The 134,435-nt window shown below is 38.5% G+C and overlaps 1 pseudogene; it reads right to left on the bottom strand.

The window, feature by feature from the left end:
* Window positions 1-17,218: 17,218 nt before the first annotated feature.
* LOC127645596 (myosin-13-like) lies at window positions 17,219-125,714 on the bottom strand (annotated as a pseudogene).
* Between the last annotated feature and the right edge of the window lie 8,721 nt (window positions 125,715-134,435).

Genomic DNA, 134,435 nt, shown 5'->3' with positions numbered 1-134,435 from the left:
GGGTTTCTATATTAATATTGACAGACTACTCATACAATTGTAACAGCCTTGTCTAGGCTCAGATTTAGAATAATGAACAACAATATGATAAACATTTGGGTTCACTTTGATCTCCAAACTGAGGCTGGGGCCTAAAGGCCTCAATTTACTTCCATAGAAGTTCTTATCCTCTCTTTGTTCAGGGGTAAAAAGAAATTCAAACAGCCGAGTAACAGCATACTGTTTCCGAACATTCACACCGATGTGGGAGGCCTTTAGAAGTACATTTAAATATGAGGACACTATAATGAGGTCATTAAAATAATCTGTTTTAATGATTATTTAAAGTAATATACAATGCAGTAGATAATGTTTTATTTGTCTTGTTTACATTTTGAATTATTGACACTAATGCACTAACATGTGTGCCATAATATGTGTTTATTACACTCTGTTATTGTTATTTATTAGGACACTGATACCATTGCAAAGATGGTTAATGCAAGCGTTAATGTGCAGAACAAAGATAAAACGATGATTGAGGCATATTTTACTTCAGACAGATGTGTGAATGGCTTTTGCTGCAGATGTGCACGAGTGAATGGGCACTTTTGACTATTTGAGAAGATTTGATTCCTTTTATAGACTAAAAGAAATCACATGGTCTTGGAAAATGTCTCTAAGCGAGCGATCATACAGATGTAAGTACATCTGCACCGGCTAGCCAATAATTTTGCACACTGATGTGTTCATGTTGACTCGTTTTGACACTTGAACAATGTAAACAAAATTAGCCAACGGCCTCAAGGTGGAATAAAACGAGTATAAATTAATCGTGACCAGTATTGCGTGTAATTTGAGTACAAAATAATCTACTTTTCGGCTTAAAAGTAGTAGTGTAATACATTACATTTTTAATTATTGTAATCAGATTACAGTAACTGATTCAATTAAGTTAATTTTAAAGGAATATTCAGTATTCAACACAAGTTAAGCTCAATCGACAGCATTTTAAACAAATTAATTTAATGCAAAAAGAAGCAAAAATCTCAGTTCAGACTTGTGAGGCAATTACAATGAAAGTGAATGGAGCCGATCTGTAAACGCTAAAACGTTTCAAATGTAAAGCCACAAGATGTTAATATGATTTTAGTGTGAAGTTTCAAGTAACTCATTTTACTACTTTGTTGCCATGACACTGTAACCCTGTAAACACCACACAACCCCAAAATTACGGTAAAAAACTGTAACGCACCGTAACACACAAGTTGTAACTGAAGGGTTAAAGTGAGTGCTTTTATAAAATTATAAGCTTCACGTTTCTAACTTTAAAACCACCAAAAATTGGCCCCATTCGCTTCCATTGTAAGTGACTCGCTGTAACCTCAAATATATTTTCTCAAGGATGGACGAGTCTAAATTTGTTTTTGTGGAAATCAACATAATGCCATAAATGCTGTCGATCGAGCTTAACTTGTATTGAACACGGAGTGTTCCTTTACATACATTACTTGGGTTACACGTACCCACATGTAACACATGCGTTATGTTTATATAATCATTTATTTGCATTTCTGGCAGCTGAAGGGCCTCATTACAAGTCACTGTAAGGGAGAAACAAGTGTTAGTGAGTATATGACTTGAACAAAGAGGAAATATGTACCGGTACATATTTGAATTTTAAAGTTAATTAAAAGTAAAATAATTAGCAGTGTGATTACTTTCCCCATGTAGTCGTCAGTAAACTGATTACAATTTTAGAGATGCAGTTAGTAATTTGTAGTGGATTACTTTTTATGAGTAAACACTGATCATGTGTCAATGATCCAACAAGTTTAGCTAAGTTGTCCAACTCTGTGTTTACTCAGTCCTTACTCTGGTTGAAAACAAACCTGGAGGATTTTGGTCTGAGCTGAATCTGCCGTCTGATGAATAAAGTTCTGGAGGGAGGAGTTTTTACAAATTCAAGATGTCATCTTTGAATGGAGCCAACATTCATTTTAGATGCCATGCATTCATTTCACAATAGTTTTTGTTTCTTTGATTCCATCTCTTGCTGAATTTTGGAAACAACACCTGAAAGATAAATTCTGTATCACTTTTAGTACTGATCAAGAGTATGAGCTCGCTCGCTCACACACACACACACACACACACACACACACACACACACACACACACACACACACACACACACACACACACACACACACACACACACACACACTTGAATTATTCACTAGAGCCAGAGGACATTTAATCAGATTTCCATCAGGCAGAGAGGTGAGCTAATACTCTCTGATTACAATTATGATAGACGACACTGCGTGACAAAATGTCTTTTTCTTTTTGCTTCTAGCCGAGTATTTGTTTTCATTTTGAAAGGCACTACTGTGAACATGAGGCTATGAAGAAGCCATAAAATAGCCATACGTTTTTTTTTTATATATACAATTAAAATAACAGTGATAATGAAGCCTATACTGTTTTTGAAAGTTTTATTGATATCTAAAATAAAAAAGTTCTGTCATGATTTACAAATCTTCATTTTGTTCCAATCCTGTATCACTTCTGTTGAACACAAAATATTAGGCAGAATGTAAACCTCAGTCACCATTCACATCCTTTGCATAATTTCCCCACAAAATGTCTAAAATTTCCCTTTATGAATTTATTTCCCCGAGTCATCTGTGTTTTGAACAACACAAGAGTGAGTAAATGATGACAATGTTTTAATTTTTGGATGAACTGTCCCTTTAATTCTAGATCCATTCTCTGAAAACAAAATTAAGCAATTTTGCTTCACAATGTAAAATTGACCTTGTTTGAAGGATCTTTAGATAAAAAATACTGAATACTGATGATTTCTTCAGTGTGAACTCTTCCCTCTCATAATGGTCTTCGGCAGAAGCCCCCTCACCCACTTTAATGAGGCGAATCTCTGATATTGCCTGACATTTTCAAATCCTCTTCCTGAATGACAGTGCCAGCAGTCATCTTTACAAGAGATTTCTGCTGAAGGTCTTTATGATTATGAAGGGAATTATAATGGCCTTGGCGTCACTGTGAATGGGAGCCACTGGCTTAAGTGTAAAACCTCACCTCACAGATTGGCTCTGGGACCCCGAGATGCTTTGAATCTTAAGGCCTGTTCATTTTACAGTGGGACTTAGAACAGATGCCCTCAGCTCCTCTCCGAGATTTAGGGTGACTATAGAGGGAGGGATCATGTCATGTATTTGTCAGTGCCAACAAAGAGAAAAGCAATAAAGAGAGATTCTCCATCTCACTCCAACTTTCAATAGAAGCTGAGGTGTCATTACCAAAAAAAAACAAACACAGTCTCTAATTCACATTAAAGTGTGATTTTAACAGTCAAGTGATGCACAAGACTGTTTGGTGTCAAGTTTAATAATACTAAGTTTGTTGCTTGCTTTAGTGTTTGAAATAAAAATGACTCTAGGACCAATAATACCAAAAGGATGTAACTGGTCAGCCATGCCCGAAAATGAACAGGTCTGTTCCGATATGGTAAGCTGTCATTACAGCAGGGAAAAACAATGGTAACTGCAAACAATGAAATGCAATGGTAACACTTTAAAATAAGTTTTTATTTGTGAGCATTAGTAAATGCATTAATTATATTTTAATGTAAAAAAATATATAAAAAAATCCAAGATATTATATTTAAGGTAAAAAGGCTTGTTTTCAGAAAATATATCTTGAATAACTTGAATTAAGCTTATTTTTCTGATCCTATTTATTAATAGTTTTATTAGTTGGTTTTTAGCATAATTTAATGAGGTTTATATTTAAAACAAGAAAAACGATTGCCAATGGAGTAAACAAATAAAATAAAAAAAATTTAAAAAAATAACTACAGGATCGTTCACCTCTTTAAACAATGCTAACGGCAACACTTTACAATAAGGATCAATTTGTTAATTTGTCTAATTGGTTGAGTAAATGCTTTAGGTATCATGAACTAACAATGGACAACCATTGTTCATTACATAAAGCTAATGCGCACTTTTACATTTTTGTCTTTTAATGTTAACATTTCTAAGTACATTTGTAAATTAACATTAACCAAGAAAAAAGGTGCACTCAGTAAGTTTTGTCTTTGTGTCATCTTTGACTTTCAGTGACACCTAGTGGTGTGGATGCAGCATTACGCAGTTTTCAGTTTCAGATGTCGCTGTAGAAATGTAGTAGTCACATTCAGCCATGATTACTTTAATAACGAGACAGTTACTGAGATTAAACAAGTAGTAATCAGCTGGTCATGTGATTCTAACATGGCAGCCTCCATGTGCGGACCCTCTAAAACAGCTTTTATAAGGTTACTGATATGACTGGAGTCTTCATTTAAATGTGAGTGGTCATGATTACCTACATATATTGCAAAACTACAATTCATGTCTTTAGGAGGTAAACGTTTTTGAAAGAAGAAAAAATTCTGAGTGCACCTTTAATAAATACTGTAAAAGTTAATTGTTCACATTAACTATTGCTTTAACGGATGTTAACAAGCACAACATTACAATAAAGTGTTACTAGTGCAACTACCGGTAACCATATAACCGTGAACAGTTAGGGGGCATTAAGGACCAACATGTTCTTGCATTAAAAAGCTAGAATGGACTAGAATGGTACATTTAATTAAAAGATGTCCATCTAACACATGATTATATAGACAAAAGAAAATGCAGATGTATTTCTTTGGTGTGAACGGCCCCTTAAGATAGCAATCTAAATAGGCTAATCAACTTAAAGAATAGAAAAAAGTGCTCCCTGTATATTTTGTTGATACAAAACTGGGTAGGTGCCAACATGGACAGGTTGCCCTCATTATCAAAAAATATGAACAAGGACATGATTTGTTTACTTATACACGATGAACAATTTTTGTACTGTGTTGGGACGCCATTTGATGTCCAATGTAAAATCAAATCTTATTTTTTCATGCATGTATTAAAATCCACGAAGTGACACCAAACATCGGTTCTCACGTAAATGAACGTGATGCTACAAGTTTGAATATGCAAAAGTGTTAATGAGATTTGACTCTTGCAAATGGACTCTATTTATGAAGCCTAGATTTATCTCAACAAACTTAAACAATAACTGATGCAATGCATCATTGGATTGCCTTTTTTGGAACCCAACCCAACCATAGATGAGCATTAAAATGAGACGTGTAAAGACCAACAGTGCAACACAAATGCATATGCCCCAAGTATTGCTTACGTTATTGTGTGTTGCCATTCACAACCCTTCCTCATTATTTACTGCATAGTCACACGCTTGTTTTGCATGTGATTACAGTTAAATGTAGCTTCAGGACACAACCAATGCTTGTGGTAGTCTGTTACAATAGAATTGGCCTTAAACATAGAGCTCAGGGAAATTCAGGGTATTAATAACAATTATTGACCTTTTTTAGTTTCTACAGACACCTTAAGTGTTGCCTATTGACTGTTGCACTAGACAGAATGTTGCCTATTGATTTTGGTGGAACAGAAAGAGGTGGCCTGCTCATCCCGTATGGGGAGAATTAAGCCCTGCTTGTCACTTAAGACACTTTGGATTCAACTCCTATTGACACGGAACACTTCAAACAAGCCCTCTTACTTGATGACAAACACTCTTAGCATACTGAATACTCTGAATATGTGAGGGCAACAAGCATTAACACAACACAAGGAGGAGGATGCGCAATATTATATGAATACTTAAAGGCATCACAACAGAGTAGAAAATTAAAGCACAAGATTTTTGACATTTTTACTGCTCATGTAATATTGCAAGCCCTTGACATTTAATCATGTGCAGGATATAAATTATAGATATCAACAGTTGAATTATAATTAGTTAAAATTAAAATTTTTGAGACCAGCGATGGACTTACTACTAGTGAAAATGTTAATTCTTGATCTCAGTAATTACGTTTGCACTAGTAAAACCAGGGATGTTTCTAGCAATAAGCCACCAGGGGGCCAAACAAAGGTTTTAAAAATGTTATCATTTTTAAATATACCAAAATCTGCCAGTAAGCCTCAGGCAGCTGCATTGGCTCAATTAGACTCAATTAGTTATAGGGGGCCCCCTTGTGGCCCAAAACTGAAGGGAGATATTCTGTTGGAAATAGTCAAAGTAGGATTTCGTTTAGGCCCCCATATGCTCAGAAACAACACCAAGTACAAACATTAATTCTTGACATCAAAAATGATGTCATTACTCATGGAAATACCCATTCTTGAAATCAACTACAACAAAACACTGACATCTGTAACTGTATTTTCATAAGCAGAATTTTATAAGCTCCTGTTTAAAGCTGAAGTGTGTAATGTCTGCAACACTAGCTCTACTGAATGGAATTACAAAAATAAACAATGTTTACAAAACAGCTTTCCGAACCCGCCCCCAACTCACGTATTTGGTTGAGTCAGTGTTGTTGTATAGGATCTAGATGGGTCACTCAAAACAAAAAGTGGAATTTTCATAGTGCCACAGAGACAGCATTTACCTACAAATGGCTTACTTATGGTTGTCTCTGCATATTAAGCTCTGATAGAAGTATATCAACACCGAAAAAGTTACACACTTCAGTTTTAATACGCTATTATAGATAGCTATTAATAATTAATTTCTTACTTGTTGAAATTCCAATTTTAGATATCAACAATGTACAACTAAGTAAAAAGGCTAATTTTTTTAAATCAATAATTACATTGTTACTAGTGCAAATGTTCATTCCTGACATCTACAGTTAATAAATGCTAATTTTTGATAACTGTAATTTGGTTTTCATTAGTGTCAATGTACATTTCAGACATCTGTAATGTGTTTGAAACAAGTAAAAAAGCCTTTAAATATATATATTTATTAACTCTCCAATTTATTAATAACTGAAATCCATTTCCAGATATCTCAAATACCAACTCCAACATGTTGCATTTTCATGAGTAGTAATTCAATTGTTGATATCAGGAATGGACATTTGCACTAGTAATTATTGATGTGATAGTTTTTTACTAGTAAGAAGTGCATAGCTGATATGTGAAATTGGAATTTCAACTAGCATGAAACTAATTATAGTTCAGTTATGACAACTCTCGGAAAGATTAAGCATGTCAATGTGGATTTGACATAGCGATAGGATATTGGCCGTGGTGGTCTAGATCTGCTACGCTGCTGCTGCAGAGCAAGTATGGAGACTTGCTACTGCTAGAAAATACACATACATACCGAGTTAAGCATGTGGACATGCTGCCACACAATTACACAAAACACAGAACATCCTGCGTCAAGCATGTATGACATGCCGCTGCACAAATAGACATGACAAACAATCCCCATGTAGCAGATCTAGACAGTTGGTGCTGGCGTGGAGGTGGGTTTCAGAGAAAAACTAATCGCAGCACGCTGCAGTGAAACCGGCTTCTCTTCAAAACTGAGCAATTTAAATGTTACACAATGAGAGAGATGAAAGATGTTTAGTTGCCGGATTACATGTCAAAGGAACATTCAACTTACGCCATGCATGCTGATTGGCTTACCATGTCACATGAGAGTGAGCTGATTGGCTAACACATAACAAGCTCAAAGAACATATCAGTTTCGTGGCTAAACTTTGGTCATATATCTGTATTGAATGGGAGTGAATTACATCATTGTGAAATTCTTTTAGTATAAATGCAGTTACTTGCAGTCATTAAGTTGAAATTCTATTTTTGATATCAAGAATGTGTATTTTTGCAAATTATGATGTAATATTTGATAGCAAGAACTAACATATTTACTAGTGAAATCTAAACTACTAATTACAAAATTAGCAACTTAACTGGTAGTAATTACATTCCTGATATCAATTTTAACTAGTGAAAATTAAATTGTTGATATCTATAATTCATATTGTGCACATGATTCAATTTTGAAAGGGTTTGCATTAAATGTAAAAATAGGATTGTTGACATTGATAACTAAAACTGTTTTATTAAAACTTGCAAAAACAATAGAAAAAGTACCACTGTATAAACTGATTTATGTTTAGACAGAATGCATGATGAGAAAGTGAATAAGAAATTACATAATAACATTTTTAATTTAACATTAATCCGCCACAATTTGCCTTTGTCTTGTGCGTGCTCTGAAAGAAGGTGACATGTGACGTGTATTTAACATTTCCTCAGCTGACTTCCTTTCTTCAAATATTTGATTATGCATGCTTGGAAAGACAGATGAAGACTGTGGCTTGCCTATGCAAAAAACCCTGCAGCAGCTTGATAATAACTGTACATGTAAATGTGCCGAAGATTGCACAAAAAATCCTTGCTTGTAGACATAAGGTGTGAAAACTCATGATTAGTGACCTTATCTCCGAAGCTTTTAGAGGCACCCTGTGAAATACAGGTAGATCCTGGCACAGGCACTTGCACAGGCAAGCACACACTTGAGCTGCAGTTGGTCAAGAAGTGCGTTCTTCTCCTTCACATGGCTCTTTGACTGTTCACTGTAGATGCAAGCAAAATGACAAGATTTAAATGACAAGAACCTGACCCTAACCAAACTCATCACTGATTTTAATTAACCACCAACAGTAACCATTAAACACGGTCATTGTCCATCAAAATAAGCCCATTCTGCCGAGTTACTAACAAACGTCATCTCTCATCCGACATCTGTGCATCAATTCAAATATATTAAACTTTTCCTGTAGTGCTTCTGAAAGCATGTTGCATCAGCAGCCTCAAAGGCACGGGATCTGGTCCCATGGAAACCAGGAATTAATTGCACTTAAATAATTGATGAGTTTAATTTGGAGGCTGCAATACCCCTCTAAGATTACATTTTGTTTCCACTTAAGATTATGTTTAGGGTTGGGGTTTGCGCATATGTAGTAGTAAATCTTTATTTGTCCCTTTACAGGGCAATTTAAGTAGCTTCGACCTCACAAACATACACATTTTTATAAAACAGAAAACAGAAAACAGCAAAACATCACAAAACCTTACGAAAAAACATCACAAACCCCGGGCATTTATAATAATTTTTCATATAGCTACTATTTAAAATTTACGGTACCTTTATCTTTGTTTCAAATAAGTATTTACACTCATAACTGCGTTTGAAACAAAAGACCTAAGCTTTAACGGTCCTCCACTTGGGCACTCTATATCGCTTTCCTGAGGGAAGCAATTCAAATTCTAAAAACAAAATGTGGGATGTATCCTCTAGGATAGTCAAAGACTTCCTGAGAACATTTCTCTCACACAAAGCAGACAAACCCAACTGTACAGATCCTGTAATCTTTGACCCTAAATTAATTATGTGCTGAAGCTGGGATCTACTTTTAACATTTAATCCATAAAACCAACAGATCATAGCAAAGGTTAAAACACTTTCAATAAAAGATCTATAAAACATTATCAATATGGATTTATCCACTTCAAAGGACTTAAGCTTCCTCAGTAGGAAGTTTTTGTGCTTTCGATATAATAAGATTTGTGTTTTCCACCCACCTAAGTTTATCATCAATTAATGTACCCAAATACTTATATGAACTGACCTTCTCAACCTCTTTACCCGCAATAACTACTTTAGATGGAGTTCCAACAGAATTATAGAATTCTATAGTCATATCCTTAGTTTTGGATACGTTAATTTGTAAATGAGAACTCTCACACCAATCCAAAAAATATTTAAAAATGGGCCCATGCTCTGTGTCACCTTGCTTTAACAGACTCAGCACCACTGTATCATCGGCATATTTAATAATATGTCTGTCTGGATATTGACTTCTGCACCTATCTGTATATAAAATAAATAATAAAGGTGAAAGAATACAACCCTGGGGACAGCCCACTGAAGAATGCAGTTCCCCGGAATGTTCTTCATTCACCCGTACTATTTGAGATCTTCTGGTCAGAAAATCTAAAATCCAGGCCACCAAACACTTAGGGACATTAAATTCAGAAAGCAAACGTTCAGCTAAAAGAATTGGTTGAATAGTATTAAACACTGAAGAAAAATCTATAAATAATAAACGAGCATGATGCTTACCGATATCCACATGTTTATATATGTAATTTAAGAGTGTCAGAGTGGCATCCTCCACACTCCTATTTCTCCTATAGGCAAATTGTAGCGGATCAATCAGCTGACTAGTATGCTCTACGAGCCAAAATGTAACAATTCTCTCAAAACACTTCATTAATAATGATGTTAAAGAAATTGGTCTAAAATCATTCATTTGTTTGGCATTGGTCTTTTTAGGAATCGGTACAATAATTGATTTTTTCCACACTGAGGGTACTCTCTGTAATTTCAATGAGGTCTGAAAAATGAAATGACTAATATCACAGAGCTGATAAGCACAGCTCTTCAAAACTCTCCCACTGACTTTATCAGGCCCAGGGCTTTTATTTTGCTGGGTGGTCTGTAAAACCTTCAATTTGCAGATATTCCTCTGTTTTCAAACCTGAATAAAAATCCCTACTCATTTTATTAAAATCGTGTGTATCAAATCGCCTAAAAAATCTTTAAATTCATCTGCTATCTCTCCCTTTTCTATCCTAGACTCAGTCAAAATAATTCCAGTTGATTCTTTATTTTTTGCACCAGCCATTGCTTTTATTTCTTTCCATGCTGACTCAATATTTCCCTTAATGAACTTCTCCTCCATTGATTCCTTATATTTCATTTTTGCCCTCCTAATTTCTCGTTTTACTTCCTTATTAACCTGCCTCTTTTCCAAATCTGATCCTTGGTAAAAAAAAAAAACAGTTTCTTCTCATTTAAAACATATTTCAATGATTTTGTCACCCAAGGCTTATTATTTGAGTAGATTCTTACATTTTTCCTAGGTATCACAGACTCTTCACAAAAGTGAATATAAGAACTCACAACATCAGCTAGGTCATCATTGTCTACACAAGAAGTTTTAAAAATATCCCATTCAGTCCGATCAAAACAGTCTTGTAACTTTAAGATATTATCATCAGTCCATCTTTGAAAAGACGCAATGACTGGCCTTGTTCTCTGCAACACTGGTTTATAACATGGTTGCAAAGAAACTGCATTATGGTCTGCACAACCAATTGGGGGTCTGGAAAAGGATCTATATGCGTTCGGTATTGACCCATAACATAAATCAAGTGTTTTTTGATGACGTGTAGGACAGTCGATATATTGCTGGAAATTTAAAACTCCCTCCAAGGAACATTTGTTAAAATCCCCCATAATAAAATGGGGAGCATCCGGTGAACGCAACTGATACCGCTGCACCACCTGACTGATGATATTCGTTGCCTTCTGAACATCAGATTTCGGGTGAATATATACCACTGAAACAAAAATTGCTGAAATTCTCTTGGCAAATAAAAAGGCCGGATAGATACAGTCAATAGTTCTATATCAGCAGTACACATTTCCTCACATACAATCACTGTCTTTGCCCATCGATTGTTCACGTACAAACAGACACCTCCTCGAGACTTCCCTGTGACTGAAGGGTCACGGTCCAGCCGTAGAGGTGCCCCAAACCCGTCCAAAGACAGTTCGGTGTCACAATCCTTCCCGTTTAACCAGGTCTCTGTCAATGCAATCATACAAGCATCTCTGTACTCCCGAAAACAGCGCACATTTGCTTGCAGCTCATTCATTTTTCTTCGTAAGGATTGCACATTCGCGAGGATTATACTGGGCAGTGGAATGCACTTAAACCCAAACTTTTTTAGCTTCAGTCGAATATGGTTGAACTTATCTTTACAACTAGCTTTTGGTGCTACTCTGTGGACATTTCACCTTGCAATTGAAGCTCACACACCCATATGTTCAACAATACTTCCTGCTTTGTCCACTGGGGGAAGTGGCTTGAATTTCAGTTAGCACAGACTGATTTTAGCTAAAGAACGTTCGACCAACTGTCGCTGAATTCATAGTGAGATCAGTCTGAAATAAAGCCCATGTATATTGTATTAAAACATATAGTGGCCACAAGAAGTATCTGGAAACTTAAAGGGATAGTTCACCCAAAAATGTAAATTCTCTCATGATTTACTCACCCTCATGCCAGATTCCAGATGTGTATGACTTTCTTCTGTAAAACACAAATGAAGATTTTGAGAAAAATATCTCAGCTCTGCAGGTCCATACAATGCAAGTGAATGGTGACCAGAACTCAGATGGTTAAAAAAATGACAGAAGGCATAAAAGTAATCTTCAGAAGTGATATGATAGGTGTGGGTGAGAAACAGATACATATTTATATCCTGTTTTACTATCAATCTTTCACCAGCCCCAACCAGTAGGTGGCTGAATGTGAGCGTGAATGTCACTTCCACACAAGAATGTGGAAGACGTTTTGCCTGGTGGAAGATAAAATGGGCAAAAATTCCTGAAGAAGGGACCAAAGCCATATCTAGCAACCCATGAAGGCTTGAATGTGGGCTCCTTTGACTTAGCAACCATGCAGAACACCCTAGCCACAACATAGCAACCACCCAGAATGCCCTAGCAACATGCTAAAAAACAACCCACAGAAACATCCATCATTTATATTTTCTTTAGGAATTGCAAAAATCTAGTTTTCACATGTAAACAAAGTTCTGCTTATTTTCTATAGAAGTTGCAAGTATAATTTGTCTGGCTCTGGTTTCTCCCTCCTCTTCTCTACATCTTTGCGAGCACTGAGGGTCTGATCACTGCAGCATACAAAAAGAAAGGTCAAAGGCCATTGGCAAGTTGTCCAAGTATAATGAGGATTCTCTATCTTGAAGAGTTCATCAGGGTTTTTAGTGAAGCCTTGTGCTCTCTGTGGAAAACAAATCCAGCTTATTAACCAAATAGGTATCCTTTTTTGCACCACATATCTTAGGGCTGCATGTAAATTTCACCCTTTATTAAAAGCGAACCACCTCTCACGTCACAGTTCCTCATATTCCCTCTTTCCTCGCCTACCGTGCCGGACAGCTTAGCATATACAATGGGCTTGTTGGCGACATCAAATGCATGGCTAATGCGAGACCTTTTGTGCTGCTTAATTCCGAAAGGATAAACAGGCTTACGCATGCAAAATGATTCAAACACAGATAATTAGACGGAAAAACAATCAACAATGTGAATAATAATCCACAGTGCTAGACATTATAACTTTTGAGCAAGCGCACAAGATGTATGTGGGTTCCATGGGAAAAGAGCTTATCAAATAAAGTTCTGCAAATGTGCCCGGAATGAAATGACTCAATCATTTTAATGTGCGAGAGATGCCCAGAGGAGAACAAATAAGCAATCACCACATCATGCAGGGAGAGCAAATGAACCTGCCGCACAATTAGGCAGGGTCACATTCGGCGAGGGCTGCGAGCACTCGATGCGTTAATGAGCTCAGTGTATGTCAGGGAAAGTTGAATGGAGAGAGAGACTGTTCAAGCCAGAATCAAGCGCCTACAACCACACCACTTATGGTGAAACAGATTTAGTGCTTCATTAAAAGTCAGACTGATATTAAGATAAAGCGTACAAAATGACATGCCGAAGAAGACGCACGTGGCATCGGATGAGCTGAGCTGCGGGCAACAGGCTGACAGACAGTTAGTAATAAGGGCAGTTAGCAGAAGACAAACACCCAGGTAGGCAAGTCTCACCATGTGACAGGTGAAACGGGCCCCATGGCGCAAGCTTTCAAAGCAAAGTCAAAGTTATTAAGTATTCAATCATATAAAAGGGAGAGGAAGGCGTGAAAGGTTGCGGACCAAAGCACTTTTGCTCCAGTGCATTAAGAGGCTATGCAGCCGCTCCAAGAATGCGTGAAAAGAAATAGATTGCCTCTCCAGAAGATGCACCTTCCCCGTACCCCCTCCTTTTTTTCTCTTTAATAACTGCAATCTGCTGTGAAAATCTAATCCCAAGTACCATTTACGCTGCACCCAGATAACTTCTGCTTGAAAAAGCGTACAATATGAATATTTCATTCCCCGATATCCAAATAAACATGGCAGGCTTTCCATCAATCACGGGACGTTGCAAGAAGTGGACGGGAAAGTAGAAATGGCTAATGAATAGCGAGGTTTGGGGTGGGGGTTTCATGTCTTGTAAAAGCGACCCTTTTATTTGTCTTCAAATATGTATGCATTAGTAAAGGAGAAAAAAAAAGGCAGTAGCTCAGGGCACAGCCATCATCATCTTCTGATGATCTTGATCAAGGCCTGCCATAAACATGACCAAAATTACCCTCCTCCACTGCTTTAAAATCTGCCATCCATTTTTGATGGAGAGACTGAGGCTATTACAGTCTAAGTTATTTATTACAACACATCAAGCAGTGATACTGTTCTTGATTTACTAATAGCTGCATCTACTCATCCATTGGGTCAAGCCCCTCTGCCTGTCACTATGTGCCCTTACTGTCCCTCTAGGGGCACGCATAGAACATTTAAACATATAGTCCTGTATCTGTGGGCTGTGTGTTAGGCCCACACCTGGCCTAAGAGCTCTGGTAATGACACTTCATGAAAGTAGGGAATCCATGCATGAAGAACGAGCCCCGAATGTCATGAATAAACCACAACCCTGTGTGAGCATACCATTTTCTCTTTTATCTATTTATCTGTATTTACTCTTTCTTAGAGTACTGAAGTTATTTGGAGTGTCCTGGAACATTAGCTGAGCTTCACTTAGTTATCTGGTCTTGAAAAATAAGCAGTATGCTTGTTGTTAGTCCTGACTCCTGGGGTTACGAGTACACATGGTTGTGTGCCATACATAACTGAATTTTATTTCAGGTAGCAAACATGCAGAACATTTCATTCAAATTTGAATCTTAAGACGTATATCTGAAAATAAATGAAATTCATATAACTGCTGTGAGATTAGCTTTTAATAATCCAACTTGTATATAAAAAATATTTAAAATGTATTTTCTGGTATTTTTAGAAGCATTAGGTGATTTTACTAATCAGTGCTTGAAGTGGCACATATAGAAAGGTATTTAATTTATAATTGAGGCGGCTGTGGCTCAGGTGGTAGAGTGGGTTGGCCACTAATTGCAGGGTTGGTGGTTCGACTCCCGGCGCACACGACTCCACATGCCAAAGTGTCCTTGGGCTAGACACTGAACCTCAAGTTGCTCCCAATGGAAGGCTAGGACCTTGCATGGCAGCTCTGCCATCATTGGTGTGTGAGTGTGTGTATGAATGGGTGAATGGGATGCAGTGTAAAGCACTTTGAATACCGCTAAGGTTAAAAAGGCACTATATAAGTGCAGACCATTTGACCATTTATCATAAATGGGTCAGTGAATTGATGGTAATTTTTTTTAGTAAGAATCCCATTTGACACATTAAGGTCAAATGGAGAAACCCTAAGAAATCTAAGAATACACGCTCTTCCCAAGTAAACATGCTGAGCATCTGTAATGCGGGTGTGAGGAAGTGTAATGATGACGCCTAGGAGACTACAGATGTCAAGATTTAAAGTAAAAATAGGAGTTACATATTGGTCTGTTTTCACACAAAACTGGTCATATCGCTCCAACAGACATGGATCAAACCACGTGAGTTTCATAGATTACCTTTATGCTACCTTTATGTCCTTTTTTTAGGCCTGATTAACCTTTTTAAACATGCAACCATGCTCTTTGCATGACTGTGCAATAAAATGCTTCGGTGGCTCTTCAGCTTGTCTTCGTCCAAAACTTTGTAAGTAGCATAACCTGGTAAAGTCTCTCATTCTTCCCCCATAAAAAATAATGGAATAAGACTGGATGTGGGGCAGGTTTTGGACCTTGAGAACAAACAGGGAGAATGGATTCAACCACTCATCAGTTTGGTCAACACCAGCTGAATGACCAGCACATCCAGCCGTGGCCTCCACCATGCCAAAAGTTCCTTAAATAACCTCTAAACTTCTACTTTCCAATTTCACAAGTGTGAATCACATCAGACCCCATTACAGAAGATGTGCCTTTACCTACAGAGCTGGCTCACTCCACAGCGAGAGGACAGACACTCCAGAATGAGATGGATAATGGTGACACAGAACTTCACTGGTTATAAGACACCCTTTTCTCTGCATCTGATAGAAATACTTACCGAAGCACAACAAAGTCTGTCTCGCTGATGCTATACATGAGCGTATGGGATAACAGAGAACAAGAGAAAATATAATGAAAGGGAGAGACACAGGGAGATGTAATAGAGAATGGCCAGCATTGGGTCATTTAGTAAGGACACAAGTAGAGGATCAGACTGGATTGGTGATTGGAGGTTAAACATGCATATAAGACCTGTATGCTAGGGATGGCACAGGGCATGACCTGGGCACCACAAAGTTGACTCAATTTTAACTTGCCTTCACTCGAGGCAACTCCAGTATCTCACACTGACTCTGCTTGGAGACGGATTATGTGAGCTACTCTGTCTTCACTCTCATTGGTAGTCACTCACGAATGTGGCTCATCATTTGCATAAAGTTGAAATTCTCAATCGGCCTTGTCGCTTCCCACGGCGATCTCTGTCAACATCAGCCGCAACAGTTCAGGCTGCCGGAAATGTATGCGCAGCGTAGTTCTAGCGGGAAGACTAGCAGCTTTACATCATCCTTCCTGTCACATGTAAGCCATTGCTTTATAAATCTGCTCACAATATCACATTGCTGTTTCAGTGTACTAACACGGCAACCTCCACCATCCCACCACCACCAGTTGAGTCCTGTCCTGCACAGGGATAGGCTCCTCGCCCCTGCCTCCTATCTCCGGCAGGATATGATGGTTCCGAGTACAACTTCTTCGGACCGCCAGACGGGGCCTACGCCAAAGAGAGACATTACCTTTCCGTTTTACATTCATCAAATAAATGTCATCTTAAATTTCACTCAAGTCTGCGAGTCTTCCTGATAGAAGTCGCTGTGCTCTCACTGAAAATGAATGGGATGGTGTCGTGGTGTCACGGTCTCACACATTGTTGCTGGCGATGTGAACGGGGCTTTACGTTTACATTTCTGGAACCAAGACGGCTAAAAAAGTGGGCGGTCACAGTTGCGCTCGATTGTGGATTATAATGTATGGAGTATGTGTAGAGGCTGTGCAGCAGCATCTATATACGCTGTGTGCTAAAGTACATTTAGAGGCTGTGCTAGAATATGTTTAAAAGCTTTGCTTGAGTATGTTTGGAAGCTGTGTTCTGGAGTTTTACATTCAGTCTCTCTGCTTCCATTCTCTTCATATCCAGCTCAGCTTTCAGCTTCCCCCCTGTAGACTCTTTACATTCTCCTGAAGGTGACTGAGCGCAGACAAGACAAACGTTTCAGTCTAATTCTATTTCACACACATGCACACTCACTCCACATTTGCATGCACATTACTAGCTACTTGGACCTAAAATCCATGTTTGTACACACTTCAAAATGAGAGGAGCGGAAACAGCTTTGGACAGGTAGAGTAGGGCTTACTCTCAGCTGTCAGGTGGATGATCGTCCTGCTCTGGTCTTTGATCTTGAGTGCCAGTTTCTCATTAGTGTGCCTGGAGAGGAGCAGAGGCAGAGATAATGGGCAGCAGTGAGGAAGCTGTGAGCTGCTGTCACAATGAGCCACGATGCTGAATGTTAATGATACGACCATTATGACAGAGCCTCTGTCTGGATGCAAAAATTCATATACACTCAAGACACTTTCTGTACTTCTAATATTTATATTTTGGTTCAAATAGGGTCAATGCACTGTAACATGCGGTACCATCTGCTAGATGTAATGCAATAAAAGACAAACTTGATGTTATGTAAATGATAATGTAGAGTCAGCCTGACATTGTCACAAAATAAAGCCGCAAATAAACCAGAAGTCGATTATCAGGAACTTATTTTGGAAGGGGTTTATTTAGCAACAATGACCATCTGCCAATAAATGAATTTTTTTTTAGTTTTTTTGACATTTGCAGCATGTATCGCTTTTTCTACAGCATCTTGCTAATATGACCGGCATATTTAAAATACCATGTCAAGTTAAAAAGTACTTGATATAGTCAAAAACTCAAGTTGAGGCACCTGCGCTCTGTTTCATTCTTTGCGCTGCATTTAGATTGTTTTTAGCGCAGTTGTCACAAAGATTTAACATTCTAAACAAGTTCAGTCATTCCAGATTGTTCTAAGTGAAGTTTCAGCAAATAAATGGTAAATTCTTTCCCCAAAAGTACTTGTTAGGAGAAGAAATGAGATAGTAAGCAATTTAGGGTTCGGGTCGGGCTTAAAATCTGGGTCAGACCACATGGTCTCGAGTCTGGGTCGGGTTTCATTTAAAGGGACGTGCAGACCTCTATGGCCTTGTAATGTGTGTTTAACTTTCCACCCTTTCAAAAATACGTGTACTGTGGTAGTAACATGGCACAGTATACAATATACTATATACTGTATCATACTAATGAATTCATTTACATTGTACTCCAAGGCACTTCAATGAATACCATTGGTATGGTCAAAAAACATGGTAAACCATAGTACTTTTAGGTCATTTTTTGTTAGTGCATTATGTTGTAGTCTTACTTTTGCTCCTTCACCCATTGGTTCACATTGGTCACAACCAGCTTACTTTCCCTCTGCAGATGAAAGCCGTCACTCCATGCATCTCCTAAGCACTCAAAATATGCACCTCACACACAGCTGCACTGTACTTCTGATCTACAGCATTCATCTGTGAGTAGTCTCAACCTGCACAAAATCAGACACAAATATGCAACAGCATAATTCAGTATAAATAAAATGGTATTCAACTGATATTGCTTCAGGACCCAGATTTAAAAATTGACATCAATTGATGAACCAACAAATTAGTAAAAAAAATGTGTATAAAAGTTAAAATAGAATGTCCTTAAACGACCTTAATATTACTATGAGGTGCATAGGCCCATAAATATGGTTCACCCAAAAATGAATATTCTCTCATCATTTACTCACCTTCATGTCATCCCAGATGTGTATGACTTTCTTTCCTCAGCAGAACACAAAGTATTTAAGAAGGATATCTCAGCTCTGTAGGTCCTCACAATGCAAGTGAATGGTGATCAGAACTTTGCAGCTCCAATAATCACATAAAGGAAACATAAAAGTAAACCAAATTACTCCAGTGTTTAATTCTATATCTTCATAAGCAATATAATAGGTGTGGGGGAGAAACTAACAATATTTAAGTCCTTTTTTACTCTAAATCTCCACTTTAACTTTCAGTTGTGAAAGCAAAACAGGCACAGCATGTGACATTCAGATGTAAAAGTGAAAGTGAAGATTTAGAGTAAAAAAAAGATTTACATTTTGATCTGTTTCTCACCCACACCTACTCACTTCTGGAGATGTGGATTTAACCACTGGAGTCGTATGGATTACTTATGGATTACAAATGCCTGACGACCATTCACTTGCATTGTGTGGAACTAAAGAGCTGATAAATTATTCTAAAAATCTTTGTGTTCTGCAGAAGAAAGAAAGTCATACACATCTGGGATGGAATGAGGTTGAGTAAATGATGAGAGAATTTTCATTTTTGGGTGAACTACCCCTTTAACATGACATAGGTTGAGTAAGACAATGACTGTTTTGTAAACGCATTGCTAACAGCACTCGAGCTCAATTATTGTATTAGTATTAGACATAGTACCAAATTCAAAAATGAATTTGAACCAAAATATGGTAGAGTTTGATATTGCCTATTTTGTTGCATTTACTCCCCTTTACATTTTATTTCAAAGTTTATTTTGCTATCATAACTAAACATAGTTATATGGTTAGTTGGGTTTTATAATTTGCAGTTAGTATTGTTTTTCCCTGCTGTGCTTGACGCATTCAGAAAGTGGGTTGCGAACGACCAGTTGAGAACCATAAATACTGCTTTAGTCTGACTGACATGAGTTACTTAAGCCTGGTATTTTTCTCTGAGAGAGGCCACCTCCATCTTCGGCAAGAGTAACTCCTCTTCTCTGGACTGCCACCTGTTGCTCTGCCCACTGCTGTGAGCATGCCAGCTGGGTATGCAGCTCTGTCAGCGGAGATGTTTTTCCTCATGAAAGGTGATATGTGCAATTTTTTCAATGTTGAAATACTTTCTCCTTTGCCAGTTTAATGTGCAGAAACAACTAGCCATATGTGGGTTGATTTCCTGTAAACACTGTAGCTTTGTGGCAGTATCAAAACATCAAAATCAACTCAATTAGCTCAACCAAAGGCATGAGTTTGGGGTAGGAATATCTGTATAGCAGGGAATGTGCCTGTTTGCCTGAACAATGGTGATTTTTCTGCAACTCTGTATGGTGTCCATGTTGTAGGGTCCCAATATAGTCTCTATGCTTTATAGCGGTGTAAAATGTATAAGTAGGGCAGTTGATTTAATGTTATTTAATGCAGTGTGATTAATATATAAAATGACTTATTTACACAATTATTCATGTCCCCAGACCGTAAAATAGAATATTCCTATTAGAGCAATTCAAGCTTGAAACTCCAGCTGGATAGGCAACGCACAGCTGTACAGAAAACAAACTACACTCAGGCTTGCTTGACACTAGCCACAGCACAAGATGAGAACACGTTCTTGTGTTCGAACGCAGCTGGATGGAGCACAATTGCAAATGCAGGGATCTCGAGATGTGTTTTTCTAAGTTTCAAACTATATTTAACTTGACAAAATGACCTAAAAATGCTTGCCATCGCTAATAAAAGGGAGAGCATCATTATCACTATTGCTCATACTCCTTTAAAACCACCGACTCTTGAGTATTACATTTTGGTTCATAACTTGTCCCACTCTGTATGTGCTTTGAACATGAATGATGTCAAATCATATGGCTTGTTGATGAGAGGTGTGCTATTACAATTCTAAGTGATCAGACTGATGAATTTCACCTGTAGAGCGATAAAATGGTAGAAAACAATTCTCGTAGCCGTACATGAAATGAGGAACCCTAGACATATTAAGGTGTCATAGTGGTGCCGACAAAGAGTGCACACACTGCAGTGGAGAGACAATAAAATAGGAAAGATAATTAAAATGCTGTGTGTGTGTGTGTGTGTGTGTGTGTGTGTGTGTGTGTGTGTGTGTGTGTGTGTGTGTGTGAGGTCGACCGATAGTGGATTTTACGATACCTATAACTAAGTTGGGCAGTACCTGCCAATAACCAATTAATCAACCGAAATGAAAAAATATCACTCAAAGTATCATAGTGCTGAACTTTATTACACAAATAAACAGTTCTGACTGAACCATGAAAATGTATTGTACTTTTTAAAATGAAACAAATATGAATATATACACTCACCTAAAGGATTATTAGGAACACCTGTTCAATTTCTCATTAATGCAATTATCTAATCAACCAATCACATGGCAGTTTCTTCAATGCATTTAGGGGTGTGGTCCTGGTCAAGACAATCTCCTGAACTCCAAACTGAATGTCAGAATGGGAAAGAAAGGTGATTTAAGCAATTTTGAGCATGGCACAATTTTGTTGATTAAAATACCAACAAAATTGAAATACCAATTTTGTTGGTATTTCACAATCTGCTCAGTTACTGGGATTTTCACGCACAACCATTTCTAAGGGTTTACAAAGAATGGTGTGAAAAGGGAAAAACATCCACTATGCGGCAGTCCTGTGGGCGAAAATGCCTTGTTGATGCTAGAGGTCAGCGGAGAATGGGCCGACTGATTCAAGCTGATAGAAGAGCAACTTTGACTGAAATAACCACTCTTTACAACCGAGGTATGGAGCAAAGCATTTGTGAAGCCACAACACGCACAATCTTGAGGCGGATGGGCTAAAATAGCAGAAGACCCCACCGGGTACCACTCATCTCCACTACAAATAGGAAAAAGAGGCTACAATTTTCAAGAACTCACCAAAATTGGACAGTTGAAGACTGGAAAAATGTTGCCTAGTCTCATGAGTCTCGATTTCTGTTGAGACATTCAGATGGTAGAGTCAGAATTTGGCGTAAACAGAATGAGAACATGGATCCAGCATGCCTTGTTACCACTGTGCAGGCTGGTGGTGGTGATGTGATGGTTTGGGGGATGTTTTCTTGGCACACTTTAGGCCCCTTAGTGCCAATTGGGCATCGTTTAAATGCCACGGCCTACCTGAGCATTGTTTCTGACCATGTCCATCCCTTTATGGCCACCACGTACCCATCCTCTGATGGCTACTTCCAGCAGGATAATGCACCATGTCACAAAGCTCGAATCATTTCAAATTGGTTTCTTGAACATGACAATGAGTTCACTGTACTAAAATGGCCCCCACAGTCACCAGATCTCAACCCAATAGAGCATCTTTGGGATGTGGTGGAACGGGAGCTTCGTGCCCTGGATGTGCATCCCACAAATCTCCATCAACTGCAAGATGCTATCCTATCAATATGGGCCAACATTTCTAAAGAATGCTTTCAGCACCTTGTTGAATCAATGCCACGTAGAATTAAGGCAGTTCTGAAGGCGAAAGGGGGTCAAACACAGTATTAGTATGGTGTTCCTAATAATCCTTTAGGTGAGTGTATGAACTAATATTTGAATTTTATAGTCAGCTGATTTTGTAAATTGACGTTGTTTCCTTTGTCCACATGAAGGCGCAATAAATACATAAACCATTTTGCACCGTTATATTATTGCATAGAACATTTTAACTTGGCTGTTAAAAAGGAGCTTTTCATTTTCAACTAATATGCATAAAGTAAATAAATGATAGGTTTTAGTCGGTCCATATTCTTGAATGTTAAGTCAAAAGTAAAATGAGGGGGGGGGGGGAACGCTTCAATAGACATTTCACATGGTGTTACACATGCACTGATTCCTACTACTCCAGACTCAAGCTTCATAATAACAGTGGAAATACCACATTGTTTTTATTCAGTACAATTGTATGTAGAGTAGCAATATTCACAGATAGCAGTGGTATTTGGCTGAACTCGTGGTGAGCGGCTCAGAATATGAGCTCAGGCCACGAACGTCTTTGTTTTCCTTTGTTTTTGTTTATTTAGCATCTCATGCAGGAGCGCTGTTTTTTGTTGCTAACACCATGCTTTACCAGTTGAGCTACATGAACCTGTGTATTGGGGTATCAGACTTACCTCCTCTTGAGAGCACCTGCTCTCACTATGTACTCTCTGTAGATCTAAACTCATCTGTTTGGCTCTTTCCTCCTGAGCAGCTATCTCCACGGTCCACTGGATCAGGCACTACTGCAGACAGGCCTGCACACTCCTCTGGCCTGCCACATCTCTACTGTGCTCAGCCAGCTAGAACACACACAATGGATAAACCAAAGATATTTGACTTAAGTGTGTGATGCACTGAACATTTTGTCTATAGTAGTGGAACAGAGCTCCTTACCAGCGCCATACAATCTAATAAGAGGCCCGTTGCTGTGCTGAGCTCTAGTCTCAGCTCATTCTTTGCTCAGTCTTGGCTGCCTTTCATTCTGACTGCTGCACCCTCTCCAACTCCAGCTCAAGATCTGTCCTCAGTCTGGACACTGTGGCCTGTAGTGTGATCACCAAAGGACAAGAGCAGGAACATATGTCCAACGATGTCCTTAGTATACACTCAGTGTACACTGTCATTATACCCCAGCTAATACAAAGTGGTCTACCAACTTTGTCCAGGTTGACAGAGATTGATTAATCACCTTAGTCAACTTGGACCAGCTAATGGCTGGCTTGGGCCAGCTAGAAACCATGTAAAGTAATATACCACCTAAAGATGGCATTAGCTGGATTTGGGCTAAGAAATCACTATGTTCTGTTCTTATATTACCTCTTGGTTGTGTTTGTGACTTGTGCATCTCTGGTCATACATACACATACACACACACTCACAAACACACATGTTGGGTTTCCATGGGGGTTATGGGGACTTTCCATAGACATAATGGTTTTTATACTGTACAAACTTTATATTCTATCATCTAACCCTAAAGCTAACACTCACACAAACCTTTCTGCATTTTACATTTTCAAAAAAAATAATTTAGTATGATTTATAAGCTTTTTTCCTCATGGGGACCGACCCTGTCCCTACAATGTGAAGTATTTGGGGTTTTACCATCCAAAGTGATAAATACACGCTCACGCACGCGCGCATGCACACACACACACACACACACACGAAAATAAAGCTGTTTATATGGAAAATACATACAATTGTTGGTAGGAAAATACATTTATATTGACAGAACAATAAATATTAACAAAATTAAAATGTTTCTCTTTAAAGTCGGTTTCTTTGAATGCAATGTAAGACAATTAAATACAAAAGGAAAATAAAGTTTCAAATAGTTTTGTTTTTTAAACCTTGTTTTTCACTCCCATTTAAGTATTTGTTTGGTTTGAAATATTTTTGGTCCTATTTTCAGTTCCTATTTAGTTTAATTTTCAGCACTTTTTCAGTCCTTTTTTGAAACAAGTTAAACCACTAGCTGTTTTTTCATCTTGGTGCATTACATTTCAGGAAATCACAATAGAGCAAAATCTGTACAAATGAACATTAATTTAACACAGTCACAGAAAGAACAAAAGTACAAAAAATTCCAAGCAACTCAAGTGTCGGTCTCTGGTTGTGTGAATTTATAAATCACTGGAAAAAAGTACAAATGCTTCTCAAAATCCTTTTTAAGATACTTTGTCAGTTCAGTTTCAAGTTCAACTCTTGTACCAAGGGGGAAAGAAAAATCCAAAATATCCGAACCGTTAGAGCAAGATAAATCCAAGAGATCTGATCCGTATTCTGTGACTAGCCATTGTGAAATGGATGCCTTCAAAACGTACAATCTTCACCCAAAGTGAAATCCACACACACACAGAATAGAAGAGGGGAAAAAACCTGACCAAATCATGTTTGAAACAACAACTGTTGTGTATTTAATTTTCCCATGTGTGTCTGTAGTTAATAAAGTTGTCAATCTTCTCCAACTTAATGTTTAAAAGTAAAAAAAACAACAAAAAAAAAACGTACGTTTATGAAAAATAAACTTTCTAAAGTTTTAGAAATTCTTGTTTGAAGCCTTGTTTCTGGCTTATGTTCTCACTTTCACATTTCTTTAACAATTTGGCTAATCTGGGTGGAGCAACATCACAGGGTTTACCTAATTGGTCATTTTAACCTTGAAGTGCAATTCAGTTGTTCTATTGGTTAAAGTTTTGCAATATTTTTTACACCTACACCTGTGTAAATAACAAACTTGGCATCCTTCGCTATTTTATTTTCTGTAGCTTCTCTTTATGTCCAGATATTCCAGAGTTGTTGCCGTGTTAGTTTCCTTCACTTTCTATCACAACCTGTAGCAGAATTGCACTGCAATAGTGGGGTTTCCCTCTTACATAAACCTCTGGGATTCCCCCAATCTATGAGCACATATACGCAAATGTGAAGGGCAGTCGATATTTTACATGGGTGTGTATAAATGGGTTTAGTTTATAGTGTGCTTTTCTCACTGTACTCCTAGAAATGTTGAATTCTTGTCCATCAGATGTGTTCATGCACATGCACACTCCTCAAAAATGGTAACAACGCTGCTTATGCGTTTACAATACTACACAATAAGCGCATTCTCTGGGAAAAACCTTGGTGTATTAAATCGCTTTCTCTTAATCCCTTAAACGGTGTAAGGATTCTGCCGTTCTAGTGTACATGATGTTTCAGAATGCTGCTTTCTGCAAGAACCCTGAATAAACTGTTTTCTTAAGTGCATTTAAACATGGTCAGTGTAAAATATCACAGATACTCTGGAGAGACCAGTTAGCAAGAATTCCTAGGCTGACATTTTCACTCAGATGGCTGATTAAATTAGAGACATACTCTTGCATGACAGATATTAAACTGGGATTAGGGAGATTAATTTGAATCTGTTACTGAATGAAGGACTTCTGCATCCATTTCCAACCATATGAACAAACTTTGTTTCAGATTAATATATTTTCAGCACAGAGAGGGTTAATAAAATCATATTATCTCCTGATTTGTACACTGTGGCAGGGTGGAGGGCGAGGCCGGGTCGTTATCCTACACACCCGGTCCCGTATTAGGCTAATTATGCCTCTGTGAGGGTTAAAGGTCGACTGCAGGGGATCGTGCGGGAGAGAGAGATCGTTAACTATAACGACCCGGCCCCGCCCTCCACCCTGCCACATACATTTTTGCGTCAGTTACAGTATATCCAAACTTGAGGGGAGCTAAATAAATTGTTAAATCCAAATTCAAGGGAAAACTAATAGATTTGGTGTAGCCTAATGTGAGAAAAATTGCCAGTTGCAAGTGGCACAGATATAAACTGCTTACACTTCAATAGTTAACGCTAATGTAGACAGCTGGATCTAACCTACAAAACCTCATTATTACGGTGTTGACACAAATATAGCGGGATGCAAAAGTCGGAAACTAAATTGAACATCTGGGAATTTAAACCTGGAAACAAACATTGTATCTGTTTTTGTACTGACAACATATTTGTTCTGAGTTGATCTCTCTGTATTTAGGCCGATATCTGTTTCGGTTTAGCTGCTCGTGTTCCCTGGCCTGTTCATTTTTTCACTGAACCACACACACAAGAATGTATCCACCGTATAAACGCCTGCAAGCATGCAGCCTCACACACAGTTCCTCAGGCACACACCAATCAATATAGATCAATACAGTGGATCATGACCTTACAGGGGGCTTTGTAGAGCTCTTTTGTTTAATAATACAGCCATTTAAAGCCTTGAATCAGTGCTGGACAAGTGTGAAACACCTCTCACCTTAGTCTGCAGGGCGGAGAGGGTCTCTCTGCTGCTGGCCAGCTCTTCCTGGATCTGCTGTTTCTCCTGCTGAGCAGTTCCTATCTACTTCTGCTGGCCTCTGCCTTCACACACTCCACCAGCAACCTTTTAAAGGAACACAACAGCCTTTCTTCACCATCCTCATCCTTGAACAAACGAGACTAACAACTGTAAGGTATGGCGGAGGATCAGTGGCTTTAACAGATTCACGAACAAACAAGAACTTACTGTTTAAAAACTCCCCTAATTACTGAAATAGCGCCAACCAGTCTCCACAAGCACAATAAATGTATTGACAAAGAGACAATGAACTATTGACAGAGAACCGCATGCTCACCACGTGCTTATCGTGTGGACAGGAAGGGGGAAACTTTGAACGTAAAAATGTGTGTGTGTGTGTGTGTTTTTCAGTTAAACACAGAACTGCATATTGCTAATGAAATACGTGTAATCCCTGTATGTTGTGTATTTCTGAGGTATATCAAACTCGTTAGAACTGTTTCGTTGTGTGTTTTAAACTCTGAGGCCTCATATTTAATAGCCTTAGTGTATATTCCCTTTCTAAGTGTACTAAATATACTTTTCTTGGTATCAAATTAAACCTTACGATTTGGCCTAGCTAAATTCGAATATAAGATCTTCGTAGAATGATATTACGTTATGTTTTGCCATCTTTTGAGTCATTCAGCCCAAAATCTCTTACCGTCATAAACCCAGCCAGAAACATGCAAATGAGCCGTGACGGAACAAAGGAATCATTCTCCTGCCCAAAGGAAGGAGAATTTTACGACCTCCAAAGAAATGTTCAGAGAAGTGCTGACCCTCACTTCATTCTCTTACTGAGAAAGAGAAATGAACCCTGTTAATCCTATATATATATTCTATATATCCATGTGATAAATATTGACATGTATCTAATGTGCCATCTCACATTTTCCCTTAAATGTGCTTGATCTATGTTTTCTTGCAAACTAATGGGTTAATGTTTCAGACTTTGCATACTATGGTTAACCAAAATCATATGTGTGGCATATTTGGTCTCTATAACTTGGTATTTTGAAGATTGAAATGACTGTGTACATGATATGTCGATAACAACAACATATTAGTATTACAAGTAGATTTCCTATTTTCTTTCTTGCACATGCAATGGGCAATTTTACAACAAAGAGCAATAAACCAAATTCCCGCCTAGAACTCAAACCCTTCTTATTGGTCGAGCCAATGAGAGGTGGGACCTGTTCCCTGAGGGTATAAAATTGCTGCTCCCTTCTCTTCTTAGCCCTCTCTCTTCCTCGCTCACTCTTAGCCTCTCTTGCTTCCTGCCTCTCTTGCCCTCTGAGCCTTGTGCTCTCTCACTCTCTCGCTGAATCATGCCAAACTAGAAGGCCCCAAGGACTCCCAAGCGTGTGCCAGGCTACGTACGGCCTTGTCTCTGATTCTCACTGGTTCTCTCTCATCAAGACAACCTCATCAAAGATCAACTGGAGCATCAACAAATTGCATCAGGACAGTTTAATTCAAATGGGACATGCAAGTATCAAACTTAGTCTCATTATTTGATACATTAAGTATCCTTAACCCCTTTCTAAAAAGGGCGTGTCAGAACTAATATGATGGTTTGCTCAGGCTGTTGATCTGCTGAACTTCAAACAATGCTATAACTTCTTGCCTTCCTGTATTCTGCTTCAGCCCTCTTTCCCTTGGTAAACTGTATGAATGTATGTATATGTATGTTAGAGTAGTTTAAATGTTTAGTCTAGTTAATAAAGTCTTGTTCATGTCACATGTAAAGTTGTCTGTGTCTCAAGCTCATATCTAAAGTCACTAATCATAGATTTTGACTACTTGCTCTTAATACTTAGTAAGAAAGACATTTCCCTTGCCCCGAAATGTACATTTCTATTAATTAATTAATTAATAACCAAAATTGAGTGTTCACGGGATGAACCGAGTATTTGGTTGTAATGTTAATGTAGCTACATCAAGTTAACCCGATTAACTGATCCAAATATTCATAATTGATTATAACAAGTTATGATTGATTATTAATATTTCATAGAGCTGATTCGCTTCCTAATGGTGGAAGAATATAGAGCTGATTCGCTACACAACTTATATTAAAGTAAGACTTCACAAGGTGCACTAAGAAAGGAGCAAGAGGTTTGCAAGAGCAGTGGAGAATGAAACGACCACACCATGCAGCGTGCAAAACTCTGCCATGTTGTGTTTAACATGCAGGTCTTCAGTGTGAGATGCTGGTCCAATAGCTAGATCAGCATCAAACCAGTATTTACTAGTTTGGACAAGCATTAAATTCTTTGGACTGCGCCATAGTAAAGTCAGCACAAAGTCTGGTTAACTTTGCATCTTAGGCCACAAGCACACTAATCCATTAACGCCTTTCCAGTATCCTAACTTCATTGTTTTCCAAAGTATGCAGTAGAGCGTTTTCGAAACCCTCCATTTTCAGTGGAGGAAAACGCTATTATAGTTTGGATGAGAGGCCTAAACATAGCGAAATTGATGCGTTTTTAAACTAAAATATATAAATGTGGATGTGGCCTTAATCTGGCCATGATCCTTCCACTTAAACAGGAACAGGCTGCCAGACTTACATGTAAAATTACTATCCATAGTTTGTTCTACTTGCTTGCTTGCTACTGATGCCTCAAATAAATCTCTGAACTCTGAAAGTTGCCAAATACAGTGATCAGTTCATCAGTAAAAAAGCTCTTTGTTTTAACCAAGTACAGTACCTTGTAAACATAACTTTATTTCCAACCTATGCTTCCTAAATCCTGGAAGATCAGCCATCCAATTAGATTTTAGCATTCCCACCCATTTTGACCAATGAATCTCCATTCTTTTCTTTAGGTACTTTTAAAGCGTTTGAGATTACTGGATACAGATATTTTAAAATCATTTTGATTCAGATAGTAATGCACAATTTTGACTATTGAACCGTTTTGACACCTTAATTGAAAAGATTAAAAAGAATAATTCACTGACAAATGGGCCATCACTATGGCACAAACAAAAGTCATTTACACATACACATTTGCAGAAGTTTATTTTACACATACAGATTGATTCTACACTGTCAATCCATTTTACTCTTCATGACACCCTTTCTTTGCTTGCATATTGCTGATTGCAGGTTTGCACTGTTTTTGGCCATGTTTAGGCACAAAAAAGTGTGAAAGTGAAAGAAAGTGTGAAGAATACGCACCAAATTTAAAGTGTTAATATGAAAATTTCACATCCACAACACTTACACTTATGCAAGCATTAAAGTATTGCTATTTTTTATGCTTGGAACTTAATTTACACCTTTACAAATCTTACTCTGTGCATGCAAATATTTAGGCACAATTTTACCTTCATATTCCAGATTTTCCAAGACAGGAACCCTTTAGATTCGACCTTCACTTTTCAGTTAATTCTTTCCATTTTTTGGCGTAAAATGCATCCAAGGGTCAGTAAACAGACTGTGAGCTGTTCATGGGTGTGCTTTATATAATAATTGGCTCTATATGAGCGCACAATTATAGTCCATCATGGGTCACTTCAGTTCAAACCAAAACATCTTTCAGAACATCTCTCTCCAGCTGAGCTAGCCAGTCAAACTGAACAGACTACATCTTAATTCAGGCATGATAACATATAGGAATGGCAAGCATGATAGCGAGATTAGATTTACTAATTACCCACAAAACTAATTATGAGAGCAGTATGACAACGGCAGCCACCGATGAGCTCATGAGGGATGGAATCCAACTTACATACGCTCATCCCACCACAGTGCCTCAAATCACTTGAGACACGGACATGCTTGCTTTATCGGAAAGGCCAGAAACAAGGTAAATGAAGCAGAAGTGAGAGGTGTTGTGCAATACAAACCTCTAAAACCTTCCCAAACAAGTGAACGAGAAGTCGAGATTCATAGAGAGGGTATCTGTGCAGCGAAGCGGGCGGTTGACTAGGTGCTGTGTCACTTTTTCAGGTGGTGAAGAGCGAGGGGAGATCCTATTAAAACTTTGCATGCTCTTTCTCTTCCACTGGTGAGGCGGTCACGGTAACAGCTAATCGATCACTCGCAAAATCCCCCAGCTCGCCCTCGCCGGGAATGATCAATATCCCTAGCAATTAGAATCCCCTATCTGCATGGCTGCGGGGACCTCAAGGTGGCTCTGTGGACCACAAACACCCAATTTAGTTCCCAACTTACCACTTAATTACTAAATCCTTCGTAATGCGTATTGGCAGATGGGAAATTGTGTGGCGCACAGGCAGAAGACTGACTGAACAAGAGACCTTTGACAAGGTGCTAGTTAGGATGCTCTCTTTCAGCCATTTAAACATCTGATTTCACACGTAGACGTGAACCTGCGCTGATTCCTCCATCGAGCGGTCAACGCTCTCATGGTGGGAGATAAAGACGGCACGCCAAGGCAAAAACACTCTCTGAGCTGTCCTGGGAAAAGCAGCTGTGCTTGATAATGCAGGTAGTGTTTTTATCATGTGGCTTATTGTTCTAGAGTCTTTATCATAACTTAGGGCAGACATTGAGATGTCAGTCAGAGTAACGGCAAGAAATCTAAGAGATAAGAGTCTAATGATGCATTTATCTACCAGCTATGGAAGCTTTAATGTGCTACTTCAAAACCGAAGATTAAAGGATGGACTTTGGGGTGTCATGTATGCTTTATCTGTACATTATATATGACGTTAAACATATTGTCACTATGGCCTCATAAACCAGCTAATAGAGTAGTATTTCTTAATACTAAAAATACTAGCTTAAAATCTATTCTTCATCAACAGAATACAAAATGCAAATGATTAGTTGACATCAAATACTTTGAGTGTCCTGGTGTGACATACTTTACTCCATCTAAAACTATTTTAAACAGTATTTTACAATTATGTTATAATTTTATGCATACAGATTTAATGAGTTCATATTATATGATAGACTACATTAAATATTGTACTATTGTGTATAGTACTTTTTAAAATTAATTGTCACGCCACAGGACAGTTTAAGTGAACTAATGAAGGCAAAAAGGTGATTAAAAATGGTAAAAATGTGAAGAGGCGACCAGTTACAAAACCTAAAACAAACATTTTCCCTTATACATTTATTAAATTTTTAACCTAAATCTTGAAATTGTATGAATTGAATGATGAAATTGATGTCGTGTCAACTCCTTATATATACCTAACTGTACAGTTCGCATTTATAATTGCTGCTTGATTATGACCAATTGGTACCATGATTTAATTAACTGACACATCCTGAACCCTGAAAAGTTACAGAAAAATCCCACAGGTAATCATGACATTGTGGTGGCATCCATGGGCACTCATCTCGAACATGTACAATCAATCAAATGTGACTTGGGCAGCATAAAAGGTGGATTAATTTGCTCATATTTTCACAAGCAGCCTAACTATGAGTGTCAGAACTGTTTAAAAATTACCGTCCTGAGAGAGTCTTGACTGAACAGCTCTTCAAAAGCTTCTGCACCATGATGTCCAACTAAGGACTGGGATTGTCTCCAAGCACACTGAAAAATCGAAATAGAGGGTGTTTTGAGTTTACCGAGAGTCCTGGAGCTCCCGTTTGGTGTTCTCTAGTTTTTCTGTCAGTCTCTTGAGCTCTGCCTGGAGTCACCTCTGTGCTTTCTCTGCCTGTACCACCTCTGCCACACGCTCTGAGAGAAAATCCTGAGCCAGACATTGACCTCCCTCCAACAACTGCGCCTTCTCTTGCTGCCGGGCCAGCTCTTGGCCTGAAACACATACAACTGTATACAATTAAACCAAGATCTTTAAAGATTTTACTTCCAGAGTGAGTTTTAGATACTTTGCTGTCAGAGTGCAATGAGAAAAACACAACAATGTTAATAATAGATTGACATTTTCTGAAGTAAATGGTGCTTGCCCAACTTAATGCTATGAGGACTGAGTGCTTGCTAGTTAAGTAGCTGTTAGGTGGTTACTTACTGTTTGAAGTCATAATAGCACACCCCCAAGTGTGCTATTATGAAAAAATCCAGGAATTAAAAACAAATTATTTCAAATTTTCAGATTGTTTTGAACAAAAACTTTTCCATTCTACTGTTCCACGACCTCCTTACCAAATGGTAACCAGTTAGAATGAATTAAAAATTATTAATAACATTATTTTTTTTTAAATAACAGGATTCTGCACTCACACAGCATGCATTCATATTTCGTTCTTCTGGAGCTAATAAAGTCCTAAATCAACTTATACTATATTCATAACAAACGGCAATTAGGCAAATCAATAATATAGGCATTCAAATGTGTGGCGTTTCCTTCAGAATAAAATCACATGCTTTCTATGTTCAACTAAAAAGACAAAATATTTGGGAGGCAAGAGGAAGTGGTGTAATTCTGAAAATGACCTGCAATAAACCCTTTGGTCTTTGCTTTCTTAAAAAAAATGATCTGAACAAAATAATGTTATTAACTGGTTACCAGCATTTAAAAATAATGTTTTCACTCCGGAGTCATTGAAAGGGACATTAAAAATTCAGCAATTATATTTATTTGTTTTCGGTTTCGTACCTTCAACCATATTTAGTCACTGTATAATTCTATTATATTGTATCCCTTTTCTAATTTAGGTATATGAGATTTTTGCCCATTTTATCATACACCAGATAAGTATTGCAAGTCTGAGAACTCAGTAATTGCATATCTCTCCTCGACAAACAGTGCAAGACAAATTACCCAGAAAAGTACTTTTTTCAACCTAACCCTAAATAGGAGTGGTGGTGGTGTAGTTGGCTAAAGCACATATCTGTTAATCAGAAGGTCACTGGTTCAATCCCCACAGCCACCACCATTGTGTCCTTGAGCAAGGCACTTAACTCCAGGTTGCTCTGGGGGTATTGTCCCTGTAATAAGGGCTCTGTAAGTCGCTTTGGATAAAAGCATCTGCCAAATGCATAAATGCAAATGTAAATATGACCAAAAGAAACTGTGATGCTTGCCAAGCAAACACATCTAATTATACTTAAAACACTGTGTCACACTCTGATCAACTTGGCAAGGGTTTTGATATTGGCCAATTTCAGCGAAGGCTGAAACATTTGTGACTTTATGACCGCCCTTACGAAAATCGAGAGTTCTCTTGCTGCAAATTCGCCACTGATAATTTTCAAATGCAAATGAGCTTTGCGGCAAACTTGCGGCAAATTGTCCCTTGTTGCCTAAGGTTCAAGAGCTGCATACTTCTGGCAAACATTTGCGGCGAATCAAAAGCTCATTTGCATGTGAAAATAATGAGTGGCAAATTTGCTGGAAATTGCCGGAAAGTTTGCTGCTCATTTAGATTGTTTTGTAAGGGTGTAATTTACCCACACAAAAGCAAACCTTCATTACACACTAAATCAAACAAAAGCGGTGTCTGTGTATTCCAAATGACATGCTAATCCCTCCTCAGGTTATATCATGGCCCGCTCTTCCCTTGTTTATCTGGGATGGCGGTATTGTTTCTAATGAGCATCAGTTCCACAGTAGCATGCATAAAGGTGTGTGTGTGTGTGTGTGTCTGATAGCTTGAGACCCTGAATTGATGCACTGTGTCTGAACCCAAACAGGTACACACACACTCTACTTGAAATTGCATTCCTCTTCCAATATCAAGAAAACATCACTCCCAAAAATACATTTTCTTTTTGAAGTGAATTAGACTTTTATGGATAGTTAAAGTTTAAGATTATTTAAGATAAAGTTTAAGGATTTGTATGTGATTTTTTTTTTTTGCATTGTGGTGCTCGGTGTGATGTGTACACACACATCTCTCACCCATGTCCCTGCAGCTGGTTTGAGCCTCTTTTAGTTCTTCTCTGAACTACATCAGCTGTGTTTTGAGATCTCTCTCTCTCTCTCTCTCTCTCTCTCTCTCTCTCTCTGTTTTCTGCAAATCAGTTTCCAGGCCTCAAGCAGAGAGGGCCAGCCTCTTTGTCTCTGCAATCCTGCTTCGGATCGTCTCTCACTTGCCACATGCCTACAGGTTTAGAAAACAAAGGTAACAGGTGAAACATCTCTGATCTAAACTTCCAAGCAAACAATGCTTGTGTTTACCTGCATCACTTACACAGGCAATGAGTGTGTTTGTGTGTATGATGACTATTCACCTATGGTTTGTTGAGTTCATTCAAGAGAAAAGTTTGAATTCATCCATTGAATAAATTAGCCGTTACACATTATTGCTTGTGAAGTGTTACTTTTCTGACGAGTATATTGGCAACTCTATTGACCCTGCTGAAAAGATCAATGTAACCAGCATGCAATTTGAATAAATGAATGAACGCTACACTTATATAGCACTATTCTGATACAACACTAAAAGTGCATTGCATAGTGGACAGGGGGACAGCCTCTCTGTCTCTGCCATCCTGGTTCGGATCGTCTCTCATGCTTGCAGAAGATCTGCCTCGCACTGTCTTAGCAGGGCGTTTCTCTTCTGGGCAGCCTTAGTGAGAAAAAAAGAGGGTGACCAGCCATGAGGGTGAGAAACACTTGCCACATGCCTACAGGCTTAGAAAACTATCTAAACTTCCAAGCAAAAAATGCTTGTGTTTACCTGCACCTCTTACACAGGCAATGAGTGTGTTTGTGTGAATACTTGTTTACCTGTTCTTTCTGGGCACACTGCCTTAGAACTTCCTCCAGTTCTTCTTCTAGATTGGCTACCGTCTGCCTCAGAGACTCCACCTCTTCTAGTCTCTGGCCTGACTTGATCTGGCTTAGCTGTTCCTGCAGTTGTTGCACCTCTTCACTACGCTTCAATACAATGTCGCAAGTTCTTCAATTTGCATAGTATTGCGATGTGTCTTCCAGTTAGTCTTCATTTTCACTGCTAAAAAGACCAGCTTAACCAGCATGCAATTCCTATGTTTTTTTAAAAACTAAAACCGGTCTAGGCTAGTTTGGTGCTGGTGGACATGTCTAGCCATGAAGACATGAAGCTGGTTAAGATAGTTTAAAACCCTGGTGGAGACACCAGCACACCAACATCCCAAGCTGTTGCACTAGCAACCAAAACGCAACATAAGCTGGTGACCGTCAACACTGGTCTTTTTAGCATGGAAGACTTTACTTTGCCAAAACTGTAATTGTAATCAAGTTATGCCTGCAATAACAAAATAATAATAATGCAAAAATTCAATATAATGATACCATCTTTTAAATGTGTGGCACGTTCCGTCTTAAGGTTTTTTTTTTTTTAAGGTTACACACATTATTATTGTGCTTTAAAAATATATTAAGTTAAAAGGAGTTCATTATTGAAAAGCACTAAAGATTCTGACCAACAAGCATTGCTTCACAACCGAAATTAGCCCTCATACCACATGCTATCTTGGAATATTCACTATTGTATATACACTCACCTAAAGGATTATTAGGAACACCTGTTCTATTTCTCATTAATGCAATTATCTAATCAACCAATCACATGGCAGTTGCTTCATTGCATTTAGGGGTGTGGTCCTGGTCAAGACAATCTCCTGAACTCCAAACTGAATGTCAGAATGGGAAAGAAAGGTGATTTAAGCAATTCTGAGCGTGGCATGGTTGTTGGTGCCAGACGGGCCGGTCTGAGTATTTCACAATCTACTCAGTTACTGGGATTTTCATGCACAACCATTTCTAGGGTTTACAAAGAATGGTGTGAAAAGGGAAAAACATCCAGTATGCGGCAGTCCTGTGGGCGAAAATGCCTTGTTGATGCTAGAGGTCAGAGGAGAATGGGCCGACTGATTCAAGCTGATAGAAGAGCAACTTTGACTGAAATAACCACTCGTTACAACCGAGGTATGCAGCAAAGCATTTGTGAAGCCACAACATACACAACCTTGAGGCGGATGGGCTACAACAGCAGAAGACCCCACCGGGTACCACTCATCTCCACTACAAATAGGAAAAAGAGGCTACAATTTGCAAGAGCTCACCAAAATTGGACAGTTGAAGACTGGAAAAATGTTGCCTGGTCTGATGAGTCTCGATTTCTGTTGAGACATTCAGATGGTAGAGTCAGAATTTGGCGTAAACAGAATGAGAACATGGATCCATCATGCCTTGTTACCACTGTGCAGGCTGCTGGTGGTGGTGTAATGGTGTGGGGGATGTTTTCTTGACACACTTTAGGCCCCTTAGTGCCAATTGGGCATCGTTTAAATGCCACGGCCTACCTGAGCATTGTTTCTGACCATGTCCATCCCTTTATGGCCACCATGTACCCAACCTCTGATGGCTACTTCCAGCAGGATAATGCACCATGTCACAAAGCTCGAATCATTTCAAATTGGTTTCTTGAACATGACAATGAGTTCACTGTACTAAAATGGCCCCCACATTCACCAGATCTCAACCCAATAGAGCATCTTTGGGATGTGGTGGAACGGGAGCTTCGTGCCCTGGATGTGCATCCCACAAATCTCCATCAACTGCAAGATGCTATCCTATCAATATGGGCCAACATTTCTAAAGAATGCTTTCAGCACCTTGTTGAATCAATGCCACGTAGAATTAAGGCAGTTCTGAAGGCGAAAGGGGGTCAAACACAGTATTAGTATGGTGTTCCTAATAATTCTTTAGGTGAGTGTACATTGGCACCACTGGCATTTTAAACCATGAGTACTATGGTATTATTGTAGTAACTAGCATGCAATTTGAATGAATAAATGAACATTACACTTATGTAGCACTATTCTGATACAACACTCAAGTGTATTGCATAGTCTCCTCAGCCACCACCAGTGTGCAGCATCCACCTGGATGATGTGATGGTAGACATAGTACGCCAGTGCGCTCAACACACATCAGCTATTGGTGGAGAGTAGAGAGAAAGAGCCAATTCATGGATGTGGATTATTAGGAGCCCATGATTCATACGGGCCAATGCAATGAATTTGACCAGGACACCGGTGTTCCACCCTTACTCTTTTACTAGAAGTGCTATGGGATTTTTAATGACCGTAGAGATTCAGGACCTCGGGTTTAATGTCTTATCCGAAGGATGGTGCTTTTTACAGTATCTCTAACACCCCATCACTATACTAGGGTGTTAGAGACCCACACACACCACAGGGTGAGCACCCACTGCTTGCCTCACTAATACCTCTTCCAGCAGTTTTCCCCAGGAGGTCTCCCATCCAAGTACTGAGGAGGCTCAACCCTGCTTAGCTTCAGTGGGCAACATTTATAGAGCTGTTGGATGATGTGGCTGCTGGTGATAAATTTCCATGATGGTCTAGTCTGATTTATGCTGTTTTAGGGCTGGTATAGCTGTAGAACCAGCATTAGCCACATTGTTCATCAGCAAAACTTAGTGAAGCTGGTCAATCAGTATATTTTTCTGGTAATGCAAGTCTTGCAATAAGCCTCTGCTGTTTGTTCAGCAGGGTAAACACATCTGAATAAGCTAATCAAGGCCTTTGGGTTTACTTTGGACCTCCAGGAGTCAGAATATGTGGCTCTGCAATGGATCAAAGATACTAAAACAACCATAATCATCTAGAAAGTGTTAACTCAAAAAGTAGATGGGTACATACAACATACAAACAAAAACAATGTAGACGAAAATGTTATTTTTGTTAGCTCCTATTTAAATTTTAATCCCAGGCGAGCCCCCAATTTGGACGAGCCCCCAGTTTGTCATAACCCTGGATTAAGGGAAGCAACAAAAAGGAAAATCAATTAATATATGTTTGTTAAAGAGATTAATTAGGGCAAATAATGTGGAGGTGATTGCTGCTTCAGTGCAACTTGAAGATGGCAGAAAACATTTACATTTATTTACATTTATGCATTTGGCAGACGCTTTTATCCAAAGCGACTTACAGTGCGCTTATTACAGGGGCAATCCCCTTGCTCAAGGACACAATGGTGGTGGCTGTTGGTATTGAACTACCAACCTTCTGATTAACAGTTATGTGCTTTAGCCCACTACACCACCACCACTCCAAACAATAAAACGATAGAGAAACACAAACATGCTCCCTGTTTACAGAAAACAACCTTAGTCATAAAAGCTGGCTCCTAACAGAGAGAGTTTGTGAGAATGGCTGGAAAGTGAGAAAGTGAGCTGCGAGTTCACTAACCTGCCACACTGCCGTTTCTATGCCACTCTGACTCTAGTTGGCACGCTTACAGCTCCTAGGCACTCTGACCACAGCGCTTCAGTGACTGGAACAGTGCCTAAGGAAAAACACACACACCTCCACTAACATGCAAAGTCGTCACACAGCTGTCAAACGTCTGTGACTGTGCCTTGGGGGTGCAGTGTTGATGCCTGGGGCGCTGAAGGGTCCGACCTAAGGTGGATGAGAATTCCCCCTCTTCCCCCGACTGCCTCCATCCCTAAGGCTATACCTAAACCTGCTGCTCATCATTTCAACTCCATTCCACTCTACTGTCTGGCCTTCATTTTGCATCCCCACGGTGCACGCAAAGATATTTACCTGCTAAGGAAATACCCAAGGTTTCAACTCAGTGCAAACACCCAGTTTGCTCCCTGACAGGTGTCGTCTCCAATCTGGCAGCCTGTGCTATTGACACGCTAACTATTCAATTACGTCTCTGGGATGCTCTGTGTGTGGGTGCCACATTTTAATTACCCTGGCAACCGGGTTCCACATGTGCATAACAATGTGACAGGTGAAGCAACATGTCACAATAGAGTAGGTAACATGTACCTCGCTTTTCCCGAGGAACTTCACTGTGTGTCTGTCTGCTGCATGAAGACAGGACACATTTAACCAAGATGTGATTGCGAAACTAATAAAGTACAGGAATAATCAGCAAACACGGACACAGTTGGGGGCCCTTCGTTTGGCACCATTAAAATAACGAGGTGTCACGCGGCGCTGGATCTCTCTGCTCCAACACCAACATCTGTCAAGACAAATCTATATTTCATGGCCACTTACAGATGTATAAATAGCCAAACGACGAGCTCGAACCATCTATAAAATGCTGCTAAAAGGTTGCCTGAAGAAGGCGGGCACTGTCAGAGAGGCTGGTGGGTAATCAATCTGAGACAAGGGGGAGCGGGTGGGCAGTGGCGCGAGGAGGGCACTAAATCACGTAGCCATTTGCGTAGAGCGCGCCAAATGCTGACACCTCAGCTGACATGCGAGCTCCCCGACAGCCTGATGGATCGCTCCACTACACTCCATTAAAGCTAGATGGCTGGCTGCTGCGCTGACATAAACAATTAGTCACAAAGGTGCCCATGAACCTGAATGAAGCCTCTCTGGATTCAATCAAAGACTCGACTCATGACTGATAAATAGTCCAAGAGTTGCACAATGTCAACGCATACAGTAATGTTTGACACAGGGATCAGGTGGGTCCATTTAAAGACCATTTTTGTGTCAGGCAGAGATCACAGTGATGGATACATGTAGATTTGAGTGTCACATGTAATGTGTCCTAACTACAAATATGAGGAACACGTTTAATAGTTAACTCACATGTTCTTGTTCCTGAATGCAGGAGAACAGATCATTCAAATTTGGCAAGTCACAATGTTCTAGAGAAATAATGGCGCTTGCAATGCCAATGCTGTGAGTTCAATTCCAAGGGAACACACAACTGATAAAATGTATAACTTAAATGCACCAAGACATGTTTGATAATCATTATGCCTAACAAATAAATGTGCATGTAACTTTGGTAACACTTTAAAAAGTAACAATTTACAATAATGTTGTATTCGCTAAAGGTGCTGCAAGCTATTTTTTTAAGGAATGGCATGCACAAAATGTTCCTGATCCCTGAAAGAGATCACTGAAATAGGTATTCCTATTAACGAGTCATCTCACTGGATTCTGTGACAACACTAGACTCTGTAAATTTGATGAGGCAATCAGTAGATTTTGATATGCTTTATGCCTGTCAATCATTTTGAATGTTGTAGTTGTTGAAGAGGATCGTTCAGATTTAACGCCATATTCAAATTCATAATAGGAGCTATTTTGCAACCGTTGTATTTTACGACTGAGATGCTGCTCTCTATTGCTCTTCCGCTCGTTGACAGTCTCAACCGTACAACGTTTATTTTTGTAGGGTGGAGTTTTGTAAAGAGGGGGTGTGTCTAAATAGCTAAGTCCAAAGAAATTTCCAGACCAGCTAGCGTCACTTTAACATTAGTTAATGCAATAGTTAACATCAACTAACAATGCACAATACGTTAAAAGCTTTTATTAATCCTGGTTTCTGTTAATAAATGCATTAATTTAGGTTAATGAATAGCGCCTTATTGTAAAGTGTTGCCCTTTACAATGCAAGTCACATACAGTGCCTGCGTTAGACTAGCTCATTTACTGACAGGGTCCTAAAAAATCTGTAATAACCTATGACCCGTCATTGGTATTATAAAGATATTAAGATATTTAATAGCTTTTATTTTAGTTTACATTTTCAATCATGAACTTTCAGGACAGGCATACAGCAGATTATGCATTTATTTATTTATGAAGAGAACAGAGACACCAAACGAAGCGGATGAACGCAGTCACAGCGGTGGCCACTAAAACACGACATATGAACAACGCAATATTACAAAAAAACCTAAAACGATTAAAATATGAACAAAACAGGTAAAAAAATTAACTGTACAGAACTCAATCAACAAGTCAAATCTTCCTCCTGGTCAGCATGGATTTAAACTCGCCAGTGTGTAATCAAACGCATCAAGAGAGACTGATGCGGAGGCAATTGTCATTAGATTTTGCCTCGGACAGATGACTTCTCGTGGCAGTTTTAATTTGGTTCTGGAGGCTGAACACAGCGTCAAGTACCGCATTGCCCTCCACATGACAAAGGCCAAATGGACTACTTTAATGGTACTTTTTTTGTCCTTTTTGAAGTTTGATAGCCACAGTTGCCATACACTTTTGTTGACAAAAAATATAAAAAATACGAGTGTAAGCAGATGTGAGAATTTTGATTTTTTTGGTTGAACTATCTGTCACAGGCTAACCTGATGATGTTACAAATCAACATTTGACACAAACATCTCACATACACTGATTGATGCCGGCAATTACAATCTTTTTAAATCAGATATGTGTTTTGTGATTGTGTTGTTTAAGTAACGGTCATTGTGTTAGTAGGTTTTCTTTTCTTTTTGGTACAATCAAAATACATATTGAAATAAGGCCACGACACTTCATCAAATGCAAGTTACCTTTATTTCATTGAAAATTTCCACCAAATCATCCTGCCTGCTGCTTTTTTTCTGGTTCACATGTTGTTTAGCCATACAGTTCTCCTTGTATGATCCAGTTTTAAAGCATTGGCCACACCCATCCAATTAGGCTATACCATTAATTCTTATTGTCAGAGGGGGAACTTTTATAACAGCAGGATTTGTCTTGGTTTTGCTGCTTATTTCTCTTCTGTTATTTCTAAGCGTTGTGTGGACAAGTTGCATATTGGGTGGCCTGATACTCTAGGCCCCATTTTGTATTTTTAAACATATAATTGTCATTTATCGCCCCCCACACACACACACACACATTGGTTAATTCTAAGGGAGGAGCTAGACCCTATAAAAAGGGTACTGGTAAAGCTAAGGTCTGGGCTCTCTTTTTTTTTTTTTCCCCCCTCCATATTGAGAAGAGGTGAATAGAACAGTGTTATGGATGTGGGCCATTTGTTTGTTTAACCATTTTTGCACATTGCTGCAATTTTTTTGTGTAGTTATTGTTTATACTTATGAAAATATTTTCACTGTAAATACTTTTGCACCATAATAAACACTTCTTGGGATCCACCAGCACATCATTTTTACTCTGACCGTTAGGTCATTTAACACCATCCCTTTAAATCTTATTGTCTCCATGCTGTAAAGGGATGAGGAAAAAGGCAGTAATCTGGAGGGAAAGATTGGGCAGTCAGCATTGTGGACTGTAAAACAGCATGTAAAACTGTATGCAGCTCAGCCTTTATCGGCTCTCTATCTTCCTCTCTTCAGTTGGCAAGGGTCTGATAACAGGGCCTAATGCCTGTTAAGTTGCTCCTGAGAGAGATAAATCAGTCCAGCACAGTGCTGTCAGAAGTAAAGGGAATCTGTGCTTAGTCAAGTCTGAATATAAAACATTCCCAAATGGGCACAGACTTAATAAAGACAATATTTCATTATGTCACACTCAGGGGTTCCCACTCTTTTCAAGGCACAGTTTAATGCGCCCAACAATTTAAGCAAAAACATGTGTGCCCAGTTAAACCAAGCTTTTATTTAGCAGATTCTGTGCATTTGTGACAGTAGTTTCTTACCTCCAGTTAAGAAGATATAAAGCTGTGATTTAATAAAAAAAATACACAGCTTTAATTTTCATCCAAATATGCCATATACCATGACATTCTGCATTTTATAGCTCATGTCAGTTCAAAGTCTACTGATTGGCTCATCAAATGATTTGACAACAGCCAGATTTGTATTTGCTGTTTACAGAGTTGTCATAGAATCCAGTGAGATATCTCAGCATACCTATTTCAGTGATCTCTTTCAGGGATCAGGAGCATTTTGTGCATGCTATTCCTAAAAAAATTACAGCTAACAAGTTTTAATATACTTAAATATTTTCCAGGACAAATAATTATTTTCCAGGACATTTAGGTATTTTTCAGATTTTCCATGACTGGAAAACTGCATTGCACAATTCCAGGATTTCCAGGATGCGTGGGAACCCTGATCACTGTCTGTTGCCGTGGTCCTCAGAGTCTTCATAAAACAAAGATGAGCTATGCAAAGCAAGATAAGTTTATATACCACATCAAAGCGGTGCACAGTGGTAATTTTAATTGCTTCACATAGTCATAATAAATAAAGAAACATAAAGACATATAAACAACATATTAAGTTCACATGATTCGGCTTGACAAGCACAGTTTTCTGTCTATTATTGGTGTATTTCCTACTAAAACAGGAAGATGGAAGGAACAGGGACATGAGGTTTTAGATAGCCAGTAGTTTTTAGTTTGTTTCAAGACATGAATTGTGATTTGATACTTTGTATTGCTTCATTGACATCAAACCTGACACGTCTGATGGCACATAATGCTACTGACTGATTTGTTTCGTTTTTTCAGGGGTGGGTTTAGCTGAAATCAGTTCTACTACATTAATAGTCCTGTGTGAAAAGATGTATTTAAATAATGGTGCGGCAGACCTGAAAGAGAATACTTACTTTATATTATTTATATTTATGCATTTGGCAGACGCTTTTATCCAAAGCAACTTACAGGTGCATTTATTACAGGGACAATCCCCCCAGAGCAACCTGGAGTTAAGGGCCTTGCTCAAGGGCCCAACAGTGGCATGTTGGTGGTGCTGGGGCTTGAACCCCCGACCTTCTGGTCAGTAACCCTGAGCCTCAACCACTGAGCCACCACTGCCCAGAGAAGAAGGCAAAATTATAAGAAGGCAAAATATAATGTATTATTATAAGCGAGTAATATTTGACTCGAATGATCTCAACATGGCGGTGCTCATCAATGTGCATCTAGCACCATATGTGCAATAAAGCAGCTTTTCCTCTATGACTGATTAGACTCTTCATCTCATATGAGTGTAGATAAGTTTAAATGTAAAATATATATATATTAATCATATTACTGTTTAAAAGATTATAGGTTAGCTAAAAGTTACTGAGCACATCTTATGTTGTGCATTGCAAGTTGTTAGGCACAGACAGTCCAGCAGGTTTTAAGTAGGTGCACTTAAGGAGAGCATCTACACGTGAGGATATGAGAAGGAGATATGCAAGAATGGCTGAAGGACACGTGTGTGTTCTGAGTTTATGACTGTGAACAGTCAGATCAATACAGTGTACGTGAGCATGTTGTTTAGGGATTGCTAATGGAGCACTGGGCACCATAGGCATGATAAAGGAGAAGCTGGGCTGGGCCAGAGGTGCTACAGGGGGAAAAGGCAGAGGAGCATGAGAAGGAGAAGAAGGATAGGGCAGGACAACTCACACCTAGTGTCAGCTGTATCAGACAGAGGTGACTGCACCACTGGGCTGTAGACAAGCCCTGTCGCCCCACCACTGTGAGAAATGCCCATTATTTCAACAAAACGCTGTCGGCTCAGCAAGCTTTTCCACTTTACACCTGCCTGGTCGCCCCCCAGTGTATGTTGAGCACACATATACATGCAAATCAAAACAACTTTAGGTCCACTTAAACACCAATCTTTACCCAACAACTACAAATCAATAACAACTCCAACTCCCAGAATTCCTCATAAGAGCCTATCATAGCTCTCTTACTGACACCGTGGGACATGAACACCTGCAAATGCTCTCTCGTCACATGGTAGGAGGTGTGAATCTAGGTTTCATTTGGCTTGATGCGCAATCTGAACCTGACAGAGTTAATTTAACTCTTGGGAAGAGACACTAGCATATAGATGACCTAATACATTATAGACATTACAGAATGATTTTCTGTAAAGCTGCTTTGAAACGATGTGTATTGTGAAAAGCACTATATAAATAAAAATGACTTGACCTCAAAGCTAACACACATGCACTAAAAGATCTTAGTTTGATTTCATGGGGCTTTAAGGGTTGTGGGTTGGGTAAGGGCTATGATTGTTTGACAGGAATGTTGTTCCAGGACGAATAAAAGATGTTGATTCAGGAACACATTCCCACTTGGAAACCCACGGTCACCTTGAAGATACACACCTACTCTACTGTGTGCTGGGTTAGATTGGTGATGCAGGTATGCACTTTACAACATCAGGAAAAGCAGAGCTTTCCTGTCTTAATATGCTGCGCAGCTCCTGGTCCTAGCTCTTGTCATATCAAGACTTGACTACTGCAATGCTCTTTTGGCTAAGCACAATTACAGGAATATTCCTGGTTCAGTAAAAGTTAAGCTCAATCGAAAGCATTTGTGGCATACTGTTGATTACCACAAAAAGTCCTTTCAACTCATCTGTCCTTTTATTTCAAAAAAGCAAAAATCAAGTTACACGAGGCACTTACAATGGAAGTGAATGTGGCACATTTTTGAGGCAGAAATGTGAAGCTTATAATTTTATAAAAGCACACATTCATTTGTCTGTTAAACCTCATGTATTATTTGAGCTGAAAAGTTGCTTAAATCGTAAGTTTAATAGTTTGTTGACATTGGGTTTGTCTATTACTTTTCACAGAAAAGGTTGGTAAGTGATTTTAAAACCCAGAATATTCCTTTACGCCACTGCAATTTGTCATTAAATAATGACATTATTTAGTGATTTTTGCACCTGAGAAAACAATGTTTTTTTTTCATTAGAATGAATTGTTAGAAAGGATTAATCAAGATTTACACCAATGAAAATGTTAACATAACAATGAACACATAGGCTATAAACAGTTTAATGTAGCTACACGTATTATGTTGTTAAATCTCAATATCATTTTTCTAAACTGATTAATTGACCTAACTTCACTTTCATCATACATTAGAGTTGTGTGGGGGTGGGGTTTATGGATATGGAGCTGCCTGAAGCGTACATCAGAGTAGGCTCGCACCCTCGAGGGGTTGAGGGTCTGTCACAGAAACTTTCCTCGCTCACTGAATGAAGTGGAACGGATTCCAAAATGGTGGCGGGGATTCCCCCGTGGAGAAGTGCTAAGGGGAGTTAGCGAGTTGATGTGAAAAGGGAAGTGGAATGCAGCCCAGGTCTACAGTATATCCTTCCCTCTTCCTGCGATCAAAGAATGAGTGACACCCGTTGGTTCCATTGCAACATTCTATTCCATCTCTCTCCAGATCATTCGCATTCTCTGTTCCTCAGTGGTGGAATGCAGTTCCAACCCCCACCCAGTTTGCGGAGACATTCTCAACATTCAAAAAACAACATTCTCTTTAATAAGCACTGGCATTCTGTATTTGTGAAATGCTGTTTATTCTTTTGTCTTTCTTCTGCTCTAACCCCTGTACTACTCCAGCTATGATTAGAACTTACCTGTGTGATACAGTGGATATTGTTGGCTTTTGTATGATGAATTGCTTATGGTCCTCATTTTGCAAGTTGCTTTGGATAAAAGTGTCTGCTAAATGACTAACGCTGAGATCAGAATGGCATACTACCCATACTACTCTTACTACTTCTACCATATATTGCAGAAATAGTAGGAGTAGTATAATAGTATGCCATCTCGGCCTAAATGTAAATGATGTCTGTCGGTTGGGCTGACCTGGCGGCGAAGGGTGGCGGTGGTTTCCCTGAGAGTGCTGATGAGCAGGTCACATTCTTGGTGTGTTTACGGCTGTAATCCAGCTCCCCAGTGTCTCTTGCAGCTGCTGGCTCAGAGTAGCAAGAACATCATCTCCACTCTCCAACTAAGCGTAGTGTACCTGCAGATCTCCCTGTAGAGCTATAACCTGAGCTCTCAGATGGAAAACCTGCAATTCCTGTTCCTCCACCTAAACAGACAAACACAAACATCAGCCAGCCTCACACAGGCCTAATGGAAACATGAAATGTCTCGTTGCATGTGTAATAACACTTACATTTGCTTTTAACAATTTGCTCCACAGCTTTTAGGTTTAGTTTGCTTACGTATTCTCATGTTGCAATCAGGGATGCACAGGTATAGAAAGCTTGGCTCATACAGACAGTCAGTAAGTAAGGGATATTATGCAGTCAGTTAGACAATAACGCAACATAAACCCTGACAGGGTGATCAAGACCTCGACACAGAGCTGCACGATTAATTGTTAAAAGACTGCAATCTCGATTCAGACACCTATGCGATCTTATTCTTGAACGACAATGATTCAGCTACGTGTGTTAACATTCCCGTGGCATGCCTTTGTAAAACGGTCCAATAAAATTTTGGAATTGGATTTGAGATTAATTTTAAAGGGTGTAGTTCTTTTTAACTTGATGTGGCATATAAAAGTGGTGTGGAGAGGTGTTGGGTTAGGGGTCTGAAGCACATAACTTGTAATCAGAAGGTTGCTGGTTCGATTCCCAGAGCCATCACAATTGTGTCCTTGAGCAATGCACGTAACTCCAGGTTGCTCCAGGGGGATTGTCCCTGTAATAAGTGCACTGTAAATCGCTTTGGATTAAAAGCATCCAGTGGTGGCTCAGTGGTTAAGGCTCTGGGTTACTGATCAAAAGGTTGGGGGTTCAAGCCCCAGCACTGCCAAGATACCACTGTTTGGCCCTTGAGCAAGGCCCTTGACCTTATCTGCTCCAGGGGCGCTGTTTCATGGCTGACCCTGCACTCTGACCCCAGCTACAGTTGGCTCTGTAACTGCACAATGACAATGAAGTTGAATCTTAATCTAGTGGTCAGTGGTTCCCAAACTATATATATAATTTTTTTTTTTAAATGTTTAATTGCTACTGTTGCTGAAAATAAAAGCACTGTTTACTCTGTTCTCTATTTAATTACTGGGTCTTGAATAATTACTTTAAAAGCGTGAAGCAATGTTTACAAAATTAACACTGAAGGCTTCATTGTTTTCATTTAATGAGTATTTTTTAAAGCAAAAATGCTGATTTATTTACAAGTGAAACACAAAACTGTTTATGAAGCTTTTTTTCCTCCTGTTTAGCTTTTTACATGACTTTACAGCATGTTAGAATACGAACGAGCTAAATCCTTTAGTCTAACACTTTTTTTTAATTTTAACAGGAATATATACATATATACACACACACACACACACACACACACACACACACACAAACACACACACACACACTGGTCAACTGATCACAATGTGTAGTCAGGACATTAATAAAGTGGAAATTACTATTATAATTTAAAATAAAAATTCAGAAATTAAACTACTTTAAAGAGAGTCCACGTGCAGCAATGACAGCTTTGCAGATCCTTGGTGCCATAATAACAGTGCTGTTTGGTTTATAATATTTTTGGGATATTTTGATATATATTTTTGGTTAGGGTTGCTTTTTGGGGGTTTTCCACTGTGGATAGTATATATATTTTTAAATGTTTAATTTCTACTGTTGCTGTAAATAAAAGCACTGTACAGAGTAACCCTAATCCTAACCTAACCCTAACACTTCCTACTTTTTTTGGTGCAGCTCTACATTGACTCTAAGCGGTAATTCCAATAATAGTACCTGATATATCATAAATCCAAAATTCCATTCACAGTAAGTAAATGCACATGCTTTTAGTGCAATAAACATACAAATATTGTAATGTACAGTAGAAAAGATAAATAAATGTTCATCACAGCATTATGTTGAAAGTTTTTTTTTTAAAAGTCTAATATTATATATAATATGTTTCCAATATCACTCTAATACGATCGGCACAACTAATATTGTCACCAACATATCCCTGGTTGCAATACAGGTTCTGTTGGGAGTGACTTAAAGCAATGTAGGTGCCAACATGATCATGGGCCTGTTTTAGGTCCTCCTCCTGGCTATGCTCTCTAATTGGCTTGGTACTTACTGTATGTTTGTACAGCTTGAGAGATACACAATGCTGCTCCTCCTTCACCCGGCTGTACCTATGCTCCCACACCTCTCATTGCCACCGCTACAGCTCCTCACACAGTTCACACAGTGCCTCTTTTTGGCATTCACACTGAACACACAAAAATTTTCAAACTTAGAGATACACACTGGCCACATTTCAAACCTTTACACATTTGACATTGGCAAACACTTGCAGTGCATTCAAGCTATTCTTTTTATTTATTTATTTGTATATTCCCAAGGAATCAAACTCAGGACTTTGGCTTTGCTAGCACAATGCTTTACCAGTTGAGCTACTGGAACATAAAGTGGTTATGAGAACAAAACCTAGTTAGCCATCTACCTACTATAGCATGCTTTTCTGAACTTCATAATGGACATTTGGACTTGAATCAACTGTCAAATTCAATGGATCTCACTACAGACACTGACATGGGCAATAATGAAGCACAAGAGGTCATGTATTAGTCTTGTTTTACCATGGGCAGGCTTGGGGAGTAACTGAATAGTTGTAATGATGTTACGTTATCTGGGTTATCCATTACAGTTACATAAGAACCCAACATATTACGATTACAGTCACAATTGGTAGAAATTGGGATTAATAGCAGGATTATTTTTATGTATATCAAAAGATCCTTCTGACATAAAAATATGTAGACCGATGCTTGCTTTGGAGTGGTACAGATATGATCAGATGCACACTCGACATCTGGTTCTCACTTGAGTCAGAAGCGCCACTTACTGACCATATGCAAATAGCACCTGTCTCACATAACCACTGTGCTCACCAAGCAAATGGGGTCAAACCATTAAAAGGGCTGTTTTATAGCGATTGCTACTTAAGAAAATTTTTTATTTTCATGGAAATTTCAAAATTCTTGTCTCTTCAAAGGAAAAAAGGAACACAGCATTACAGTTCAGAGCAATTTATGCCTTCCATAGCTGTTCACTTCTTATTTCCATCCTAACATCAGTTGAAACTCTAAAGCAGTTCTCTGAAATGCTTTCATGATGTAATGACAACAGCAATAGGGACAATATTTCTTTTTTTAATTATTAAAAAATCCAAGTTGCACACATAAATACCAAATTGTATTGAAAAGTTTTTTATGTGTGCGCATTTTTTAATATCTTGGTCACTCTTTTCCATATAATGACAATAAAGGTGGGCTGGGGCTGTCAAGCCAAATCATACATTTTGGATTGTTCTTCACAAAAGCAATCCAATGGTTTTAAAGTACTCAGAATATAGCACGCAACTCATATAGGCAATTTTTTTGGAGATTTTCATTATGCTTTTTTGTCACTTTGGAGTTTGACAGCCACAGTTCTCATTCACTTTCATAACATAGAAAAGAACAGAGAGGATACTCTATAGAAATCACCTTTTTTTTCAAAGACGATAGAAAGTTTGAAACAATATACGGCTTTCAGCTCTTTAAAGCTCCAAAAAGCACAAACAATCGTAGTAAAAGTAATCCATTTGACTCCAGTTGAATTAATGTCTTCTAAAGTATTACGATCACTTTGGGTGAGAAACAGATCAACATTTAAGTCCTTTTCACTATAATTTATTACTTCTGTTGGTCTCCAATTTTCGGTTGTATTGCGTCAGTTCTCGCGCCATGCCAATGTGCTTACATCAGAGGGCGAGGCAGCATGAACTGACTTCCCTCATGGATGCGCATTTGAGAGCAACCAGAAAAAAAATAATTATAGTGAAAAGGACTTAAATATTGATCTGTTTCTCCCCAAAAATGATCATATCACTGTAGAAGACATTAATTTAACCACTGGAGTCATATGGATCACTTTTAGGAGCTTTAGAGTGCTGATCACCATCCAATAGCATTGTATGGACCTACAGAGCTGAAATATTCTTCTAAAAATCTTCATCTGAGTTCAGCAGATGAAAGAAAGTCATACACATGTGGGATGGCATGAGGGTGAGTAAACGATGAGAGAATTTTCATTTTTGGGTGAACTATCCCTTTAATATTAACTGATGTGCAGTCACAGGTGTGTACATGTCGCTATTTTATTATGAACACGGCTTCTTCAGAATTTCAGAACTATCTGCTTATAAAATTACTTTTATACATACAGTACATGCTGGCATACTGTGTATAATAACTGCAAGATATTGTCAGACAAAAATCACTGAAGCCTTTTTGCTCCCTGAAGCGTGTCTGTGGTGGCTCACTGATAGCAGCTCTACATTAGATTATTAGACTCCAGAGAGAGCAGATTGCAGATTGGATAATATTATTTTTTCCTCTGGCTGATGATGCATTACACATAAAAACGGAGTATTGTAACAGATGTCTCGCAGGGTGAAAATAATAAATCACACCGACTACTGTGCACACACGCAAACACCTTATATTGGTTTTGTGAGTTAACTTGCATGATTTATTGAGCTTGATGAAAGCCCTGGATCGAGTCTCCACAGTGCACTGAATTTCCCTTGCAAGCATCATTAAGACTCCAGCACTAATTGTGTTGTTTTAAAATAGTGGAACCAGATAATGACTCTATTAGAGATTCACCTACGCTTCTGTTTTCTTGGAGTTGAGTTGGGAGAAGTCACAAGGTCACACACACTGGAAAACAGCTGACAATTGAATGGGATAAATGAAACAAGCAGGAAATGGTGTAAATGCCCCTTAAGGTTGACGAAAACTAGTAGAATGGTGCAGAACAAGTATTGCATGGCTTCACGCATCAAAACAGAGAACTTCAGCAGACTCTCAGCCAATCCAAACACCCCCTAATCTGCAAATGGAACATTGTCATGGTAACACTCACTGTGTAAAACGTTCATCAACATTTAAGACCCAGTGAATTTTCTTGACGAGTGCAATTAAAAAGGGGACAAGCTATTTGATATGCCCCACCCAAACTTTAACACAAAACTGCCTGTGTTGATTCATTTTCAGGAAGATTTGTGCTGAAGTTTGAGAGCGATGCATCAAATGGCTCGTTCTCCTTTTTAAACAGCCAATTTAAAGGGTCGAAACATACACAAATATGTGAATGCAGACGCATCTTGCAACGCAAGTTCGATTTCACGCATTGTAGCATTTTGAAATGTGTCAGACCGCAATTCATAACAAAACACAACTATGGGGCGCAATCGCGAGATTAGTGTGAACAATCCGCTTCTATGGTGAGTGTTCTTTTTCAACTCAACTACTGACATGGCAGTGCAACTGTTTGAAGAGAATATTGCTAAGCAAGTTAAAGTCAGTATATTTATTGTATTTTACCTGGATAATAACACGTACAGTTTAATGGCACAGACATTTGAAGGTATCTTCTATCGCCTCTTTGAGTAATGAGGTTTGTTCCCGCCATGATAATGGACCACACTTCGTCAATGTTATGGCTAAAAGCTCACATCTGCGTTTCAGTCTATAGTCAAATTACAGCCATGAACCATGATTTGCTGCTTGTCAGTTGCAGGTATTATGAGGGGGAGGGGCATTCTCATTCTAGGGAGCATCTGATTGAAGAAAAAACTTGGAAATACAAGATGAGTCATCAATATTTTTGGTCTGGTTTCTTGGAAGAGAAAGATTTAACATTTTAAAATTGAGTATCTGTTAAAAGGTTAATTTTGTGGATGTTTTGGAGTATGCTAGCATCTAGATGAACTCAAAGCAAACACACATGGACAAATTCCACAAAACTCTAGTTTTGCTTATTTGATTTTCATGGGGTCTTTACTAAACATTATTACATTGGCTTGACAAAGCTAACATAATGTAATTCTACTGATTCTTTTTTTTTTAATCCCTAAACCAAGACCAAATTTATACTGACTGTAACTCATTCTAGAGCTACATTCACTAAAGTTGGCACAGACCTTCAGACTGTTTTGACTTGGGTTGCTATGACTTTTCTAACTGATCATACTTGTTTTTTTCTGTAGCAGATGATCTAAAATCCCACAAACTTACTTTAGTCTTACTTACACATCTTAGACTTACCAGTCCATCCATCCATCCATCTGACAAGGATATGAGTCAATATCAAAGTTTGTCTTGACAAAGACAAAAATCTAATTACATAATGCTAATCACTTTTTTCAAGCCCTGGGTTCACTGCACCATAATATTGTCTGACATACAGAGATTGGTTAGAAACACTATACAACAAATTAACCACATTTAAAAACTTATTTAAAAAATAAAAAGGTATTTCTATATATTATTTTTTTCCATTACATATCACTCCATACACCCACTGGAGTAATTTCATGGAACACTAGCTTAAAAACCTTGGCATTACAGCATGAATCTCTGCTAAGCTGCAGTGTAATAGAGTCCTATTTCAGTCCCAAACTCATCACAGACAACAGCCCACGGCTCTTTCAGATGAGACTGACAGAAAGAAAGAGAAAGAGAAAGAGAGAGAGAGAGAGAGAGAGAGGGGAAGACAGACTGTTTATAGAGCTCACCCCCTTCTTTCCTCTGCCACTGATTAATTTCATACTAGATCGGTTGGCCGGCAGAATTATTACCATAAAATGTCCATGGATCAGGCGCTGCAATAAAACCCCCGTCATCAAGTCACTTGTCAAATACACAATTTCAAATCTCATTTAGTTTCTAATATCATTTTCATTCTAGGAGGATGGGTGCGGTGAGAGGTGGGGGGTCGGAAGAGGACAGAGACAAGAATGTGTTATGTAAAGGATAAACCAAGGTATCGATCAAAATTAAAAGACCTGTGCGGCGCTAAATGCATAGATAATTCCACGGATCAGCATCAAGTGTATTAAGTGAAGCAGAGAACAGCAGGAGGACAGGATGCTTGTGTAATGAGACATTCACTGTAACTGGATCTTCTAAAGGACTTCTCATCCTTTACCAAGTGTTGCACAACCAATCAGAATTTGCTGCACTGCTACTGATTCATTGGAAAATTAATCACATTTTACCTGAGTTGTGCAATTGCAGAATGAATTGAGTGTGATGAGATAAATAAGCAGCGAAAAAATACAAAGACAGCTAGATTTGTAAAATGTTCTCAAGAAAATGTGAGTGGTGTTTATGCAAGACATGCCAGCATGATGCAAGAGGTGTACTTTCCCTGTATTTTGTCCTAAGGTATACTTAGTGGTTTGAACAGTGAGCATGTTTACATGCACGATCTTACATAGATTAGACTTAATTAGCTGATAACCTGTGTGGTCTTGTAAACGGCTTAAACGATTTTCTTTAATCAGTGTAAGGTCATATAGAGATTAAGAATAAACCGATCAGCACAAATACATTTTTGCCCATTTTTAATGGTTTATCCAATGTGTGCAAATGGGCAGAAAATTACCCTGATTATTTCAAGTCTCATGTCAACACGATTTCTTGCGATTATTGGTAGTTATCAATGAAATCGTGTGCATGTAAAAACACTAAATGTTGTGTTTCGGGCAATTGCTTGGGTGTAACGCAGTTGCTAAGGTATTGTAAGTGGTTGCTAGGGCATTGCTAGGATTTGCTTATTGCCCAGAGTCAAAAGACCCTTTTTCAATGTAAGCCTAGGGGAATTTTGTTTTACCAATTTTATTGCCCGGTGGATGAAAACCATAAGTTTTATCACCCAGAAAAGTAACATCCTGTTGCACATCTCTCCAAAAGGTTTGCCTTAACAAATAAATAAATTCAAAATTATAAATTAGAATTCGAATGAAATGTTTCTTAATTGGAGAACGTTATAAAGCTGATTGCCAGATGTTGCCAGATCTCGCAAGAGAAAAAAAGCAACCTGTTCTGGAAAAACTAGCCCAAAATAAGCCACTTCTTTCACCAAAATAGGTGAAAATAATCAATTATATATTGTCCAGTGTGGTGGATTTATATACAGTTAATTAACAGTAAAGTATAATTTTAGGGGGCAGGACTATCTCTTTGTTTGACCAATGGTGGACGGGGGCGTATTCAGAAAGTTTATTTTTGCAATTCTGTTTGGTGGCACTAGTGTCCCAGGAATGACATACTTCAGCTTTAAACATTGCAAGTTCTCATGAAAATGCATGCCACAATGAACGAGCTTCTCTCAAAGTGCTCATGAAAGCGCAACATACATAGATTTTCAATGAATAACTTCCTTTTGTTTCTCACCAAAACTTTGAATATGATGCACAGTCACACGGACAACTTTTCTGATACTGTTGTGACATTTTTTAAGCTTTAAAGGGGTCATGACATGAAGATTAAAATTTTCCTTGTTTTTTTGACACATAATAGGTCATTGTATTATAAAACATACTGCAAGATTCAGAACTGAAAACATCCTCCTTAATAGAAAAATATCATTTATTTAAACCAGGGTCTAGAAACGGCCCGTTTGGAATTTGTGGAACTTGTGACATCATAAGGACCAAATACATCTGCTCATGACTGCCTCTTCAGCAAGACATCAACGCTTATTTCTCATAATTGCACCCATGGCCCCGCCCACTGGTGCTCACAGTCAGTGGGCGGTAGTTTGTAAGCATGCACTAGATGGATGTCTTTGATTGTTTTGATGCATTTCTGGCAACGTGCGGTGCGTTTTAAAAGTGGTACAAGTGCAAATTTTCAACATGTGTCTTATTCTGCTTCTGCCACTGACTGGGAGAAACATATGATGTCCTGTGTGTAACCTGTGTGTAACAGCGTTTCTGCTTTGGGCTGTTGAAGCAACCAACAGCGCCATAGATTGTAATACATTTGTGTATTCAGAACATTTCAGCGTGGATTGTATGTTTTCGGCTCATACCAGCTAGGACTGCTTGTGCTTTGCAAATAACTGTTATTGAAAAATGTGGCAAGTAAACACTACAAGACCCATGAGTAAACAGTTTAATTCACAAATGTTTCAAATGTCATGACTGTTTGATAGAAGCTGTGCTTGAGTGAATATTTTTATACATTCAGACACAATGTGTTGGGTGTATGTTAAGTGTTAACCCTGAAACTGGGTTGCTGCAGAGTTTTTAAAATCAATTGTAAGACTATTTCAAGACCTGAACAGACACAATTCATACTGTATCACCATACCAAAACAAACCCACTAAAATCACAATCTAAAAAAGTTTCAAATATTTACAAGTTTTTCACACACATATCACATTAAAATTGGTTTTTGTACCATTATATAATAAATTAAAATTAGAGGTCAACCAATATTTGTTCTGATTTTGCTGATACGATAATGAGTTGAAAGAAAGGCAATGAATCTGCCAATAGTTTTAAAATTGGTATCTTATGTTAAATGTTCTTTGTCCTTCCTGTGATGGGGAGGGCCAGAGGCTACAAGAGTCCAAATTGAGTAATATTTTGATGCAGTTTATTGTGCAACCAAAATACCAGAAAAAAATATAAAGAAAAAAAAAGTTTTGACCCATAGGAAATTTTAACTTTAAAGGCTGAAATACACTGGGGATTCTCATTTTAACAGATAAGGGAAAAAAAATACCCTCCAACAATAATATACAACGTATTACAATATAAAAAGTTAAAAGAAAAAATTGTCATCATCATCAACAGTTGATCATTATTGATCGCTTGTCATACTGTAAATTTCCGATATATTGCGAACTGCTCTGAAACAGCTGAAAACACTCACAAGCCCCCACGTGCTTTTAGAAAATACACGTAGCGTATGCATTTCTTTAACTAAATCGTATTCTTTTGAAGTTTGACTCACATATGGTCATATCATGATTCCTGTCTTTGTGCCCCCAAATTTAAAACATTTTGGGAAAATTCATTTAAGACATTTTAAGACTTTTTAAGGAGCCGCAGGAACCCTAAGAAATGTAGTTTTAAAAATTATTAGGTAAAGCGTATTAATTTTCTTCAGATTGAATTTCAAATACAGCTGTACTTGAGGGACTGCACAAAGTTAGCCAAGCAGAATTGTAGGCGTTTACATTTACAAGTCTTAAAGGGCCAGATAGCTTAAAACTGAGCATTTCAGACAGAGGGCCAGAGACAGGGTAGACAATCAACATATATTATTAAATGATGACTGTTTTGGCACAAAAAAACTAAACAAAACAAACTTTACTGACATTATAAGGGGACCTCAGTGAAGATGAAAAATGTCATGACCCCTTTTAAGTAAGTCAACTGTCAACAGCCATTGTATTGAAAAGTTAGGTGGGATATTCCTTAAAGAAATCTCCTTTTGTGTTCAGCATAAGAAAGAAAGTCATGCAGGTTTGGATTGACATTAGGGTAAGTAAAACTATAACCCAATTTGCATTTTTGGGTGATGTAATTTTTAAGTGGCTCATTTATTGAATTTATGACAATATGTATGTAAAGAAACACATTCACAATAACTTTTTGTTGCAATTGATGGTTTAAAAAAGTTGTTTTTTTTTTTTTTATTTGAAATGTGTTACAAAAACTACTAATGGTATTTAGTATTTAAGTAATTAGTACTTGAAATATGTTACAAAAATTTTGTTTAGTAAGTATTTAGGGCCAATTCTGCAGGAAACACTGCAACCAATAATAAAGCTTCCCCTGACTCATAAAGTGCCTGCCACAACAACAAACATTCAGACACTGCTCTAAAGTATGATAAACATTGTTTTCATAACCCACACACAGTAACCTAAAGCCAAACTGAAGGCGCAGGCACTAATTATGGGGGGAGGGGACACACAGAAGGACACAGAATCAATGCATTTTAATCAATCTTGCCTTATTAAAAAAATATATATTGTGAAACAATCAAGGTGCATAAACAAGATTAAAATAAAATGAAAGAACTGTGCCATGAGCAAAGGAGGGCCTAATTAAAGGGAGTTAATTGGAATTCCATGCCTATGTGTGGTTTGTCGATGAAGCAGACAGCAAAAGTGTGCGTGAGCGCGCTCACTGGAGACCTCACAAACACCCTTCAGCTAAAAACACATAAAAACTCCACAACAAAACAAATCAACAATGACAAACTCATGTTTACTCACCATATTGTTTGTAGAGTGTTTACTTGCACACCAATATGCTGACAACTACCAAATATCAGCTCATTCAGTAAATCAGACAAAGCAAAAAGACCATGAGACCTTTACGGCAAAACGTAAACAGGCATGCGCACACACACGACAGTTGCGCACATTGGATAAGCAGGTAAGAACACCGGTAAAGGTGTATTCATGTACATGCAGAGCGAAATCTGGGTAATGGTCAAAAATCAACGTGCGCTGATAATTTATTGCTTGAAACGTTTATGACCTTAACCTGTTATAAGAAAACCATTCACGACATTACAAATTATCAACTTATTTAATGTAATAGATGTAAGATCGTGCATGCAGTTGCCATCATATTTCTATTTCTCAATGCTGTACAATACTAGTTAGGGCAATTTTGAGTGTTATGTATTTTGTGTGTTTACCTGTGTGTTTATGGTATCTCTTTCTCATTGGAGCTGTGACGGTTTCTGTTTGTCCTCCTCTATCACCTTTCTCTGTTTCAAGATCTCCTGAAGTCTCTTCACCTCCTTCTACAGGGCCACAACCTTCTCTTCCCTCGATGGGAACTTCCGCATCTGCCCTGCGAGCTAAACAGACAACAGCCATACAAAAGACAACATTAAACATATGTTAATGGTTGACAGATATGGGATGTTCAATGGCTGATGCCAATATCTGGAAAGCAGGGTGGGCGATGGACAGGCCTAGATGGGATCTGGATATATTTTTATGCACTTTCTTGGCTGACTTTGGGGGAAAATCTACAGATTGCAGAATTACAGAATCACGGCAAACTGCATTTAAATGGAGGTGAGAGTATACACTTTTAACGGTAGCGGCATGCATGATCAGAGATGTCAAAGTATGTAAATACTGAACATGCAAGGGTTGGGGAAATGTGTAGAACTTTGTGAATGGTGTGTGTTCCAATTGTGTGGATATCTGCAGCTCTTTCTGCTGAGTTCTGATTGCACAGTTTCCATATATGCTTGTATATACCGTGGCTCCAAAAGATATTCGGACACTTAAGCCACAGCTAAAATGTATGCATTTCATTGCATTAGTTAAAAAACCAAGAAGCATCTGCAGACAAATTGTGCTAGATCTTTACTCTGAACTACTTCTTTGCGATTAGTTTCAACCAACTGATCCAAGATCATTTTTAATGGATGTATGAAGTCAGTTCCCCTCAAGTTCACACAGGTTACCTAATAGAGTATGTGTAGTTTATGTACAATGGAAAAATGGGCAAATCGATTTTGAATCAATTTTGAACAACATCTATTGTAATTTTGAAACATATGTATAAAATCATGACCACTCAAACGAGATGAACACTCCAGTCATGTGAGCAATAAGTCTAAATGGTATTTCATTCTACATGGAGAGGTCCATTTAGAATAAAGCTGCTATGTTCACCAAATACTACTTGCTTAAAGGGATATTTCACCCAAAAATTTAAAATCTCTCATCATTCACTCATCCTCATGCTGATGTGAGTGACTTTCTTTCTTCTGTTGAACACAAAAAAATGGAAATGGGATTTTTAGAAGAATATTCAGCTCTGTTGGTCCTCACAATGCAAGTGGATGGTGACCAGAAATCAGATGATCCAGTGGACACTTAAAAGTGTATTATTTATTCACAAGCCTATCCAAACTGAAACTAACATTTTGGTACATCAACCAAAGCTTGCAAGGTTATTTGCCAGTTACAATAATCTCACAATGACCAAATTGTCAGAAGATTAAATGGCCTGGCCAAAATCCATCACTACGACATGCTAACGAGAAGGCTAAATGCTACAGCCTCTAGTATAAGTTGCTAGTGCACCTCTTGAGGTCAGGGGAGTGAGGTTTACACATTCCACACAACTATCACATACCAGTTGGCTCCCCTTACACTCACCCCCTAAACCTCACACCCATCCATGTCACGGCACCACTGTAACTGGTCCTGCTCAACCCGCCCCGAGCATGATTCGAAGCGGCATCTTCCGGCATGGGAGTCTAATGTGGAGGCTAAAGGCTACAGACTCTAGCGTCAGTCGCTAATCCGCCTCTTGAGACCAGGGAAGTTTACACACACTGCACAGCTATCACGTACCAGCTGGCTCCTGTTATACAACCATATACACATGCCAACACCCACTTATCAAACACACAACAAGCCTCTCGGATTCCATCATTTAAAATGATTAATTATAACACATGCATATGCTAGTTTGAAATTAAACAAAATTACAATCCATATAATTACAGTCGACATGGTAGACAAAGAATTGGCAGAGAAAGAAGGAAAGCATCGGGGCCTCAGGGAATCCAGCAGGAATTGGGGCCCATTATGGCTGCACTCAGAGATATAAAGAAGCCTGAATGTATATGTTTGTAAAACAGCTCAAGGATGGGGCAAGGAGGAGGCGAGAACCGGCTTTTCAACATAAATAATATTTTAATGAAAAACTTAACAGTACACATAAACAAACACACATGGCGGACATGTCCGCTAACGATCTCTCTCTCTCCCACAGCCCTCTGCTGTCGGCCTTTAAACCTCAGGGACAGATAATTAGCCTAATACGGGACCGGGTGCGCAGGATCACGACCCGGCCCCGCCCTCCACCCTGCCACATTCCTCCCCCGTTCTCTCAGGCTGGGGAGCCCCGGCCTGACGTACATCCCCCTCTTTCCCTGGGGAAGGGCGCGCCTTCCGCGCTGTCTGCCGGCAGGTCATCCCCATCTACCTGGACGAGGGAGGGACAAGGGGAGGGAAACAGAACTAATTAAAATGGGGGGTACTTCCTGTAAGAGTGTAGTACCCCCCCAAAACTATAAATTTTAAGAGAGGTAAAGGCCAACGCAGAGCGACAGTGAGAGAGAGAGAGGAGAGAGAGAGATGAGAAAAAAAAACTCTTACTCGCCAGTTCTCCGATACGCCGCAGCTTGTTCCTCGGCCACTCCTCCACCCTTTGTCGGACGACAGCCGCGCCTCTCCGGGCGGATCCGCGGCAGTCCTCCAGCCCCTGGCGGACGGAACACCCCGCCGCGTTCCCGGGGACTAGAAGGGTCTCCCCGCCCCTGGCAGCGGTTCTCCCGCTCCAGGCGGTCGGCAGTGAGCCCCTCCCCGCTCGCGGTCGGCGGTCTCCAACCCCGCCGCGTTTCAGCGGCCGGTAGGCGACTCCTCCGCCCCTGGCAGCGGTTCTCTCGCTCCAGGCGGTCGGCTAGGAGCCCCTCCTCCCCTCGCGGTCGGCGGCCATCGTCCTCGCTCAGGCGGCTGGGCTCCTCGTCCCCCGGCAGATGGCCGCGGCTGCTCCGTTAGAGTGGACGGTAGTGGCGAGAACTCTACTGCGGCGTATCCCTCCTCCCTCCCGGGTTTTGGCACCAGTGTAAAACAGCTCAAGGATGGGGCAAGGAGGAGGCGAGAACCGGCTTTTCAACATAAATAATATTTTAATGAAAAACTTAACAGTACACATAAACAAACACACATGGCGGACATGTCCGCTAACGATCTCTCTCTCTCCCACAGCCCTCTGCTGTCGGCCTTTAAACCTCAGGGACAGATAATTAGCCTAATACGGGACCGGGCGCGCAGGATCACGACCCGGCCCCGCCCTCCACCCTGCCACAATGTTCCATTCAGTTCAACCTTGTTTAATTAAATCTCTCCCTATAAACTCCCTCCATCTTTTCCCACACTGCAAAGTTTTTAAGATAAGTACTCTCTCTGTCTGTCTGTCTGTCTGTCTATCTTTCCCTGTCTCCTAAGCCATCCACTTTGATTAAAAGGACATCTCCCCTTGAGTCTGAGGAAGTGCCACATGAAGCAGTTAATAACAAGCCTGAATATGCCCCCCTCTTTTTGTGTAGGGGGAGGGAGGATAAGGTGAGGTGTGGTTGTGGGGGCGGGTGGGGGGGTTGTATGTGCCCTTCAGCAAAAATGAATTTTCCAATTGCAGTTAGTTCTGCCATGAATAAATAAACAAATGAATAATTGAGAGGGTAACATAAATAAATAACATCACAAACATTTCACAGGCACTCATAAGTTCGGCAGATAACTGGGGCTGCATGCTAATGATAAAAACAGAAAACAGTACATGGAGCAGAATCCAATGTATTATTCACTGCTCACTCACTCTGGAGTAAAAAGTACAAATAAATGAATAAATACGAAAAAAAAAAAAAAAAAAAGCTCTAAAGGAACTCAAAGCATCCAGTCAGCACTGAAGTGACAGGTTTGTCCCATTTAAAACATACAAGGACACACTGCCAAACAAATGACTGACCAGTCAAAGATGTATAAATAAACCAGCACAGGCTTCTACTTCAATTGACAGCATATGCTAAAGTTTGGCTTGTTTTTTTTGGCCTTTGACAGGCTGGGTGTCAAGTCCATCTTTATTCCTCTGTGTACATGAGTGAGTGTGGATGGACGAGACGGCCCATGTCCTTGATCCTGCCTGGATGCGGCCCACTGAGTCCTTTTGATGCTCCGTGTGATGAAATCAGTGCATTTTGTGATCAGTGCATTTGACCTACAACTAAAACAAAGAAGTAAAAGATGTTTCAATGGCAAGTTTGCTTTTAACCTCCTGAGACCCGAGCATGACTGCTGTGCACATTTTCCATTTCCCTTTTTGATTTGTAACTAGTAGCACCTAATAAACATGAATAATAATAATAATAAATAATAATAATAATAAAAATTCCTAAAAATGTATGTCCAAATAGGTGGACAGCGGGACTAATTTGTGTATTATGTTTCCAGGAGTGTTTATTCTACTTTGGGAACAAACTCTTAATGTTCATCCAATCACTGTCAATCACGTTAAAATAAAATGTACATTATAAGTTCTAAATCTATGCACTGATTACCATTGTCCCATGTCTAAAAAACATGTTGAGTGGTTCAAACTTTATCTCCAGCCTGAAACTGAAATGTTTGTCAGATTTTAGTTGTGAATGCACTTAGCTTCATAGGAAATCTATAGGATGCTCCCTTGCTCCCTATTTAGTGAATGACTGAACATCCAGTGTGCTGTCTGTCTGCACTGGTTTCAGATCAGTTCGAAATGCACCTTATTTTCATCCTAACTTTATATAAAGCCTCTGAAAGCAAAAAAAAATTTCTCAGTGTGGAAATGCACAGTAAATATAGGATGTCTAATGAAAAACTACAGTTATTGTCCGCAATAAATTGTTCAAATGAAGAAAAAAAATACCACATCGGATGAAAATAAAGACTGTAATTTTTTTACTCAAACAGGTTTAAATGTAAAAACTTACGTTTTTTACCAGATGCTTTTTGTTGCCGTTTCTTCCAAAGACAAACTCCACTGTGATGGGCGCCAGGTTGCTTTGTCACATGACTCCATACATAAAAATTGTAACACTTTACTGACAGCCCAAAGTCTTCTGAACTGAGATCAGTCTGTTTAAATGAAATGAAATGATGTGTTGTGTATAGCGAAGCCAAAACACAATGTCCATACAGGACGCATGCCATATCCAAAATTGCCATATTCACCATAAAAATTAAACGATATGCAAAAATCATCCATTTAGCCTACCTAAATAAACGTTTTCATATGTTTCTCTCACTCTGTTTGCAAGTGTAACTGTATTACTATGGTTACCAATGATTATAGTAGCGGATTAATTTCGAACTGTAATCAAACTGACTGGTACTACCTGTGCATTAAACGGTTTTACTGCTCACCTTCCAGCCAATCAGAATCGAGTACTTAAACAGCCCGTGGTATAAGGCAATTTTGAGAAATGGGCCCAGGCACAAGACGAAATAGAAGACTTAGAGAAGACGTTGAATGACAAAAAGCGGCACAAAGAATTAACACCGACAGAGCTAGATAAGATCGAAGACGACAAAGATGAGGTCAATACGAAAAAGACAACTAAATGGGCAGTTAACACTTTCAGTGACTTTTTGCGCCAAAGACAGAAAAATTGTGATTTCGAAACCTACTCTGCTTCTCTTTTAAATGAGACATTGCGGGAGTTTTATGCCTCTGTTCAGTCTACCGCTGGATGCGAATACAGTGTTGCAAGTTTGATGTGTCTCAGAGCAGGTATAAACCGTCACATTACAAAATACAACATCATAAGTGATAACGACTTCAAGTCAAGCAATGCCATCTTTAAATCAGTTTTAAAGCGCTACAGGAAAAATGGAAAAGACACCAGCGTTCATCATCCGCGTATTACTGAGTCTGACTTGGAGAAAATTAGAAATGCACCTGCACTCTCCCTTTCACACCCACAGGACTTGTAAGAAAAGTTTGGTTTGACATACAGCTGTGTTTTGCACGGAGGGGAAGAGAAGGAAACCGTAACCTATCAAAAGAGTCTTTCGTTCTCCGGCAAGACGAGAATGGGAAAGAGTACCTGACCCTGGCGCATAACCCAGATGCAAAAACCACAAGGATCCCACCGCGATCGGATAGAGAAAATTTACGAGGATTTATGTTTGCAAGCCCCGGCGACCCACTTTGTCCCGTGGACAGCTTTAAAAATATCTGTCAAAGTGTCCAGAAAATACCGGGCGTTCTATTTGCATCCGAGACGCATCCCTCTGTGCAAACTCGAGAGCACCGAAATGTGGTTCACCAGGGAGCCGATGGGGCTCAACTACCTTGGCAATATGCTAAAAAGTATTTGTGAAGAGGTTGGTAATAGATATTTCGTTTTTGCCCATAAATTTAAACTGTGTTTATATTATTTTCCAAATCTAAATTGTATACTTTAAATTCTTGTTGTTCAAGTGGAAGGTATCTCACAAATGTACACAAACCATAGTTTACGTAGCACTGCCGTTGGATCGACTCTCTGATGCAGGACTAGAAAGTCGCCAGATCATGTCAGTGACAGGCCACCGATGCGAGGCGAGTTTGTGGTCATATTGGGCCCCATCTTTGTCAGAGAGGAGGGCATGGAGTGACATACTGACATCTAGAACCTCAACAAGCAAAGCGAAACATAATTTCACCTCCAAGCCTAAAACTGAAATAACCCTACCCTTTTCCATGTCTAACTTCACGATAAATGGAAATGTGGAGTTTAACATCAATTAGTATAATGATGAGTAAAACAATCCCCTATCGAAATTTCAAACTGTTTGTTTTTTTTTTGTTTTCATTTAATTTAATGCATTTCAATAAATGTAATGTGTCTTCGCGTCGGGTGGTTCTTCGCCTCTACGTCGTGCATTAAAATCCTTTAATGCATGGCTAGCCGTGGATTATCCCTTACTTACTGCTCACCTTCCAGCCAATCAGAATCGAGTATTTAAACAGCTTGTGGTATAATCTATCAATAAATTACACATTAATTAAAATTAAACCCAGTAATATAACGACAGGTATGCCACACATTATAAAGAAGTAAAAGTAAAAGAATTTCATTAGAAATTTACTTGAGTGTGAGTAAAAATTGCCCACTTTTAAACCTACTCTAAAAGTAATTTTGTTTCAAAAACGTTACTCAAGTAAATGTAACAGAGTACATGTAGCTCATTACTATCCACCTCTGACTTTGGGGAATTTCATGTCCAGGGATTTTAACTAATTTTCTTTTTGTTAAAGTGTTACCCTGTATAAATATTGTATTTTATTAGCTAGGTCACAGATCCAGACTTCTAATATTAATTTATGAAAGTAATAAACAGTTGCCATTAAACAAAAATATTTGTCTGCAGAATGCACTAATTGACCAATCACAATCAAATGCTCCAGAGGATCTAAGGAAATAATGCAGTTTAACGGCCAGATGACATTTTAAATTTTTTTTCAATTCACCCGCAATTGGAAAGTGTAGCAAAAAGGACTGTGGTAGGAAGTGTGTGTACAGTAAGTTGTGCTGTGTACCTCCTTCTGTCCTGCTCTCTGTTTCTCTGTGAGCTGCCTGAAGTCTTTCTGCCATTGATGGATGTCAGAGTTCAGTTCTGCCACACGAGAACCCAGAAGATCCTTCTGTTTCTCTGCTTGCTGCAGCTCCCACAGCAGCCCGGAGGCCGTGGACTCCTCTTCTACCAGCTACCCACACACAAACACAGGCAGAGAGATGCAAGAGTACTTTAGCTGATGAGTGTATACTGCAGCAGGTCATGTTGCATCATGCAGGCCAGTAGATATTTTTGCAGATATGTGTTTCGTGAAGGCTGCAGAGGGTACCTGGGTGTAACAGGTGGTGTATTGATGCTGTAGTTGAGACAGATCTCTCTTCAGCTGTCTCTCTCTTCTCTAGATCTGTTCACTGCTTTTCCTGCACAACATTTTATACTGCCCTTGTTTATTCCAATTGAGCATCAGAATACTGGCTAAAAAAAATCAATAAACCTGGTTCAAAGCTGATAAATAACAAATAAATATTGTAGGCCTGGGAAATTTTATGTGTTAATTAATACAGTATCAGATTAATTTTAACCTTCCTGAAACATCACGCTATGGGATAAAGGTGTCTCGAGTTGTTCCTGGCAGGCAACTCAGGTTTGAACTCTTTTGAAATATTATTTATATTGTTTTGTTGCAAATAGTTGTTTCATGTGATGGCGACGTTAGGTTGATCTTTTTCCCCTTTGGTCAAGTTTGACCCTGTGGTGGTGGTGTAGTGGGCTAAAGCACATAACTGTTAATCAGAAGGTCGCTGGTTCGATCCCCACAGCCACCACCATTAACTCCAAGTTGCTCCGGGCGGGGATTGTCCCTGTAATAAGCGCACTGTAAGTCACTTTGGATAAAAGCTTCTGCCAAATGCATAAATGTAAATGTATGTGCAACTTGAAATGCAGGTGTCAGTGCATTTCTGTGGAGCTAAATGTTTATTTAATGCTTGACCTAGAATCAGTTATAATCATTATTTAAGATGAATTATTGCATGACCTAAATTTGAGTCCATTCAATTAAAATTAAGTTGACACAACATTTAAATAGTAAATCCGAGTTAAGCCTACTTGTATCTGCTTACCTTAACTCAGCGTCTGGATTTCATAAGTATTTTCCCCATTCATTTCTATCATAGACTTTTTATAAAATCCTCAATAAAAGAGTTACAAGCCATGAACCAAACCAACCAGCTCTGAGGTGAATCACAACATCACAAACTTTGTTTTGAGGCAAAAAAGTATTTGAAAATCAGACAAAAAGACAAAGGTACAAGGCTGTGTACTTACCGTCTTCCACAATCCCGTGAAGCACTGTGAATGTGTAATTGTATAAAAAACTATGGGAATATATTAAATTATTGATTTTAGGTTAGAAGGTTTATTTTGCGATTATGATTGGCTGACTTTGCATTATCCTGCTCATTACATGGCTACTTACCAAATAAACAAATAAATGTACATAAGAAATTGATTTGAGTTGAAATGATTTTATTTAGTGAGAGGAAAGAGACCAAGCACAGCTATAGAGGAAATCTGTGACAACAGTCAATTTTACAGTTAATCGTTTTTTTATACAACAATAATTGATGGTAGAGTTCCATGATTGACCAATCAGAATCAAGTATGTAAGAGAGCCGTGTAAAAACCTATTTATGTATCAGGATCTCTCCTATCAACTGAAATGACAAGAAACATCTATAACATTAAGACCACAAACTATAATGTCCCCATGTCCCCCCCCCATTCAAAACCCGTATGCTTTTATTGTATTCCGTTGAACACAAATTTAGATATTTGAATAATTGCTGTCTCCCTGTCTTCCATTCAAAGGCAATACAGAGTGACCCATCCGCCAAGCTCCAAAAAGATCATTAAAGAACCATAAAAGTAGTACATATGACGCACTAAATTCGAAGTCTTCTCAAGCTATATGCAGCTTTGTGTGAAGAACAGACATAAATGTACATCTTTATTCACTCTCAAATAAAATCATATATGTAACTCATTATGTAGCTCTCAAATCAAATATGGCGCAGGTTTGACGTCATGGCGTACTAATGTGGTTTAATGTTATTGATATCTAAACTGTGCCATATTTCATTTGAGAGCTGCAAAATGAACAGCATGAAGATCTGAGAGTGAATATTGTCTGGTCTTCACACAAAGCTAATGTATGGCTTCAGAAGACATGAAATATAGTGCATGAGTCTTAAGCACTACTATTTATATACATATATTTTTATAGAGCTTGAAAGCCACTATAAACTATCCTGTATGGAAAGTAAAAGGTGCAAAGATTTTTCAAAATTGTCTTTTTATGTTCCACTGAGAAAATTACAGCATAGGGGGTTGGAACAATATTTTGCTCCTACTTCAGTGTTTCCTTCCCTCCGCTCACTGTGATGTGAAGTTTGTCCACTTCATTCTGTAGGCTGCAGATCTTCTCCTGCTGTGTCGTTAGGTTGCTGAGGGACCATCTCGGCTGTCCTGGGCCTGCTGGAACTGTGTTTGTGTGTGTCTGAGTTTCTCTGAGACGGCGCTCCATCGCTCTTTCCATTCCTTCTGCTCTTTCTCATTGTGCTTCAATTCAGACTTCTCCAGCTCTCTCTGGAGCTCCACAATCAGCTCTCCCTGCTCTCTGACCTATACACAGTAACATATACAGGATGTCACATATATAACACGCATATAATAAATCAGAAAACATCTACCCTGCCCTTGTTTTTCTGTAACACTTTACCAAATCATCACGATCAACAACTTTGGGGCCGTTCTCAATTAGAATCACCATCACCGCCTCCCCTGTCAACAACTTTGGGGGCGTGTTGAAGCGGGTTTCGCCCAGGGCGCCAAACAAGCCTAAACCCTACTGCTTAGGAATAAACAATAAGAGCAGATCTTCAATATGGTAACCAACAAATATTCAACAAATACATTGTCTTAATACTCCAAAGTATTATTGCACAAAATGATTATAGTCCTTCCAAAAAAGGAGACTGATGAATTTATTCATTATAACAGGAACATTGTAATGGCGATTTGAAATCAGACAATAATTGCCTTCAAATCTATTGTTGAAGGTGATTTACATTTACATTTACATTTACATTTATGCATTTGGCAGACGCTTTTATCCAAAGCGACTTACAGAGCCCTTATTACAGGGACAATCCCCCCGGAGCAACCTGGAGTTAAGTGCCTTGCTCAAGGACACAATGGTGGTGGCTGTGGGGTTTGAACCAGTGTCCTTCTGATTACCAGATTACCAGTTATGTGCTTAGACCACTACACCACCACCACTCCAAGGTGATGAATATTGTAAAAAAGTGGTACTCTGATGGCTGTAGAGAAGGTGCCTTAAAGGGGATGGATTTAGACTCTTGATGCCAAGTTTTATTGGAGGGGTTTTAGCATCCTGACCTCCAAGATAAGAAGTGACTCATATTCATCCCTTTTAAAGCACCAATGCTGAAGTCTATCACAGAATCCACAAAAATACATTCTGCATTTACATAGATCTTTTTAATGAATGTTGCATCACTCTGTGATTGACATCCACAGGCCTATCACACGGTGAAACACAGGGATCTGTCGAACAAAGAGCATGTATCAATCCAAAACATAGTTTATGTAGAAGTGACCTCATCCATCAGCTCTCAAACCCAACATCTAAATTATGTTTTATCTCATATCTAATGAGTTTCCGCAAGAGGCGGTGTGTTTTTATTAACTGACGAACTCCTGCGGTGAAAGGATCAGCGCATAAATGTCCATGCGAATGAAATGAGCGCAAGTTAGTGTTAAAATATACTGTGGTGGGAACCTCGCCGGACCCCTCTATTAATCAAGCTGTCTGTACTCTGTTTGGAAAGTAATCTTGTCTTTGGAGCAGAGGAAAAACACAGCGGTAAGTGGCGGTTGGCCGCACTTTGATGCAGCTGCTTCCAGAGGTCCCAAAACGTACAGAGGCCACACTGTAAAAACACAATGTCTCTGTGCTCACCCTCAGGTTACACTCTACACACACAAACACTTAGGTTTGTCTGGAAAAGCATATTAACATGCCACTCTTAGTGTTTCTGTAATATATAGCATGTATTATGTGCACAGTATGCACATTTTCTGTACGCTCAGAATAAACATGAGTAAGTTCAGTAAGTAGAAGAATAAGCTAGTTCCATTCTGAACATGGTCTACCTAACACTTGCTCTGTTACCTTCACTCTTCAAGGTTTTCCGAACAGCTTTTCAATAGTAGCCTGTTGCGTGTTGAGTGGCATCAGCTGTACCTCCTGACGCTGAGATCTCGCCTCTGTGCAAGATTTTATTTTAGGGCCAGTCATAATATTAGACGTTGTTTTGATCCGAGACATCCTTTGCGATTGTGTAGGTGTGAGCGTGGGGTCTCTGTGTTAAGTGTCTAATGCGTGCCATTGTGGCTCTAATTTGAACTATGGTGAGGTTATGACTTGCACTTAACTGGGGTTAGGAAGACAGTACTTAGAAGCTAATAGGCAGTGGATTTTTGAGAGCAGTAGAGAGACCTTGTCCTTGAGTTGCTCTTCTCTCAGTCATTCCAGCTCCTCTACCTTTACACAGTCCTGTAGTGAGACAGAGAGAGAGAGAGAGAGAGATATGAAGTGCAGTGGGTAAATGTGAAAGGAAAACAGGAAAATAATAATAGAAGTAGTTTTACAGGGCCTACAATAAATATAATAATTATAAAGAGATTATTTTATATATTACATTATTGTAAAGAATTGATTAGACAATACAAAAAGTGGCTTTAGAAGTAAATATTATCTGTTTTATTCCAATGTTATTGAGCAACTCTACAGTGGACAGCAATCCATTTTACATATACTGTATACATATATATATATATATGTTTGTCAATCACAGGAAGAACCTAAAAATTGTTGTCTATGTACTTATGCATCAGACAGTCTTTTGGAGCATCTCATAAACATCAAGTTAAAAGTAGATGACATTTTGAAAATAGCTTAAGTTACACGTTGGCTACTTCAAACTTGAATCGCTGCAATAGTAGGAAAATAGGTACTAATGTGATTAATTGCAATAATTATTTTAACACGTTATTTTTATATAATTAATCGCACTTAATGTTAAACCGACAGCCCTTAAAATATACATATATGGATAAGAAACAAATTGTACCTGGAGGGAGTGTATATATATATATATATATATGGAGTGGTGTAGTGGGCTAAAGCACTAAACTGTTAATCAGAAGGTTGCTGGTTCGAACCCCACGACCACCACCATTGTGTCCTTGAGCAAGGCAATTAACTCCAGGTTGCTCTGGGGGGATTGTCCCTGTAATAAGTGCACTGTAAGTCGCTTTGGATAAAAGCATCTGCCAAATGCATAAATGTATATATATATATATATATAGCTGTGAAACAAGAGAATATATATATATACACAACATCCAGGTACAAATTGTTTCTTCCGCATATTTTACAATCTAATTATGAATCAGGCAAAACTAATTGCAATGCTTACAATCCTACTCCTAATACTAAATCTCTTATAAATAAAAATGTGTTAACCAGTACCAGTAACTAGCACATAAAAATGCAGCCATTGGTTTGGAGGGCAAGCTGTGAAACAAGAGAATGTAGTCCAATTCCTGATCTCTCTTTTATTCTCTCTGGCTTGCTAGCTTTCTTTTAAGTCTACCCAGAATTGTTATCTATTATGAATGAATGTATAGGGTTTGTGTTGAATTATTTTAAACTGACAAAAAAAAAAAAAAAGATTCTCAAAAGGATTTCAGAGGCCTAGCTTACCCAACCCCTCATTAGACCTCTAAAAACGAAAGACAGAAGTGTGAATTGCAAGAGCACAGTCACTGAAAGTCCAAACGTGATTAACAACATGGCCTGCGTCACTGTATCGAGTGTGTATGCATGCAGGAACTTTTAAGAATGTGCTTTGCTGACCTCTCTCTATTTCCAGCAGTGCCAACATCATGTCAACCTCTCTTTGGAGTTCATCAATCTGCACCACATTTAGCTGGTGCTCTTCTTCCTACACACACGCACACAAACGCATAAACACACACGAACAAAGGCAAGTGAAGGTGAGAGGCACAGGGAGGAAAGACTTAAAAGTTAAAAGTGTCAAGTGGATGCCTTTGCATAATGCATATCACACCTTGGTGCGAGATGGTCCATTAACAGTTTGCAGTGTGAGAGCCACTAAATAAGCTGACTTGACTCCACAGAAAAGACACAATATCCTCTTGTGGTACAGCCCCCCTCCCCATCTTTCTTTAAGAATAGGTTAAACAATCAAAGCCCAGAGGCTTTAGGTTTGCCCGACAGGGGCCTAGTCATGTGACCTTTAACCCCGCCCCCACCACTCCCTTCTACACAGACATTGATTTATAATTTTAATATCTCTAATTTCCACAACAGCAGCGCTTTCCAAATGTCATTTTCCAATTTATGTCAAACAGCGTGAGCATTTTTCTTAATACGGCATATGACAATCTCAGCGGCAGGGCGTATATGCAGTTCAGATGGAGTGTCGTACAGGCACAGACGCCGCCGAGGCCGGTTTGTGTGTTTATCTTTATCTTTATCAACAGCTCAATATTTTGGGAGACGAAGGGGGTTAAGGTCTGGGAAGCAGACCGTTTACGGTGCAGGGGGGTTTGGGGGAACAGTTGGTTTTGCTCAACAAAATGGCTGCAGGGGAAGAAAACAATAATTCTGCCATAAATCTGGTAATTACGTTTATCATAATAAGAGTTTGGATGGTTGTAATGATAATCTATCAAAATATGCATTATCATTAAGGGCTGGAAATGGAATGTGGGACAGCCTCGTGGTCATTATATGAATATTTATGATAATTAAAACGGGACCTCCCCTTTGGAGCAGCATTAATAGGCAGAGAGAAGAAGGGTACAGGATTGGTGATGTAGTTTGTGGTAATACCCTGAGGGTGGCGCTGTGGAGCTCCTCTAAGATACAGTTCAGTTGCTCCTATAGGGAAGATCACTCTTGCTGTCAGCTCCCCTCATGCCATTTGGAGGCTACATATCTCTGAATGTTTCTCCTGTAGCTGAAAAAAAAGAAAGAAAAAGAAACAAATTTCTTAATAGGATATACCACCAGCACCCATTTAAACAATCATACACACAGGATTTATATAAACAAAACTTTCCTTGTACTATTGAAATAAAAGAGTCTGTATAATATGTACATCCTAGCTCTGTTCCAAACCCAGTGACCTGCCTAAATGAGTTGCTTTCATACATAAAGCCTTTTCCAGAAAATGTCCTGCAATTTTCAGTTGAGAGGTCATGTGTGTTTCCACATGAGTTTCTGATCGGATTGACTTGACAGCCAGAGTGATCTTTAGTCATTAAGGGTGCTTTCCCACGGGCAGATTAGTTCGAACCCGAGACTACCTGTAGGTGGTGGTCTGAGTTCGGTTGCATTGGAACTGTAGCACGATTCACATTAATGTGAAAGCAACTCGGACTCAGGTGCGCACTTGTTCAGGAAGTAAATTACCAGCGCATGCGTTTTAGCCGATGACGACATGACAACACACGAGGATCCACACATTCCTGAAAGTCCCAAAAAAGTAATGACACCACAATGACATACAAGTACAATCAACACTATAAATACTGTCTGTCTGTCTATAACCTTATAAAAAATATAAATAAATACAATTATAGGTTATAAATATAGCAATTAATTTCTTTGCAATCAGCTGTCTCCTGGACGTACTCTGCTGTGCATAGTGGCACCAAAAAAACTAAAAGTATGCCGAGTCGCGTTGTGTTCACCATGCGTGTTTGTGATGATGTAAGACGAACGCAAATTGAGTGTGAAACCAGACCAATGCTGTGAGGGTAACCGGGAACAAGGCCTTACTAGAAAAAAATTAATTATGATCCAACGTGAATTTTCTTCATAAAACAATATGATCGTGTCTGGTAACGTGTGCATGTAAAATGGCTAGAAATAGCATTTTAGCTTAGCGTAAAGCTGACAATTTACACAAGGTTTATTTCTATTTCTTGTGCTCCAAACGTACTTCTCTGTCTGCTCATATGAATGTAACACATCATAAGAAAGTGTTTCACCGCTGTTCAAATGCACTTTGGATCGCATCATTTATATGTATAAATGTTTTCCATCTGAAAGGACTAAATATTAAATGAAACAAATGACAATAAAATGCAAAGTAATCTCTTCAGTAATCAAAATACTTTTTGAATGTAACTGTATTCTAAATACCAATTATTTAAATTGTAACTGTAATGGAATACATTAACTTTTAAATACGTATTACCCGTTACTCCCCAAGCCTGCCCATGAAGACCCTAGCCAAACATAACAGGGGCCATTTATATATAGAAAGCTTAGGGGGCCGGTCATACTGAATGCATTTTGCGTCCGTCTCTGCTGATTTCCAACTGTTTTTCGACGTAAGTCAGTGGTGGCTCAGCGGTTGAGGCTCAGGGTTACTGACCAGAAGGTTGGGGATTCAAGCCCCAGCACCACCAAGATGCCACTGTTGGGCCCTTCAGCAAGGCCCTTAACCCTATCTGCTACAGGGGTGCCGTATCATGGCTGACCCTGCACTCTGACCCCAGCTGGGATATGTGAAATCTAAAATAAAGGATTCTATGTCCTGACCTGTCAGAGAGTGGGTGGTAAATGAGGACAGAGGTATCCATTTGCCATGCCCGTTTATCAAAAGACTATGACTGACGTGACCTGCATAACCAATCATAATCAAAAGACAGCTCATGCTAACATTACACAGGGGCAAACATGACAACATACAGTAGTGTAGACCATCACTTTAAAGTGGCACAGCTCGCCACCTATTGACCCACTCTGAATGACACTTGGAGTCAACCACATCTTGTTTCTCCAACAAAAAAATTATTATAATATAAAAAAGTAAAAATAAAAAGGAACAAGTTGTCAGGAATGAAATTTAAATTCAACCAGTCCCTTTATACACTGGAGCAAGAGCTTGGCGAGGAGAGCAGAGGGATCAATAGTGTTTAGACAGCAGAGCAGATTTTCTAAGAGCCGAATCAATAGGAAGGAGAGAGGGAAAAATACCCCAGCTTTTCTTTGGGTGTTGTAGTAAATACGAACAAATCAGTGGCCTTAGGCTAAATGAACTGACCAGTTGTTTCCGACTCCTGTGCTGTAAATAAAGATCTATTGGAAAAGCTCTGCCAGGTTCCCTAAGGGGGAGGGGACAGGTGCGAAGACTGGGCCACTGTGCCGAAGCTGTCTCAAATACACCTGCACTTAACCTGGATGCATGCAGTGAATGGCAGGCGCTAAACATGCACAGGAATCGGCCTAACTTGACATCATCACCCTCCAGTGATAAACACAATAAATACATAAGTTAATCATGCACTTCTGTGATTCCAACAAACCACATACTTTATACTGTACAGTGGGGTCAAAGATTCTGAAACCACATTGAAAATCTGGGATTTTCCTCACTTAAACCTGGAATTAAACCGAAAGCTTTTGGATTTTGAAAAATGTCAAAACAAAGAAATGTTTTGATGTCAAACGAACATGAAGTATTTAAGATTCTACACTATTTCTAGGTCACAAATAGAATAAGCTCATTTTAACTCATGTGTACAAAAGGTCACATTTCCTTGCATTCAAGATGCTCTTTGGAACATTCTTAAATCATGCTGGGATAACATGAAGCATCAGATTTTGCACAAACTTGTGAAGTTCGTCCAAGCTTGAATACCTGCTGTCATTAAAGCAAAAGGGAGACACAAGCTGGGTTTCCATCCAACTATTTTTATGCACATTCTGAAACTGCGCATAAGAAATCATGAATGGAAACGATTGATATGCGAATAAACTCAAAATCTGCTTAAAATGTAATGTGCTAGAAGAAGGTGGATTTTCTAGAGTTTCACATTAGTTAAAATGAGCCTTAAGGTGATGGAAACGATGATGTGTTTTGACCATTTGTACATGTGTTATGAGTGTGCGATAGCTTGATGGGACTGGCCCAAGGAAAGGACAGACATCTGCACACAATTCTTCTAATAAAACTCTTGACATTTGGAAACGTTTAACCCACAGCTGGTCATTAAAGTGGGTCCTCACAACCTACCAGAACGGTTTTGAGAGTGAGCGCTCCCAGATATGTGGAGGCTGGCACCATATGGGCATTGCATCCATTTCAGCCCTCATTATATCCACTGTTGGGTGTAATGCATTACTAAGTAATTCATAACTGTAATTAAATGACTTTTTCATAGAAAACAGTACAGTAAGGGATTACTCTTAATTTTTCAGTAATCTAATTAGTTACTTCTGATGTAATTGTGTTAAGTACTGTATAGGCTATAGAACAATTCTATATAAAACACTTGTTAATTTCTATCTATGTTAAAATGTATGTTTTCTAATTTAATGCTCTCCCCTTAAATTCTTTGGCCAGTTCATGAATAATTTAATAGATTTTATATGATTTTTTTGAAAGAATCAACAGAACAATTTAATGTCTATCCTTGTATTTTTCATCTGGTTGAGGTTGATAAGGGTTTTAGGAAGTAATTAGTTTTAAGTAATGCAATTACATTTCAGAAAGAAAAATTAGTACAGTAATCTAATTACACTGTAGAAGATGTAATTGGTAGTTAATAATGAATTACTTAACCAACACTGATTATATCATATGTTATACTTGCTCTGCGGCGTCAGCTGGCAGCATTTTATAAAACAAGGTACAATTGCTCCAATCCTGCAAATAAAACTCTCCCTGAAAAAAAGAAGATCATTCAGCTGCTCCATCATGACAAGGCGGCTCCCTCAAGATAATGCATGACTTAGTGGATGGAAACACGCAATTGTTCGTATTTTCTTTAGTCAAATTATTTTGAAAGTGTTTAAATGCTAAACATTTTGATGGAAACCCAGATATACATAATTCTAAGAACTAAATTCAACTTTCAACTATCATGCTTAAAAGAGTTATGCTGTATCAATCATGCTTGACCAATCAGATTAGATGACTGGAACTCTATATAATACAAAAACATGTAATCAGAAAAATCCACAATAGAAGCATTTTTAGTTGTCTCAGACTTTTTGACCCCATTGTACCTTTATTTTACTGCAAATCACAAATGGCTTCCTCCATGTACTGGAGAAAGGTTCTTTCTCCATTTACAAACATTGCAGTGGCAGGACTGACCATTACATGAAGAGGTTGCCCCATTCACTTCCATTGTAAGTGCCTCACTGTAAACATAATTTTTGCTTCTTTTTTATATTTTTTTAAGAAAAGGAGGGACGAGTCAAAATACATTTTTGTGGTAATCAACATTATGCTACAAATGCTGTCGATTGAGCTTAACTTGTAATGAACCCAGAATATTCCTTTAAAGTAGGATGTTGGGAATTCTGACTTTTTGAACTCAATTCTGAGTTGATTGGAAACTGTCATATAACATGCACTGAAACTATTTTATTTTTGAACAGAATCATGGAAGTAACTGTGCTTGTAAATGTAAGTTTACTTCATTTGTTTTACTTTATGAAGAGTCATTTGGTTGGAGGGTCACGTGACCTGTGAGTACGATGGCAGCTTAGTTCTGTAGCTCCGTCGACCCTACTCATATTCAATGAAATATCCATGTTAATTAACACATTTTTTGGCTAATATTTAGCTATTTAGTATTTTGCAACTACATTATGGCTTCACGTCAAGGGAAATCCTCTGGCAGGCAGAATGCGAACAAACAAATGAAATGGAAAAGATGGAGGAGTTTCTCCCTGCCATGACTTCCTAACAATACAGGCAGGCCTCGAACGGTCATCATGAAGATGCTGCATTTTCCAAGCATGATGGAATTCTCAGGGTAGCTAGGATATCAGATTTACCATGGATTACAGTACCGTCACCATTAGCCTTCATAGAGGTCACCAGCAAATCACAGAAAATGGGCTATCAAACCTTTTTGAGCTTCCCGGCACAACTGAAACTGACTCGAGGTTCGACACAACACATCTTTAAGTCCTCGCTGGAGGTTGAGGGCTTTCTGAGTGGCCTGGTCACACAGGAAGGGGAAGATGGGTAAAGCGACACAGCTCATATAATATCATTCAGGACTCTTTAACTGAGATATCTGGGTCAGTTGATAGATGGAAGCATAATGTTAACATTTGACTTATATTGATAGCCTATCTAGCAAACTATTGTTGTATTTGTTTATGCTTTTTCGATGGTATGGACCCGTGCTGGTCAATAATTTCGAATAAAGAATGGCAACGGAAACTCTTCACATTATTAGCTGGAATGTGAATGGATTGAATTGTCCCATTAAGCGTACTGCCTGTCTTGATTATTTGCATAGACAGCACGTTGACCTGGCAGATGTCCAGAGGTTCCAGATGAGGAAACCAGATGTCCAGAGGTTCTCTAACTAATATTATTACATGGCTGCATCAACTTCATTAGACAGCAAATCTCAGGGTTTACTTGACGTGTTGAAACGAAGACTTTCTTTTAACATCTTGGAACTGTATAACTGAGGATGGTAGTGTGTCATACATAAAAGCATATATAGCGGGTCAGAATTTTGTTTTTATTTCGATTTATGCTCCGTCTCAGTTTGATCCAAATTTTGCAGAGACAGGTGTTAAAAACACGGTTAATTACACTCTCTTAGTTTTGATTATTGTAATGATAGCATTTCAGCGTTATATCAGTTTGTTTGCCATGAGAAGTCCCTGATAATCAATATACCCCTCAAAGTCAAAACGTAATAAATCTCAAAATTTAAAATAAGCGCCCTCTTTGACACGTTTGTGTTTAGTTGTCAGGTAATTGTCACTAGATTTCGAATTAAGTGAAAAGCCACATCATGCGTGATCGCTATCGATCATCGTTTTCATGATCGATCATTGCATGCCCGTCCCTAGTTCGGTGGATGATCCTTGTTTTCTCTGGGATGCTATAAAGGGCTGCATATGTGATTCTTCTATCTCATTTGCAGATCATCTAAATAACACCAGATTAAGTGAAATATGCACTCTCGAGACAAAATTAAAAAGTCTAGAGGGACTTCAGCAGAATTCATACTTTGAGAGTGTCCAAAAATAATACTGACATGTGTGAAACTCAATTCCTTGTTACAGCGTAGAGCTGAGCTTGTGATGCACAAAACTAGGAGAACTTATTATATCAATGGGACTAAACCAAGTCATCTCCAAGCTTTTAGTTTGAAGACTAGTGAAAAATATTCAAATATATTATGGCAATTCAAACTCCCAATGGCTTGATAAGTGAACTCAAGGGCATTAATATAGAATTTATCAGAAATTATATAAATCTGATTTAGTTTTTAATGTGTAATAACTTTCTTCAGGATCTCACACTTCCATATCTCTCTGATGAGGAGGCAGCATCTCTGAATGCTCCAATTTCACTAGAGGCATTAAAGATAGCTCTTATAGCCATGAAGAAGGAGAAGTCACCGGGATGGGATGGGATTCCTCCAGAGCTATACCTTACTTTTTGGGAAGATCTGGGACAGGCGTTGTTAAATATGATCAGTTACCCTGTTCATGATGGTTCTTTTAATATTAATGCTAATATGGCCATTATTACCCTGCTATCTAAGCCTGACAAAGACATAGCTCATTGTGGGAATCATAGACCGTTGTCTCTTTTAAATAGTGATGTCAAATTGTATGCTAAATTTTAGCCTCCCGTTTAGACATTTTTATGACTAAGCTGGTGAACAATGATCTGACCGGTTTTATAAATCACCCTTGGCAGCTGATAATGTACGTCGGTTACTTTATATCATTCATGCTGTCAGTAGAAATGATTCGCTGTGCGCTACATTGTCTTTAGATACTGGAATTCCTTTGACAGGCTTGAGTGGCAATACCTCTGGACAGTTTTTGGAATGCTTTGGGCTAGGTAGAGAGTATATTAATATGACCAAAGTTTCATATGCTAATCCTTCTGCCGTTGTCACGACAGGAGGTATTTGCTCATCACAGTTTTCCATTTTGTGCGGGACTCGTCAGGGTTGGCCTCTTTCTCTACTTTTGTTTTCTCTCTCCCTTGAGCCTCTTGTTCAGAGAATCTACCAACACACCATGGTGAGACCCATTACTTTTTGTAACACCTCATCAGATAGCTCTATGATGATATATTAATATATGTCAGTGATACAGCTAATTCAATTCCACATGTTCTTTCTACATTCTTAATTATTTTAGTTCACTCTCTGGTTATAAGATTAACTGGACTAAAGCGGTACTGATGCATTTAAATAACTCATCTTCTCAGTCTACTCTTCCTACATGCTTACCGATACTATCTAGTTTTAGGTATCTGTGAGTGGAGATTTTTTTCATCACTACACACAATAGCTTTAAGAAATATTCTATATATAATATATAATCGCATAGATTTGGATCTAACTCGTTGGTCTGCGCTACCATTATCCTTACAAACCCAGATTTCATTAAAATCAGTCATAAAATAGACGTTTTACCTTGCTTTAATTTGATCTCCTCTATGATTCCACTTCCACCACCCACAGATTACTGGAATATTTTAAAGTTTTGCCTCTAAATTCATATGGAATGGCAAACCTCCTCGTGTAAAATCTACAACTATGCGACTTTTGCAATCTCTCACAGTATGGTTCAATCCTGGATCTCTCATTACTTGGCAACCAGTTGAACTCAATCTGGCGCTACCTCATAGATTACAAGATTTAATATACTGTAATATTCCTTTAAAGAGTGCCAAGAGGTGTTTGGCCTTAATAATATCATATCTTCTCTTTACCTGGTATGCTGCATCAAAGTTCTGGGAAAGATGGTTTACGGATGTTTAATGACTTACGTACAGAATATAACTTGCCAGGGACATTTTTTTATTTTTTTTTATTTTTTGTGCTTGAGATCCGCCATGCGAGTTTACGGAGTTCCGTGAGGTACTACCATCCCTTTTCTCACATTGCACACAGTGCTAACAGAAAAAGGGTATGGTATCATCTATATATATGTTGTATTTGGGAGCCTCCTATAAACAACTACCAATATTGGACATCTGGCATAGAGATATATGTGGTGCATGCACAGAAGCCAATAATGGTGATATTTGCTGGGATGCAATATGGAACTCAATTACAAATTGGTTCACAGGATGTATCTCACCCCCAGGAAACATTATTTAATAAAACTATCCCCTTCTCCTAATTGTAATTTATGTTTCGGGGGCTCCACATGCACTTATAAGCACATGTTCTGGGACTTCCCTGAAGTCTGCAACTTTAAAGGACACTCTTGAGATTGATATACAGTACCATGCTGTCATAAACTTTTGCTGCTAAATCACGACTCATCGTACACATTCTCTTTGCTTCAGAAAAGACGGTTTTTCTCTTAGTTGGCTGCACTAAGAAAATGCTTGCCTTAGTTGGCACCCTCAACGCTCTTTCGCCTGGTCACATTGGATGTACTCCTTAGACATGGTCAAGGGCAGTCTTCAAAATTAAGGAACTGTTTTAATTGATGTATATTACATATATTTCTTTGACACTTTGAAGCAAAATGAATAACAGTCTATTGAATGGTCATGATACTGTTGTAATGTAGGTATTATTAATAACTGCACCAAAATCTGATGAAGGAGTCATCGGGGTGGGGGGAGGTAACATGGTCACAAAATGGTGAGACTGTTCAGAGTATTGTACTTTGATATGTGTACATTTGTACACTAGCATTGTAATCTGTTGTTATTAACATTGATCACACACACACACAAACACACACACACACACACACACACACACACACACACACACACACACACACACACAAAGAGTAATTTGGTTCTGTATGCGTGTGTTTGCTTGTTGCCTGCTGATATATTCTGCTGCAAAGGTCATTGCAGATTGGTCTGTGAATGCAGCTCGTTGAGTAGAAGAGGGACATCACAGTTCAGCTAAATGCACTCTCTAGAACATTACCTTAATGATACTATTCCTCACACCCTATCACACATACACACACACACACACGTTGTGTTTCCATGTTTTATGGGGACTTTCCATAGACATAATGGTTTTTATACTGTACAAACTTTATATTCTATCCCCTAAACCTAACCCTACCCCTAAACCTAACCCTCACAGAAAATTTCTGCATTTTTACATTTCAAAAACATAATTTAGTATGATTTATAAGCTGTTTTCCTCATGGGGACCGACAAAATGTCCCCACAAGGTCAAAAATTTCGGTTTTACTATCCTTATGGGGACATTTGGTCCCCACAAAGTGATAAATACACGCCACACATACACACATCACACATACACACACACACACACACACACACACACACACACACAGAGAGAGAGAGAGAGAAAATTAGACAAAAATGACATTCTTTGACACAGAGTCCTTGGTTGGTGAAAAGTGTTAAAAAGCCCTCTTCCAAAGTGTGTGATAAAAAATTTATAAATAAAAAATAAAACATTTTTTTATGGGCACATTAACATTCAATCTAAAGTTATATATTTGAACTAGAAATGCCCTATGTTCATTGTCTTGACTTGTATCAAAGTATGCACATGTATGTTCATGTTCAAGGGTCTGAGCCAACCACCCAAAACAGCATCGCAACTGCCAAACAATGCACTAACAACCAATCTGAACACCTTAGCAACCACACAGCAATGCCCTTACCATAACAACACCTAAAACACCCAAACTTTGTGCGGTTAGTTTTTGCACTGGAAATGTTCACTCACATCAAAAATATAAATTGCTATGGGCTTCCCTATAACTTAGCAATTGTTATATTTCAAGCTACCTTTCCTGGTATAAAACATGATGTGTGCACTTTATTGCAAGTCGCTTTGGTAAGTGTCTGCTGCAACACCTCATGCACTTGATGGTCACTTTTGGTGGGATAAAATTATAGAAGTTAATGTCATGTAAATGCTGGACCGATTTATATGGTGTATCAGAGTCTTTTAAACTACAGAACTACATTTGAGACAATAATGTCATCCAAACAGTCCACACCGTGAGGTCTGTCTGCAGATGTCTGTAGGCAGTACGGTCTGTGTGTTGCCCTGGGTCTGGACAGTAGCATGTGATCCAGAGGCACTCAGGTATGCAGCCGCCCCGGTCCATTCTCTTAAGTGGTCTTTACTTTGAAAACACAGGTGGTCTCTGGGGGCCAGGATGAGTGGGCCTCCTAGCTCCACACAACACTTTGAATAATAAATCCATACATCATAAGGACACATCAGAGTTTGATTCATGGTGGCAAACCGCTGAGGTATTAGCTTTAATAACACAAGCTGGAGTCAGCCACTTGCTCTTTCCTGACAAATATGGGCAAATCAATTAATCCGCTAGCATTCCCCCCAAAAGCACACAATATAAATTCCATGTGGCCACAGCTTTCTTGTTTTTGTTTTGGCAAAGAAGGGGGCGAATGTGCGAGTCATTTCTCACTACTATGCCCTAATTTTTGAAATATTTCGCCGGCAAGCACATTTGTTTGTTGAGAACTTTCTCTTAAAAGGTTATAGGATCTTCACGGGGAAAAGGCAAGAAGCTTGAGCCAAATCTCTTTGTTATCAGACAGCATAAAATGCTAAATTCTCTTGCAGGTGATTTTGTGCACATAATGATGGATAGAAGAATCAGTCTCGGCTATCAATCTCCAGAGACTCAACTCCTGACTGCAGTACAGCTTCAAGGGTAACACACACCTTAGACTCTGAGAGTTTTAATGGCCATAGTAATAATGCACTGCAGAAGTAATGGCCATATAAACTGAAGAATTTGGCTGACATACTGTATAATATAATATAATATAATAGACAAAAATATAAAAGCATTGTTTTGGCCAACACATATTGCAATTTAGAAATTGTATTCATTTATGATATTTAAAACATGGGACAGCCTGACAGATAATATTGTCACAGCTTGTTCTGACTTGACTTTCATGAAAAATGCCTTTGTCCTAAGAACACATTTAAACCATTTGGTATATAGTTTTTATAATGTAGTTGATCATTGCATTATTGCCAGTGTGGTTTGGTTATGTTGGCTTGTTTAGCCAAGAGCTTTACCAAAAATATGATGATAGTGAAAATTTCCTTTGGAGTATAAAATTCACAAAAACTACTCTGATTTAAGAGGTTTTTAGACTTTTAACTCCGAATCTCATCTTTAATGAGATTCATATTTGATTTAAGGATAGATTTTTTTGTGTTCCTTTTGTACAATAAATGATGGTACTTTGGTACTGTGTTGGGTCACTGGGTCATGAACCGAAACTAGTTGAAAACCACTTGTCTTGACTAGAGCTGCATGTTCTAAATGACAACTATTCTGCATTGTATATTAATGTTTCCATGGCATGCGCAGGTACCCACGCGCAGGGCCGGCCCGCACTTATTTCATAGGCGACACAGGCGGTTGGTTAGGGCGCAAAATGACAGAGAGGTGCCGCACCAGAGTTTTTATTTTTTCGGATGTGCACCCTCTCGTGATGACCGTTCGCCCCTCTACCCCTATATTGTGCACTAGCGCTACGCGATAATGTTATTGTAACGTAGTTCAATGGAAAGGAGGAGGCGAGAACCGGCTTGGCAATATCAATTATATTTTAATGATGAACTTAAACAAAAGACAAACACACACACATGACGGACATGTCCGTAAACGATCTCTCTCTCCAGCACCATCCTCCGCAGTCGGCCTTTATCCCTCTCAGAGGCTTGATTAGCCTGATTAGGCATGACGTACATCATCTGTGTCCGGGCGGTCGGGCTACTCCTTCCCCCGGCGGATGGCAGCGGCACTCCCCCGGGTGGACAGCAGTGTCGAGGACTCCGCGACGGGCATCCCTCCTCCTTCCCGTAGTTTCGTAGTGTAACGTAGTTTAATGGAAAGGAGGAGGCGAGAACCAGCTTGGCAATATAAATGATATTTGAATTATAACTTAAACAAAAGACAAACACACACGCGTGACGGACATGTCCGAAAACGATCTCTCTCTCCTGCACTATCCTCCGCAGTCAGCCTTTATCCCTCTTGGAGGCTTGATTAGCCTGATAAGGGACTGGGTGTGTAGAATCCCGCCCCGGCCCCGCCCTCTGCCCTGCCACAGTTATCGTCAGGTCCTTATCATATGTGGACAAAATGAGTGAAAAAAGAAACAAATTATTAGGTGGCCAAGGCAGAAAGTGACACAAAGGAAAGGAGCAGAAAAAAAAGAGCAATATAAAGGTTAAGAATCACAAGTTAACATCTGTTCATGTCAGCCATTGATGTTTATTTTCTACTTTGAAACAGCTTATTTAGAACCTCTTAACTGGCTGTGGGACATTTTTGCTTTATTTTTGTAAGTTAAGTGCAGTGTATTTTCTTTAAAATAAACTTAAGCTTCTATAATGTTGTTTTAATTTCAGGTATATTGCTGCTTGCTTTCACTTCACCAAAAACCTCCTAAGTGTCTTCTTTTAAAAGAGACCATGATTAGGACAGTAGTCTAAAGCATTCCTCAAACGAACCTTAGAGCACCCTCAATTGCAGACCAGGGCAAACTACTTCCTGCGGGTCGATTTATCATGAATGTTTACTATTAGATCTTTATTTATCTGGCTTTGGGACCTATCATGCATCCACAAGCTTTTAATATGCTCAGGGTTGCCAGATAATAGATGTAACACTCCAATCAGAGATACTTAGCGCTCAATAGCACAATATTGTGCTCAAATAAAAGTGTGATGCAGCCACTCCGTGTCCATTCGTGAGGCTGCGTGTGCTATTTAGTGCCAAGTCAGTGAGCAAAACTTTTCAGTTATGAACTTTAGTAAAATCCCAATAGATCTTCGCATCATTCGCACATGGAGGGCACACCCGAGCAAAACCAAGTGAGAGAGGAAAATGTATGTTCTTTGTGTTATTTTTGAAATGCTGAAGTCCCTCACACGTGTATGTGAATGTTACTCTGGCAGTAATCATTTATCAGTGTCATGCAGCAGATTTGTGTGTCGAATGGGGTGCCAAACACTGACAAGACCCACATCATAACCCATGAGCATGTAAACGGGTTGATAATGTTTTCAGAATAAAACAAGTAAACGGGTACACATTGCGGCCAACATTAAAATAAGCTTTTAGAATCTATAATTTCATAACATTTTATTTTACTATTAAACCAGACTCATGATATAGAGTGTTAAATGTAATACTAAATTACCACTGCATTGAAGTATGGTAAAATAATCAATTAATAATTGTATTCAGTTTTACTAACACATGATAGAAAGTATAGCAGCAACGCTTCAAGCAATCGCAGAATGGTCCCATCAGTCTGTATAAACTTCAGAATATTGTGCATCATTCAATGAGTGCATGGGTGCACTATTACTTCTGGGCTTATAAGATACAACTATGCAGAACTTTTTATCTTCAAATCTTAAATCTCGTCTAGGGCGCCAACAGAGCCTGGGCCGGACCTGCGCGGGAGTTTTTTGATAACAGTCGGCTGCTTTCAAATGTTCAGGCTCATGTGTGTGTGTGTCTGCCCATGTTCTTGTGTCTTGTGATGAATACAGCACTCCTGCACAATACTCTGCACTGGTTTTAATCAAAATACCCCTCTTTAGGCGGCATTAATGTAAATACAGCTGTTAATGAATTACGAGAATGTTAACAGACTGGATAAAATCTGCACTATTTAATGTATAATCAGATGGGACAAATTCTTCCAAATCTTTTGATCTGTGCAATGTCTAAATGTATATAAGCTGCATGGTGTCTGTTATATGCATTTAGGCATTTTTACAGCATCAATCATTATATCAGTATTAATGTATATTTAATAATTGCACAGTTAAGAGTGACAAATATTTAAGTTTATTTTGGATGAAATTACTAGTAATGTTTTTATATTACATTTTTGTAAATGTTTAATTGCTACTGATGCTGAAAAACTTAAAGCACTGTTTACTTTGTTCTCTATTTAATTATTTCCTCTTGAATAATTCCTTTAAAAGCTTGAAGCAATTTTTACAAGAGAAACTTCAGCAGGCCTCATTGTTTTAATATCAATTGTGAATATTTCTTAAAAAAAATACAAAACTTTTGTAAAATAACTAAAATTTCATTTTTGCTTACCAGTGAAACACCAAGTTAACATAGAACTGAAGATTTTTACCCACTCATTTAGCTTTTTTTACTCGGCATGCGAGAAACAGGCTTAGTCGTTTTATTTGATTATTTTATTTATTTTTTTAACCGCATTTGTTTTCTTTTCAATAATAACATTTAAAATGTATATTTTTGATTTACAACTTTATTACATAGATAATATTTATTCAGAACCTCTAGTAAATGACATGCTACTTTGTTTAGTACCTTTATGTCCAGGTTTTGTAAATCACTGAAATAAGCATTTTTTTTCTTCAGAATCGTGAGACAATCGTGATCTATATTCTAAACAAAACAATAGCGATTTTCAATTCATGCAGAATCATGCAGCTATATCAATTTATCAATTTTGGACAATTTAATGACCATAAATCTATTCTAGACCAGCTTGGACAATTTAATGACCATAAATCTATTCTAGACCAGCTTGGACAATTTAATGACCATAAATCACCAGCTTGGACAACCATGTAAAACCAGCCACTATCTGAAGCTGGTTTTATCTGGCTTTTTCCACAGAATCTTCCTTTGATATCTAACCCTCCATCTGCTGTCCATTAATGCACAGTTCACAAACATTGTCTTATCACAATCATCATAATTTTTTCCACGATACTCTCCAAGTCTGGGAAATTCTGAGGCAATTACTGAAGTGTCAAGTGAAATGGGACAAGAATCACAAGAAAGAGACAGTTGCCATGGAAACCAAGAGAGGGCATCTGATAACATGCTCTGTGGTCAGGTGACCACCCAGTCTTACTGCATACAGCAGCCTAGCCTTGCAGCACACTACAGACCAAAGGGCACTTAACCTCAAGCACTGCTTACAATCACCAGCCAATCAGACTGGAAGTGTTTGCTTTTTTTGTCCTCAAGTCAGGTGGCTGTTTACATCTGGGGCTGCACATTATTATAAATAAAAAAAAAAAAAATTCCACCCAAAGCTGGTGAATGCTGCCAGGAACTAAGCTAATAGCATTTACAATGGAGTTTCTGAGTCTGAGGGTACTGCCAATGCTTGCCAATATACACCAATGCTTGCATACATAGACATAAACACCTTAAACAATTTATACCTATGGACATAATACAGCATATTGAATATAAATACCAACTTTCTCAAAATAAGAGTGGTAGCCTACTTGCACAAGCAAAACTCACCATCACAATGCAAGAGTGATGCCAGGGTGCCAGGGTGTTTCTATGCATGTGCAAAGGAGTGTTTTTTTAGCACATTGCTGTGTTGTTGCTATGGTGTTCACCACAAAAATAAAACATTTATTATGTTTAGATATTTCTACAATAAAATACCATAAATATTTTTTTTAGCCACCACACACCATCTCCAGGACATGAGCGGGGTCCGAGTTGGGGCGGCAAAGCTCACTTTTCTGGCCCCGCCCCTGTAGTGATACTAGCTTTTGCAAGCACCAAAAATTAGCAGATGGCTACAGTAAACCATGTGACATTCTTTCAGGGTGGTCGGATGTCTCTTTTATCTGCTGAATATACATTTACATGCTTCATTCTTGCACTGATTTTATTTAATCAAGATTTCAGTTCATTTCATCCAGAATAATCTACATTCAATCAAGCGTAGCTAAATGTGTGATGCATGTGCTAATCAGGCTTAAGCGAGAGCGCTTAGAGTTCACTCTTTCATTAGCACTGCCATTAACACATCACCTTAGAGTGTTTTATAAACATCTTTAAACAACCAAATGCAAATGTCTATTCACTGTGAAATGTTCGTATATGCACAAGTGCAGTGCATTGCAATAAGACTCCTTAAAAACAAGCTTGCCTTAGTTACAACTTAATAGAATCTGCAACAAACATCCTAAAGGTGACAGCAAAGACATTAAACCCCTACGCCGAGCGTCTCCACACCGCTTGCAAATTACCGCTGATTAGCATTGATTTTAAAACAAAAACCACAATGTGACACAAATCAAAAGTGCAGCCAATGTTGACACATAAGTTAAATGGCACATCTTAAAATAGTGCAATAAATACGTTAGAAAGTTATGAAAAAGACGGAGGACGAGAATCAAAAAAAAAAAAAAAAAATCAAGAGTGAAGCAATTACAATCTAATCAGAGCTTTTCTGCACGAAGGTACGGCTCTCCTATCTCCCCCTATTTGCATCATAACATGGCGTGCAATATTAATTTCCGAGTTTACTGCTGCAAATGCGAAAGCAATTTGCTGTCACACGGATTCAGCTCTATTCGGCTCTTGTTAACCATTTTGAATTAGAGTAATTTGGCGAGAGGCATTCTACAGCAGTCCGCTAAAATAAGTAATTATGCTTGCCTACTCTCTTGCTCTTTCATTTGCACGGGTGAGGAAAGCAGGATGGGTGGATGGGGTTGAAGGGCGTTAGGGGTGAGTAAGTGGATGCAGAGGCAATTAAAGTTGGTAGCTATCTGTTTGGCAAATGCAAGCGCGCACACACATAGGCGGACAGCTCTTGCACCCTGCCTTAGGGCTGAGAGCACAGATGCTGGTAGCCATCTCCTTTTACTGCCAGTGTAACTCTTAATCCAATCTCATTTGCTCAAGCTCCTCATTTCAAACCACTGTACTTCACACACCAAATGACGGCTGTGTGCATTCTTACTGCAAAGCATCATAAGGTAAAACCGCTCATAATGATTCATACTGGGATTTGGAGAACCTCTACAGCTAAAATAACTTTTAACCATACAAACACCTCATAAGGAATATTTTCACTGCTGAAAAGATCAGCTTATCAATTGCAATGACTGTGATTTCACCAAGTAGGAAGTGCTCCTGGGTCAAGATCTTTTGTTGGTCCTGAAACAACTTTTATATCAAGCCAACGTAGTCCTAACCCTAACCAGTAACTCTCCCTAAAATTATAATGAAATGACTGTTGCTGGCTACTGTTTTTGCCCATTGACACGGTTACGGTTTCTTTTTCTTTTGTGGTACAGCAAAATCAGGATTAGAATGGACTGACTGAGCAAGAGACCAATCGTGAGTCGCCACATCACTAAAGCTGTTCCACCAGCTTGGTTGAGTATGGCTATAGCTAAAAGAGCAGAGAAATCCTGGTAGGAAACAGTTTGTAATTGTACAGCACCAGACCTTGTATAAGTGGAAATGCTACTGGAACCGTTACTCACTCTGCTCAAAACTGTTTGGCTCAATGGTGGAAAAGTGATGACACAAAAATCTGATTGGTGGATAGGATGTATATCCAGGCAGATGTCCTGCTTGGGTAAATCATGATCAACCATGTCCACCACCAATTTCCATACTTGTTAAAGCTCTTGAGGACAGCACAGCCATGCTGTTCACAACCAACAATTAGCTGATGAATCCTGATAAATCAGCATGGTCTTTCTAGTGATGCTGGTTCACCATGTAAATCTGACTGGTGAAGCTAGGAGCCTTGGTAAATACATCAGAAACTCAAGCTGGAGACCATCATAGCCATGCTGTTCTACAGCAAACATACTCGGTGAAGCTGGGCATCTAGGAAGTACTTTCTAGTCACAATGGGTCAAAGGTGCCATGCATTGTTCATGGCAGGGCAGGGTTAGGACATCTGCTGCCTCCCAGGAACAAACTGAGTCACCTTTGTACAACAGTCCTTTCTGATGAAGTTGTTTGACCGAACAGGTCTTGTTATTTCAGTTAGATAAGAAGCCTGGAGGGGACACCAGCAACCAAAACATGCTTTTGACCACCAATGCTTGTCATTTCAGCAGGAATAACATGTTGAAAACCAATTCTACTAAAACAAAAAGCTTTAACCAGCCTAAGATGGTTCACAGTTCTTAGCTTGTTTAAGCGGCTCTCCAAGCCAGGCCAAGCTGGTTTAGCTGGTCTCCAAACTAGCCAAGCTGGTGCCGACCCAGACCAAACTGACCAGCTGAAAAGTGGCAATTTATTTTTAAACAAGCCAACTGACCATCATGGGAGTCCAGCTAAGACCAACCCAACCATATTAGGCTGATTTTATCACTTTGTGTGTGTGTGTGTGTGTGTGTGTGTGTGTGTGTGTGTCTATGTGGGGGGTGGGGTTGTTGTTCCTCCCAGTTCTCTCCAAACAAGCAGTCTCATTTCTATTTCAGAAACACACTCCAACCTGCCCAAATGCAGCCCTGCACCAGCCAACATTACACTATTTTTTGTTTTCAGCCTCACTCCATCTAACAGAGACAGAGAGAGCGAGATAAATTTATGAAGCCTCTGGTCCTTCGGTCTGTAGAGGTGTTTTATGGTGGGACCTGCAGGACCTATTAATGCAGTGTGGATCTCTCCTATCCGAGCGTGAGTATCGATCGACAGCACCACCAGGCCTGGGCCTGCCAGCCTAGAGAAAGCCCTGTGTATGTGTCTACACAGAAGGAAATGAAAATGGGGTCTTGGTGCGTAATGATATCTGTGTGAATAAAATGAGCATACTGGAGAGACAAAAGGGAAGATAAATTAAATTATCCCTCTGTTCCTGCAGGAGCTGTACTGAAGTCGCTCATGTTAAGCTGCTTCACAGACGATCTGTTTGTGAGGAGGAAATGAAAGTCAGGCAGAGAGGGAGAGAGAAACGGCAGAGGACAACTGCAGAATGCATAGAAGCAATCTGGCAACCTGAGAATTCTTATAGTTGTAGTGGTAATACAGTACTTACAATACTATAGGTCGCAAAATATTGTGGCACCAAAGATACAATAAGTTCCAAAGGCACCAAAGATCCAAAACGTATGGTACGTTAATGTTTTTTAGACATAATACAAGGGTAAACAAGTTTTTTTTTTTTAATATGATACCATGGTAATACTGTGGTATTCTTTTAAGTACTTGTATATGAATAAGCAAATATCCCTGTATATCAATAAGATAAACACTAATCTCTCTCTCTCTCTCGCTCTCTCTCTCTCTCTCTATCTATCTATCTCTGTCTGCATGTGTGTGTGTGTGTGTATAAATATAAACGTACCATGGTTTTACCATCTGATAAAATGATTGTATCATAGTACAACAACAATACTTTTTTGGGGGCGGGGTATCCCGACAGAGAGAGAGAGAGAGAGAGAGAGAGAGAGAGAGAGCAAAAGAGAGAGAAAGCAATCTTTTGTGGGTTAAATGTGAAATGGAGGTCTAAGGGTGGTCTTGTCAGGTCCAGACCCCCTGAGCACTCCACCCCCAACCCCTCTCAATTCCCCTCCATCCACCTACTCTCATTAACACACATCATTAAGACATTTGCTGCAGAATTAATAGAAAGATTAAAAAAATAAATTAAGAAAAATGAGTTAGAAAATGCCTGCACGCACTTCATAAATCATCCGGGCAAAGGCAGGTGCTGGCTCCCTATAATTAACTGCAGACTATTTATTTTATCCTGACGGTATAAATTAGAATTCAGACACGCAGATTATATTAGAGGTGTCTGTCATGCGGAACTGCGGCGAGATGTGCAGAATATTTTAAGGTTACAAAGAGGAGAGCGGAGAAGAGGAATGAGAAAAAGAGAGAAAAAAGAGAGGGGGGGGGGGTGGCTGTTAAGGAGAAAATATATTTCTGTGCTATGTGCAAAGAAACATGCTTTCAGTTTTTCAAAAAAGACAGTACCAAAATAATTTCATGAATAAAAAATAATATACACCAATAACAAAACACAGTAATAATTCTCACACTGTATTATAGGATTCTGATTCCAAATACATCTGCCCATATCCGAGAGCACATTCTGGGTTGATGCTATAGATTACGGTCCACAATTTACAGCGTACATTTTTGTAATAATAGTGTACCTATAAATTACTTACATGTAGGTATAAGGAAAAAATATTCAAGGTTTGGGGAATAAAGGGGTAACAACCTGGAAAATTACAAATTATACTTTATTTTCTATCTATCTATCTATCCATCCATCCATCCATCCATCCATCCATCCATATTATAATATAATACCTATGTATTGTTAAAAAAAGCTACTCAGCAAATGTTCTTTCTAAATTGCTCCCAAACGATTGTTAGCATAGTAGGTCATATACAACGTAATATCTCCATCACGTCAAGTAAAGTCAAATCACATTTATTTATATAGCGCTTTATACTACAGATTACAGATTGTTTCAAAGCAGCTTCACAGTAATAAACAGAAAATTTTCAGAAATGTTTCAAAATGCATCAATTATGAAAAATACTTCAATTTCAGCTATAAAGCAGCTCAAGACTGTAATATAATTATTCAGCTCAATTCAGTTCAAGTTTTGTGTTCTCATCTGATGGTGTCAATACAGTTAGTTCCATAATATTTTCTGAATATTAATAGTCATTTAGGCCCCCAATGAGCAAACTAAAGGCGACAATTGCAAGGAACCAAAACTCCATCAGAAGACAGTAGTGAAGTAAATAAAAACAACAACTCATGTATCCTGTAATAATAAAGTATGTACCCCATAGTTAAAAAATACCTACTGTACCCTATATGTGTAGGTACACTATTATTACAAAAAGGTACGCTGTGTATGTTCTTGATTAATCGTGCTTAAAGTAAGATTGTTGTTTAGCATAGTATAAGGTCATATACCATGTAATTTTAGAATAGTTACCCCTTAGTTATAAAATACTTACAGTATAAATTATTTGTAATTTTCCAGGCTGTTACCCCTTTTTTCCCCAAACTTTGCATATTGTTCCCTTATACCTACAAGTACGTACTCTGTAGTTACACTATAAATACAAAAAAGGTACGCTGTAAGTTCAGTGCATTTACACTGTAAATTGCGGGCTATAATCTAAAGTGTTACCCATTCAGGTTATAGTTGTGTGTGTGTGAGCCAGGCAGGACACAGGACACACACTGCCTCCTTGTGGGCACTGTGCCCACACAGGCATTACAGTGGGCTATGTGGGCCACATAACTATCCATATTACTCATTACATGCTCCGTTTTGAGGTTACAAGGTACAAAGTGTCCAACAGTATGATTTGTTTAGTTAAAGCGGAAATATTATAATAGGTTGCTCAAGAAATTAGTATATTAAAATTACCCCAGGTACAAAACTGAGGTTCTCTTAGTTAATGGTTTTGTAATATCATACCAACACACAAGATAGAAACTAGGAAGTCAGTCAACAAGGTTTGTCTTCAATAGAACCAGCAGTGATTCGATTATTTCAATGACTATGGTGATGTTGAACACACGTGTGACTATGTGACCATGGTGTCAATTTCAATTACCATGGTGATGTTGAACAAACACGTTACCCTGTGGCTACATACAGAAATACAAATCTTAGTAGAGGTCTGCACGGGCCTTTAAATGAAACACAAACCAATGCTGTCAGATTTTAAGCCCAAACCCAACCCGTAATCACTTACTATCTCATTTCTTCTCCTAGCAAGTACTGTTGCAATAGGCTATACTTTTTATAAGCATATAGGCAACATTCGTAACAGTACTGAAAGAGTAAACATACACAGTTTTAACAAGCCACAGAAAAATCTGCTATAAAATGAAACGATGACACAGCCCCCTCTTGGTGCAGAACAATCTGGAATAATATGAAACAATGCAACAGTCTCCTCTATGCATCCTGAGCTTGTTTAGAATGTTGAGTCTTAGTGACAACTGCGCTAAAACAATCTAGACACAGCGCAAAGAATAAAACAGAGGGCAGGTATCTCAACAAGTTCTTTTTAACTTGACATGGTGTTTAAAATGTGCCGGTCCTGTGCGAGACGCTGAAGAAAAAGCGAGACTCGGTGCAAATGTAGGACATTCGTCCGGCATGTGTTTACATAGAAAAACAATGGGAAAACTGAACGGAATCACGCAAAAACATGTTCGGTATGAACGGCCCCTAACTCGTCCGTTCGCGCATGTCTGTGAGTGAGAGCGTTTGCGCGAATCAAGTTCGGTAACCTGTTTATTTTTTCATATATAACAAACACGAACCGTACCCGAAGTCCTACTTAAAAAACTGACCCAAACCAGGCCAGAACCCAACAGGTTATTGGGTCCCGTTGGGCCCGGCTCAGGTTGCACACCTCTAGATCTTAGTGGTCAACCAGAACATCTTATGGGGCATCTCAAATATGCAAAAACATAAACCTAGAAGTCATAACTAGTGCTGCACAGAATCTGCGTTGATATAATTCAACAAAATTAAAATATCCATCAAGCATAAAATTGCCCCCGCCCCGCCATGTTTGTTTATTACTTTTGATGTGTGTACATTTTTGATGTATTTAAACACATTGTGCATCCCCTGTGCAGAGACTAAATTAAGCCAATTGTAGGGTGACTTCCCGAAGTGTAAACACTGTGGTGCTTTTAAAACACGGTTATGTTTGTGTGGCCAGACAAAGCAACATTAGCTGAACCAATTGCATAAGTTTGCATAAGTTTGGCATGATACGGTTGATCCGACCAATATCAGATGAAGGGAGTGTTTCGGAAACCAGTTTGAGAACTATCCCCCTGTCTAAAAACTATCCCCCCTCAGAAAAATGTATCCTCCTGAGACCCGTGCGTGACTGCTGTGGGCATTTGTAATTTTTTTATTTGAAACTAGAGGCCTTGCTTTGGAACAATGTGTATTGGGAAAACCACAAATAAACAAATACAAATTATTTGACTTGACAATGTTTTTTTCTACTTTGGCAACAAAATCTCAATGTTCTCTCTTTGCGCTGTCAAACAGAAAAGTAATAACCAGTTCTAAAGCATTTTTCTAATCAGAAATTGGCATAATTAATTCTGATTCAAAGTAATGGCCAGCATCGTCCAATCACTTCAAATCATGTTACAAATGATTTCTGTGACTGATGTTCCTACATCATATATTAGGGGTATGGGACAATGCCCACGTTTCCGTATGAAGTGTGTCCACGAATGTGGTCATTCTACCTACGTAACTAAAGAACGTACTTTCTTAATGGCCAGTGCGTTTTTCATCAAATGTAGTACATACCCTGACACTATGCAAATTCATAAGTACACTGAAAACAAAAATGTTGTGGTGGGAATAAGTAAATATAGCATAAAAGATGAAGTACTTTCTAAAATGAATAAGTTACTTTAAGTGAAGAATAAGTTACTTTAAGTAAATTCTACATTTGTACAATATGTCATCATGTATTAATCCCAAAGTAGATAACCTTATTATATTTATTCCCTAATTTGAGTAAATTTCACAGGTAAATAAATTAAGTACATTTAACTTGACTTTTTTAAGCTGGTGTTCCAAACATGCACTGGGCTTGAATAATTATTTAGCTTGCATGTTTTCACTGTTTGCAAGTTTATTTACAATTTTTATTGTTGATTTTGTTGCTACATTTGGTAGCGTTTGTTTTGTGCAGTCTGAAGTAAATTTTCTACTCAAAATTTCCTGATGATCCATGATCCCAAAAAAACAAAAAAAATCTATTAATTGTTACCGTCATTGTCACCATCGTCACCATGTGGTACATGATCAATCATGTTTATAAGGAAAGTTCAAAACATGATGTTCTAACTAAATGTTCATTCCAATTTTACTAATTTTATTTAAGTATCATGTATTTAAATGATAAAGTGTATCGGGGTTGAAAGTAAAAGTTATTGTATTAACTGAAATGTTTAAAGTAAAATTTACTCGCTCGCTTTTGACAATATCTTAAGTAGATTTTACTTAATTTTTTAACATTACAATTTATTTAGGAAATTTTAAATAAGAAAATGTTTGTCTTATTGTTAATTTTTTTTTTAGAGTAGGTGACATTTAAAAAAAAAAGAAAAATTAAATTTTTATTTGCAGCAGCTTTAAATACAGTTTTTTGGCTCATTTGAACATGTTTTCAGCTATTTATACTGTAATATCTACCATACCTAACTTCCACGATGGCATATACATATCTAATGCAGCTACTGTGCTTCAGGTATGCATGTGTGTTCAACAGTACCAATCAACATCCATGCAGTTAAAATTGTACAAATGCGATAAGAATACAAGCCTGAAGTAACCACAGCACTAGATCCAGCTCAAAGCACTAACACATCATTGAAATATGTAACTTACTGTAGCTACATTTTGCAGACATCAAGACTCGCCAATCAGTTGCATTTTTCCTCAACAATCACTCCTCCCAACCAATCACATGAGGATGGGATACTTATTAATAACAGTCTGGTAATCAAATAGATAAAACCACATTTGGTTCAGGGAGTCTGTGGTATCATGTCCTAAACAGGCACAACATGAAAATTGACAAGCAATAATGGCTTTCTCTTCCTTGAAAATCAAAATGTGTCTTAACCAGCTGCAACTGCAACATTTAACAGGATATTGCTTGCTTAGTTTCCATTTCTGTGACATTGCTCTAAATAAATCCGCCCACAATCTCATCGGTGCAAAATCTTGCTCCACGCAGCTGCATATTAAACATCACATGTGTTCTAATTGACTGTGATTGTGTCACGTCATCCAGTATTTTTGCTTTCAGTGAGGACAGACAAATGACTTGTCACTGGAAACTTATAATCATCAACAGATTTCCCAATTAGTTTTTTCTGAGCAGAACAGTCGATCAACAGCTCAGAGACAATTCAACTTGTGCTGAAGCCACAAATACCCTTGACAACTTTAAATTACAACTTATGAAAAGGCCGTCCTGTCTGTTTGTGTACATTTTTATGTCCCCACAGACAAAAGAAAGTCACGTGGGTTTTGAACAACATGAGGACGAATAAATTATGACCGATTTTTTCATTTAATGGTGTGATATCTCTTTAAAGCAAAAATAAAAATAAATAAATAAACAGTAACACCATCTCATATTCAGGTACAGTAAAGGGGATGAGCCTGCCTTAAAAAACTGCATATGATTGTGTATGAATCACAGACTGATTTCTGACACCAAACCCATTTCTCTAATGCTGAGAGATGTGGTTCTCTCCCTCATCCAAGCCAGGGAGTAAATCAGTCTAGAGGAAATAAATACACACTTATTACATGCTCCATACGTTCACCTCTGTAAGAGTGTGGTGAACGCAGGGCTGAAAATTGAGAATGCGGAAGGCACTGCAGAGAGAGTGGACGGATATATAATAAGGCAGAGAGAAAAAAAGTAAGAATAGAATAATCAAGAGTTCAGAGCATCTTGGTTGCTACATGTGATGGTTATGGAATGAGCCTTTACTATCATGGTAATGAGTAATGCAGAACAGTGTAAAGTTGTAACCACATTTCCAAAAGTGGTGAAGGCAAAAAGGTTATTCTCACAAAAACTGTTATAAAAAAAAATAAATAAAAAAAATTTAAAAAAAATCCTGTTCATGTTCCTGTTCAAAAAAATGATATATTAAATTATATTTTGTATAAAGAAAATAAAGCCTAAATTAAGGATCATTAAGACACCCCACACCCAATCTGACCTTTACTTCACACAAACATCAACACCTCATGCAAGCCCCCTCCTGCTGCTATTCAATCTGCATTTAACATCTGTGAAGAGGATGTGTGCCGGGTCTTCCTGAAACAAAAGATAAGGAACATACAGGGCCCAGACTGTGTTTCACCCAATTGTCTAAAATCCTGTGCTGACCAGCTATCTTCACAAAGATCTTCTACAGAACACTGTAGCAGTATAAAGTTCCCTTGTGCTCCACCTTCATGCCTGTCCCTAAGAAACCCAAAATCACAAGATTTAATGACTACAGAACTGTCGCTCTTATGTCTGAGAGACTGGTGTTGGCCCACCTGAAGGACCCTTTAATTTATCGAGCAAACAGGTCTGTGGATGATGTAGTCAACATGGGATTGTATCATATCCTGCAACATCTGGACAGACCAAGGACATATGCAAGGATCCTTTTGGTGGACTTCTGAAATCTCTCTGGACCCCACTGACCCAGTCCACTACCTTTTTGAACCATTGCCTTCTGGCCAGCACCACAGAGCACTGAGCACCAGAACCATCAGGCACAAGAACAGATTTTTCCCCTCAAGCTATCAATCAAAAACAGTTAAAACGGCCCCATTGAGCAATAATTTTGTTCAATTTACAGATTAGTCTACTTATATTTATCCAATATCCAATGATTTATATATATATATATATATATATATATATATATATATATATAATGAGTGCCATAGGTAATCACAGCAGTGCTGATTTAGGGCAATATAGCACTAATGTGAGTGCGATATTTCTTATATACAACAGTTCAATGATAAGAAATATTTGGGGAAAAAAAAAGTATGTTCATAAAAAACATATTTGTGCATGGAAGTACTTTCTTACGTGACATATCAGACTCTGCCATTGCTAGTTCAAACCAAATGATGTGTCCAAGCCTTCGTTAGTAATTAAAAAGTGTCACTTTAGAAATACTATCATGGCTTGGCCTGTTTCTAACAAATTATTGGAGAAACAAGGATATATGTGTATGTGTGTGTGTGAGAGAGAGAGAGAGAGAGAGAGAGAGAGAGATAGAGAGAAATATGGAGCGTGTGCAATCACCTGTCTCTCCCAAGCAGAGATGCTGTAGTGTGTTAACCAGCTTTCTGAAGATAATGTAATTTTGGTGAAATTCATCCTATTTTCTCAGTGGAAAAATAGCCGTCCAAGTGGGGGTATTCCACCCTATTTCGTGGTAGCCATTATGCAAGAGTCATTCACTATAAAAACCACAATCTCCCTCCACCATTTTGAAAAGTATTTTCTCTCCAATGTGGACACTCCGGTAAGAGTTTGTGTAATGAATCAGTCTGTTGTGTCTATAAGGTGTGATGAGCCTTAATACTGAAGTTATAATTTTAAAGCTGTATAAAACTATTTCCAAGCTTTAGTAGTGTAGTAGTAATATGAGCGATCATGGACTGCTGTTGAATATAAACAATGAGTGATGCTGACTCACTTCTCATCACCAACTGGCTCATATTACTCACGAAAATGGTCTTTTGTTCCACCTGCTGGCTGAAATATGTAATGTCATAAAATTAAATGTAAAGAAACACAAATAGCTCTTAACACATCTGCAATGCTCTTACACTTTAGCTTAAAACGGCACGACCACATGAGGAGTGATACACACAGTGAAGTGTCGGAGTTCTGACGTCCAATCAGATTCAAGTACCGAAACTAAATGTTGTCTGTCTAGCTGATCCCACAAAAGCTCAATGGGTTTAAGATCTATAACACACTTTTCCAATTATCTGTTGTCCAATGTCTCTGTTTCTTTGCCCACTCTAACTTTTTCTTTTTGTTATTCTGTTTTAAAAGTGGCTTTTTCTTTGCAATTCTTCCCATAAGGCTGCACCCCTAAATCTTCCCTTTACTGTTGTACATGAAATCTTACCATTTCAAGCATTGTATAGCCTTCATTCATCAAAACAATGACTGACAGATGAGTTTCTAGAGAAAGCGGTGTCTTTTTTGCCATTGTTGATATAATATTGACCTTAAGACGAGCCAGTCTATTGCATACTATGACAACTCAAAAACAAACACAATGTTAAGCTTAATTTAAAAAACCAAATAGCTTTCAGCAGTGTTTGATATAATGGCTAGTGATGTTCTAGTACCAAATTAGCAATTTAGCATGATTACTCAAGGATAAGGTGTTGGAGTGATGGCTGCTGGAAATGGGGCCTGTCTAGATTTGACCAAAATTACTTTTTTTCAAATAGTTTTTTTTTTACATCAGTAATGTCCTGTCCAAGAATTGGTAAATTAAAGTACCAAATTCCTTCCAAAACAGCAAAATCTGTACATTTTATATATATATGTATACACACACACACATACAGGGTTGGTGAGTAACGGAATACATGTAACAGGATTACATATTTAAAACACAAAATATTAGTTACAGTATTCCACTACAGTTACAGTTTCAGACATTTACAATTACATTTCAGATGGAAAACATTTATACATATAAATTATGTGATCTAAAGTGCATTTAAACAGTGGTGAAACAAGATTTGAGCAGAAGAAATGGAAATAAATCTTCTGTAAATTGTCAGCTTTACGCTAGGCTAAAATGCTATTTCTAGCCATTTTACATTCACATTACCAGCAGGATCATATTTTTCAAGAAAATTCACGTTGGATCATAATTTCTTTTTTTTACTAGTAAGACCTTTGATATTAGGGCAAAAATAATATTCTTTATAATAATTTCTGTATTGTTTTCCAATAAAAATATCTAAAAATCCTTAGATCCTTAGGGGGGTAACCAAATACTGACAAAAGTAACAGTCAGTATTTGGTGTGGCCACCAGCTGCATTAAGTACTTCAGTGCATCTCCTCCTCATGGACTCCACAAGATTTGCCAGTCCTTGCTGTGAGATGTTACCCCAATCTTCCACCAAGACACTTGCAAGTTCCCAGATATTTGTGGGGGGAATGGCCCTAGCCTTCACTCTCTGATCCAACAGGTCCCAGATGTGCTCAATGGGATTGAGATCCAGGCACTTCGCTGGCCATGGCAGAACACTGACATACCTGTCTTGCAGGAAATCAAGCACAGAACGAGCAGTATGGCTGGTGGCATTGTCATGCTGGACGGTCATGTTAGGATGAGCCTGCAGGAAGGGTACCACATGAGGGAGGATGATGTCTTCCTTGTAACTCACAGCTTTGAGATTGCCAGCAATGATAACAAGCTCAGTCCGATGATGCTGTGACACACTGACACAGACCATGACGGACCCTCCTCTCCCAAATCGATCAGAGTACAGGCCTCAGTGTAATGCTCATTCCTTCAATGATTAACGCGAGTCAGATCTTCACCCCCGATGAGACAAAACCGCGACTCGTCAGTGAAGAGCCCTTTTTTGCCAGTCCTGTCTGGTCCAGCGAAGGTGGGTTTGTGCCTATTGGCGACATGTTGCCGGGGATGTCTGGTAAGGACCTGCCTTACAACAGGCCTACAAGCCCTCAGTCCAACCTCTCTCAGCCTATTACGGTCAGTCTGAGCACCGATGGATTGTGTGTTCCAGGTATAACTCGGGCAGTTGTTGTTGTCATCCTGTACCTGCAGGAGTGATATTTGGATATACCGATCCTGTGCAGGTGTTGTTACACATGGTCTTCAACTGTGAGGACGAACAGCTGTCCTTCCTGTCTCCATGTAGCTCTGTCTTCGGCACCTCACAGTACGGACATTGCATTTTTTTGCCGTGGCCACATCTGCAGTCCTCATTCCTCCATGCAGCATTCCTAAGGCACGTTCACTCAGATGAGCAGGGACCCTGGGCATTTTTCTTTTGGTGTTTTCAGAGTCAGTAGAAAGGTCTCTTTAGTGTCCTACGTTTTTTATAACTGTGACCTTAATTGCCTACCGTCTGTAATCTGTTAGTGACTTAATGACCGTTCCACAGGTGCATGTTCATTAACTGTTTGTTGTTTATATATATATATATATATATATATATATATATATATATATATATATATATATATATATATATATATATATATTTGTTTCATTGTGTATTTCTATATAAAACGCCTTTTATTTTTATTAAATTTTTTATGATCTCTGTCTTGTTGTATTGTTTGTGCACTGGAAGCTTCTGTCACCAAGACAAATTCCTTGTATATGTAAGCATACTTGGCAATAAAGCTCATTCTGATTCTGATTTAACAGTTAAAGGGATAATTCACCCAAAAATGTAAATCGTCTCATGATTCATTCACCCTCCTAACATCCTAGAGGTATGACAAATTGTGACATCCATTCATTTACATTGTATGGACCTACAGAGCCAAAGTATATTTCTAAAAATCTTCTAAAAAAGAAAGTCATACACATCTGGGATGGCATGAGGGTGAGTAAATGATGAGAGAATTTTCATTTTTGGGTGAAATATTCCTTTAAACAAATTTTACATTCCAAATCTCATTATCACTATGTGTCCGGATGTTATACTTTCACTATTCCCATTGTTTTCAATTATTCTCATTAATGTAACACATTATTATTATTATTATTATTATTATTATTTTACTGTATTATAGTAAAAATATTCTTTTGTACAATGCTTTTTAAATAAAAATCAGCAGAAATGAAAAGCAGTACTAAGGGAGTAGTCTACTTTATGTTGTATATACTCTAATAATAATCGTTTAAATAATACATTTATTTTTGTTAACATTGTGGAAATGAGAATATCATAATGGTCATCTTTTTTATGTTGCGGTTATGAGAATCGGGGGGTAAAATTTAAATAACTGTCATGAAAATAATGTCACAATGATGAAAAATATAATAATCATAATAGCCCTAAAAATAGGTTTCATTTTCTCCATGCAAAATATTATTTATTGTTTGTTTCTCTTGATTTAAGAGTAAAACAGGACCAGGACATTTTCTCGTCAGGTTTCGAGAGAATCATCCACAAATGTAATCATTTGAAGGAATACTTCACCGAAAGAGAAAATGGTCATTTACTCACCCTCACATTGTTTCAAACCCAAACTACTTTCTTTCTTCTGTGGAACACGAAAGGAGAGGATCGGAAGAATATTTCAGAATGTCTCAATCACAGTCACCATGCACTTTCATTGCATCTTTATTTTTATTCCATACAATGAAAGTTAATGGTGACTGAGGCATACGTTCTGCCTCTCCTCTCCCTTCAAAAGTAGCAAATTAGAAAACCCCAAATTAGATTGACCACTAAACTAAATATTGGGTGGAGGGACGTGTCATTTTCAATGTCTATGGTGGATAAGGCCCTGATTGAGTGACTATAGTTTACATGTTTTTGAAAAAACAACATCATCTGTCTTAATTACTGTATATTCTTATGCTACTAAAACATAGTCCGATACAGACTAGCTGGCTTTCACTGGGCTTCAAATCCAAATAGCGCTCTGGAAGAAATAGCCACAGCATTGTTTGACATTTGCAGAGTTGTGGTTTTCTCTCGCGCGTCCATGTAAGCCACACTGCAGAATTGAAACGCAAAGATCACATGCCACATCACAAACCAAGCCAGTCAAACTCCATAACACGCCTGTCTTGTACTACAAAACCTAAGAACAAATATCCCTGCAGTTTCATCCTGACCCAGTAGGTGTCTCTCTTTCACTGTGCACAGTCTCGCTCCTCTTTCCCCCGCCCACCGCCGGCCTCCTCCCCTCCCCTTCCTGAAAAATCCCCATCTCCAGATAATATATACACCATCATTTGAAAATGGCAGCTTTTTGAAAATTCACCTTGATTATCAGACATTAAAAGTGACTTGAGCAGCGCTGGGTGTCTGGCTGGGGAGATGGCTGCAGACAGCCGAACAATACAGCGGGCGCGGCATTAACGCCTCGCTGGGCCATGGAACTGTGCAAGGTAGAGGCAGTGCCTTTGTTCTCTCCCTCATCCAATCATTTTTAATGTGTGCCTCTTTCACAACAACAAGAGAGAATTTAATTTTAATGCACTCTGATAAAAAGACCCCCGAAATATATCTATTCTTAAAGGAATTCAGATGGGGTTAATAATTAATGTGGATTGAGGGTGTATGTATGCAATGGTAGCCCTTAAAAACTGCAAGCAAGTGATCATTTTTGCACATGACCATTTTTCTTTCCAAGCATATAGACAACAAGAATCATAATATGCTGTGAGGATAAAAAAAAAAAAAAAAACACTGTATATTGCATTCTCAGACAAATACAAAATAAAATGATCTAAGATTCCAGACAAAATGGGTTTGAAACACAAAAAGGCAGGAACACTTGATGGAAGGTATGGTTCCAAATATTTTTCTAATTGGACCAGCACTTTATCTTGCTGTCAGAAAGGTTATAAAATGCACAGTTCCCAGAAGGAAAGGAGCAGTACTATAGCTGGACCTTTATTACTGCACGCTAGTGTCTGATATATGCTCCTGCGTTAACCTTTCATCTCACACACAAACACATGCACAGAAACAGCAGTGTATGTTGCGGAAAATGCACCAAAGTTGAGGATTCTATGTCATGTATAGATGCGAGCGTGCAACATTGCAGTGGAACCATGTTGATTACACATCATGCTCAAAAGCGATATGGGACTGTAGGCAAATACGTTTAGAAAATCATATGCTACATTAATATACTGCAGCTGTAAGGATGCAATCACATACACACACTCCGACTCAGCCTGACAGAAAAAGAAAATTTGAATCTGGCATGTTCAGTGCAAGGCTGTTGCCATCTTAGCTGCACTACGGCCAATTTTCTCAGCAGTATGAAATGATTGTTTTTTTCTTATCAGCATCGAGGCAGCATCTATAGCAGTGAGAATTTAAAATGAAAAGCCCTTCGTTTTTGTCCGCAGGAACACAAAATAGACAAACACCCAAACACGTGCACGCACACACACTTACGCACACTAAATTAGATCTTCAGTTCTCAGGGTAGACAACTAACTGCTTGTGTGTAAGCCTCGCTCTGCGGCACAGCAAAAGCAATTCTCTGGAGATGGTAAAATTAAAGGGCAGAATCCAGCCTGTTTATGGTTGGCACTCCGCTCTCCTCTCAATCAAATGTTTTATTAGCAATCATTCGGCACTCTCCGGGCCCTAACACTCCTCTTCTAGGGGAAGGAGGGGGCAAGGGAGGGAGGGTGCATGCAGGTACCCGCTGACCCCCAATTCTCCAGCCGCCCACAGACACTGGGCTGCATACAGCTGATTATTGCTACCTGGAGCCTGAGTCACCATTAATCTCCAAGAGGGCTCAAGTGCCCAGCCATCCTTACTGCTTCCCCAATTGGACAGAGGGCTACAGAGATACAAAGAGAGAGGAAGACAAAAAAATTTAAATACTTAAAGTGAAAGTTCACCCAAAAATGAAAATGATGTCAACATTTACAATCCCAGGGCACTTCTCATAAAGAGTATGGGTGTATCCTTGCCAAATTCCCCCCATTGGCTCTTATCAATCATGGCTTCCTGATAATGCCCATCCATTAATTGGCTGTAACACTCTACTCCCTCCTCTCCACCAATAGCTGGTGTGTGTGAGTGTACTGGCGCACTATGGCTGCTGTCACAACATCCAGGTGGATGCTGCACACTGGTAGTGGTTGAGGAGAGTCACCTGTTCACTATGTAAAGTGCAATGAGTGTAGTGTCAGAAAAGTGCTATATAAATGTAACATTCACCCTCATGTTGTTCCAAACCTATCTAACTTCCATGGAACACAATAGAGAATGTTAGTCTCAGTTACCATTTACTTTAATTGTATGGAGAAAAAAAGACGCAATGAAAGTATATTGCTACTGAGGCTGATATTCTGCCTAATCGGATAGAGAACGAATTTGAAAATGCCACTTAAAGTCCCCTTGAAGTGTCATGAAAAGCACAGCTTTCTTTGGCCTGTTGATGTATTTCCTACTGAAACATGAAGTTGGGATGGGACCTGTTAACCGGCTCATGCTATTAAAAAAAATAGCCAATAGGCTTCAGTTTACATCACAACCCACACAAACACATCTGTCCACCATGCTGCTGCTGGAGTGTGAAACTGGTACAAGGTTTACCTCTATGAGTCTTTTAATTTTAAATGCTTTTATTTTCTGTAAATTAATTTTGCCAATGTTTAGAAGCACACCAGCATATAGAGGGCCTTAAAGCTAATAGATATCGACTAAAAGCAGCAAAACTTTATATATAATTTTGATTTCAAAGGGTCTATAAGGCCCTGGCACACTCACGGCGAAGTTCTTCATTCTTTGCTCAGAGCCAAAAATACGTTTGAAACAGCTGAGCAACGACATACCATTTGTAAATACCCGCCACGCTGTTGTGGGAGGCATTTTAAAGAATATTTAAATATAAGGACAATCAAGAATATTTGTAAAATATTTGTAAAACACATATTTGTAAAAAATAAACTAATATGACAATAAAATGTGTTACCAGTGACTTCATGCCTCATTCTAAGAGTATAATTCACACAAAATTAGACAGTAAAAGAAGCTGTTTTAACAACTCGATGATTTAAAGTAATAGACTATATATGCAGTAGATAAGGTGTAATTTGTAATGTTTACCTATTGCATATACAGCACTAAGGTGCTAACACGATATACATGGCCATAATATGTGCCGATTACTCTATTTTTGTACTATATGATGACACTGATTCTACTGCAAAGATGGGTGTATAAAAGAGTGTTAATAGGTAGAATACAGAAAAAAGAATGATGATTGGCATCTCATTGAGCAGATGTATGAATGACTTTTGGCTGCAGATGGCACTTGAGAGTATTTGAGTAGATTTGATTCTTTTTGTAGACTAATTAAACAAAATATATTGCAATGACATGTTCTTGGAAAATGTTTCTGCGCTAACGATCATACAGCTGAAGGTAAATTTGTACCAGTACACTAATAAGTCTGCACACCGGTGTGTTAATTTTGATTTATCTTAACTGAATGAATGGGAATTAGTTGTCGCCTCAAAGTAGGTGGAGCTCCAGGTCACACCTACCAATTACATGGATCAATGGCAATAAGGTGTTTGGGAGCCGGTAAGTCATTTTCCTGAAAGTTCGCCCTGGAAAACAAACTCAAAATCAACCTCAACTCAAACTCTTCTTGGGCAGATTTTGTTTTTTAATGACATCAGACCTGTTTATTGTCCAATAATGTAGGAAGTGTGCAGGGGCCTTTACTGTACATATTATTGCTTACACAAACTATATAGTCAAATGTATGTGGACACTGCAAAACATTTTGAAGTTTTGCCATTTAAGCCACACCTTCCTAACAGTCTTCAATTCAAATTAAAATATAATGTTACACAGTTTTATAATAAAGAAATGTTTTATTACAATGGGGCATATCAATTAACTTTTTAATTGGTACTGTCATAAGATGCCACCAGTAAAAGGGTTTCTATCAGAAAGGCTCGCAGACTTGGAAAAGCTGATGTGACATTTATTTGATGAAAAGATTCTGAATCACAAAATATATTTTCTCTTTTGGCATAAGCCACATTTTGCAGTCCGATGAGATTTCTACTCGAACCGTCAGATCCTGCCAGAGATATTAGGCAGGAGGCGAGGAGCCTACCCCTGTGCAGGATGGGACTTGACAGGTGGCGATGGGGAGGTGGAGGTTGCAGTGTTGGCACACTGAAACAGTAAAGAGGTAGATTTAAAGCAGGCTTTTAAAGCAATGGCTTACATATGATTGGCTAGGAGCTAACTAGATAATGGCGTGATGATGTGCAGCTGTGAGTCTCCTGCTAGAACTTCGCTTACACTTACATTACTGGTATAGAAAAACTTGCCTGGCCTCCACAAAGCTCAGATCTGAACCTCATTGAACACATCTGGGATGAACTGGAATGCAAACTGCATGCCAGACCCCTTAATCACCGTACATCAGTGTCTGAATGAGAGCATGATCCAAAATCTAGTGGAAAAACTTTGCCTCTCTGTGGACTGATAGAAAAAACCCTGTGTCCTGACTCCCTGAATTTGCATAAAGCCAGTCAATTAGATTAGAGCTTGCAAGATCAAGACAGTACTTTCCAGTTTTGTATGCAATTTGTATTAGATGGTGAGTGAACGGACTGTTGGTGGTCCCTGGACTTTCAGTCTGAGGCTGAGACAAGAATGACATTGGGAAACAGGGTCAGAAAGAAGTGTGGGAGAATAAAGACACAATTTGCTGGTATTTCAGTCTAGAAGCTTCCTCCTCTAGCTACTAAACATGTACACAGATCATGAAATTCACATCATAAATGTTGATCATCAAACAAAGAAATGATTTGACAGGGACAGAATAAGCAGAGAAAAGTGCTGAGAACAAACAGAACGGTGAGAATATGACTGCACTGTTCTGTCATAATGAGAAGCGGAGGTGTGTGTGTGTGTGTGTGTGTGTGTGTGTGTGTGTGTGTGTGTGTGTACAGGGTTGGGAGGGTTACTTTTAAAATGTATTCTGTGACCGTTACTTGTTACTTTATAAAAATGTAATCAGTAATGTAATAATAGTATCAAAGTATAAAAGTAATGTGGTGGTGGCATGGTGGTCTAAAGCACATAACTGGTAATCAGAAGGTCACTGGTTCGATCCCCACAGCAACCACCATTGTGTCCTTGAGCAAGGCACTTAACTCCAGGTTGCTCCGGGGGGATTGTCCCTGTAATAAGTGCACTGTAAGTCGCTTTGGATAAAAGCGTCTGCCAAATGCATAAATGTAAATGTAATTGTAATCCAGTCAAACATACTGATAAGTGTTATCCTGATAAGTATAGATTCAGTTAGTCTGTAGGCACCATTTAGCAAACATAATGAAAGACTGAATGTGCATTCAAACTTTGTTTAGACAAAACCTAGCTTTGGGCAAAACCTTCTGTTGTTACGAAGGAGGAGGACTTACTCCATGTGGTCATCAGACATTATGCTACGAGATGATGTGAGCACATTTCCCCCATAACTGAACAAGCATTCAACAGAAGCACTAGAAGGTAAAGTGGTATTGTACTTCATTAAGAGCTACATGATCAAGGGCAATGCATTTAGAGAATCCATGCTTTTCTCAGTTTCAAGAACCTTTCTACAATAAATGTCTGTAGTATTCCATCATCCAGCTCATCTGCAGCCTATTCAGATGTTTGAAATTCACGGAAAGCTTTAACAAAGTTACTCCAAATGTCTGTCACAGTAGCCCTTATTTTGTGTTGAAGTTTGTACTCTGCATGTAGTTCACTGATTTGTGCAGTCCTTTAACTCATGCACAGGCCAATGCTGCAGACATCATCTCCAGTGGTATGTCAGAAAATTCTGCTGTCATAAAGACATTTTTAACACTTTCTCAAGCGTTTCAGTCAAGCAATTTTAGACGCTGGACTAGTGTCTATCTGCATATGACAGTTTTGCCTCCACAGATTCTCTCCACAAGCTATTTGAATGAAGGCTGCTCAACCAATGAGAATGGCTGAACATCATCAGTCACAAATTCAACTTGCTTGTTTGAAAGGAGGATGCAAGGCCCCTTGTCTGGAAACAGATGTACTAGGCTGCTCAATCATCTTAGGCTGGCTAGTGTCTTCTTTGGTCAAGTGATTTGGATGCTTCCAAATAAAAAACAAATGTAGACCTTCTGAGATTTACTCAGTTATTCAGTCTATTTATTCATTAACCTAAAACTTTTCAGTAGGTAGATCACAGTTTATCATCATCAACATCATCATTACTATCACTAGGGAAATGCCGTTTTTCCTCCTCATGATCCACAGGGAAACATCACTAGATAACAGTTTTTGGGTGGTTGTAGTTTATGTTTAAGTTTAAAGGTGCAGTATGTAATATTCAGAAACCCTTGTGATTATTGACACCTGTGGCCATTAAGTGAACTGCAGCCAGCTCGTGCTCACGGCCATTCTTGCGTTACACTAATGAATGGAGCTTTTTGCATTATCTTGAACATTGTCTAGCATTAATTTCATGAGTTATTGTAGTTTACCTTGCTGAATAATTACATATTAACATTGACATGAATGACTTTTAGTATAAAGAGAAGATCGTTGAAATTATTTGAAAGTTACGTAGCAAGGTAGCTTGTGATTCATCAGTGTAAGCAGGCAAGATCAAGTTAGCTAAAATTATATAGATCAATCCTTATGGCACTATATTTCACATGCTTTGCAGTTATGTATCCTATCCAATAAGAAGAACGCCAATTCAGGGTCGGGTTTGATCCCCAAAACTGAACAAAGGTCCCTCCAGGAATCAAATGCCCTGCCGATGTTCACTCTAGTTTTCGCTCGACCACGATCACGTTCCCGCTTAGTCAGTTGGGCTCCAGTAGATAACAGTTTTTTTTTGGCTTACTGAGAGATTGTGTAGGAGTTGTTGTTATGCTGGGAGCCGGGCATCTCTAAAATAATATTACCTAGTGTTGCAGTTTGAGAATCTACTGTCAGTGGCAAGGCTTTCGGGAGCGCGCAAAATCAGAAAAATTATCCACTGCACTTTTTTCTTAAGAGCTCAAATATTTTAAATGCATCTGTTAAGTGTACAATTTGGATTAGTTTTAATAAAAAAAACAACACGCCGTCCCTGATGCCACTGACATTATATCACAAAATAATTTCAGAGAACAGTTTTAGAGCTTCAACTGAAGTTATGATGAAAATGAGAAGTGACAGTAGAGCACATACTGTATCTGCAGGGTAACAGAGTGACCAATCGTTTCATTAAATTTGACATTTTTGAAAAATTATCTGAGTGTAGCTTTATAATATGTCATTACTAAATAGGTTATTTCAAAATATATGATGATCAAGGCCATTACCTTCATTCGTTTCACCGATTGAGCGAGGGTTGGAGGGAGTTCCCCTCAATGGCTTTGACAATAGGTGTCCAGTGTATGGGAATGAACATTTCCCAGGGGAAGTGGTCGTTTTACAGCTTTATTATGGGAAATATTTATTTCTGCCAAAATACATGACGTACCCGGCTAATTCAGGAAAGTTGGCAACCTTACCCCTAACTGCAATTATACAAACATGGGGATTTTAAAGCATTTACTATGACTAAGTAACTAATTTTAGCTAACCTAGCTAGCTAACATATTTCAGTGCTAATGTTTCCAGCAAATGTTTCTTTAAATTAGATGTCGAGTCCTTGAATAATGACAGCGTCTTCACAGCTAAAAGGCACAGATTGCACTGAACTGTTGTCATTTTTATTTTCTCCTTTATGGATAAAATAATGTCAAACTTTCCATGAAAGTAATGCATGTTTTCCAGCGGGCATCATCGTGATAAGCAGCTTGGCCTCGTTTGCCTCTAGAGGTGATGAGCGACAGGTGTTATTTGCGCGTGCAACAAGAGGTGGCGCTCTTGCCTGAAGTAAGTCACGACACACAAGAGAGAACCTGAATTCTAATCAAGCTGGAGTCAATATCATTTTATGTCAGGAGATTTCACAATTTCTTTGGTTGTAAATGTAAATTGTAATCCTGCTAGTATTCCCATTTTTTACTAAATGTGTCTGTAATCTGATAATTTTTTTAAATAAATTTTTAAAGTAACGGATTACGGTTACCGTTTTTTTATTTTTTTTGTTATACTGATTACGTAACACCATTACAAGTATTCCGTTACTCCCCAAGCCTGTGTGTGTGTTGGGTTTCCCTGCTCTGCTCTCATCACATCTGTCAGTAATGTGTTCCTTGAGCCAGCAGAGCTGGGATTAAGTGTAGGCTGCAGACAGAGGATGTATGTGTCATTAAAAAACACAAGACAGACACATACACACAGCCACTGGTGAGTAATAATTCAGCTACAATGGCAGCTTCATTTTTTGTGAAAATCATGGCCATTCAGTGTGTGGAAGTGTGTGCTGTGGACTTATTTTAAAGGGACAGTTCACAATTTTTTTTTTATTCTGTCCTCAGTTACTCACCCTCATATGACTGACAGCTTCAGTCACCATTGACTTTCATTATATCTTGTTTAGTTTTTTTTTTCTCTCCATACAATGAAAGTTAATGGTGACTGAGGCTACCAGTTCTTATGTTCCACATAAGAAAGCATGTCATACCAGTTTGGAACAACATGAGGGTAAGTACAAAGCTGTACAGTATAAAGCTCCAAGAGCACATCTCCTTTTACACAACTAATGTTTTCTGGAGTTTCTTGTCTTTTTTTGGGAAATCGATTTTTTTCAATGTTGTCAGCGGAACGATCCAAAACACTCTAAATAACAGTGCAACCTATTGATGAGACAGTATATCTGTCTCTCACAGCCTCGTTGTCATCCCCCTCAAAAATGGAAGATGGCGCTACTGTGAATAAGGTCCATTGACATCAAACCTGCTGTGTAATATCCATGAATATAAATGATATTTGAGAGCTAAGGTGGAGTGGATGATTTTCAGCAAATACTGAAGCTAGCGTATGTCTTCAGAACCCTTGGATTATGAGAAACTTATGTTTTTTCTTCCTATTTTGTCCTTTCTTTGAAAGTCAGAATCACCTTTCACTTCATTGTACGTAAAATAGCAGTGTTCTCCATTTGTGTTCTACTGAAAAAAGAAAGTCAGTCAAATGGGTTTGGAATGACAAATCTGTGAATAAATGATGATCTTCATTTTTGGGTAAACTAAACCCTTAAGGAAACATGTCACTGTATAAATGAAAGGTCTGGCTGTAGGTGAGGCTTTGTAGCTTCTCAACAGAGAGGATCTCTGATCAAAAGACAACCGACTCTGAGAATGACTGGAAGACTGTAGCAGGCAGCCTTGAGCTCTCATTGATATTCTGACAGAGATCAAAAACTTTCTGCCATACTCCATCCCATTCAACACAAAACTCAGCCCAGCTGAAAAGAGCCAAAAATAAGATGTGATGTACTGAACACAATTGCATATTGTGGGACGACTGAAATCGAATTTATACAATGGAAGAAGCCGAACTTTCCTCTCCTGAACAAACTTCACCCTAGGAGAACAAAGGCCACATTATTACTAAGCTCTGCATTGTTTTAAAATGAGTTTATTTAGGGTCATGTCATAAAAGCTTGTCAACCCTCCTTGTGTTGTACTTTTCCAGCAATGAAAGTAATCCCAATAATTCAGGGTTTTCTCTCTGTGGATTTCATTCAAAGGCTTTAAAGTTATTCATTTTTAACATTAAGATAATCACCTCTCTAGCTTAGTTTTAACCAATCATCAACACACTTTACTTGCAGAGTTCTCCATAGTCAAGGACTTCAGGGATGTGCGTGAACAGGAGACATATCACCAAATGTAAACTGTAGCGAAACGAAATCGTCATTGCTTTTCATCAATTTATTTATTTGTATTTTTTGCCAAACTTTCTGTTCTGAAGTCTGTTCGCCCAGTAAATACAAATTAAGTCTTGAGAAAATAAAACTGGAGATATTTCTGACCCAAAAACAGGAAAAATGACACCTGTACATATATACCTGTAGGTCTGTAATACATATAAATATACAAGACAAATATTTTCATAAATAACAAAATACTGTATATGATTAAAAAAGGTCCCACCATCTTATGTCTCTCAGTATTTTGTGTGTTTACAGAAAGCACTAACTATTCCAATACTGAGTTGCTCAAGACAGCTCAGTAAGATAATTGAAGGTCAACTTATCATGGTAATGACTCCCATTCCATGTGAACATTATAAAGACACAAACAGCAGCTGGTGTATGAATGTAACAGAGGATAGGCTTAAAACATTACATAGCAGTTCTTAACACTTTCAAAATGTTACAATGGTAATACCATGGTATTCTTTTTCAAGTATTTTGGAGTACGATGTACTGTAAATACCATGGTATATAAGCATTCAGTACCATCTCAAAGTACCATGGTATTACCATCAGACAGCACCATTGTTTATGGAACTGCCACAGTACTTTTTAGAGTGGTGCATTTCCTTTACTAGCACTTTAAATTCACACTTGATGTGTTTAATTTAATTTTATGTTGATGTTAAAATTCTCATCTCCCAGCTTAATATGCAGTCATCTAAGTAAACCATTTCCATAGGTCGATTTTACCTAAAAGTTGAACACTGTGACCGTGGCACTATCAAAACATTCTCTTTTTGTTTGAGCGGCCCATCCAGCTAGATACAGCAATATCGGCTCAGCCAATGGTGTGAGTTTGAGGCGGGACTACCTGTTTGTTCAACCGATGAAATTTTTTTTTTATGGGATCTTTTTTTGAAAGAGTGAATTTTTGAGTGATTATTTTTGCAATTCTGTTTGGTGATGCTAGTGGCACAGAAATAATACAGCCTGAAGAGTATCTAGATATTTACTCTACATGAGCTGTATTTGGAAATTTCCTTTTTTTACCATCCTGTGCAGACAGCTCTTCCCCTATTCCATTGCATTTCTTTCTTGCCTCCTGTGCTTCTTTGGACCTCTGTAAGACCGTGGTCCGAACCGAACAAAGTTCTGCAGTGACACTTTCCACCTACAGGGCGGCAATAGATGAGAGAAACTCAATGCAATAGAGCCTTCTTTCCAAGGACACACACAGACACATTCAATCTGACTCTTGGTGGAGGTGACCTCCTTGCAATCAGTCCTGCGGAGCACTTATTTCCCAGCTATAATCAGACTCGCTCACTAAGGCCTGACCTTTTCGCAGCAGCCTCTCAGCCATAGCTATGTATAAACTCCAATATAAAACCCAGCCCCCTGGAGAGAGACATCTGCCAGAGCTCAGATCTGTGGCCAAACAGGTTAATGAGGGAGAAAGAGCACCAGTGCACACATAGAATGGAGCACAAACAAGCTAAAAAGACCTGTAACTTTATGAAATGTAAGCTCTATACTGTAAGCCGCACCCAAAAATGAAGTTAATTCTTGTGGAACAGGCATTTATTTTGTAATACTTTCTTCATCTCAGATTGATATGCAGAAACAACTGTAAGTAAGATATTTGTCAGCTGATTTCTCTGCTAATTGTAAATACTGTGGCTCTGTTGAGCTATCAAAACAATTCTGTTTGTTTGAGCATCCCAAAACACCCAACACAGCAACATTGAACATATGGTATGAGTTTGGGGTGGGACTATCTGTTTGCATAACTAATGGAAAATAGGGGGAGTGTTCGGGAAACCTGTTTGAAAATAATCATTATTTTTGCAATTACATTTGTTGAAACTAGTGGCACAGAAATTTTGTTCAGCTTTAAGCACCAGGAATGTAACTTATTTGGACTGAATTAGAGAAACATTCATGGTTCATTGTATATAGAGTGTAAACAAGTTGTGATTCACATGGGCAATATATTTTTACAGAAAACATTAACAGATGCGGCCCACTTTGTCAAAATGTGTTGTAAGTCGCATTGGGCCACTTTTGGAGAAAGGTGAAATTTGGTGAAAAACTTTGCAGATTTTTTTTTGCTAAAATGTAAATTGTTTTTATAAATACACCACTGTCAGAGAAGCAACAACAGATACGGAGCAGATACAACTATTTTCAGAGTATTTTAGAGCATGGTGGATGTGCATTCTTCATCAATAGCTCTTAGGTGTGTGTGGGCATTTGTTTGTGCTATGTGTGTGTTCTGGTGCACGCCTAAGTGAAAAAGAGGTAAACTGATAGTGGATTTTGCCTATACAATCCAAGATGTACTTTATTTGTCAAACAAAATCCAAAATATAACCAGAAAAAAAAAAGAAAAAATTATTGGTGCATAATGCGGGAATATGAACAAGCCCGATATACACAAGGGACTTATTTTAAAATGACAGAGATTTGGCTCCATTGTAATGCTCTATATTTAGGTTCAAAATACATTCTCTCAAAAACCTAAATATCTTCTATAGTGTTGTTTCTAAAACAAGATCAATCAAATTGATCTTGTTTTAAGTTATTTTTACAGGGAAAAAAATCTAATAAATAATTATCAAAAATAGGATTTTTGCCCTAATATCAAAGGTCTTACTAGAAAAACATAAATTATGATCCAAAGTGAATTTTCCTGATAAAAAAATGATCGTGTCTGTTAACGTGTGCATGTAAAATGGATAGAAATAGCATTTTAGCTTAGTGTAATGCTGACAGTTTACACAAGGTTTATTTCTTCTACTCCAAACTTACTTCAAACGTTCTTCTCTGTCTGCTCATATGAATGTAACACATCATAAGAAAGTGTTTCACCGCTGTTCAAATGCACTTTGGATCACATCGTTTATATGTATAAATGTTTTCCATCTGAAAGGACTAAATATTAAATTAAACAAATGACAATAAAATGCAAAGTAATCTCTTCAGTAATCAAAATACTTTTTGAATGTAACTACATTCTAAATACCAATGATTTAAACTGTAACTGTAGTGGAATACAGTTACTTATATTTTGTATTTTAAATATGTAATCCCGCTACATTCCGTTACTTCCCATCCCTGTATGTTAATATACCATATCTGCTATATATAGTATCTACATAACATCAACCGATTTAACGGTTTTACTGACTAATCAGTGTCAATAGTTGCTTTTTGGAACTATCGTTATCTGCAAAAAATGTAAATAAAAATATTCGTCTGTGTTCCTCTGTGGCAGGCTCTGGAGGATTAAACATTCACAATGGCTTAGTTCTTCAGAATAACAATGGCCTCAAGAGTGAAATAAAACAATCACTGACTGACAGTATTCATCCACATTTTTATCCTCTTCTAAATTCATATTTGTTTCTTTTGATTCTTTTATGCATCAAGTGTTTTAAATTAAAGTGAGGGCATGTTTGACTACATGGAAATGTGTGGTGGCATAGTGGCTAAAGCACAGGGCTGTTAATCAGAAAGTCACAGGTTCTAACCTCACGGCCACCACCATTGTGTCCTTGAGCAAGGCACTTAACTCCAGGTTGCTCCGGGGGGATTGTCCCTGTAATAATTGCACTGTAAGTCGCTTTGGATAAAAGCGTCTGCCAAATGCATAAATGTAAATGTCTGCATATACTGTATGTTGTGTCTCCAACTTTATATATTTTGAAGAATAATAAACCTTAGACCTCATTAATGAATAAAAATTACTTAGAATATAATAATTATTACTCACACACACACACACACACAGACACACACACACACAAACACACACACACACACACACACATATATATAATTCTGCACACACACATACACACAAAACCCTTCATATGGTAAGTATATACAGTAAATAAAGCTTTAATTGGTAAATACATGTGTGTTTTGTCTTACTGTACTGGCAGAGTTTTTAAAGTCAAAACAAGTGAAAAAAAATCTACCAGTGCTGAAGAAGTAATCCAAAGTATTTAGAATACGTTACTGACCTTGAGTAATCTAACGGAATACGTTACAAATTGCATTACATAGTATTCTGTAGTCTGTAGTGGACTCCCAACCCTGTTAATATGCACACTGAACATGCAAGAACAGTGTCCATGCATTATATTTTTTCCTTAAACTATGATTTATGTCTTAATTAAGTATAGTCCAATAGAATGTCACAGTAGGGTTCCAGAAGTAAACATACCAATAACATTTACTACAGAAACTTATAAACCTTTCAATAGAGACTTACAGTGAGCTCAGATATGGTTTAACAGTGGTACTTATTACTTCCGTATAACTTTTTTTCTTTTTTCTTTTCACAAATTCCCATTGAAGGACAACCCTACCCACAATTGTTAGGCAAATTCAACCAATCAGAAGAGGAGCTGTTAACAAGAAAAAAGTGGTGGCCCACTTCATGGAATGAGGACCAAATTCCATCATCAAAACTAGAATCTTTATATAAATAAAGATTTTCAAATATGTTTTGTTCTGAGCTGGTTGGTTTGGTTCAAGGCTTTGAAGTAGTTAATTAAATTTTTCTGAAATCCTTACGAGGAAAATGGAAAGGAAGAATACTTCTGGAACCAAGGCCACTAAAAATGTGGATGGTCACAGTTGTGCTCAATCTTTGCATTTTCAGTAAATATAACTCCTCAATAATGATACTTCAGTGGCCTGCTGCCATTTGATTTCCCATAGAGCTTCATTCTCCACTCGCACCTGCACCAGATGCCCTTCCACCTCACAGAGCTACAAAAGAGGAAAGATACACATCAGACAAAAAGCTCTCAAACATGTTTCAAAAAGAGCAGTAACTCTCAAGGACAAAATTCAAGGTGCAGCGTGTCATTTTGTCCAATTAAAATGGTAAATGTCTGCACTTATATAGCGCTTTTATTAACCTTAGAGTTACCAAAGAGCTTTACACTGTGTCCCATTCACCCATTCACGCACACATTCACACTCACATTCACACACCAAGGTGCTAGCCTGCCACTGGGAGCAACTTGGGGTTCAGTGTCTTGCCCAAGGACACTGCGGCATGTGGAGTCACATGGGCTGGGAATTGAACCGCCAACATTGCGATTAGCGGCCGACCCGCTCTACCACCTGAGCCACAGCTGCCCCTTAATTTAATTAAAAGTGTTATACCTTCACATTAATATTAGATGAAGACTCCAGTCATAAGAGGCCTAGAAAAACAGTTTTAATCTACATAAGTGTGGTCACCCCTCATTGGGGTTGCTATGCTGAGATTAGGGCTGCATGATTAGGACAAAATTAATACTTGCCGATAATTTCCTTTGATATTGTAATAGCGATTAATTTAGGTTAATACAATATATTAAATTACTTACTTTGGGTTGATCTACTGCATGCCATATTTATTATGTAGTTTACACATCCAAAATATGGCAACAAACTGTTTTTGAATTACTTTATCATTGAGTTTGATCAGTAAATGAAGAAAGAGCCTAAACGGTCAACTTCACATTGGCCAAGGATGAAAAGAAAAGCTGTTATTCAAATTTTAAATAAATTATACCCAGAAGCGAGCAACTGATTTGTCTTCTATTGGTTGCAATGCTCAATCGCTTAAATAGAAAATTATATTGAAAAGCATTGATGCAACATGAGAAGACTTACATAAACTGCTATAATTGACACTTTATAGATTAGTTAATCGTGGGAGCTGTAACTGTAATCTCTAGTGTGCAGTCTTAGTTGAGATCACATGACCAACCATATGCTACTCAGTTTATTTCCTTAAGCCCACTAGCCACTTTTGATTGTGGAATACATTAATCATTGGTGATACACATGCAATTCAATTCAAGTTTATTTAATAAACACTTTAAAAACTGTTGAGTGTACCAAAGTGATATACAGTTACAATTATACAATTATGTAATGTACACCATATATAAAACAGGCACAAACAGATACAAATCCATTGTCACACATGTTTGCTTCAGCAAATATAAAACCATTAAAACACATCATAAGCTACAGAGAACAAGTGTGTCTTCAGATGGGCTACATATAGACAGAGGTCAAGGACATTGCACAACATCGGAGCAGCCACAGCAAAGGCACGATCCCCTTTACACTTTAGGCGTGACAGAGGATAATCAAGAAGCTGCTAATTATTTGATTTGAGAGGCATCTAAGTACAATGAGAGTTTATAAATTCCATAATATAAACTGGTGCCAAACCATGTAGAGCTATAAAAACATACATTAATACTTTATATTCTATTCTTTGCTTTATAGATAACCCATGAAGGGAAGCTAAATTGGGGGTTCCATGGTCCCTTTTCGTGTTATTAGTCAACAATCTAGGTGTAGCATTCTGAACCAGCTGCAGACGTGACAGAATAGCCTGAAATGGTGTGTTGTTTCTTTTGGAGTGTTTTTTTTTTCTCCCCTCGCTCCGTTTTCCTCTCGGTTTCTGTCATTCGCTTTGGTTTTCGCAGGTTTACCATGCTGGCTGGTTTTCTCTACTGCCAATCATCCGACTTGATGACGTCACCGTGAGGTCTATGCCCATAACTGGAAGTCCGAAGTATTCTGAATTATTGGACTATTTTGTTGTGCTTGTACTGACTGGTGGAAAAAGGAATAGGTAAGTTATGTCACGTGACATACATTATGCACACATTTTTCTGTCTAAACACACCAGGTAAGGGGCAAGTGCCACCCACTGTATTTTTCAGTTTGGCTAGTTAGTATAGTTTAGATACGACGTCATGGATGTTAAAGATTTTCGTTTCTACATTTTCTTTTTGCTTTAGGAATGGTTGAAGATCAAAAAGATTAGGAAGACTGGACGTTTTGGTTTTACTACTTTCTTTCATTTGGCAATGCCAGTTCCTTTTCCTCCTCATCTTCATTATGGAGGTACATAGTGTAATTTTTGAGATAATATGATAAATATTAAATGTACATAGTGTACATTTTCTTGTAATTAATACTCACCTTTGGACTGTTTGGACACTTCGGTTAACGGTTGCCAAATTGTAAATACCCCCCAATCTCTAGACAACAATAAATAGCATCACTTTCTCTAGATCATTAAATGAAAGTACAGATTTAAGTTTGGCAATAGTTCTCAGTTGAAAGAAACTACGTTGATCTGTCTGTCAAATTTAAATCAGCGCCAAAAATGACACCCAGGTTTTTAACTAATGTTTCACATTAGAAGACAGGGGCCCTAAACTGTCCTTCAATGTCTTCTCACAGCCATTTTGTCCAAAAATGTATCATATCTGTCTTTTTAATCATTTAACTGGAGAAAGTTTTTATTCATCCAGCATTTTAGCATGTTGGAGTGGTGGTGGTGTAGTGGTCTAATGCACAAAACTGGTAAACTGGTAATCAGAAGGTTGGTGGTTCGATCCCCACGGCCATTGTGTCCTTGAGCAAGGCACTTAACTCCAGGTTGCTCCGGGGGGATTGTCCCTGTAATAAGTGCACTGTAAGTCGCTTTGGATAAAAGCGTCTGCCAAATGCATAAATGTAAATGTAAATGTACATCCTCCAGGAATTCAAAAAGAGTTTTAACAGACAGGTCAATTAAAGGCTTCAAAGGGAGGTACATCTGTGTATCATCCACATAGAAATGATATGAAATGCCATGCTTAATGAAAATCGAGCCAAGGGGAAGCAGTTATAAAGAAAATAACACCGGCCCCAAAATAGATCCCTGAGGGCCCACGTGACCGGTGCTGATGACGATGAAAAGTTCCCAATTTTAACTGAAAGCTTTCTGTCCTGCTGATAGGATGTAAACCACTTCAGAGCCATACCATTGATACCAGCACAGGGTCTTAGATGCTGAATAAGAATATTGTGATCAATCGTATCGAAAGCAGCACTGAGGTCTAACAAGACTAAGCCAACACAATTACCAGAGTCCACTTCTAATAACAGATCATTCACTTCTTTAAGAAGAGCAGATTCTGTACTATGACAAGCTCTGAAACCAGACTGAAATCTATCCAAGACCGTATTCTTCTTTAAAAACAAAGTAAGCTGACTTTTCCAGTATCTTGGATAGAAATGGCAGTTTAGAAACAGGCCGAAAATGGTTTAGGTCCACAGGGTCTAGATTTGTCTTTTTAATCAGGGGCTGAACCACTGAATGCTTAAAACTTGATGGATCACAGTCATTTGTCAGACTACAATTTAAAATTGACAAAACACTCGGACCAATGACATCAATCAGCTAAATAAACAACTTGGGTGGAACCACATCACCACATCATCTTTAAGACGAGAAAGTGATACTGGTTCAAATTCACTAAATGAACCAGATAAAGCACCCAATACAGATGGACCAGATTTCAAATGTGTAATAGAAGTCTATAAATGTAATACAATAAATCTTAGCATTACATTTTTTTTAGATGTATCAATAGATGGTTCAAGGTTCTGTGCCCATTGGTTAAAATTGAGTTTATAGTATAGTATTATTCAATGCATGATCAATCACATCAGAGAAATAATTAGCTCTGGTAGTTTTTACTGCTTTTTGATATCTCTCAGGATCTCATAAGATACCTTCTGCTTATCTTTTAACCATTTGTGCTCTGCTCTTCTGCACTCTTGTCTAAGAGACTGTGTATTATCTTTCAGCCAAGGCAGAGGTGTAGTTTTACGATTTCTTATTTTATAAAGTGCAGTGCAATCCAAAATATCGGAACAGACAGTATCAAACAAAGTAACCAATTCTTCTGGTCCCATAATAGAAGGCGGGCACTCAATATTGCTGATTAAAACATGAACACTAAAACAGCTGAGAAATCTCTGGCAGTAGATGATGTAACAACCCGTGAGCAGTACACATGAGTGTGTTGATTTGGGGGATTGCATAACAATGCAAAATTAAACACAATAGGGTTAAGATCAGAAAGGTCTATATACAAAATATATCAAATTGGTCTAGGTACTTCAATCATAAACAGTTGCACCTCAAAACTTTGATACCCTACAGTTGGTATTAATCAACATTTATGTAGATGTTTAAAAACCACAGCTAGGCCCCCACCTCTACCAACAGTCCTAGGGGTGCTAAAAATAATTTACAGTCTGTTGGCAAAAGTTCAGAAATGGGGCTTAAATCACCAAGGTTAAGCCAAGTCTCCGTAATAAATAAGAAAGCACATGATAAAAATAAATCATTTAAAATAAAAGTCCCTTGCTGGAATTGGGATATTTCAGCAAGGGCATTAGTAACTGAAAACCTTTGCATGATTTTGGATCCAAGTCAATAAGTGTTAGTGTAAAGTCCAAGACTACAGTATCAGTCAGCAAAGCAAAAAACAAACTAAGACAACTTTAACAATTAAAGGTGAAGCATGTCATTTTTTATGTTAAAATTAGTTCTCCTATACCTTCCTAATATTTATAGACAACTACAAACAAGCCATTTGATTCCCTGAAATGTGTGAACTCTGTTTTGCTGACAAAACATGTTTGTTTGAGCATCCTGACCAGCTATAAACAGCAACACTGGCTCAACCAACGGTGAGAGTTTGGGGGCGGGCTTATATGTTCGACCAATAGGAGACTTGAATAGGAGTTTTAAGGAAACCTGTCCCAAAACAAGAATTATTTTTGCAATTCCATTCACTGCCACTAGTGGTGCAAAATAACACACTTTCCCTTTATATATCTAGTTTTATGGTACCTCTTTTCCTGCTCAAGTCTAACCCCACGGCCACCACCATTGTGTCCTTGAGCAAGGCACTTAACTCCAGGTTGCTCCAGGGGATTGTCCCTGTAATAAGTGCACTGTAAATCGCTTTGAATAAAAGTGTCTGCCAAATGCATAAATGTAAATGTAAACCTAAAAGTGATACTCTAAGGAATTTTCAATTCACAAATTAATTCGAAACTCTTTAGAAATAATGTTTTGCACAATAACACAAATGAACTGCTGCTGGAGCGTTAAAAGGCTGTGAGAGTGTCAGTAAACAGACGACTGTTCTCAGAGAAATCAGTGTAAAGCTCCCCCAAGTAGTCTGCCATGTCGCCTAGCGACAGGTGACACAGCCTCTGGTGACGGACAGCACTGGCCTGAGCTCTGATTGGTCAGCAGTCCTATCCAGGAGGGGAGGGTTAGAGTCTCAATGCAGCAAAAACTGGCTTGCAGCTGTGTTCCTGCCTGCTAGTATAACAAAACTGTTTGTTGTAATTTAACAATACCTTTGATAAGACACATTTAAATCACGCACAAGGACACAAGTATTCTCACGAATCTCCTCTAGAGTTTTAGAAAAGATCTCAATAATGTTACAAACTGTGCGCAGATTTGCCAAGATACCAAAGTCTGTGAACAAATGTCTTCAACATTAGATAATATATAACAAAATACTTCATAATTAAGTAAAACAAGACCAAATTAGCAATGCTATCAAATTAGCATTGCTACACACACACGGCCATTTCATAGCTATACTCTTATTGTATGTCAACAATTGTCTCAGTTTCTTTCTCTTCTCTATTATTCTCAATTCTATTTTTCAGGGTAATAAGGAGAAACATCTCAGACAAAGTTAATAACCTAAAATGCAAAGGCTAAGAACTCCATTAAACAGTTAAGAACAGCTATTGTCCTCTGGAAAGGTTTAGTAATGTTGTGTTGCTTCAGTGCTAGTGGCCATCCTACTTGTTATACAACTAATGATGGGCAAATATGTCTTTTTTCAAGTGTCAATCTGCTTTGTCCCTTCAGTGACCATGTAAACAGAGATGTCTTCAGTGGTATCTTGTTCCCAGACATCTGCCAGTAAAACTCTTGGAACCTAAATCACCCTTCACACCTCCATAATGGAGGGGGATACACCTGTCTTCACGTAAACTCTCACTTGGGCCGAGCTAGGAGAGTTCAGACAGGCACTGCCAGCTGTTTAACACACGTGCAGCTCTGTACATGAAATATTACAGGTGTTAGCAGCACCACCTGTCCTGGAGGTTCTTTGTTACATAAAAAAACATTTACATCAGATTGCATACTCAAGACGTACAGTAGGATGTTAAGTATTTCATGGTCCTTCGAGAGTCAAAACAGCAGTCCACTTCTCGTAGTAGCAACTGCAACTAAAGTTGATGTAATTCCGGAATGCTCAGCACCATAAAAGAGGAAAACAGCAGACACTTACCATAGACTGTACAGTCTAGCGGAATACGGTAGCATGCCTTGCGATGCACAACATTTACATATGAGAAACTTTTGTGTACAACAATGCAAGGCAGTTCTGCATAATTACAGCCATTATTTATCTTTAATGTAATGGTGCTACAAAGAACATATGTAAAATACTGCAAATGCACAACTGATCTGAGATCAAAGCCTGGAACAAAATACACAGACAGGGCCCGAGCAGCCTGGGCCTGGCAGTGAAGCTCTTACCTGAGCCTGAAGCTCCTGATCTTCCTTTCTGGCATCTTGTAGCTCCCGGTGCATCTTCAAGCATTGGTTGTGCCCTTTCCGGAGTTCCTTCTGGTTCTCCTGCAGCTCTCTCTACAGATCCCACAGTCTCTGCTCCTGGATGTCCAGCTATTCAACCACAATAGAGGGCAGGGCGCAGAGGAAAAGAAAATCAATCCACTACAAAGAGCCTCTTTCTCCGCTTGCATGCCTGTTTCACGGAACCCGCCATGACTAGAGCTTCGGCATGGTGAATCCGGAGTTCATCTGGCCCTCATCGCAGCCCCCAACATCCACCCTGAGCAGCTCTAGCACCCTTTACATCCACCCTGACACTCTAGACAGGCTAGGACAGCCCTGCACTGAATGCATAAACAAAAATCAATGCTTCTTAGCCAAAAGCGAAATCGATTCATTGTTCTACAGGAAATGTATAACACGATTTAAAGCTCAAACGGTACTTCAGCAGATGGATCTTTGTGATAATGCAATTGTAATTGTTATTAAAACAAGTATTTTGTGATACTAATTGCATCCTGTTATCTGTAAACTATTCTAAAACATGTAATTTATAATGTTTATTTTTCAAATCATTAAAGCAAGGCCCAAACAGTCGCAACAAACATAAATCATTATTACTGTACTTAGTACAATACGGTCACCTGCTAATGAAGAGAATGAAGAGGAGGGGAAGATGGGAGGGTGAAAAGAGACAAAGATAAAAGAGAAGGTTTGGCAGACCCCTGGTTCTGGTTCAGTTTGACATCATCAAGCGTCCTCTTCTGCATTTCAAATCGTCGCACGATGACAGCAACATATCCAAAATGAAGGCCCGGGACTCTTCACGTCGATCAATTAATCAGCCGCACTAATTAGAGGCCCAAGAGTAATCCACAAATTCGCCTATATCAACACGTCGCCCCATGCCTAACCAATTGATTGTGGTCTGGAGACAAGCACCTCAAACCGCCTTGTCTTTCCCATCCGTGAGTTTGCAAAGCAAATGCTCGAATTCTTGCCAGATTGTGCACTAAAAAGGTGAGGGAAGAATGAGAATCATTTGCCTTTAATCCTAAAAACCCAGCTCATCCTTTGGATCTGCGTTTCGGTGTGTGATGCAAGCCGATAACCCTGCTCTTTCTTTCTTTCTTTCTTTGCCTTACAATTGTGCTCTCTCTCCATTCTCCCCTCCTAAACTGATCAATACTTCATTTAAATCATGACATTAGCACACTACAACTGAAAAACCCCCAGAATGGACTAAAAAAGCGCTTCTTGGGCTAAACAAATGGTATGAAAATGGATCATATGTTTGATTAGTGACCATACATGTTCTTTTAAATGTAAAAAAACAACATCATTGTTTTGATTTGAGCTCCCAACCCTCAATGAACAATACTGCATTTTAATCTTGAGAGGAAGAAGGGGGCAGTGTCCCAGCATATATTGACATTAAATGAAATGCAAATACTGCTGTTGTAATCAACGCGTATTTGAGATGCTATCGGATGTGTCGCTGAAACAAACCCAAATAACATTTGGTTTGTAAAAGACGCTGACATATGCCTATACAGCTTGGTGCGCAATTGCACTGTATCCACCCTCATGCATTCATTTATGCAATCCAGATGACATGAGAATTAGAGCCATATGCAAATGCTATGCAAATAGTCCACGCTTAAGACTTGAAGGGATGTAATCATCAGCGCAAGGGTTAATGGCAGGAGAAAAAAAGTTCATTTCCAGTTGCGAATCTGCATAACAGGCACACGAAACGGCAAGAGCTAGGCTTATCTGCCTAATGGTCATTAGTGGAGCTTATTTACCTGAGAGCTCTGGGTGTCACAGGCCTGATGAAAGATGAGCAGGTCTTGCAGGAGCCTTTGGATGCTCGCGTCCCGACGTGACAACTGCAGTTCGGGTTTCCCATCCCAAACATGGGCGCAAGGAGGAAAGGAGGGTGTGAGGTGTTTTTGAGAGAGAGAGGAAGAGTGAGAGGAGGTGAGAGAGAGAAGAGGTAAGAGTGGATCACTCCAGGAGCATGCACTAACACATAGGGTGCCAATGTCAACCAATGAGCAATTAGGCAAACAAGACCAAAGATATTGATCGAGTTTGGGGCTCTTTTTTTTCAGGCTAACTAGGCTGGCTGAGTAAGTGTGATGGCTGCAGAAGCAGTAGGAAGGAGGAGGTGAGTTCAGAAGGGTGATTTCCTTGTTCTCTTGCTGGGCCTAGGGTATTGAGGACGGGACAAGTCATTTAGCCTGCTATTGATCTCACTGTTAAATAAACCCCAACCCTAGCCAGACGTGAAAGTATATACTAGCAGAATTAATGTAGACCCAAAAGTCAAAACATTACAGTGCCTGATGTGTCTGCAAGACTACTATCTCTTGCAGTATGAAAAGAGTACTATGTTTTGCAGAAGACATCAGGCTGTATGGAATACTAAAAGTATGCAGTAGTCTCTAAGCATAGAGTAGGGATAGGGGTGCTGCATCACCCCCTGTTAAGTGCTGTCAAACTGTCATATTTTGTGTTGATCTCATTAACATTTACTTATTTGTATTACTTCTGGAGCAGCGGCCAACCCTAAACCCCCAGCTCACTCACTTATTTAAAAAAAGTATAGCAACAAGACAGAAAATATATATATTTTTTATGTTTATGGACTGGCTCTATTCCCTTCCACTGTAATTGCCTTACCGTAACCAACATTTTTGGATTTCTTTTTTTTTCAAAATATTTTTGTGGTGTTTAACATTATGCAATAAATGCTATCGATTGAGCTTAACTTATACTGAGCCTGGAACATTTATTTAACCCCCATCTTAAACACATCTCTAGTGACCACTTGTCACTCTGATCACAAGTGGTTAGCCGAAACAGATTACTGTTTGCACTTGGTGTAAATATACATTTCAATAGCATCCCCAGTGACCACCTATGATCAGATTACATCGGGGGAGACTGAATCTCTGATTTTGTGACTACACACATCAGTTTTAAGTGAAGTTGAATTAACTTAAGTGTGTCATTTCTGCACCACTAGCGCCACCAAACAGAATTGCAAAAATAAACATTGTTTTCAAACAGCTTTCCCGAATATTTCCCTAGTTTGTTATTGGTGGAAAAAACAGATACTCCCGGTCCAGACTCATGCCATTGATTGAGTCAATGCTGTAGTGTCGGGCAGTCTGGACACTCAAACAAACAGAGCAATACAGCTTACTTATAATTTTCTCAGCATTTTAAGTTGATTGGTGTATTAAAATCACAAATTTACACTTTACCTTTAAAACCCCTTTAGCACATGGATTATGTGCTTTGTGAGTCTAAACCCCTATTACAACTGGTATTAAGATGCGTTTTTGGTGATCCAATGTGGTTAGCGCTAAATACAGGTCTAAACAGGGTCTAAAATGTTATGTGATTGGACCACAAAAATCACATATGTGGCAAAAATGCAGTTGACTGCTTCACATTTGATATGTAAATGCTAATCCGTCCTGTATGCTTCCCGGCAGCAGCGAAGCGCCACCCCTCACCTGTCAATCAATGGCTGCGCTAAACAACAGTTTAAAATTTGTGCGGCTTTAAAAGGAAATGACTGTCTGACTGAAATTTTTTAAAAAGCATATACATGCAATCAACATGCAGGGACACTTATAAGAAGCACAAACATCTGAAGCGCAGGTTAATACAGGTAATCCAATAAAATGACAGACAATTCTGATCTAAATTTAGCTTTTGAGCTTAGGTTAAATTTCAGCTGCACCTGGGAGAAATAGCATGCTATTTTTTTGCGCTTTATCTTTTCTGATTTGTTGTGCTGTCATAATGTCATGCAGTAACACACTGACATACTGATTTATACCTGTATTTAACGTTGCCCAATTGTGATCGTATTACCTGAGACTGATGTTAAAACAGGTGTAAATGGGTTCTATGACATAACTCGCCACACATTTACACTTATGGATGCAAGGATACAACAATTACTGTTGTGCTAATATAAATATGATGCTGAGACAATTGGGAGCAATCAGAGTTAAAAACTGTGTGTTTAACAGTGTGAGTGCATTGCGGTTGTACCTCAGTTTTCAACAACTCTGTTTCTTGGGACCATTTAAATCAGTGGATGCCTGAAGAGCAAAATAATGCATCCCATGAGGATGTGTGCTTAATTTACAGTGTTTACTTAAAATATAGTTCACCCAAAAATGAACATTCTCTCCTCATTTACTCACCCTCATGCCATGACAGATACAGTATGTATGACTTTCTTTCATCTACTGAACTCAAATGAAGATTTTTTTAATAATTTCTCAGCTCTTTTGGCCCATTCATTGCAAATGAATGGGTGCCAAAAATGTTAAGCTCCAAAATTCACATTAGTTAGCATAAAAGTAATCCGTAAGACTCCAGTATCAATATCTTCAGAAGCGATATGACAGGTGTGGGTGAGAAGCAGAACAATTTTACGTAGTCATATTCTTCATGCATATCGCCTCCTACTGGGCAGAGAGAAGAATTTCCAGCAAAAATGGACTTTAATATTGATCTGTTTCTCATCCACACCTATCATATCACTTCTGAAGATAAAATGATACAAATTAATTTCAATTTTGGTATACCTTGCATTGCACTACAGCAAAGAGGAACCATGGAAACCAAATAGACAGAAAAGCTAAAAGCCCATAGGAAAATTGCAATTGAAAATATGATGTTTCTCCAATACAGCAATGAGAAACAATGGAGAGCAAATAGAGACTTTGCGTAAGTCTCCTGCTTCTGAGACATGTTCACCAAGAAAGACCCCAGTAATCTCACATGTCCTCTACAGTTTCAGAAGACATTTTAGCAATGTCTCAAACTGTACTCAAATTTGTCAAGACACCAAAGTTTGCACCCACAATATCTGAAATTTCAAATTCAAAACATCTCATAAAAGTTTTCGAAAACCAAATGATCTGAGCCAATGCTATACACATACATTTTTATAGTTCTATAGTCTTTGGCAGCGCTCTAAAATGCACAGTTATTGCAGGTTATTGTTGAGCTACAGTCTCCATTTGTCTGTCCAAGTATACATGATACAATGCGTGATCAAATATTTAAAGAAAGGACATCAAAGAAAGGACGTCAAATACACAAAGTTAATTACACGTCACGCGTCACCTCTGTCTTTTGGAGCATGTGCAAAAGACAGAGGTCTCTAATTGTGGTCAGATTAACGTATTTACATGCTTGTCGAAACTTAGCTACAACTGAATGATCTAGCTCTGATAGTCTGACTTCGTAAGAATCGTACTGGTGTGTTTTCAGTCAAACTAAAACGATTTGATGACATTTTTAACATATTGTTTTGGTTCAACTGAAATTGAATTTGTGCACGTAAACGTCCTGTATTAATTGGTTCTATTTTTATTATTCCAAAGAAAACTTTTAGGAGAACTTTCTGAGATAAAATTGACTATAAGCAGATTAAAAAGAAACAAATTGTACACGTCAAGTGATCCAGAGATAGAGAGAACTCAATAAATCTAGGAAAATATCTCCTCGAAGAGCATGTATACTGTAATTGAAGAACATGTCTGTCTTTCACAAGATCTGCTTTGTTGTGAAGGCTGCAAATTTAAAGCGTTCACTAGAGCTGGCGACGAGAGATGATGGCGACACCTGAACCTCCATCCACGCTCTTGTTGACCCATTCCTCAATAATGTCTCTGGAGAACAGTTAGTTAACACTGATTGCCTACAAACCTGCTCACAATGACAAGCATGGCCTCGGCCAGCTACACTTCAACACAATCAATTATTTCCTCTCTAGCCATGGCCAAGAACATCCTTAAAGCACACAATCTGCGCTAGAGAAACACTCCATTAGAAAGGTGGAGAAAGGACATTAGGAAGTTAGGAACCTAGCTTATCTTACTGTCGGGAAAGGCTGCCTTGGCCACATTCTGATCAGATCATCAAAAATATATGTACGTCTACAAAATATTCATATGGTGACTTTGTATTGCGTATTATACAATAGGCTTTTCAGTTGCACTGGGTTTCAAAAGTCAAGACCACAGAAAGCTTAAGGATTTTGATTTGATTTTGGTGTCAAATGAATAAGAGATATTTATGATTACTTGTTCTAGGCCAATAATCAAATAAGCAAATCATAGACATTGACCATGTTAACTCCTTTGTACAAAAGGTTGGATTTCTTTGCATCCATTGAAGCACACAAGATGCTCTTTGGAACATTTTCGAGTCATGCTGGAATGACATGGATCATCAGGTTTTGCACAAACTTGTGGAGTCCATGCCAGCTGGAGTAAATGCTGTCATTAAAGCATGTTAATTGTTCAATTCATTTTTTTCCCCACTTTTTGTTTTTCACTCTTCACTCTTACTTAGTGAAGAAAAACATAAGAACTGTGTATTGCTGTTTGCAGCCCATTGACTTAGTTATGTGATGCAATTCCAGTAAAAAAAAGTTGGGTGGGACTTTTGTGAATTGACTGGATCGTGAAAAGTGGGCGTTACATACCAGAATGGAGGCAGACCATTTTTTGGAGAGTTTGCTAAAACAATGATTTGGTAAACAATATCCAATAGCCCATGTGGCCAAAGAAATATCAGCAGAATAACAAAATTCAGAGAAAAAACTATTCATTCAATGTCTTCGGTGAACTACCCACCCCTTTAAAAAGTAAATTGGTTCAATTTTGATTTCATGTTGAAAAATAGTAAATAAAAGCATTTTCAAAATTAAAACACCACTGTATATCCTTGAAACCCCTGCTCTTTTACATAGCCGATTCCTCTCTGAGTCTATCCATCAGAGTGTTTTTGAAAACTAATGGTTATATTTTCAGAGAGGCAGACATGATAATGAAAGGCAGAGGAGAAAAAAATGCAACCCTCAGAGGCTATTGCTCATTCGGAGCAGCTTCAAACATCCCTGCGTGAGAAGGACACCTTAAATATGCGGACTTTTCACGTCACTCCAGATTAAATCCCTAGCAACCACCATAGCAACACACTTCCACCTCGAAGTGAAATGCATTGCAAGTTCCCCTCTGCCACCAGAAAGAGATGGAGGGAGGGTGTGCGAGAGAGATCGAAAAAATGAGCTTTACAGAACGAAAGCATTATTGAGAGGCAAAAGGAGAAAAACAAGTCATGTAGATTTCCATTCATATCAACAATTCTCTGATTCTTGCATGGCTATTAACTTGTGTTGTGGGTGACAAATATCTCAAGTTCAATACAAGTTATATTCTATCAAAATCATCTGTGACATGTTGTAAATTACTACAGGCAATAATTATAACTCTAAAAATAGAAACAAGCAAAAATCACATTTACAGTAATGCATTTACAATAGATGTTTATGGGGCAAGTCAAATATGATGCTTTTGTTAAAGCACTTATATCACTTCTTTTGTACAAAAATGTGTAAGAATGTAGCTGTCAAGTTTTCTAAGAAGTTGTCATTAAATTCAGAGTTTCCAACCTATAATTTCAAGTTCTACCTAGAAGTGAATGGTGACTTTCACGAGTCACAATTACGACAATTCTGATATGAAGTGAAAAGCATGCAGTATAAATTAGGTGGAAAACTGGTTCATTTACTACAGCATAAAATGAGGCACAAATTACAACATAACAATAAAAAGCACCACAAAACCAAACCAGTTTCACATATAGTGAACTGACACTGGAACAATCAAAAATATAGTCAAAATAGGAGTTTGCTAAATACTGGAATGTAAGACAATGTAAGTACATTTAATAGTATATTATTTATATAAAAAATAGAAATGACAGACACACATTGGTACTGTAATTTATAACCCCCCAGATAAGCATGTGTGATCTCACAAACAATAAACAGAATGTGTTTAATTACCCCATTGGCCAATTGCTCGCCAAGAAAATATTTCTTGTCTGAAGATAATTTTTACTGGAAAAAAAACAAAAATACAACTTTTACAGTGAAGCTGTCATCTTGTATTTACAGTAATTTCAACATGACATGAATACCATCACAATCTGACACTTACAAATATAATAATATAATATAATAAATTCTTTAAAAAAAGCATTTTTAAGGATATAATATTATATTATTTTAAGTCAAGTTTGCCGTTTTCAAAGGATGCGTTCCCATTAAAAATTAGAAACAAAAAAATAGGGAACTGGGCAGAGCAGGTGGGTCTTCCTGAAGAATAATAATGACCCCTAAGCGACCCGCTTCCTTTTGGAAATTTCAGCTTTTTTCCAACCATCTGCTTTCTCCATCTCTGAGATCCTGATACTCAACCACTGATGAGTTTAGTCAAACTTCATTAAGTTCATAGCTTCAGCCTCGCACTCCCTAGTGGCTCACTCTACCAAACGAGCTCTTAGTCTGGCAGGCAGCACTTTACTGCTCCATCTCACAAATGGGGAGAGGAATACTATATATCTCTGTCACTCTCTTTTTCTCCGGTTCCTGTTCTCTTGGGCAGTGTTGGCAAGGAGTCCCCAGTGTGTTCAACATTCACCAATTTGCAATAAGTTAATGGAAATGCATTAATGAAGTCAGAAGTCAGGCTCTTTATGACTTCGTTTTAATGACCTCTACCATTTCCTACAGCTGGGAACTCAGAGCCCATTGACACTGGGGGCTCAATTCTGTCCTTATCTGCACAATATTGCCTAAAAATCCTTCAAAGTTCAGCAATTTGCTCCTCTTTTCAGAAACAATTATGT

The sequence above is a fragment of the Xyrauchen texanus genome, chromosome 1, assembly GCF_025860055.1.
Source record: "Xyrauchen texanus isolate HMW12.3.18 chromosome 1, RBS_HiC_50CHRs, whole genome shotgun sequence".
Taxonomy (NCBI): domain Eukaryota; kingdom Metazoa; phylum Chordata; class Actinopteri; order Cypriniformes; family Catostomidae; genus Xyrauchen; species Xyrauchen texanus.
The sequence above is the reverse complement of the archived record's forward strand: the minus strand, read 5'-3'. Positions and strand labels throughout refer to the sequence as shown.